A 129,264-nucleotide genomic window follows, 5' to 3' on the forward strand; every position below is an offset into this window, starting at 1 on the left:
TAGGCTTTGTTGGGGTGCTGATGTGCCTGAAGGACTCTGCCTTGCCAGCCTCCTGGTTAAAAAATTCCAGGGTAGAGCTTCCTCTCTTTGCTGGCACAGCCCTTGCCCCTTCAGGCCGTGCCTGCCCTTGCCTGGGTGAAGCCAAGCTTGGGTCGTGCTTCCTGCCCTGCTGCTCTCAGACAGGCGGACCCGGCCGGTGTAAGATCCCAGGCTCCCTTGAGCTGTCAGCGAGAGCTGGAGCTTGCTCCCTCTGGAGGAGTCATTGGTGTTCGCATTTGCAGTCTTCCAGATTCCCAGTTCTGGCGGGATATCCCAGAGGGAGCCATAAAAAAAGATGACTCTTACCAAATCTGGAGCCTGGTAGGGAGGAGACGAGTTTGGGGAATGCAGAGCTCTGGAAAAGCGATCGTGAGCCTGGTAGTTTGCCCGCTTGCGGTGACACATCAGCTTGGGTCATTAGTGGTTTTTTTCCAGGAAAGAAACATCTCCTCTTGAGCTTTCCAGGTACAGGAGGCCTGGTTCAGCCCTGGGCTGATGTCTGAACTCCTGGCAGCTTCCCCTCTACCCTCTGAGAGTTTTGAATTCCTTGCTTGGGTCTGCTCACTCTGCTGCCTGGTACGTGCTCGTACACGGCTGTAGTCCCAGGAGCGTGTAGGTGCGCTCGCTGCCATGTGGGAATCCTTACACTGCTCTCTAGTGTCCAAAGCCTTCCACTGGCTTCCGCAGGGGGGATCCTGGTGGGATGAAGCAGAGCCGGTATCAGCTGCTCCCTTCTGCGGGGCAGAGAGTCGGAGGGTTTGCTGTGTTCAGCACCAAGCGGGCCGGCAGCCGTGCGCCCCCTAAGACCCCAGGGCTGCGGGACCCCTGTGCCGGCCTCGTGTAGCCTGCCGGGCGCTGAAGCCTTCCCTGTGGCGTCCCTGCAGCTGTGGGCCGAGCCACATGCGGGTCTGGGCACCCTCTTTTCTTTTAAACTATCTCCTCACGCCTGATATTTCCGTCCTGCTTTTGAAACCACGAGGCCGCAGGTGTCAGGGACTTGCCCGGGTGTTGTCCCCACCTGCTGACACCCCTCTCTGTCTCCTGCAGCCCTTTATCGACAGCGACCATGGGATCCACAAGTACTTCTTGCCGAGGGAGTACGCTGTTATCATCCCCGTGGTGGCCGGGCTGCTGCTGCTGCTATTTATAGGTGAGTGTTATTTCTGTTGTTCTAATTAGAAGCTTCTAAATTAGGAAGAGAGAAGAGGGTTGCTAGGGGGTTAGCTAATGTGTGACACTCGTGACACGCTCTCTGTGGCTCCTGAGACAGCTCAGCCTGGCACAGGCTCTTGGGGCCTGTGTTTGTGGTGGCTTTGGCTATTTGACCCTCTGGACAGCAGAATTGTTTCTCGCTTGCTTTGCTGAGGTTCTGTTTCTCCCTACGATGTGTTCTAAAAGTGCCCATAATTAGAAGTTTTCTGGCTGAATCTCTTCTCTCTTTCACGGTAGGTGTTTTTATAATGGTCGTGATGTGGAAGAGCAGGAAACCTGCCAAGAAATCAGACTGAAGGCCCAGCTGAGAGAGATGAGGAGAAGGCGCCCACCCTGCGACGTCGTAGCCAGGAAAGGACTTTGCCTGCAGCACCTCCTCCGGAGCGCTCAGCGCCGAGCTGGCTACGCTCTCCCACGTTCCTTCCTGCAGAGACAAAGTCTTCCGTAGTTTACAATTTACTGACCAAAGGGAAGCAAAATGGACCTCAGGGGCTCACCGAGAGGGACCAGAGCCCTGACTGGGAGGGACCCGCTCCCCAGCTGGGGCTGCCTGTGCCAGCGCTGGCTGGAGGAGCTGTTGGGGCCCAGCGCCACTCACCAGAGTGTGAGTCGAGCCCTGAGCCCTGTCCGATGCTCAGCCTCTGAGTAATCCTTCCCGTCTGCTCTTGGTGTGTCCAGTAGTTTGTTCCTTCTGGGTTTGTTTTTTTTTTAAATGTTTACATACGGTTTGTGGCGGTTTATTGATTGGATTCAAGGTGGAGAGGAAAGAAATGAGGCTGAGCTTGGAAAAGGCAGGTTTGTGTTCTCCGTTTGCCTGCAGAAAGGACTAACCGTGGTGCTGGTGGGCTCTCACCTTTCTGAAGAGGAACCCCCGCGAGGCCGGGCGTGCAGAAGGTGCAGGGACAATGCCACTGCTGCCCCCTGCGCCCCCCCCTGCAGTCATCCAGCTGAGGGGGTGTCGAGGAGATGCGCTGGGTCACAAAGAAGCGTTTGGCTCTGCCAATGGCGGGTGTGGCTCCCATCGCTGCTGTCACCTCCTGGCTGTCACCTCCTGGCTGGTTTCCTGCCCCGGACAAGGCTCCTCATGCCAGCTGGGCAGGCGTGGTGACACCCTGTCCTTCCCCTGTCAGGTTTCCTCCCCGGCAGAGGTTGCTGCTCCGAGGTTTGGTGTCCCAGCAGCTCCCACAGACTGCAATGAGTGGGATCACCCTCAATAAATGTCCCCAAGGTCTCTGTCCCTGTCCTCAGCCCGTGCCCAGGGGGTGCCGCAGCCCTGCCAGGATGGTTTCTGCTGCGTGGCCCTGGCAGTGCCCAACGCCACGCTGGGGAAGGTCCTGTCCTGGGCTCTCCATGGGCCCTCTCCTGCCGGTGGGGACAGGCCGGGAAGCACCAGAGAGAACCTGGCTGGCCAAACCCAGCCTTGTGCTGGCCCTGCTGCGTCGGGGGCTGCTTTATCCCCACTCCAGCAACAGGAGGGCAGATTTGGGGCGCTCTGGTCCTTCTCACATGTGCTGTGAACTTCACCTACCAGACAGCCATGCGTCCCATCATCTCCCATCCTGCCAGGGGGGTGATGCCAGTGTCTCGGGGGCACTAGCCTTGTGATGTGAGTCTGGGGTTGAGCCTGGCTGCGGTTTAACCCCCTGCGTGGCTGGAGCCGTGGGGTGGTCCAGAGGCGAGGCTTCAGCTGGAGCTTCGGCGCACCCACCCCACTCACCTCTCGATGCGCCTTACCTGAGGCCAGGTCCTTCATCCCCCCCGTTTCCCCTTTCCCGTGCCTTGCTGCTGCCCCTTCTCCCGGTGAGGAATCCCTCACTCTCCAGCCTCTCACCTGCTCAGCACCCCCCCACCCCCCCGCGAAGGTGGGTTTGAGCTGGGGCAGGCAGAGGCAAAAGGGCAAAAAATTCAGTTGTGTCTCTGGGCAAGTCCAGGCGTGCCCCCTACACCCCGGGCGCTGCGTCCTGCACAGGAGCCTGGCGGTGTCCCTGTCACCTCCTCTTTCCTCCTGGTCAAAGCCTGTGGGGGACAGGGTTGGTACCAACCTCAAGGTTACTTCTCGTATTTCTTTGTCGACAGCGGGAGAAAACAAAAGTCCAGTCCCCATCGCTGGGCAGGCAGCTCCCTCTGGGGACATTTCTCATGGGTGCTCTGCAGCTTGGCCCTGGCCTGAGGGACTGCGGGTGATGGGAGACACCCCACCACCCCCCCCCGAGGCCACCAGACAGGGGGTGACAGGAGACACCCCCCCCCCCCGAGGCTACCAGACAGGGGGTGACAGGAGACACCCGTCCCCCCCGAGGCCACCAGACAGGGGGTGACAGGAGACACACACACACACACCCCCGAGGCCACCAGGCAGGGGGTGCGGAGCGGCCAGCCTGCCCCAGCCCCGCTCCCGAGCCATTTTGGATCATTTTGGTCCCTGGGCTGCTCCAACCACGACGGGGCGCACCGGTGTCCGGGCTGGCCGGGAGCTGGTGGTGCTGGGAGGTGAAAAAGGGGCTTCGGGATGGCGGGGGGGGGTGTGGGGGGGTGGCTGCAGGGGCACCCCCGGGCTGGCGGGGAGGGCAGAGCAGGAGGTGCGGAGAGAAGCGGGTGCCGGGGTCGGTATGGGGCCGGTCGGTCCCAGGACACACGGGATGGGCACGGGGGCCGGTGCCGGAGCGGCGGGCGGTGCCGGGCTGCGGGCGCATCCCCCGTGGAGCCGGAGCCAGGGGCGGGCGGGGGCGGTCCCGACCCCGGCAGTGCCCGCTCAGCTCCGCTCCGCGCCGCCGCGGCCCCGCCAGCCCCAGCCCGGTGCCGCCCGCCCGGGATGCGGGACCCGGCGGCGGCCCTGGGGGCCGGGGAGCGGCGGCGCCGCCGCGGGGGCTCCCGGTGCGGTGAGTGGGGCCGGTACCGGCCACCGGGGACGCCCCTTCCCGGGCCCCGACCCCGCGCGGGGAGGCGGGGCTGCACCGGCGGGGTGCAGGGACACGGGGGGGGGGAACCGGGCGTGGGTGTACCTCGGGGGGGTCCGGGGCAGCGGGGGGCATGGGGAGGTCCCGGCCCCGGGGAGATCCCAGTCCCGGGGGGGTCCCGGTTCCAGGGGAGTCCTGGCACAAGGCATGGGGGGCGGGGGGGGACTCGGGGCATTGGGGTGCTGGGGACAGGGGGGGTTCCGCTGGGGGACCCCACCCTCGGGGGTCCCTTGTGCCCCACTCACCGGTGCTGCTGCTGAGCCCACTCTGCATGCAGGGTGCGAGCCCCCACCTTCCAGGTGACCCCCGGATCCCGCCGGGTGACCCGCCAGGCCCCCCGAAGATGAAGATGCTGGTGAGTACCCGCCGGGATGGAGGGCACTGGGATACGGGGCGGGGGAGCAAGGGGCAGGGGGTACCCCACCAGCACTGGGGAGCCGTTTGCCCCAAAAGCAGTGCTGGGGGAGGGCACAGGCTGGCGGCTGCCGTCCCCGCAGGCAGCAGGGAGCCCCGGCCCCGAGAGCAGCCGTGCGGCGCCTGGGCCATGGCTGCCTGCAGGAAGCGAGCGAGGCCCCGGCACCCAGCGCTCCCCGCTGCGGCTCCTCGCTGCGCCCCGGCCAACGTGCCCGAACACCCTCCTCCGAGGAGCCGCTCGTGCTACACGGCACCGCGGGGGCCACCGGCATCCGACAATGGTGCCGGTGCACGTGGCCGGGCCTGGAGAAACCTCCTTGCTCTGCTTCCAGGTCCGCCTCTTCCTAACGCTGGTGTGCGTGGCTGTGGTCGCCGTGCTCTATGTCCTGCTCTGCTCCCACGCCAGCCTGCGGCCCTGCTGCCAGGCCCCGGGGGCTCAGGGCAGCCCCACGGCACCCACCGTCCTCAGCTTCCAGGGGTACAGCCGTGTCCCCGATGGGAAGGTGCGTGGGGATGGGACGGCGCTGGGGGTGGTGGGGAAGCTCGACTCGCTTGTGCCTCAGTTTCCTCTTCCTGAGGGAAGGGCGGATGGGGCTGCAGCGTGTCCGGCCGCTGCGGAGCTGAGGGTACGTCTCCCCACAGCCTCTGGAGCGAGCGCTGTGCCGTAGCTGCGCCATCGTCTCCAGCTCAGGGCAGATGCTGGGCTCACGCCTGGGAAGGGACATCGATGGGCAGGAGTGTGTCCTGCGCATGAACCATGCCCCCACCGCCAGCTACGAGGAGGACGTGGGGTCACGGAGCACCGTCCGGGTGGTATCACACACCAGCGTCCCGCTGCTGCTGAAGAACCAGCCCTACTTCTTCCAGCAGTCCCAGGAGACCCTCTATGTCATCTGGGGGCCATCGAAAAAGATGAACCGGGAGAAGTCGGGCACCACGTACCGGGCGCTGCTGAAGGTGATGGAGACGTACCCTCACCTGCAGATCTACACCCTGACCGAGGAGAAGATGGCATATTGCGATGACGTCTTCCAGAACGAGACAGGGAAGAACAGGTACCACCGGCTCCTGAGGAGGCCCCGTCGGGTCCCCCTGCCATAGCACTCCTCCTCCTCATCGGGCACCCGTAGCCCCGCTGGTCTGGCTGCCCTGCAGCACCCTCTCCAGTGTCACCATGGTCCTTTGCAGGGTGAAGTCCGGCTCCTTCCTGAGCACGGGCTGGTTCACCATGATCCTGGCTATGGAGCTGTGCGAGCAGATCCGCGTCTTCGGCATGGTCAGCGACAACTACTGCAGGTGCGTGGGGGGCAGTGGGGACGGGTGCGGGGTGGTCTGATGTCCCCCTGAGTCCCACACCCACCCTGTCCCCTCCCGCCAGGGAGAAGAACCACTCGAGTGTGCCCTACCACTACTTCGAGAAGGGCCGGCTGGACGAGTGCAGGATGTACCTGGTGCACGAGCGAGCCCGTCGCGCCGGCCACCGCTTCATCACCGAGAAAGCCGTGTTCTCCCGCTGGGCCAAGAGGAGGAACATCATCTTCACCCACCCATCCTGGGCAGGGGGGTAGGGCACCAGCTGCAGGGCAAGGTGGCAGGGACCCAGCAGTGAGGTGGCTCTCATCCTGCAACGAACCCATCCCCGCTCTGCCGGTGCCGCGGTTGAAAGCCTTTTGCCGAACGCCGGAGCGGGGAGTCTCCATTTCTGCAGTGGCAGGGCCGGTTCCCCTAGATGTGGGGCTGGGACCCCCCATGTTGGTGCACGGGGGGCGTGAGCTGGACCCACAGAGCCCCATCGGCTCTGAGCGCCTGCCACGGACCCAGGGCGACCATGAAGGTTTTCCGCCCACTCTACTGAGATGAATATTTAATGCAGGATTAAACATTCACGTTGCTGGGCTCCAGCACAACACAGGGCCTCTCCCAGGGATGAAGCTTCATCTCAGCCCCTACCCCGAGACCCAGCACTGGCTGTGAGGTGCGGGGATCTGGGGCTGGGCCCCCCCATCCTGCTGACTCCAGGCAGCTCCTGCTGCCCCTGTGCCCCCCAGCCGGGAAGCCATGGGGCCATGTGTGCCCCGGGGGCTCTGAGTTGCCTTGTCACAAGTGTCCTTGGATTCAGACCAAAGCGAATGTGGCCATTAAAAGTGTTTTTAACTCAGTGGTGCCCCGTGCTGTGCCCCTTGCGGCTGTGGGACATGGGGACGGGTGACAGCAGCTGGTCACAGGGCTGTGGTGTCCCGCTTTCCTGCCAGGCTATAAATAAGAGAGGGAGGTGACGAGGGGGTAGAGCTGATCCTGAGCATGAGGGGGGTGCCGAAAGCTGCTGGTTGAGATTATTTGGGAAACAGCAGCTGCGTCTCTGGCCTGGCGTGGATTTCATGCTGGGTCTGGGGTGATCCTGGGCCCCGCAGAGCTCAGCACTGCTGGGCTGTGGGCAGGATGGCTGCCATCTCCCACGTCCCCACAGAGACGGGACACACCACGAGCACATGTGTGTCCCTGAGCCCGGCTGCACGGAGCTGCCGCAGCAGCTCTTTGAACCCATAACAGATGGAACATGTTTGGGTGGTCCTGGTGGTGTCTGGGGGGCCAGGAGCGAGCAGGAGGGGCAGAGGGATCCACGTTTGCACCCGTTTCAGCAGAGGCCAAGTGCTGGGGTCAAGTGAGGAGCGAGTCGGCTGGGAGCTGGGGATGCTGCCAGGACAGCTTCCCGTGGGGGAGTGGGAGCAGAACAGGCCGCGGAGCTCTTTGATGGGTTCTTCAACTGCCCTAACCCTGCACAGGAAGGGCATCACTGGCACAGCAGAGCCAAAATCCTTCTGGAAAGGTGTTATTCACTGCAGCGGGGGAGCAGGTCCGTGTCCCCGGTGGAGCCTCCTCCTCCTCCTCACTCCACAGAATCCTCCGAGAGGAGCCCTGGGCTGCCCGGCCAGCGTGGGGGAGGCCGTGGCATCCCAGCAATGTGGCCTGGCAGCGTGTCAGGCACTACTTGCTCCTCCTGCCACTCCCGGAGAGCGCTGCCGCACCCCGTCCCCTCCGCCCCAGCATCCCGCTGCCCACACCGGTGCCCTCGGCAGTCAGGGCCCGGCGCAGAGAAAGCGGCGCTAGGACCCCCGCGGTTCTCCCCATCCCGGGGCGGGCGGCGCTAGGACCCCCGCGGGCCCTCCCCATCCCCGGGCGGGCGGCGCTAGGACCCCCGCGGGCCCTCCCCATCCCCGGGCGGGCGGCGCTAGGACCCCCGCGGGCCCGCCCCATCCCCGGGCGGGCGGCGCTAGGACCCCCGCGGGCCCGCCCCATCCCCGGGCGGGCGGCGCTAGGACCCCCGCGGGCCCGCCCCATCCCCGGGCGGGCGGCGCTAGGACCCCCGCGGCGCTGCTGGGCCCGGGGCGGGCGGCGGCGGCGGCCCCGGGCGCAGTGCGGAGCGGAGCGGTCGGTGGACCCGGCGAGTCCCCTCCGGGCCTGTTTAGCCGGTGCGGGGGCGCGGAACGGGGCCGTGGCCGAGCGGAGGAGCGGTCCCCGCTCCGCGGCTTCGGTGTACGGTGGATTGCGGGGCGGGGGGGGGAGCGGGGAAGGGGCCGGCTCCGGGCTGCCCGGTTCCCGCAAAGCGGGGTTGCCGGGGGAGCGGGGAGGGGGGGGGGCTGCCAGGGGGGGCTGGAGGATAGGGCTGCACCCCGGGGATGGGGAGGTTGCACGCCCGGGAGCGGGGGCGGGGGGAGGCTGCACGCCGGGGAAGAGGTGGGCTTGCAACCCGGTGATGGGCGAGGGGGGGGCTGCACCCCGGTGATGGGGGGGCGGGCTGCACCCCGGGAGCTGGGGGAGCTGCACTCCAGGGAGGGGGAAGGCTGCACCCCGGGTAGGGGGGCTTTGTACCCCGGGAAGGGGGAGGGGGGGGTTGCATGCGTGGTGGGAGAGGATTTACGCGGAGGAGGGTTCGCACCCCGGGGGGGCCCGGGGGAGGGTTTTCACTTCCCGGGATGCGGGAGGGTTCGCATCCGGGGCTGGGGGAGCGCAGGCAAACGGGGGTGCGGCGGGATTCGCACCCCGGGGAGGGGGGGTGGGGGGGAACGGGTCTGGCTCAGCCCTTCCCCCGCAGAGCAGCGATGTGACCCCCGGGGCGCTGCCATGGCCGTGCCCGTCGGAGGGGCCCGGCACCCCCCCGCGGGGCGGAGGAGGAGATGAAGGACCCCCCCACACCGCCCGCCGCAGATGAGAGCCCCCGCCCGGGTAAGGCCCGTGGGGTCCCCGCTGCGGGGTCACCCACGGCCTCGGCAGGATGGAGGGAGCAAAGCGGGGCGCAGCGACGGGAGCGGGGGTCCCGGCTCTGCACACCCCCCCCCCCAGCATGGTCCCAGTGCTGCACCCCTTGGCCCCACCATGCCTGGGCTCCCCGGGTGGGTTGGCACCTTCCCAGCCATCGACACCGGCCCTGAGAGAGTCCCCGGTGCCCCCCAAGGGTTGAAGCCCGGCTGCTGCGTAGTTTTCCGTCCCTGCTCCTTCCCTCCCCCCCCCCCCCCCCCCCCCCCGAGGGTAATTAGTAAAGAGGCTTCAGGGTTTTTTTTAATTTCCAATTGCTCCGAGTACTCCGGGAACGGCCATGACTCACTAACGAGGGCTTTAAAAAATAAATTGGGTCAGTCCATTTTGGCGAGCCTGGGCAAGTGGGGATTAGAGCTGGTTCCCCCCCGGGAGTGAGCAGCCCGGGTACACCCCGTGCGCCTTGGACCCTGGGGCTGGAGAGGTCCCTGCTGGCTCCAGCTGGATTTGAGCCCATGTGTGAGCTGAGTTGCCCAGGTCTCAGTTTTTCTCCCCCTGGTTCAAGCCGGTTGTTTTAATGGGATTTCACCGTGCGAGCGGCAAGTTTACCCTCCCTGACCCTGCGGGTTTGAGCAGCTTTGGCCCCGCCGGCGAGGGATAATCCCTGCCGGGAGCCCAGCCCGCTGCCGGGATCTCCCCGGCACGAGCCCCGTGGTCAGGTTTGGTTCCTCCGCACTGCAGAGCTCGCCCAGCCTCTGCCCACGGCGTTTCCCTTCCCCATATCAGCGCTGGGGGGTTGTCCGTCCCTTGGAAGGGGGATCTGGGGGTCCAGCTGGGCACCTGGGGACCATGTCCCCGAGCAGCATGGGGACGGGAGCCCAGTGCGGTGGCGAGGGGGTGACCGCATGCCTTGCAGGTGCTCACGGGACGCCGGCGATTGCTGTGCGCTGAGGCCGACGCGGAGACATGAGTGGCAGCGCGGTGAGTGCCGGGGCGTCACCCCGGGGACAGCAGGCATCTCCCTGGGGACACCAGGCATCCCGCTGGAGATGCTGCAGGAAGGGGGGCTGGATGCGGACACCCGTGGGGTGGGGGGCAGCGGCTGACGCTGTCCCCCTGCCCGTAGAGCCAGCGCGCCGCCGTCCTGGGGGTCCTCTTTGCCCTGATCATGTTGCTGATCATCTACAGCTCCGGCAGCGGGAGTGAGGTCTTCACCTACAGCCGCCTGCGGGGCAGAGCCCGCCGGCCCCCCGACCTCAAGAAGTGGGGGGTGAAAAGCGGGTACCTGCCCGTCTGCGGGAACAAGGTATGAGGTGGGATGGTGGGTTCCAGCCTCGGTGGTGGGTGCAGGATTTGACCCTCCGCCGACATCCAGCCAAATCATCCCCTCTGGTGGGGGGCTCTGCGAGGGACGGCGGTGCCTTGTCCCCCATCCTAGCTCCATCTCTCCCTGATGGGTCGCAGTGACACCAGGGTCACCTGCTCACAGCAGTTGTGGTCCGCAGACCCTGACTGCCCGCTGCCACCAGTGCGTCATTGTCACCAGCTCCAGCCACCTCCTGGGCACCCGCTTGGGCACGGCCATTGACGGGGCCGAGTGCACCATCCGCATGAACGACGCTCCCACCACCGGCTACGAGGCTGATGTGGGCAACAAGACCAGCTTCCGTGTGGTGGCCCACTCCAGCCTCTACCGTGTCCTCAAGCGGCCCCAGGAGTTCGTCAACAAGACCCCTGAGACCATCTTCATCTTCTGGGGGCCGCCCGCCAAGATGCAGAAGAGCCTCCTGAAGATCATCCAACGCGTCAGCGCCTCCTTCCCCAACATGACGGCCTACGTCGTCTCCCCCGGCCGCATGAAGCAGTTTGATGACCTCTTTCGGGGGGAGACGGGGAAGGACAGGTACCTCAGAGCCACCTCCTTCACCATGTCCCCCCCTTTTCCAGGTCCCTGAGGCAGAGATGGCGCTTGGGGCTGCTCCTTGGCTGTGGCATTGGGATGGGGGGCCCTTGGGTGGATTTGGACCCTGGGGGAGGTCCATCCATCACCCATGTCACCTTGGCTCTGTGTGTGTCCCCCTCTTTCTTCTTCCCAGGGAGAAGTCACGCTCATGGCTCAGCACTGGCTGGTTCACCATGGTGATCGCAGTGGAGCTATGCGATGCCGTCCATGTCTACGGCATGGTGCCACCCAACTACTGCGGGTAAGGAGACCCCTCAACCCCCCACCCCGAGCCCCTGGCCCCACTGTGGGGCTCACCCCATGCTTTTTCCCACCCCCGCAGCCACCGGCCCCCGCCCCGCCGCCTGCCCTACCACTACTACGAGCCGAAGGGCCCCGACGAGTGCACGACCTACATCCACAACGAGCGGAGCCGCAAGGGCAACCACCATCGCTTCATCACTGAGAAACGGGTCTTTGCCAGCTGGGCCGGCCTCTACAACATCACCTTCTCCCACCCCACCTGGCCATAGGGGTGTCCCCCCAAGCCGGGCAGACCCCCCAGAGCCGGGATGGATGGGGGATCCCCTGCATCCCACCGGCAGTGGGGAGCAGCGGATGCTTCCCATGGGGCCACCACCGTTGTGCACAGTGGCTCCTCACCCCTGGGATGTGTTGGGTTTTGAGCTGGTTTTTGGGGGGCCAGGTGGTGAGTGCAGTGTTTGGGGTGTCCCCCCCCTCCACGGGTGGGAGCCGTGGGGATGGGATCCTGCCTGATGCTGGTCCAGGCACATCGCAGCCCCTGCAAGCACACGGGGGGGTGCCGAGTCCCCTCAGCTCAGTTTGGGGCCACATCACTTTTGGGGCCACCACAGAGACTGTTCCCCCCAACCCCCTGGGTGGGGGGACCACATCTTGGGGCTCAGTCCCTGTCCCCCCCCCAGTTATCTCCAGCACACCAATCCCAGTACACAGGCATCCTTCCCTCGGCCGAACCCCAGTTTTCAGTGGGAGCCTGCAGGGGTGACACTGCCACCCCAAAGCCACCCGTCACCTCCTGTCACCGCTGCACCCCACACCCACACTGCCAAAACCTTTTCTAAATGAGTGATGGGATTTGGGGGGGGGCTTTATTTTCTCCCTCCCCACTTATGGTCCCGGGGTTTGTATTTTGAGTTTCTTTCCAAGTGTGCCTGGCCGGAGGAGCGAGCAGGGGCTGCCAGATGCTCGTTAGCGGTAACGAAGGGGCCAGCAGCAGCCTGCGGCTGGGTCCTCATCATTTATTAACCGCTTATAAACTATTTAGAAGCGGGCATGTGGCAGGGGGGGGGCGGCAGTGCCCCTCGGTGCCCTGCAGCCAGCGGCGGGGGTGGATTTTATTACTTATTTTTCAGCAGCGGAGAGGTGGGTTTGGGGAAAAGAGCTAAATACGGCGTGTTTGGGTGCTGAGCCCTGGCAGGGCTCCGTGCCTCAGTTTCCCTCTGGCTGTGGCCTGACCCCATTGAGGCTGGGGGGGGGACGACTCGGTGCCGGGGGGGCAGCCACGTTTTGTAATGGTTTGTACAGGAATAAATCTTGCTGCAGTCTGTTGCCTTGGGCCCTGGCTGCGGGCTGGGTTTTTGGGGCTGGGCGGTGTGTGCCGGTGGTGCCATCACGGGGGGGTCTTGGGACCCCCAGCCCGCAGTGGTGGTGGCCCCGGGTGCTCGGGAGGGTGCGAGAAGGGGACCAGCGTGGCACCCGTGTCCATCAATAGGGTGACCCCAGCTGTGTGCCCTGGAGCGGGTGGCAGCTGAGACCTCCCCAACTCGTGTCACCCCCAGCCAGGGGTCGTGGGGCCTTGGGAGGGGGTGTCTCTCTGCACCCAGGGAGCGGGAGGAAAGGCAGGTAAAGCCACTGCACCCCCGGGGTTGGCAGGGTGGGGGTGCCAGCCGGGGTGCTGCGGTGGCCGGGGACAGGGATGGGGACATGGGGATGGGAATGGGGACAGCTGTCACTTCCGTGGGGTGGGGGGGAGGTGGCACGGGGAGCTCCGGGGATGTCTCAGGGACCCCAAACCCAGCAGGGCCAAGGCTCCCCCCGCCCCCGCAGATGGGGGGAAACTGAGGCACTGGGGGCGGGGGTGGTGTCCTCACCCCTCGGCCGTGCGGGGATTACGGGCATCCCCCGGCACAGGGAGGACCGATGCTCTGGGGGGCGGTATCGTGTGCCCCCCCCCCCCCCCCCCCCCTTCTCGCTGCCCGTCCCCTGCCCGCTCCCGGCATGCACCGCGGCGCCAGCGCTCTATATATAGCGGTAAAAATAGCCGGGCAGGACCGCAGGCAGCTGCACGCGCTGCCCGGCCCCGGCCCCGCGCCCAGAGGTCAGTGTCCCTCCGTCGTCCCCCCCCGGGGGTCCCGGTGCCACCGCTCGGCCTTGGGAGGGGGGTGGTGGTGGTGTCACTGCGGCACCGGCCTTTGCGGGGGTTATGGGGGATCCTGTGCCCGGCGCTGCTGCCCGGCCGGCCCCCGCCCCCGGGGGGGGGAACGCTGGCATCGCCGGCTGGGAACGGGGCGTGCTGCGGGGGGGGGGCATCGCAGGCGTTTGGGGGAGCATCGGTGCTGGAGCATCTGCAAGGGTGCTGGAACCGTTGCAGGGGATGCTGTGGGGCTTGCAGGGGTGCTGGAGCTATTGCTTGGGGGCTGGGGGGCTTGCATGGGGTCCCAGGGGGTCTTACAGGAGTGTTGGAGCCGTTGCTTGGGTGCTGGGGGGGCTTGCAGGGGTGCTGGAGCTATTGCGTGGGTGCTGGGGGGCTTGCATGGGGTGCTGGAGCTATTGCTTGGGTGCTGGGGGGCTTACAGGGGTGCTGGAGCCATTGGTTGGGGGCTGAGGGGCTTGCATGGGGTACTGGGGGAGCTGGCAGGGGATACTGGGGGGGACTTGCATGGGGTCCCAGGGGGTCTTGCATGGGATACTGGCAGACTTGCCAGGGGTGTTGGAGCAATTGCATGGGTGCTGGAGCCATTGCATGGGGTGCTGGGGGGCTTTGCTGGTGATACTGGGGGAGCTTGCATGGGGTGCTGGGGGGCTTTGCTGGAGATACTGGGGGGCTTGCATGGGGTGCTGGAGGCATTGCATGGGTGGTGGGGGCTTTGCTGGGGATACTGGGGGGCTTGCAGGTGTGCTAGAGCCATTGCATGGAGTGCTGGGGGGCTTTTCTGGGAATACTGGGGGAGCTTGCATGGGGTGCTGGGGGGCTTTGCTGGAGATACTGGGGGGTTTGCATGGGGTGCTGGAGGCATTGCATGGGTGGTGGGGGCTTTGCTGGGGATACTGGGGGGCTTGCAGGTGTGCTAGAGCCATTGCATGGGTGCTGGGGGGCTTTTCTGGGGGTGCTGGGGGGCTTTGCTGGAGATACTGGGGGGCTTGCATGGGGTGCTGGAGGCATTGCATGGGTGGTGGGGGCTTTGCTGGGGATACTGGGGGGCTTGCAGGTGTGCTAGAGCCATTGCGTGGGGTGCTGGGGGGATTTGCTGGGGATACTGGGGGATCTTGCATGGGGTGCTGGGGGGCTTTGCTGGAGATACTGGGGGGCTTGCAAGGGTGCTGGAGCCATTGCATGACTATTAGGGGGATTGCAGGGGGTGCTGGAGCCATTGCAGGGGTCCTGGGGGCTTGCTCCCTCTTGCTGGTGCTAGAGGGATTGCAGGGATGCTGGAGATGCTCAGTCCTGGGCCTGGGGTCCCAGTGGGTGGGGAGCTGGATGCTGAAGGGATTGGGGAGGGGGGGGAGTGTGGGGGAGGGTGGGTTGGAGCTGGCAGTGGGGTGAGATTGGTGGGAGCACCCTGGGGTGTGTCCTGCGATGGCTTTTGGGGAGTCCCAGGCCACACTGCACCCCCTCAACCCTGCCCCAACTCCCTGGGACCCCCGCTCAGCACCCCCTCCCCATCTCCTTGGGACCAGCCACCTCCACGGCACCCTGTGCCCATGGGCCCAGCGCTGCGCTGGATCAGGCCCTGAGCCCGCACCAAGGGCCAGGGCTGCCCCCAGCCCCCCATGGCCCCACCGAGGTCGGTGCCAGCAGTCCCAGGGCTTGACAACCCCCACAATTAGGGACCCCAGGGTTCCTGCACCCATACGGACCCTGCGGGGGCCACCCCAGGACTCTGGCCCCGCAGCGTAGGTGGGACGTGACCCGGTGCCGGTTTCAGCCTGGCCATACTTAGCCTCTGCCCTTTCCCGGCTGTAACACAACCTCGTCAGCGGCCACAGGCTCGTTTGGCCACGGGATGCCCCATCCCAGCACCCCGTCCAGCCGGTTTGGGGGTGACGTGCTGTGGCCAAGCAGGTTGGGTGCTGCAGGGCTGGGTGTGGGCAGACAAGGTGGCCAACCCCCCCCTCTCCCGAGGTGATGGGGGGGGGGGTGTGCAATGGGGTGCTGCAAGCCCCCCCCTTAGGGCACCCAAAATAAAACCAGCCCGAGGGGAGCTGGGGGGGGATGTTCCCTCCATCACTCGGTGTCCTGGTGACACCGGTCAACCCCAGCTGGTTTCCGGATGCCGGGCGGCACCCCGGGCCACGGGGCTGTGGTCAGGCCAGGGGAGGAAGCCGGTAACGTCACCACGCGTCACCCGGCATGGGGAAGCCCTCACCGCAGCCGGATGGGGCGGGTGGCTGCCGGGAGCCAGGTAGGTGATGGCCGTGGGAGCAGAGGTTCCCAGCCCTATATTTTAGGGCCAAGCTGGGGGTCGGGTCTTCCGCCACGCCGACAGCGTGGCGGAAGACCCGACCCCTAGCTTGGCCATCATGGCAGGGAAGGGAGAGCCATTGTCTCCCCAAACCCTGGCCTTGGGGACCTGTGTGTCCCTGCCCTGCTGAGTTGTTCACCCTGCTCTTCTTCCCTTGCAGCCTTAAGTGCTCCTGTGCCTGGACCGTGGCAGCATGTCGACAGGTGAGTGCTCCATCCCCCCTGCATCTATCCCACCGTCCCCCCTGCATCCATCTGCTTTGCATCTGTCCTCTCCATCCCCCTGGTCCCCTTTATGTTGGTCCCCCCTGCATCCCTCCCTTTGGTCCCCCCTGCATCCCTCCCACTGCATCCCTCCCTTTGGTCCCCCCTGCATCCATCTTCCCTACATTTTCCTGTCGCCCTTGGATCCGTCCCCTCCATCCCCCCCTGTGCCTGTCCCCCCACCATCTGTCTCCCTTACACATATCCCATCGTTCCCCTGGTCCCCCTTTCCATCCCTTCCCTATGTCCTCCCCGTGACTCCCTCCCCTCTGTCCGTCCCCCATGTCCCTTCAGCCCCCCATGTGCTCCACGTCCCCTTGGTCCTTGCCAGGCACTTGGCTCTGTCCCCAGCCCTGGGGATCGCCGGGTGCCGGAGGAGTTGTAATTTCAGCCGGCTGTAATCAGGAGATGGGAAAGTGGCCCCGGAGTGGCTCGGCTTTATTTTTAGCTCTGTCTCCCCCTGCAGCGTCGCACCCCAGCATTGCCCCACACCATGGCTGGGCCAGGTCCTGCCGGTGGCGAGGGACCCTGCAGCTGGGTGCTCGGCAGGGGACAGGGTGCTTAGTGCCACCTGCATGTTGGCCACCAGGCCCGGGGACCAATGCTGTGGTTCAGGGACTGCCGGGGGCTGCGCCAGGCGCTCAAGGTGGCCACGCCAAGCCAAGCCTGCCACAGCCCCTGTTAGCCCACCGGGGCGATGAGCTGGCCACAGGGATGGATGTGGCCACGGTGGAGCCGTGGACAGTGACCGTTTCCCGGACACCGCACGGCAGTGGGATTCCAGCTCCGTGGCCACAGTGCCGTGGAGTCTTTGTGCTCAGTCATGTCCTGCCCGGCCGTCCCAACCTACCCAGGTGACAAGGACAAGGGGGACACGCGACTGCTTCCCACTTTGCCTTTACACCCCGGGGGCTTGGGGTGGGTCCCCTCCATCCCTGGGGACACCTGCCCTGGATCTTACCCCTTGGGGGACACCTCGCTCCCCAACACGCTTTCTAGCTTTCGATAATTATTTATTTTCTTTCTCTCCCCCAGAAAAACTCAAGAACCACAAAATCATCTTCGTGGTGGGTAAGTTGGTGTCTGGATCCTGCTGCTGGTGGGGTCAAGGCCACAGCACAGCCCCGTCCCCCTGTGCCTTCAGGGTTGGGGGGCTGCGGGGGGCAACTGGTGCCCAGGGCTGGGGAGCCGGGGCTGGATGTTGAGGCTGTGGGACCTCAGCTGTGCCCAGGGCTGGTGTGGCCGTGGCTCCAGCCCAGCTCCTCAAGGCCATGGTGGGGTGCTCTGGGACCAGGAGGGCACCTCTGGTGCCACCATCTGGGGTGGCAGCGTCTGGGATGATGTGACAGTAAACACCTGAGGGGTGATATCCTGGCTACCATCAGGCAGTGGTGTCATGGGTGCTTGATGGGGCAGTGATGTCCTGAGTGCTATCAGGCAGGATGTTGTGGGTGCAGATGGGGTCATGATACCCTGGGTGCCATTGAGACAGTGATGTCCAGGTGGTGGTGGTGTCCTGGGTGCCATCAGAGTGGTGGTGCCAGTTGCCAGCAGCCCCATGGTCACCCCCAAGGACCTGGCATCCCCCAGCCCACCCCAGGAGCAGCTCTTCCCATCCTTCTAGTGCTGGGTTTGGGGACAGACCCCAATCCTACTGGGCTCTGGGGGCTCCCATGGGACTGTGCTACTGCTTCCATGTACCCTCCAGCTCCTTACCCATGGCTTGGGGCATGTGTGGCCCTCATGTGACTTGCAGGTGGCCCCGGCTCAGGGAAGGGCACCCAGTGTGAGAAGATCGTGCAGAAATATGGCTACACCCACCTCTCCACGGGGGACCTGCTGCGAGCGGAGGTCAGCTCGGGCTCAGAGCGGGGCAAGAAGCTGCAGGCTATCATGGAGAAGGGCGAGCTGGTGCCCCTGGTGAGTCCATGTGGGCCACTGGCTGTGGCGCAGGGGTGGCTGTGGTGACACCAGATACTATGGTGAGGGTTGGCATGTGGCCCAGGGACGCCTCCCTCCCTGCCACCCCAGGTTGCCGTAGGGTTTGGGTGTACTGGAGGGTGCTGAGGGGGCTCGTGTTGTCCCATGTCAGCCCTGGCAGCTCTGTCTCCTCCTCACCAGGACACGGTGCTGGATATGCTGCGGGATGCCATGATGGCCAAAGCGGATGTGTCCAAGGGCTTCCTCATCGATGGCTACCCCCGCGAGGTGAAGCAGGGAGAGGAGTTTGAGAAGAAGGTGAGAACTGGTGCCGTGCCGTGCCATGACACTCACCATCCAGCAGAGGGGCTTCATCCAGCAGCAGCCTTGCCTCCCCATGCCGGTGAAGATTCCATCCCAACAGGGTCTAAACTGGGCACTGTAGCAACCAGAAGGTCCCCTTCCTCGGGGACAGCCTGCACCCAGGGTGCAGTGGGGGGGACATCTCTCCCAGGATGTCTTCAGGCTGACATCCAGAGGATAACAGTGCTGGCGCAATGGTGATGGCAGAGAGCCAGGGCTCGGCCATGGTGTCCCTCTGCCTTCCTCTGCATCTTCTGGTGCCCAGATGGCCCCCAGACCCATGCGGAAGGAGGCAGAGGATGGCATGGGGGCATCTGTGACCCCCCACCATGCCCACTGCCACCATCTCCCCCAAACAAACCAGACCCATGCCGGCTTGACATGGTGACAACCCTGTTCCTCCCTGCCCACAGATTGCCGCCCCCACGCTGCTGCTCTACGTGGACGCGGGGAAGGAGACAATGGTGAAACGCCTGCTGAAGCGAGGAGAGACCAGTGGGCGGGTAGACGACAATGAGGAAACCATCAAGAAGCGTTTGGAGACCTACTACAAGGCCACCGAGCCTGTCATTGCCTTCTACAAGAGCAGAGGCATCGTCCGCCAGGTAAGCAGGGACGTGGCCGATGCTGGCATCCTTCGTCCCCACGGCTTGGGGCTTGTGTGGTCCCAGGGGAGGGGAAATGATGGATGGGGGTGATGAGGGAAGGGGGAAAAACTCCATCCTGGCTTGTTCGGGGTGGGGTTAACGCCTTGGAGCCAGTCAGACCCTTCAGTTCCGACACAGAAACCCCTCCAAGGATGGCCCTGTACCCCTTTGCCTTAAATTGGCCCCAGTCTCTCCACCCACGGCCAAAATCCATCCCTGGAAGAGCTCCAGTCGCGCCGTCCCCTTGGGCGACCCCCTCCTCCCTCCCCCCCGGCTAACCCCTCTGCACCCAGCTCAACGCCGAGGGCTCCGTGGATGAGGTTTTCCAGCAGGTCTGCTCCCACCTCGACAGCCTGTAGCCGACCCCCGGCCCCGCTCCCCCCGGGCGCGCTCTGGAGAGACAGCGGAAGCGGCTTTATCCTGTTTTCGTGGACGGAGCCGCGCGGAGGAAATTTCAAGGACATTGTGTTTGGCTCTTTCCCGTCTCTCCCCAGTAAAGTTCACTTTAATGAGCCCAGACTTTATCTTTTTCTTCTGTCGCAGGAAATGAGTTTTTCTTTCCAGAGATTTTTTTTTTTTTCTTCTCCCCCCTGCCCCCGCCCCCCCCCCTCCTCCCCCCAGCCCCTCTGGAGCTGATTAAGGGCAGGAAGCGGGTGTTTATCCCACCGGGGCAGCGGGATGCTGCGCTTGGAGGAAGGGAGGGAGCATCCCAGCCGCTCGCCCTGACTTCCCAATCCATGGAGTGTGGGGAGCCTGTGGCCGCATCCTTCAGCCCGTCCCGCTCGTCCTGATCCCATCCCCTTTGCTGAACCCCCTTGTGCTCTGGGTGTGTGTCCCTGGAGCTCTGGGCAGCATCTGAGTCGTATCCTGTGCATGAATCCCTTCCCAATGGCTGTCCCGGGGTCTGGGGGTGGCCGGATTCAGCCGCCCCTGTGAGCCCAGCCATGCTGGGATGGGGATTTCCACCACTTTCATCCCCTTTTTTGGGGGGTAAGTGGTGGCTGCAATGTGGTGTTTCGGGGTGTCACAATACCCTGGAGTGGGGTACTCCCTGCCCTCCTGTGCTTGAGCTGCCATTGATGCCACCTCTCAACCTGGGGTGCAGCCCTGTCTGGGGATCAAGGGACGCGCTGGGGACACCCTCTGGCAAGCTTGGTGTCCCTCTGGGTGAGGGACAAGGAGGGGATCGTTATGGGGGGTGAGCCGCAGGGCCCCAACAGATGGGAATTGGGGGGGGGGGGGGGACACAGGGCTTTGGGGCTCCCCAGCACCCACAGAGCTGCCCAGGCACGATGCCACAGCAGAGGGGCTGCAGCAGGGCTTGGGGCTGGGGTTTACCCCGCCATGGTGAGAGAAAGAGGCAGCAGAGCCCTAACAACCCTGGCAGGGCCCCCCACCACTCACTTTTGGGCTGTTGGAAGCTGGGCACAGAGCCAGGGGTCTGGGGGGACGCGGGGGGGGGTGGTGACAGCGCTGGGGGCAGCCGAGGCCACGGCGAGGGAGTGGAGGAAGGAAGCGAGCGGGGGGAAAAAACAAAAATCCTCAAGAAGAAAACTCATACCCGCCAGGCTCCGACGTCAGCCCCGTGCCCGGGGGGCAAAGGAGCCACCGGCAGAGCCCGGGGCACTGCGGGAGGCAGCCGGCGGCCAGAGGGGAAGGATGCGGCCATCCGGCCGGGGCTGGGGGGCTGCCAGCAGAGCTGAGCTGGGGCTGGGGCTGGCAGGCGCCCGCCTCGTGCCGGTGGGGACGAGGGGACAGGAGGGACAGGCACTTTGGGATGCTACAGTCAAAATCCATGCAGCAGGGAACGGGATGACCCATTTCCTATGTGCTTCCACCCCTCTTTGGGTGTGCTGTGAGCGTGCCTCAGTTTCCCCAGGTGGCGAGCAGGGTGGTGGGGCTGAGAGGGGGGGATGCCATGGTGCCCAGCGGGCCCAGGCACTCTGTCCTCTCCAGCACGGCCCCTGGGTGCTTGGTGATGGAGTTTTGGATGCTTTTGTTCCAGCTGGAAAGCCTGAGGCTGCCCCATAAGGTGCAGTGGGGGGAAGATGCAGTGCTGGGGCTGAATGGGGTGCATGGAGCTGCACACACAGCCACCCCACAGTCACAGCCACCCTCCCGTTTGTCACCCTGCAGCCACCACCATCCTGAGGGCCCCTTGCTCATCGCCCTGTGGTGTCACAGTGGGGAGAGGGGTGCGGGAAGGCAGGGGTGCCTGTGCCTGGTCCTGATCCCCATCCCTGTCGCTATCCCCGGGTGAGCACCCGTCCCCGCGGTCCCCAGGAGATGGCAGTGCTCTGTCATGGGAGATGTCTGCTGCTTACCCCAGGGTCACAGACATCTCTGGGGACGTCCTGGCTGGTGGCCACAGGCCTCTCTGGCTTCCTTGGTAGGTCCCCGTGACATCCCCTTGCCCACAGCCATAGCTTGGGAAGGAGGCCACTCCCAGGGGCCTGCACCCAACCCCAGCACAGGGGTCCCAGCTCGCAGCCCCACTGTTAGGTGTGTGAGGGCTCCCACCTTGGGCAGCAGCCACTGGCACATGTGGGAGGAATGGGGCAGGGGTGCGGAAATGGCTCCCTGGATGCCCCCAGCCACACTGTGGCTCACACCTCAGCGGTGCTTCGCGATGACCCTCCTCCCCCTTGCGCAGACAGCTCTGTCCTGGGGAACATCCCAGCCCCAACCCGTCCGCCAAGCTGGGGTGTCCAGGCAGTCCAAGGATATAGGCAAGGCAGGCGGCAGCACTGTGGGGCCCTCCATGTGCCTCTGGCCCCAGAGTGGGCATCCAGGGCCATGGGGCTGTGATTAGCCTTGGACACGGTGACCTCACTGGGATGCTGGCTGGGGCGATGTGGGCTGAGTGTCGGGGGCGCCCTGGGGCAGCCCCGATCCCTATCACCTGGGGCAGCCCCATGGCAATGGGGACAGGGGCTGCCCCTCCTTGCTGTGGGGGTCGGGCTGTACTGCAGCAGTGTGTGGGGGCAGATTTTGGGGGGCAAGGGGGCACACTCCACCTGGGCACTTCCAAACCCCCGTGTCCCACCCCTCCCTTCACCAGTGCCAGCCCAGGAGGGACTCTGGGGACACCCACCCCGGGTGCCAGTGCCCCCCGCCGGGGCACTTCCAGCGCACCCGTCCGGAGGTGACGCTGTGGGGAAACTGAGGCACGGCCCCTCCCGGGGGGGATGTCCCCCCTTTCTTCCCTTCCCCCCCCCTCCTCCCCCTCCTTTTGCGGGTAGCTGCCGCCCCCCCCCCCCCCCCCCCCCGCCGCCGGCACGGCCCCAGCGCCGCCAGCGGCATTTCCTCCCGGCGCGGAGCCGCGCCGCCCGCGGACCCTCCTCCGAAGGGAGTCGGTTTCCTGCCGCTGCCGCCGCCCGGCATTCGGCGCTGGCTCCCGGGCAGCGGCCGCAGGCGGACATGGGCCCCCGCGCCGCCCCGCTCCTGCCTCTGCTGCTGGCTCTGCTCGGCCGCCCGGGTGAGTGGGGCTGGGACTGGGACGCGGCGGAGAGGGGGGGGAACCCCCGGGATGGGACCCTTTGACGGGACCCCCGGGATGGGACCGGCAGCGGGACCCACCGGTGACTCTGTCCCGGAGCAGCCTGGGCCGGGGGGGGGGGTTCAGCTCTCTGGGGGACAGCGAGTCCGCGGATGAAGGGGTCCCGGCTGTGCTGGAGCGAGCGCTGTCACCCCCGGGAACCCCTCAGGAGAGAAGGTTTTGGGGGGGCAGCCGGGGCAGCCCCAGAGGTGGGGAGGGACAAACTTCCACATCCCCGGCGGTGACACACAGTGCAGCCCTGCCCTCTCTGGGACCCCGAAATCCAGGCTGCGTCACCGGGGCTCGGGAGGTGTCGAGGGTGCCGTTGCTGTACCCCAGCCAAGGCAATGGCACCCAGGGGGTCTGGGGCAGCTTCGGTGGCCTCCCAGCACCGCAGAGTGTGTGGGGGTTTGATCGGGAGCCAGGGTGAGGAATGGGAAAAACCCCATAAAGCCTCAAGTCAGCCATGGGGACGGGGCTGGGGACTTGGCCGCCCCCGGAGCAGTCCGGCAGGGAAGAACTAAAGCCGACCTGAGGTCCCTGTGAAGCCGCAGGGGGAATTTCAAGGAGGGGACAGGCATGAGGCCATCTGTGTCGGACAGAGGGCAGGGAGCTGGGGGACCCAGGGAGGCGACCCACCGTCAGAGGGAAAGGGAACTGGGAAGGCAGCAGCAGCCTGGGGCAGCCGAGGCCGGCGGCACAGCCTGTCCTGGCTACCTCGGTCCCTCCTGGTCACCACGGGGGCCAGCGCTGGTGGGTGCTGCCAGGGTGTCCCCACTGCCAGGCTCTGCACCCACTCCCTGCCTGCTGTCACCCCCTGGTCACTGCCCAGTAGCTGTGCCAGGCGGTCCCTGTCCGGTGAGGCTGTGCCATATGGGCCATGTCCCCCGTAGCTGTGCTGTTCAGTCCCCGTCCTATACTGCTGTGCTAAAAGGTCCTTGTCTACCACAGTCGTGCCATACAGTCCCCGTCCTGTGGCTGTGCCATACGGTCTGTGTCCCCCATAGCTGTGCCGTACAGTCCCCGTCCTATAGCTGTGCCATACGGTCCGTGTCCCCCATAGCTGTGCCATACAGTCCCCGTCCTGTGGCTGTGCCATCTGGTCCCCATCCTACACAGCTATGCAAAGCCGTCTCTGTCCTGTGTCACTGTGCCATACAGTCCGTGTCCTTTGTATTTGTCCCATACAGTCTCCATCCTATATGGCCTGCTCTAACGTGGCTGTGCTATATGGGCTAAGTCCTATATAACTATGCCATGTGCTCCCCATCCCGAGTACTGTGCCGTATGGTCCCTGTCCTGTTGAGCTGTGCGATGCAGTTCTTGTCCTAACTGTCCTATATGGTCCCTAGCTAATGTAGCTGTTGCCATATGGTCCCTGTCCTGCATAACTGAGCTATACAGTCCCTGACATATGACTCCGCCTGTGTGGTCCCTGTACTGGAGACGTAGACTTCCATATAGTCTATGTCCTGTATATCTATGCCACACCATTCCCAGCCTATGCTGCTGTGCTATACAGTCCTCATCCTATGTGACTCTGCGGATCATCCCTGCCCTATGCAGCTGTGCCATATGGTCCCCATGCTGAGGAGCTGTGTTGTGTGGTCCCTGACCTGAGTAGCTGTGATATATGCTCTCTCCTGCGTAGCTGTGCTATATAGACTCCATCCTGCATAGCAGTGCCTTATGGTCCCCATCCTGCCTAGCTGTGCCGCACAGGCATGTCCTGTCTGGCTGCTGCCTGTCCCCTGCAGGGACCCATGGGGCTGGGGGTGCCCATGACAGGTACAGTGCAACGGGCTTGGGGTGCCCACAGTGGGTACAGTGCCGTGGGCTGGGGGTGCCCAGGGCAGGTACAGTGCTGTGGGGCCTCACGGACACAGCAGGTTTCCAGAGGTGGGGGACTTCGTGCCTCACATCCCAACAGGGACCAGTGCTGCTCCCCATGGGATGAGCATGGTGCTGGGTTGTCCCTTCCCATCCCAGGGGACAGGCTGCTTGGCGCCCAGGTGACTTAAGAGAGGGGCAGGAATGACATGGTCTGCGTCAACCCCAAAGCCCGGTCCCCATCCACCCCCTCATCTGAGCTCCAATCCCACCTCCACATGGTGCAATAGCCAGCGGTGGTTTTTGGGGGGAATGTGTGTTTAACAACCTCCCCACCCCAAGTTTGCACCACTGCATTCATCCCCATTCCTGACCTTGGCTGAGACTGACCAGCTTGTTACACAAGTGCCGAGGCGGCGCAGCCGGATGCTGGGATGCCAGAGTGGCGCTGCCCGTCCCATGGGGCATCTTGGGCTGCTGGAGCCACCCCAGCCCTGCACCCCTTACCCTGGCACCCCTGGGCGTTGCTCTCTGCCCAGGGCCTTTGATCTACTCCCAAAAAACAACAGGCATCACCCCCACCCAGCCCCCGACCCACTGGGGAGCCGCGGTGACACCTTCTGTGCTCCCTGGTCTCAGCCACACCGGAGCGAAGGAGAGGGCGGGCGGCTGGAAAAACATAAAGTGGATTTTCTTTCTTTCTTCCTTTTCATTTTTTTTCCCCTTTCCCGGAGTACAAAAATAACAGTGCCCTTATCTGATCGCCCCGGGCGGCCCAGCTGAGCCCCCTTATCTGATCCTGACATAATGCTGGAGCCCGCTGCCTTCCCCAGGGAATGACGGTGCCCGGCTGGCACCGCTGCCCCGCATCCCCTCTGCTGGCATCCCTGCCCTGTGCCGGGGGCAAGCCCGGCCGTGGCCCCCTGGCCCTGCCCGACCTCCCTGTGGGATGCTGCCGGAGGTGTGACGAGCTGCCCGTCCTCTGCCAGGCCATGCCGGGGACCGCATGGTCATGCCTGGTGCCGTCGGGGCAGGAGCAGAGGGGAAGAAGGACGCAGCCTGTGGCGCCCAGATAAGCAGCTGTTTATCTTCCTCCCGATGCTGCTGGCCACACGGCCGCCGCGCCGGGGGGAGGAAGCTCCGGACAATAGGTGGGCCCGCGGCAGCGTCACTGGGGGGGTCTGCGCTTTGACCCCCACCGCCACGGTCACGCCGCCCTGACAGACAGATGTGGGCCGGGGACGCCGTGATGGACATGGCATGGCACGGGTGGCTCTTTGCTGGCTGGTGCTGCATCCCGAAGCCTCGATGCTCAGAGCATCACACCTTCCGGCCCCGGTCCATGAGGGGTGGCTGGGTGGCCCTGGTGCAGGGTCCAGTCACCTCCCAGCAGGACGGCTGCAGCCACCAGGGATGGGAAAGGATGGGACAGGAAGGGACGGACCTCAGTGGCCACCTCAAAACCAAACCATGTGCCCATGGAGAGCCCCCAGCTGTGGTGCGGGGCTCCATCCTGCCTAGCCCCCTAGAAGGAGGCACCCATGGGTGTAAGCGGGTCCCCCCACCACCTCCCAGCACAAGGGCCAGCTTGAGGACAGCCTGAGGGCTGCCCAGGGCAGGGGAAATGGCCGAGGCAAGCGGGGATTTACAGGATCAGGCCTTCAAACGGCTGTTTGCACTCAGGATTTCCCTTGGCAGCCGCCCCCGGCCCCGCTCGCTCGTGCGCGGCGCAGGGGGGGTTCGGGATGGGGCGAAGCTCACACCTCGGCGCCTGCGGAGGATGAGCTTTACAGCCATTTCCATACCTGAGCTTCCCGCTTTCCTGCGGCACAGGGGAGGCGGGGGGGCTTCCGCCACCGCCCGAGAGCTGGGGGCAGCCGGGTGCGAGTTTTGGCACGCGGCAGTGCCGAGCAGGGACAGCGGATTTTTCCAGCCCGGATCCGAGGGTCATTAACGTGATTGCGCCGGGGGCCGGCAGCAGCAGACGAGCCCCGAGCAAACACGTAGCAGATGGTCCCGCGGGTGCTGGGACGGCGGTGGGACGGCGGTGATGCCGTGCCGGGGGTGCGGGGACAGCGCCAGGGCTGGCGTTGAAATGCAGCCCCCTCCCGCATCGTGTCCTCCCCCATGTCGTGTTCCCTGTCCCCACGTCTGCACAGCGGGGATTGACGGTTGTTTGTTTTCCGCCCAGATCCCGGGAGAGCTGAGGGCTGTGACCTGCAGCCGGTGACGGCGGAGCCACCCATCACCCTGTCCTATGCCACCAGCACGGTGCCGTGGGGCTGCGTCAGCAGCAGCTCCATGGGCACTGAGCATGAAGTCCACATCCTCAGCGTCGAGTGGTCCAAGGTGAGCGAACAGGGTCCTGGTGCGTCACCCTGGCACTGTCACCCTGGCACTGTCCCCAATGGGCAGGGTGTCCTGGCTGCCAAACTAAGGCACAGGGAGAGGACCCGGATTACCCTTTTCCGTGGTGCCTTTGCTGAGCTTCCCCTCCAAGTGCAGCCGTGGGTGTCTGTGGCCCCGATGGGGATTTAAAGTCTTCAGAGGCAACTTCTCCATCAGCCCACATTGCTGGGGCTGTCCCTGTGCTGGATGTCCCAGGAACCCCTGTTTCCCTGGGGAGGTGGCCTGGTCCCTGTATAGGAGCTGGGCAGAGCCACGGGCACCTGATGGGGACAATAACAGGGAGGGACAGAGGAAAGGGTGGAAGGAGGGATGGAGTGATGGAGGGATGGAGGGAGACCACTTGAAGGTGGCCAAGCGAGCAGAAACCTGGTCACCAGCATTTGCACGACCTGCCAAGGGGCAATAACGATGTTGTGGGTGCCCCGGGCAGCTTTTGGGTGAGGATGAGTGCAGGACAGCAGCGGGGCTGGGGCTTTGTCCTTGGCTGGTGCTGCTGCTGGCTTATACTGGTGGGAGGGTTTGCACTGGTGCATGGATTTGCACCAGCACGTGAGTTTGCACCGACATGTGGGTTTGCACAGCTGCTCTGCAGCATGGCACGGCTCCCCCGGCGCTGGCTGGTCCCCGGCAAACCCAGCACCCGATTTTGGCCCAGCTTTGGGCTGCCTGGCGCCACGTTTCCCCTCCGCCACCTCCCAGCTCTCCCAGTTCTGCTTTTCGGGGGGAGGCGGGAGCTGGGCCCGGAGCCACTGGGGAGGGTGGATTTTGCAAGGGCCCCTCTGCCCCAGCCGGGTGTGACCTGGCCCTGGCACCCCAGCGCCGGGGCCAGGAGTGCCACGGGGTTGTCACCGGCGGCGTCAGGGGACACACACTGATGTCACGGCTGCGGCACCGAGCCCTGCGGTATGTGGGGGGAGCCAGGCAGGGATGCAGCTCCACTTATAGAAGAATTACTGGAAGCCGCTTTCTATAAGCAGATCCCCAAGATGCAAAAAAAAAGAAAAAAGAAAAAAGAAAAAAATAACCTGAAAGGCGGCGTCGGGGCAGTGGCGAGGCTCCCGCCGCTCGCGCAGCCGAACAATGGAGCGCCGCAAAACACGCGGCAGGAAAAACAACCGCCGGCTCCTCCCCGACGCCCGGGGCCACCCGGGGTCCCCGGCCACCCATGCTCGCCACAGGGCCACTGCCAGGCCGGGATGCCCATGGCCCCATCCCGCCGGCCTCGTGCCCGGGACTCTGGTGGCTGCCTCCACCCGCCGGCCCCCGGCTGGTTCTCCCTGCCTGCTGCCTGGCTCAGCACTTTGCGAGCGGTGATTCAGGCGGTGGTTGCCAAACAGTGCCTGGTGTTTCAGCTTCCCCATCCGGCTTTCCAGCTGGAGGCTGCCAGGCAGTGCCAGCCATGGGGAGCTGTGTGTGCCACCACTGTGCCCCCAGTATCCCTGCACACTGGTACGGCCGGTCCCGAACCTGGAGAGACTGCACGATGCTGATACCGGGCTGGGAAACCCACAGGGGGATGTCCCAGTGCCAGGGGTGGAGATGCTCCAGTCTTCAGTGGGAGGACACCCCGGTGCCCAAGGTGGGGATACTCCAGTGCCCGGGGTGGGGATGCCCTGGCCCCAGTGTGGGGATGCTCCAGTCCTCAACATGGGGACACCCCAGTCCCCAGTGTGAGGATGTTCTAGTTGCTTGTGTATGGATGCCCCAGTGCCCAGTGTGGGGACATGGCAGTCCCAAGTGGGGTGACACTCTGGTGCCCAGTACAAAGATTACCCAGTCCCTGACGCAAGGATGCCCTGGTATGGGAGTGCTGTGGTCCCCAGCATGGGGAATGTCCCCATCTCCAGGGTGGGGATGCCCTGGTTCCTCGCTCAGGGTAACTGGGGGGATGTTTTCCCCCTACCAGCGTGGTTACACATCCACGTAGCAACTCTGCATCCCCCAACCTGCTCCCTAAACCCAGCCATGGCTGCCTCCTGCATGGCTCATGCTCAGGGCAAGCCCAAGGGCTCTCCTTGCCCCCTCCATCTCTGGGGACAGGTGGGGTGGCTGGGGGACAACCAGGTAGGTGACAGCAACTGGGGCTTGGTGACCGTGGTGGTGATGCTCTCCCCTTTTTTCCCCCAGGCTTCTGCCTTCCCGCTGAAGGTGTCCGTCGTGCCACGAGCTGGTGGCTGCACCCGGCAAGCAGTGCTTTTGCTCCTGTGCGCCCGCTGCTCGGCCGTCGTCACCTCCCCGTGCTCAGACCTGCTCGTCCACACCGTGAGTGCCGCAGCCCCGTGCCGGGAACAACCCCAAGGGCAGCAGGGATGGGGCCATTCCTGGAGATATTTGTGGGGTATCCCTGGAGGAGACTGGTCCTCCATCCTTGGAGACAATGCTCGCCGTGCACCGGGGAGGAGGGGACACGCCTGGCTGCTGCCGGTGGCGCTGAGCACGGGGCTGGCCAGGCAGGGAATGACGCACAGGGCTGGAAAAAGCTCCCGTTTCCTCCGGCCGGCGGGAGGAAGGTCAGGGATGGGGTTTGGCTCCAGTGAGCTGAGCTGGGGCCGGGCACTTTGTTAGCAAAATAAACCTCCTGCTTTGTTTGCAGCTAATAATAAAGTGGGCCGAGCTCTCCGCGTGCCGCCGGCCGCCCACGCCACTCCCAGTCCATGGCCCAAAAAACCCCCATTCATCCAGGGTGACCCCTGGCCACGATGGAGCCGGGGCTCCAGGGATGCCCGCCAGGCTTAGCTTTACATCAACATCCTGCATGCCAGGGGTTTTCCACACTTTCCTCACACAAGCATCCCGGGGAGGGATGTGTGTTGCCCCCCCCAACCCTGACTCAGGCTGCTGCTCGCCCTGCAGGACGCCCACCTCAGCCCAGGGACCACCATGACCAGGCCTGAGCTACCCATGGCCCCCAGTGAGGGGCAGCTGCTGGACTGGGCTCGGAGCACCTACGGGGGCATCACATCCTACAGCAAGCTGCGGGACCCCCGCTGGGTCCAGCTCCGCCTGGGAGAAGGTGCGTGGGGCTGGGGGCTGGTGCTGGGGGGACAATGGGGCAGCTCTCCCTGCTCCTGAATGGTGACAACCCACCAGGAAGAAGCTCAGTCCTGGGGGAGATGCTACGGGGACCGATGTCACCTGGCTCAGAGCATCAGGGTTGGCCCCAAGCATCTCCCCACCCGCTGAGCCATGTTTGTCTTTGGTGACTCCCCCCCACACCACCTCCGCAGATGCCAACAAACACCCAGAGTGTGTCCCCAAGGAGCACTTCAACGCCATGCCACACCTCGAGACCGAGGTCTTCTTCCACGGGGTGAAGGGCTGCTCGCGTGGGGATGCCCAGAGCACTGGGGCTGCCCACATCGTCCGGCTGCAGGCCGAGTCCAGGTACGGTGCGGTGCAGGTGGTGGGACCCTTGGGGGAGGGTGGAACAGGCAGTGGGACATGCTTGGAGATGCTCGGGAAGGGATTGAGGTATCTCAGAGCCCCCCTCCCTCCCGATGTGCAGGAGGGTGATGCTGAGGTTGGGGGGTGTCTCATGGTTTCACAGCTTCCCGGTCACGGAGGTGAACCTGTCCCTGAGTTGTCCCGAGGGAGCCATGAGCAACCAGATCCTCATCCTGCAGAGCCAGGCCAACCTCACCTGGTCCCTCTCAGTCAACAACTGCCACATCCAGTTCCTGGTAGGGCTGAGCAGGATGTGTGTGTGTGTGTGTGTCCCACGCCCACCAAGGGGGCTGGTGGCATGGGGTGTGGGCAGGAGGGCATCTGGGGACATTGGGAGACGGCAGCCCACTTGCTGCAAGCCCTCCTAATGGGGACAAACCCAGAAGCCATCCCTGCCTTGAGCATCCTCAGCTGTCCCCATCCCCACTGAGCACCACCCCCCCTCCCGCCTACTCTGTCCACCCCCACCGTAGGTCTCCGGGAACTACAAGATCGCGCACATGTCCTCACCCCTGCTCCCCGGGGAGCACCTGCCTGACACAGAGGAGGGCCTCATCGCCAAAGCCTTCGAGAAGAACTACAGCGTCATCGCCTCCTACTCTATCATCCCCACCAGCGCCCGTGTCAGCCTGGAGATCCAGGAGCACGGTGAGGCCCCGGGTCTGGGTGGGATGGGGTGGGGGTGTGAGTCCTGCTGTCCCCGCTAAGCCTCCTCATCTCCCTCTCCCGCCGAGGCAGTCAGGAGGGCGCCCACAACCACTGACCCCCCAGCCCCCACCGCCAGCTCGCTGCCCCACACGCTGCTGTTCATGCTTCAGCCATGGAAGTGCACGGATGAAACCATGGAGATCGTCATCGCCAGGTCCCACCTGGAGGTGAGGGGGGGGTGTCCCCGCCACCCACCAGCATCACCCAGGAGGGTCACATCCTGCTCCAGGTGCTCGAGGTGGGTGGAACAGAGGCTGTCCCCAGCCAGTGGGTGACTGCTGGATGCTTTTCTCCCAGCCCATCAAGGACGTGGTGAACATCACCCTGCGGGACATCAGCTGCCAGGCAGAGAAAAATGCCACTCACTTCATGCTGAAAACCCCCCTCAGCCACTGTGGCACCTCACTGGAGGGCAGGGGCCATGCCAACAACGAGGTGAGGTGGGGGGGCTGGCTAGGGCAGTGCCTGGAGCCCCAGTGATGCCCATTCCATCCCATGGTGGGCCTTCTCCATGCCATGCCATCCCATACCAGTGGGGACAACTTGGCTGAGCCAACCTTTCCCACCTTCTTGCAGCTCATCCTCAACCTGGCCAAGGGCGCAGTGCTCCAGAGCGTGCGGGTAAGAGCCGGGTTTCCCAGCAAGTCCAGGGTGGGACCACGGGAGGAGGATGCTGGTGCTGCCACCAGGTGCTGGCGGTGGTCTCAGCACCATTCCCACTTGCAGGTGGCCTTCCAGTGCAATATCCCGCGGGAGCTCTTCCTGCGTCTCTTCCCCACTGCTGCCTTCGAGGTGCCACAGACAGAGCTGGAGGTTAACAAGGAGGCTTTTGTGCAGGTACTGCCGCTGGCTTGGTGCCCAGGAGAGGGGTGTCCAGCTGTCCCTGAGCTGGCATCCCTGATGGCATGTTCCCTCCCCTGTCCCCGTGGCAGGCGTCCATGCGGTGGGAGGACCACCCGGCTGACCTGCAGCTGAAGGAGTGCTGGCTGGTGGCACAGGGGCAGGAGCCGGTGCTGCTGGTGCAGGGTGGGGAGGCACGCGGGGCAGGGGTGGCCGTGCTGGAGGGCCCCCCCAGCAGCCGTGGGAGGAAGGTCTGGCGCTTCCGCTTCACCTACGCCATCCCCGAGGGCAGCCGTGTCCCCTTCTCTGCCTCCCTCAAGTGCAAGGCTGGCTTGCAGGTCAGTAACCCCCACCCACCCACACCATGATGCCACCATGCTGGTCCCCACTATAGGTGGTGGCAGCCCAGCCACCCGGTTTGTCCCCAAACACCGGGCTCCACCACCTGGCTGGGAGCAGCATCCCCCATCCCCAAATTGACTGGGGCCTCCCAGTCCTGTCCCCCACTCAGGGTGCAGGAGGGGACAGGGGTCTCCCCTCCTCTCACCCCACCCTCCACCTCTGCAGAACAACACCATCTTTGAAAAGGTCCTGGAGGTGACGGTGAAGGACAGCTGGCGGCCACCCAACAGTGAGTTTGGGGCAGGGGAGGGGGCCCAGGTGGGAATGGGGGTGGAAAGGGGACACACACACACACACACCCCCCCAGCACGGCAGTGCTGATGGCCTTTTCCTCCTGCAGACCGCGGGCTGGGGCTGGCCGCCGTCCTGGGCATCACCTTCGGCGCCTTCCTCATCGGGGCACTCCTCACCGCCGGGCTCTGGTACATCTACTCGCACACCCGTGAGTATCCACCACCCCTGGGGATGCCTCTGGTGGGCACACACGCATATCCCTTGCAGGGTTGCCCATGCACCCTCTGGCCCAAAGCCCCCTGGCCAAGGTCCCTGGGTGAGCAAGGGACAGGGCTGCTGTGCTGCCATCATCTATACGGCTCTCCTGGCAATGCCACAGTGGAATGACCCTGCTTGAGGTGGCCGTGGCTCCTCAGGGTTCCCCCCCCACTGCCTTGGGGTCCCCCCCTGCCACCTGCCCTCCCTCCTGCTCCTGGTGCCACCATGGTCCCCCATGTCCATCCCCATCCTGGAAGCTCAGGGAGCAGCTAGGGAACGATCCAGGAAGGTTCATATATGGGGGCTGGAAGTGGGGGATGAGCCATGGCCACCACCGGCCACCCTGATTCTGGTCCCCCTTGGTGTTTCTTCCCCCGGTCCCTCGGCGCGTGGCGTGAGCCAGGTCCCATCTCCAAACTGCAGCCAGTTTCCAGCACGGCGCCAGCCTCAGAGAGCAGCAGCACCAACCACAGCATCGGCAGCACCCAGAGCACCCCCTGCTCCACCAGCAGCATGGCCTGACTCCCCCGGCCCCCCCCGAGCCCACCCAGCCCCCGGCCGCTGGACTTGGGGATCCACCTCAGCCCCATTAAGCTGTTTTTTTGCCCCAAATCTCAGGCCAAGCCCGGAGGGGGCCTCCGTTACTCATTCAATGAATGCTTTGGCTCCCCAAGGGCAGCCCAAGCTGGGGAGGGGGGGCACCCTGCAACCCCCCCCCAGGTCCCCTGCTGCTGGGTGCACCAGGAAGGTGGAGAGAGCGGCTATTACCAAAGGCCCCCCCCAAGGCTCCCCATCAAATGGGGTTGGGGGGAAAGTGGGTGCCCCCAGGATGTGCTGCAGCACTTGGGGGGACCCCCAAGCCCCTCCCACATCCCCCCAAGAAGGCAGCAGGCACCACTAGGAGCAGCAAGAGGTTTATTAGGGTGGGGGGGGTGCAGGGCTGCTGCCCCCGTGTGGGGTGATGAGCAGAGACCACCCTCCCTCAGCTCCCCGTCCAAGTTACAAACTCTTATTAATAATAATAAAAATCTCTCCTACATTAAATTAGTCGTGCCCTGATACCGAGCCTCGTCGTGTCTTGAGGCTCCCACCTACAGCACCCCCCCCCTCAAAACTGCCCACCCCCCTGGGCACCGGGACCCAGCACAGCCTGGGGCAGCCCCCCAGAACCTGGGGTCCCCTTAAATCAGTCTCACCAAGGTAGGCTGGGGGCCAGGAGCATCCCCCCCCATGGCCAGTGTCCCCAGGGGGAGCACAAGCGAAAGGCACTGGGGTGAAAAGGGCCAGGCTGGGCTGGGGTTGGGGGTCCCGCGTCCCCCCCTGGCCACCTCCGAGCATCATTGGGGCCGAACCGGCGCTTCAAGTAAAAAGAGGTGCAAAGCCCCAGTCCCCCCCCCATTACTGGGAGAGCGTGGGGTCGAGGAGCCGGAGGACCCCCCCCACCAAGTGCAGGCTGCCGGTGACCAGGACACGGACGGCGGCCGCCTCCCGCAGCAGCACGGCCCCGCTGCTGGCAGCAGGGTGGGGGTGAGCCCCCGTGGCCGTCGGTGCTGCCAGCCGGGGGTCCCGGCCCTGTGCCACCCACCGCAGCGCCTGGGCCAGGCAGGGGAAGACAAGGGATGGGGAATTGAGGGGTCGCGGAGCTGGGGGCACCAGGAGCAGGGTCCCTCGGGCAGGGGTCGGCTGCAGCAGCCCCCCCACCCGCAGCGGGGCTGGGAGCCAGGGGTCCTGTCCCGCCTTCTCCTCCAGCAGCTGGGTCCACGTCCGCTGGTTCTCCAGGCAGCGGGTCAGGGCGTTCTCAAGCGTCACATTGAAGTTTTGCTGGTCTGGGAGGGATGGGGATGGGGGTCAGGGATTGGGGGGGGCCAGGGAGGGGTTGGGGATAGGGAGGCCGGGGGGAACCCCGGCTCCCCAGCACTCACCTGCATTGCTGGCCACCGACACCTCCGTGAAGTTGGGGCAGAAGACGGCGTAGTCGAAGTGGCAGGGCTGTGGGGAGATGGGGGTGAGCACTGTGGGGGTTCCTCAGGACCCACCCATGGGATCTCCACTGGGACCAGTCCCACACCGGTGGGGTTATGGGGGTTTGGTCCAGGGAAGGGGTGACCCGAGTGCCCCCCTGCACCCAGAGCTGTGAAACCCTTGAAGGGGACACTGAGGTGGGGACAGCAGGGTGGACAGACAGACAGACAGACAGCACAGGGCATCAGCTCCACCTCGTGGCTCTCTGCACCAGCAGCAAAGCAGGTCCCAGCCCAGGCAGAGGACCCAGGCATCCAGCCACAGAGATCCCCCCCACGGTGCCACCTTCCCCAAAACCTCACCACCAGCAGCTTGAGCAGCGCCGCCGTGTCCCGATCCCCCGTGGCATTGAAGAGCAGCACACGTACCTCGGAGCCGCTGTGGGGAGAAAGGGCTGGTGGCCCATGCCCCATAGGGACCTGCAGCACCACCACCACCATGTGTCGTGTGTCCGTGTGTCCCCCCCCCCGTCGTGTCCCCTCCTTACTTGTGGGGCTTGTCCTGGTTGAGGGCGGCCTGGCGGAACCATCGGACGCAGGCCTGGATGCTGCTGGTGGTGTGGGCACCATCCAGGTACCACGTCACGGGGCCGCGGGGCAGCACCTGGGTCCGGCCAAGCCACTCCGTGTCCCGCAGGCCTAGGGGGCATGACACAGGGCATGGCTGGGACCCCCACAGCCTCCTCCAGCACTGGGACCCACAGGTGGCACCGGCCAGGGTCCAGCGTGGCCACCTCCGAACCCTGCGACGTAGGGAGGGGGTCTTGTCACCACCAAACCACACCTTGGATCATGGCATTGGTGGGTCGAAAGGCAGGGGCCAGCGGCACCGCCCTCCCCGCCAGCTCGGTGACTGGTGGCACCTCCTTCAGCTCCCCGAGACCTGAGGGGACAGGTGCCCCACTGAGACCCCGGGGACCACAGCAGGGTCCCACCCCCCGCCTCGTCCCCATCCCCGTGCCCATGCCTTACCCTCGCAGCCGCGGCGCTGCAGCCAGGTCCGTGCCAGCTGCAGGGCCAGGGCGGCGTTGGAGCGCTGGTGGGCACCTGCCAGCCCCAGCTTCAGCGCCTGGTGGTCCCCCTCAAAGGCATCCAGCTCCGGGCAGAGGTAGAGGGGACACTGTGGGGAGAGGAGGTTGAGCCCCACCCCCCCGCCATGGGGTACCCCCCATCCACCCCATCACCACCCAACTCACCTCTAGTTCCTGGGCTCGGTCCCTCAACACCGCCAGCGGCCGCTCTGGCTGCACCACAGTGAATGCCGGCACGCCGGGCTGCAAAGGATGAGGGTGCTCAGGGCCATGGGGGAGCACACCCCAAAACCGCGGGACGGGGGAAGACCACGTCTCCCTACCTTAAAAATGCCCCCCTTCTGCCAGGCAATCTTCTCCATGGTGTCACCCAGGATGCTGGTGTGGTCAATGCCCAGGGAGGAGATCCCACACACCACCGGCGCCCTGGGGACACAGCGTGGCAGTGTCCCTGCTGTCCCCTTGCCATGGGGACACCAGGCCCTGGCACCCCCAGGGGATAAGCTCAACCTCACTGGCTTCTACCTGATGATGTTAGTGCAGTCATAGGCGCCACCAATGCCAACCTCCACCACTGCCAGGTCCACCTGAGGACACAGGGACACTGGAGCCATCACAAGGCCACCAGCAGCATATGTCCCCATGGATTTGGGGATGTGGGTGGGACCAGGTCCCTGTCACCACCACCCCCAAACACGCGCCCCACTTGTGGGGGGACCATCCACTGGGCACAACATCCCCTGGTTACAGCCACAACAGCCTGACCAATGGAAGTTCTGCCCCAAGTGGGAGCTGGATCCCATGTCCTCCCCTCCCCGAGGTCCCCACCAACCTGATGTCCCCATCACAAGCAGGACGCCACCACCACCTACCTTCTCCTGCAGGAAGACGTGGAAGGCCATGATGGTGAGGAAGCGGAAGTATGCCGGCATGCTGGCGTGTGCTGGGTCCTGCCGGGCAGAGTGGGTGTGAGGGGACAGCATGGGGCATCCCCAACTGGCACCAGGGCACACGGCCCTGGAGAGGGTCCCCAAGGGAGGGAGCACCCCCCACAACCCCACCTTGGTCTCTTCCAGGCGGTTGTAAACAAGCCAGAAGTACTTGCTGAAGAGCTCCTTGCTGATGGGTTGCCCATTGATGCGGATCCGCTCGCGCACCTGCACCAGGTGAGGGGAGCTGGGGGGGAGGGGGGGGCAGATCAGGAGGGGGGAAGGGTCAGGTACAGCACCACCAGCCCCCCCAAGCCCTCCTGACCCCCCCCCCGCCCACCTGTAAAAGCCCGTCTTCAGCCCGTAGCTGCGGAGGATGCACTCGGTGAAGGCGCACGCTGAGCCCTGGGGAGACGGCAGCGTTAAACCCCACACACACCGGGGCCGGGGTAAACGGGGCCAGAGATGCCAGGGCCCCCCCCCCCTCGGCCCCCCCCCTGCCTCACCTTGCCCTTCGTCCCTGTGACGTGGATGATGTTCAGTCGATCCAGGTCCTCGACCTGCCGGAGGTCAACCACCCCGTGAGACCCCCGCAGCAGCCAGCGCCGAGCGTGGCAGCACCACTGCCGGGATGGGTTGGGGGGGGTCGCGGCGCGGGGACAGGGACACCCCCACCCCCCCCCCCACCTCACCTTTAGCCCGCTCCTCTCCAAAAAGCCCCTCATGGCTTCCAGCTGGGCCTGGGGGTCACCGCGTTCCCGCTTCACCTGCTCCAGGTAGCTGGCGTTGGTCTGCAGGGTGTTGAGGGTCCGGATAGCATCCTAGAAAGAACCCACCCAGGGGGGTGGTGAGGATGGTGCCCGTCACCCCGGCCTCGGGGCTGAGCCCACCGCCACGGCCCCGGGGGGGCAAACCCGCCCCCGTGCCCACCGCACCCCAACCCACCCCATCGGGCTCGGTCCCCTCGGCGGTGCCGGCGGCCACCCAAGCCGACAGCATCTCCTCCGCCATGGCCCCGCGGGGACGTGCCAGCAGCGCCGGAGCCCGGCGCAGGGACGGGCTACTTATCGGTGGGGGTGGCCCGCCCCTTGTCCCCGCCGGGGGGGGGGACGACGACGACGACGGGACGGGGACACCCGGCAGCCACCCCTGCCCCAGCGGGACAAGGCCACCCGTGGGTGTGAGCGGGCGGTGCTCCGGTGCCCGCACGCCCGCCCCGCCGGTGGTTGAATTAGAGGCGAAAACGAAGCCAGGGAGCTGCACCTGCACGTGGGACAACGTGGCTGCGCGGCCCGAGGTCACCGGTGCCACCGAGCTCCCCGAACCCGCACCGGGGGCTGAAGTGGGGACACACACACACACGGGACTGGCCCCGGCACCGCTGTGTGCTGCAGCCGGGACAAGCCCGTGTCCCCGGTGCGGGACACCCCACTCGGGCAGCCCGACCCCCCTCCCAGCTGACGGCGGGGTGGGACAAGGGCAAGCTCCCGTCTCCCGGGGGCTCCGCACCGGCCCTCAGCCTGGGGGTCGCCGTCCTCCCCGCGATGCCAGGCAGGCGCGGAGTGCGGGGATGCCCCCGCCCGGGATGCGCCGGGGCTACCGGACCGGCTCCCGCTGCAGGCCGGGGGTCAGCCCGCTGCCGCCGCGGGGGACCGGGGGTTGCAGAGGGACGGTCGGGCACCGGCTGTCCCCAGCGGAAAGAGGGGCGAGACGGGGAGCGGCAGCCGGGACGGCCTCGCAAGCGGGGAGGGGGCTCGGCGCCCCGCACCGTACCGGGGCCGCCCCGTGGCCCCGCACCCATCCCGGAGCCCGCAGGCCTGCGGTTTGGGTCGGGACCCCCGGTGCTGGGCAACCCCGCGGCTGCCGCTGCCCCCCGGCGCCCGGTCCGGTGGGACGCCCCGGGCCGCAGCGCTCAGCCCCGCCGGGCGCAGCCTCCCGGTGCCCCGGTGTCGCAGGGCCCAGCTCCCCCCCCCCCACCTTCGCCGCGCTCGGTCCCTCTCTCCCCCGCCGGTACCTGGTAGTCCATGGCGGGGGCGCGCGCCGGCCGCGTGCTGAACCGGCGCCCGGCGGCGGCCGCCGCCCCCAGCGCCCCGCGCAGCGCGCGCAGCCCCCGCGCCACCATCCCGCCGCCCCGCGCGCGCTCTGCCGCCCGGCGCTCGCGCCGCCGCCTGGCGCGGGACCGCCCCAGCCAATCCAACCCCCTCCTCCCCCCCCACCACGCCGCCATCTTTGAAACGGGCAGCGCGGCGCCACGTCGGAGGGGGGCGCCATCTTTGCCAGGGGCATTGAGGAGTGGGCGGGGGCCCCTTCCTTCTCCCGCCGGGCCACCAGGGGAAGCCCCCGCTCAGCATCGAACCCAACCGGCGGCTGCAGCCCTGGGCTCCCACCCCAGTCCCCACATCGGGGCACAGGGCCTGTGTGGCCCCCAGCCTGGCAGCATCACCCTTCCCCGCTGCCAGCAGAGCCCCCCCAACAGCCTCCTCTACCTTGCACCCTCCCCTTAACAGCCCCGGGACGCCCCCAGAGGAGCAAGGGCAGGGGAGTCACCGTGCCCGAAGAACCCCCTTGTCCTGGGAGAGGAGGGAGGGTGCACTCGGCCACTTTCTCCGTTGAGGCAAAAGAGTGACATGGGGTAAAACCAGCCCTTTTGGGACAGGATCGTGTTTATTCACAACCGGCAGAAGTCATCTGGCTTATTGCTGGCAATCAAATCCATTTTTTTCCCATAGAAAGCAAGTCACCCCATCCTCCCTGCCCCCCCCCCAACCAGACACTGTTTCAGAGCCCTGCACCAAGAGAGATTTACCTTGTACGTGTCCTTTATCATCCTCGCTTTTTGTCCTGAGAAGGGCCCCGCTCACCACCGCTTCCTCCCCTGAGACCTTATGCTACCGAGGTGGCTTTTGCCATCCGTTTAGTTAATGGACAACCCACCCAATGCCAAAGGTTATCACCCGCTGCGTGTGGTACACCTTAGTTGTTTGAAAGTCTTGGGATCCATGGGGCTGGCCGAGAGAGAAGATGGGCAGCTGCACCTGACAGCCATGGAAGATGAAGTGTTGAGCGAGCAGCTCGGCTGCAGGGGGACGGGAAGGAGACCCTGCTCCCTCCCGGTCCCGACAAGCTCTGGCATAAGGTGTGCGAACACCACAGCAGCGCACGGGGCCGGTCACAGCACCCAGAGAAGGCAGCAGTCCTGCTCTAGGCTCCAAGAGCTGCGGGACAGAGGTGCCATGGTGGCATCCCTGCAGAGAGCAGGATGGAGCAGGTCTTGCCCCTGGCTCGACACTCCCTTCCCCATCCGCACTCCTGGGGAGAGCAGGCAGCAGGCTGGGGGTGTCCCACAAGGCTCTTAATTGCAGTTCGCAATGAAGAAAGCGTGGACTGCTGTTGCAGAGACCAACGATTCCCGCTGTAAATCCTGGCTGTACGGAGCAACCAGCTCTGCCGGCAACCCCTCTGGTTTTTCCCAGTAAGCCCCTTTCTAGGCTAGAGCCCAAACTGCAGCGAGAGTTAGTCACGCTGCCTGGAGTGACTCTGCCTTCCCCAGGGCAACGCTGCATTACTCAGAAGCACCTGCCTCATCCCACATCAACGCTTCAAGTGTTCAAAGGATACACCGTGCAGGAGCTATGACCAACCAAGAGAGCTGAGACACCTCCCAGCAGGTCCCAGTTTGGTCCAGGGCAGCTAACTCCCAGTCCTGCCGGTCACAGCACCATTTGTTGAGAGCAACAGCACCGACAGAGCCACCTTCTCCATTACCAGGTCCATAACGATCGATCCGCAAGATTAATGTAATCAATAGAGACTGTTGCAGGGGGACACACAGGTGAAACAACCCCGGGCTCGCAGGTGTCACCTCCCCAGTCACACAGCTCGGCGGTGGCTCAGCTGCTGCACCAGGAGAGGAGACGGCAGAGCTTGGTTAAAGCCAGCAGGCACTTCGCCTTGAAGAAAGTCCTTTCCCAGACAGAAAGTCCTCACCGGGACATCCCCGCTCAATGCGACCCGCGGAGCAGCACAGCCAGGACCCCGCTGGGGAAGCCCCCGCTCAAAACACCCTGTCGAATTCAGTCTGGTTGGTGGCAGCTGGGTTCCTGCCCTGGTTCGCCGGCTGCTGGGGCATGTGCCCACCCCTCCTGCGCGGTGGGGCCAGGTACTCGAACATGGACTGGTTGTGGGTAGACAGCATGTTTTTGAGGTCCGAGGGCATGGGGTCTGACCAGAAGAAGTCGTGGTTCAGCGCGTCATCACTATCGATCCGCTGGGCAGGATCCAGCACCAGCAGCTTGTCGATGAGGTCGAGCGCATAGGGGTCTTTAACGTAGGCTTTCAGGCGATCCTTCACCTTGCGCTTCTGGCCCTTGGGGAGATCCAGCTTCTGGTACAGCTCATATTTATCCACGTTTGGCCAAACCTGGGAAAGAGCAGGAAGGGAGGGTTGGGAAGAAATAGTTACAGAGAGGAGAAGACAAGCCATTTTTGATGCTAACACCCCCGAGCAAACCAGGGCGAGGTCTGCCGAGAGAACAATGCTATTTTATAACCTCCAAGCCAGCAGACCTTGTTCCCACAGCGTGAAGGAGGCACTAAATAGTGCACTAAAGCCTGGAGACACATGGACAAGTCAGGACAGAGTCCTCCTGGTGTGGGAACGGCATGCAGGATGCTCCAGGTTGGCTCTCCCACAAAAGAGCTACTAGAGAGCACGGCTCATGCCAGCTACAACATCCAGAAAGGTAAAATGACAACACTTACTGCTAGATAACAACCCACATGTATTTTTTTTTAGCCTTAGAAAGCAAAGCCTGCCTCAAATCACCAGCACTTACCTCAACCCTGATCTGGGAGAGAGCACAGCAGGCATTTACATACAAAAGAAAGCGCCTTTAATGTATGTATATAATGGATGTAAAAGAGGCATCTGCAGCTGCCTGCACAACTGCCTGTCCATCGCATCCCCTGGATTGCAGCCCTGGCCAAGAGATCCCTCAGCTCGATCCCCCACAAGAGGGCAGGACAAGCCACCGTTAAATAAGGAGCTGAGAAAGGGCTGAATGCTCCCACCAGGGCCGAGCTGATGCTGCAAATCAGAAGCCAGAATTAAAGAGGCTTTTCAAGGTGACCAGTGCAAAGCACCTGAGACAAACCCCTCAACACAAAACAAAAAAAAAAAAACAAACCTTCTTGTTTATCTGAGAGACAACCCCCAAACAAAGACTAGAACAGACTCCTACACATAATGTTCTGTTCTTTCACACTCGGAGCAGCCAGCAGCCTCTCTGTGCTCAAAAACAAGGACACAGTTCACCCCTCCCAAAGGCGGTCTGGGAGGCCAAGTTCACCCTCGTGTGTTTAGGAGGTTGAACACAAGTAAGGCAACAGCTGTAGCTTACATAGAGCAGCAAGGGTAATTGCAGCGTCCCACTGTGCACTCGGCTCCCCGGAGGCAAATAGCACTTGCAGGAGGTTCCTTCAGTTCACCCAGCACTGAGTGGGCACACTCCAGTACCAGCAGCCAGCGCACAGGGCAGGGAAGAGCTCCAGGAGTGCCCGGTCCCAGACCCTGCCTACCCCATCCACCTTGCAGCTCTCCTCCCACCCTTCCACAGCTTTGCCCATGCTCTTGTCCTCACCTCCGGCGTGATGGATCCACAGAGCTGGCTGATGAGGGTGAGCTGGTGCTGCTCTGTGTTCCCCTGCATGATGGGGCTGCGGGTCCACATCTCTGCCATGATGCAGCCTCCACCCCACAGGTCAATGGGGGGACCGTAGTCCCTCTCCCCTAAACGGAGATGCCGTGTTAGTCACCCGGGGGAAGGAGAAGACCAGAGAAGCCGGCAGAGCCCATCACCTCCTACCTAGGAGCAGCTCTGGCGGCCGGTACCACAGAGTCACCACCCGGTTGGTGTAGCGGTTCGGTTGGCTGTTCTTAGCCAGGCTGAAAGCTCGAGCCAGCCCAAAGTCCGCAAGCTTCAGCACTCCGTCCCGTGTGATCAGGACATTCGCAGCTTTCATGTCTCGATGCAAGATCTGTACGAGGACAGACATCAAAATAAGTCATTAAGGTACCCTCCTTGGGAGCCTGGTGCCAGCAGGACACTCAGACTCCAGAGGTGGAGGATGAGGAAGAAGTTCCCTCCAGCCTGTACTAAGACACCTTGGCTTCTTGCAAGGCCAGAGGGCAGGGTGACCTCAGGGCACAGCATGGATCTGGCCTGTTACCTTGTTCCTGTGGATGTAGTAAAGTCCATTCAATAGCATCTGCATAACTTTCTTGATCTCTGAGAGCGTGAACTTGACGTGGGCATTGCTGAGAAGGCCAGCCAGGTCGTGCTCACAGAAGTCAAACACGAGGTAGATACTGCCCTTGCAGCGGTTGTATGGAGAGGCTATGGGAGAAGCAAGGAGAGACTGTCAGCAAGGGACCCTTAGCCCCGTCACAGCTCCTCCTGACCTCCAGCCACCCCACTGCTCATACAATGCTCGCTAGGCAAAACCTCAGGGCACAGGAAACACAGAGAACCAGAGACACCCTCCAGGCCTCAAGATCCTTCGTGAAGAGGCACTAAGATGGCACAACTAGCAACAGGAAAACAGGGGATGAGGATTGGAGTAGTCAATGTCATCAGACAGGCAAGGAAAGGGCATAAAAATCTTTGAAAGCTTCATCTCGTGTTGTTCTGTGCACGTAACGGCTGTGAGGTTTCCTTCCCTGCAGGCTGTGGCTGGCAGGTGCCCACACCACTGGCTGCCAGCCTAGCACCTATCACTGATTGCATCAGCGATAGAGGAGGCACCCACAAAGACACCCCCAGGAAAAAATGCAGGAACAGAGAAAATCCGTCCATTATAACATTAGAAAGTAAGGTTTTCTGCAACTTCAAATAGCATCTACCAAAATGGACTGGATCTGAATCAAAGCGATTTAAAACGTCAATTGCAATGTAAAGTCAGTAACAGGAAACCTCAAATGAAGCAATCGATATCAATCTTGTTCCTAGAGCACACATGCAAATCATTATTAAAAAGAAAGGCTGATTTTTATCAGCTGTAATCAGCTAAACCTGCTGATCAGCAACTCCAACCGAAAAATGATGGCTAAGCTCAGCCCCCATGGAAACGCACTGCTCTCCTCTACCAGGCAGGAGGGTGCCTGCTGGGACGGGTTTGCAGTTCCTTACACGGATATGGCCCCGACCGCAGCTTTCCAGTGTAAAAAGAGAGAAAAGCTTAAAGTTTGAGAACAGCAAATGCAACGTTTCTACTTTACTGGAAACTGAGGTCAAGGTAGATTTGGGTGAAGACTGGAATTCAAACAAAACACAAACAACTGCCATGTCTACAAAAATATTTACCTTAGGTATGCCAGACACGCAATCATCACAACTCATTTTATCACACAATGAATTAAAAATTAACTTGTTGGTGGTGTTTTTACTCCTACCTGTTCAGACAATAATTTACACGCAATGGAGTACTGGAGTAACTTCAAGTTCCCAGTCCCAGGTCCAATGACTGGACTTTTTTAAAAAACATCACCAGATACCTGCCACTTTCGTTTTTATTTAACTGAAATGACTGACCAGAGAATGACAGGCATTAACATCAGCTGTCACTTTCAAAGGTATTTTTCCAGTACAAATCCCTATAAGAGAATGATATATAAAAACTAGCAAATGTTGTAAAGCAATTCCACTGGAAATGGATCCAGGCCAGTCACGCAGCAGAGGTGGAAGCGCAGCTCAGAACCGCCCCATGTGGAGTCCCAGCCCTCACAGCACGAGCGGTTAATGTCACCCACAGAGACACCGAGTGAGTCTCCAGCTGGAGCTGTGTCACCAGCTCGGAGCTGCCACAAACTGTCAAAAGCCAACTGAGAGGGATGACTCCAGCTCCTGACAGGGAACTGGCCACACGCAGCCACGAGATCAGCTCCAGGCTGAGAACCCTCTGCTTCAAAGTCTCTCTGGCGCTGGTTTATTTAAAGCCTCTCAGATGGGAGTTTCTCAGCACAGGCAGCATTCACCACCACGGCACGGACATATCCCGGCAGGACTGACAACAGCTTTTTCCAGCTAAACTGCAGCAACGTCCTAACTCATTTAGAAACCGTTTTCCAAGATAAGCGTCCCAGCTCCTCACATCACAGGCAGGAACAAAGGCCCGTGCGCAGCTAGAGGACCCTGCTCCCACCACAAACCACCAGCCTGCTCAGTGGCGAAGAAGGGATGAAAAAAAAAAAAAAAAAAAGCTGACAGCCAGTGCAAGGGAGACCCCCCCGCAAGCTACCTTTGGTCCTGCAGATTTCTATGAGGTTCACCACGTTCTCATGTTTGAGCAGCTGGAGGATTTTAATCTCTCGCAAGGCTGTGATGGGAAACTGGAAAGGAGAAAGAAAGGACAGGGATTAAGGGTGCAGGAGACAAGGCCACCCCTGCCTAGAGAACAGGAGAGAGGTGATCACGGCAGCCTGGCAGGGGACCTGCTAAAGCAGCACCGTGACAAGTCAACGTAGGGCAAACAAAGCTTTAAAACATACCACCAACACCAGGATTGCCAAAATTTCCTCACCGTCAGGCCACCATTAGTGAGAGGGATTCTGCCACGAGACAGAGGTGTTTGTGTGGTGCTGAGAGCAGCACGCCGACACCTCTCCCTCCTCTCCTTGCAAGTTCCCAACAGGACATAGTACAGCCCAACTCGAGCTGCAGAGCAGCCTCCCCAACTGCTGCCTGTGCTCTTTCTGCTGTTAACTCTCTCCCCAGCTTGCCCCACCTCTGCACACCCCTGAGCACATGCCTTTCACACACTAGCCATTTCCTCCACAAACGACAGCCAGTGTGGAGCCCTGAGCTGGGAGCGACTGGGTTTTGCACAGGAGGAGGAACACATGAGCAGTGTCACCTCCCAGGCGTGGGCAGTGTCACCTCACAGCTGCCATGCCCACACAGCCCTGTCACCACACAGCCACTGCACCACACTGCTGCCATGTGCCTTTGCAGCCAAGAAGGTGACAACAGGCAGGGCAACCTGTACTTTGGCAGGGTACAAGACCCAACATTATCACAGTATCAGTAGGAAAGGAAAAAGGCCACAGGGCTGGGAGCCTGTCCACACCCTTACAGGTTCAAGATCTGGCACGTTATAGCAGTAAATATTGCTAAAGAACAAAGTGAAAACGCATCCCTGCCATCCTGTCACGGTTTCAGTTGGGATAGAGTTGACTTTCTTACTAGCAGCTGGTATAGTGCTATGTTTTGGATCTGGGATGAGAAATGGTGTTGATGGTGGTGGTTTTGGTTGTTGCTGGGCAGTCAAGGCCTTTTCTGCTTCTCTCACCACCCCGACAGTGAGGACGGGGCGGGGGGGGGCATAAAAAGTCAGGAGGAGACACCGCCAGGACAGCCGACCCCAACTGACCAAAAGGGATATTCCATACCATGAGATGTCATGCTCAGCACATAAAGCTGGGGGAAGAAGAAGGAAGCAAGGGACATTTGGAGTTACGGCATTTGTCTTCCCAAGTAACTGTTACGTGTGATGGAACCTGCTTTCCTGGAGATGGCTGAACACCTGCCTGCCCATGGGAAGCAGGGAATAGATTCCTTGTTTTGCTTTGCTTATGTGCACAGCTTTTGCTCTACCTATTAAACTGCCTTTATCTCAACCCACGAGTTTTTCCTCACTTTTACTCTTCCAATTCTCTCCCCCATCACAACTGGGGGAGAGAGTGAGTGTTTGCATGGTCCTAGTTGCCAGCTGGGGTTAATCCAATCCACGTTCCAAAGATTAGCTTTCACCTACAAAGACCCCCAATCCAAGCTTTCCCAAACACAACCCAGCCACGCTCCCACACTTACCCCCTCCTTCTCATTTTCCATCAACACTTTCTTCAGAGCTACTTTCTTGCCTGTCTGACGATGTTTAGCTTTGAAAACTTCCCTGTAAAAACAGAAAGAAATCTGTGAGCAGCACAAGGAAAAAGGGAAGGAGCTAGGTGCTCCCAACCAGATAAAAGACCAAACAAGATGCGCTAGAGCCACACACGGCTCTGTGCTGTGCCACTAACCTGCCCAGACATGTCCCCTTTGGACCAAAAGCCCTCAGAACCGGCTGTGCCAACCCAGAGATCCCACAGCCCCATTTAGGCAAAGTTGCACATTTTGGGCAAAGTTACACGTCCCCGCCCCAACTGTTTCCAGGGTAAACCCTCCTTGGCCAGCGCCTGGGACAGAGCAGGGCCTCGGGGTGGCAAAGAGAGCGCTCAGGGGCAAGGTTAGTTCCCTGGGACCAGAGGGGAAAAGACACCCAAGGAAGAGGCACGCAGGCCTGTGGCGGGCGGGCCCGGGCAGCAGGCCCGAGGGCGGAGTAGGCCCGGTGCGGGCCGGGGAGGGCCAGGGCCGGGTGCGGGGAGGGCCGGGGCCGGCAAGACACTCACCCGAAAGTACCCTGCCCGATCTTGGCGAGCTTCTCGTACTTGGAGACCTCATCGCAGAAGGGACACTCCACCATGTCGTACTGTTTAGCCATGCCGGCCGCCGCCGTTGCCACAGCACCGCGCCGCTCCTCTTCCGTCACGTGCCACGCCCTTTCCGGCGCGGGCCCTTGCACTCCTCCCGCGCGCTGCCTGCTGGGAGTTGTAGTCCGCCGGTGGCGGCCATGTTGTCACCGCCTGTCACCCGCTCGGGGCCGTGCGCCGCCCCAGAGCCCGTGTCCCTGTCCACGCCCCAGCATCCTCATGGAAACACCTCGTGTGTGTGTTTGTGTCCCCCCGCTGTCACCCATGTCCCTCCACATGGCCCAGGGCACCGAGCAGCCCCCGGTGCTGGTGGCCCAAAAGCATGTCACCGTGTCCCCTGTGTGCTTAGACCCACCAGGGATTGAGCAGTGTTTCTGCTCCCTGGCTCTGTGCTGCACCCTCACCCAGTGGCTGTGGTGAGGGCACCCCATGGCCTGGGCAGGAGGACACCAGGGCCCAGCCACAGGGGGGACCCTGAGCTCCTGCCCCACTGGTGGAACCATGCCCAGCTGGGGACACTGACGCCCTGTCAACACCCACATTCGATGCAGGATGAAGAGCTTGGTTTGGGGTTGTTTGAAGGTGGGGAGCACAGGGAGCCAAGGGCAGAGCCGCCTCAGAGATGGCTGCTGGCATCCTAGCCACGGGAACCACCAGGTGCTCCACGGGAATGGGGGACAACACGGACACCACATCCCTGTCTGGCCCAGGCCACTTTGTCCTGCATGGAGACACTCCTGTGGAGCACCCCAAGGTCCACCAGCATGAGAGACCAGTTGGTGGCAGTGATGCCATCTGGCTGTCACCCCACATGGGCTGAGCCCCACGTGTGCATGGCAGACCCTTGTCTGCAAGGCTGGCATCCTCCCCATAGGGCTGGCACCCTCCTCCATAGGGCTGGCACCTTCAGCCATAGGGCTAGCACCCTTGTGCAGGGCTAGGACCCTCCTCCATGGGGCTGGCACCCTATGAAGGGATTTTTTGGGTAACCACATCTCCCAGGCATCCCCAAACCAGGGCACCAGGGATGGCCCCTGAGCAGCCAGGTGGGTTCCAGCAGACACGGGGACAGCGAGGACCATGGGGACAGCGGGAGGGCGGGCAGGGACAGGAGAGGGGCCGGGAGCAGATGACAGCACTGGGGAGGAAACGCCGAGCGAGCGATGAGCGACGGCGAGGGGAGGGCAGGAAGGGAGGAGCGGGCAGGGAAGGGCTTCACGGTTATAAACTTGTCCCTCTCGGTCCCCGCGGCCTCTGACCGGCGCGGCCATGGCCGAGGGCCAGAAACGAGGGGGCTTCAAGAAGTTCAGTAAGTGGCCGCGGGATGGGGTGGGTGGGCGATGGGGTGCTCACCTGGCGGGGAGGGGGGATGTGTGAGAGTGAGTGTGAATGTGAGTGTGAGAGCGAGTGTGAGTGTGTGCTCACACACTCCCCGGGTCACCACCACCCAGGGATGTTCGGAGGCAAGATGGGCTCTGTTCTCGTCAGGAAGCTCGTTGGGGTGAGGGGCTTTGAGGGGTTCCACTCCCCAGGGCTGGGGGAGACGCTGGGTGCTGTTGGCTTGGGAGCTGGGTGCTGGGACTGGGACCAGTCTGCTGCAGCCCAGCCCTGCACTGGGTGCTGGGATGCACCCAGGGGGATGCACAACGGGGTTTGGGGGTCTTCGCTCCCCAAATCACATCCTTCAGGGCACACAGCTCAGGGTACAAGCTGGTGCCAGGGGTGTCTCAGCCAGGCCCCCCACCCCAGGATGCTCCCACAGCACAGGGATGGGGGTGACACGGAGGAGCTGGTGTGGGAGCCTGGGAGCGGATTCCTGCTGGCTGCTCTGGGAGGAAGTGCTGGGTACCCACCGGGAGCGAGCTCTGCTCTTTCTCACAGACCTTGAGTTGTCCTCAGAGCCCCGGGAGGCGGCTGCAGCGGCCTTCACCCCGCTTCCCAGCGCCGGGCTGCACGGGAGCCGGCCTTCGCTGCTGCTCTCTGCATTCCTGCCGCGATGCCGGCGCCGGAGGGGGGCCGTTCCCTCCGCTCCCCCGGGACCCCTCCACTGGCAAAACCCACAGCCCCATCCCAGCTGGGATTTTCCTTTGGAGAAAGGGAAGATAGGGAAAGTCCTCGGCGTTGCCTTTCCCAGCTGGCCAGCAGTGGAGGATGCTCAAACCCTGAGGGGATGTATAACCCAAAGCAGTTTTGCCTTTAACCATGTCCAGGCCATGAGGTTTCTGCCACGCAGAAAGGCTTTTGGGCTGCTGCAGCCCCTTTCATGGCCCTGTCTGGCTGCAGGGATGCCCTGTACATCCCATGGATGGTGGCAGGAGGTTGGGGGTCCAGCGGCTGAGCAGCCCCCGGACACTAGGTTCCTTGCACAGCACCATCACAGCCTGCAGCTTCCTGCCTCGGCAAACTCGCTGTGCCCGGAGGGGAAGAGGTTTTGCAGAGCCCCACGGTGGCATAAACATTGCAAAACCCCCGGAGGTACCCAGAGCACCAGGGCTCCGGCTGTGAAACTCTGCCCTGCAGAGTTGCGGCTACATCTTGCTTCACCCTGCGTGCTGCCGGCCTCGTACCGGCACCGGCACCGGCTCAGGCTTTCACCGCAGCGGCACACAGAGCCAAGCTGGGGCTGAGGTGTGAAATGCAAAGCTGCCCGCCGGAGTTATAAATATTTCTCCAGCAAACGCTTTGCTCTCGGTGCGCTTGCAGGTGGCAGCCGGGAGCTCAGGGAGGCTGCGAGGGGCTGAGCGCTCGGCCGAGGAAGTGGGGAAGTTATATCCTGCCCGCAGCCAGCGCTGCCGTGAGAGCACCGCTGGGCCCCCCATCGATGCTGGGTTCCTGCTCCACCATGCTGGCGAGGGACGTGCACACGTGGGCACCACACACGTGGCAGGGACCCCCATCTCCTGGGGGGGAGATGCGGTGTGTCCCATGCTTTCGTCCTGGGGAGGGCAGCGGGTACAGCCCATGGGGCTGCCCCGAGGCTACAGGGAGGGGCACAGCCACCAGCCCTGCCCAGAGTCCCCTGGGGGAAGGCGAGGTGGCAGGAAAAGTTTTGAAGTCTGCTCGTCAGAGCTGGGTGTTTCTTTCTCCACCCCTACAGCTGCAGTGGGGAAAGGCAGCTGCTAGATTTGCCGGGGCATGGGGGGATGCTTCCTCCCCGAGGGACCAGGACAGACCTCCCAGGGTCCCAACAGAGATGCCGTAAGCAGCATCACGTACACCCCAGGCCACAGGGATGTCATGCCAGGCTGGGACTGGGGATGCAGGGTGTAAGGGGGCTGACACCTGGCTGCACCACGGCACAGTGCCCACCCCAACCCAGGAGCCCCCACCATCACACCATGCTGGCGGTAACGCCACACTCATCTCTCCTCTTTCCTTGCCAGAGTTTTTCAAGTTCAAAGGCTTTGGGAGCCTGAGCAGCATCCCCCGCTCCTTCACCCTCCGGCGGGTGTCTGTGGCCCCCAGCTCTCCGGACAACCTGGGGCCAGGTCTCCCTCCTCCCCATGGCTTCCTGGAGGAGCCCTTCGATAGCACCCAGGATGATCTCAACACCATGCCCAAGAGCCCTGGCCCCTACGCCCGATCATCAGACATGTACAGCCACATGGGGACCATGCCCAGGATGAACCTGGGCAAAGCGGGGAAGAGCCTGGGCAAAGCCAAGAGTAGCCAGAGCTGCCGGGAGAAAGAGACCCCCAGCAACAAAACCCCCCAGACAGCCCCGCTCCCCGATCCCAAGTCCACCGAGACATTCAGCACCCCTGACCCTGGCACAGACCCACCCTCAGCTGCTGGCAAAGCAGAGCAGGAGGAAGAAGAGGCTCCCCGGGACACCCCAGGGGTAGCCATGGCCAGGATGGACCAGGAGCCTGTGGGGAACATCTCCTGCCCTGGGACAGAGGCACCGAGCTCCAGCCTGGCCCCAAACTCCAGCCCGGCCCCAAACTCCAGCCCGGCCCCAAGTCCTGACATGGCACCCGGAGCAGAGACTACAGATGGGGATCTGCCAAAAAAGGGGCAAAAGCATCCCGGCAAGAGCTCCCCAGACAGGTAAGGCCACATTGGGCTTGCTCTGCAATTTTCCAGGACCCACTTTCTGTCCCCCCAGGGCAACGGGAGGGTGCTGGGACACAGCGGGGTCCCTGTGGTGCCCCCCGTCGCTCACAGTGCCGGCGGGATGCACCTGGCCGGCGAGACAGCACGGCTGGAGCGGTCCATACCATGGCCAGGTCAGTGGCTCCATGGGAGCGAGGTTTCCTGTGGGATTTCTGCTCCCTCCTGCTTCCGGACTGGGTGGAAATATCTCGCAGCCCCGCTCAGCCCCGGCATCCCTTTGTCTTGCCGGCGGCTCCGTTCCAGCCCCGAGATGCGCTGCAGAGAGCTCAGACCTGCACTGTCCCGGCCCCCTCCACCTCTCACTCCCCTCTTCCTCACTCCCTCCATGCTTCTCCCCCTCCCCGAGCAGCGTTGCCTCTCTCAAGGCAGAGGAGCAAGCCCCAGCCCCATTTCCATCACCTGCCAGTAAACCCCCTGCTCCGGGCACAGACCCCTCCTCCATGCACAATTCCCCACTCTAGTCACAACACCCCCACCTCCAGGGGAATCTGGGGGCTCAGCCCCCAGATAAAGTTTGGCTTTTTTGGAGGGTTTTGACCTCAGAATCAACGAGAGGGATTTTTAACCCTCCCCTGCCCATCACCTGGGTGTCTGGGCGTGATGGGTCAAACATCCCCAGCATCCATGGGACTGGGGGCACAGACAGAGGCGCTGACCTCAAATTTCTCCCCAAAATGAGTTCCCATCGTGCCAACCCTTCCCTAGCCCAAACCCTCCTCTCCTATCACTCACTTCGCACCCCGGTGGTCCCCAACACCACTGTTCCCCTCACACCACCCTGGGGCCAGGGGCTCCTTGTCCCCTATGCTGGGCGTTCAGGAGGTCCGGGTGGCCCCCGGAGCGGGGTGAGGAGGAGGAGGAGGAATTCGTGCCGGCGGTGGGAGCCGGGCTGTGCCGGCCGCACATTCCTGCCGGCCGGGAAGGGAGGGCCGGAGGAGGGCTGGGACGGGAAGGAGGAGGGTCCGCCACCGCCTTACGCTCCCCAAAGTCCCAACGCTCAGAGCAGAGCAAGGCAGGAGAGCGCCCGGGAGAGCTTCTCCCCATCCCGGATCAAAGGCGCTCACCCAATCACCTAGGGGCGATGACAGCAGTGGGCAGGAGGTTCCACACTCTGGGACAGGGCAGGTAAGGGATCACAGCCCCCCCGGCCACCCCTCGCATCCCGGCACGGCGGAGGGGATGGGGAGGGAGAGGTTGGGAAGGGGCTTTGCTTGGGGCGGGCACAAAGCCTCAATGCGGATGATGCCGGAGCTGCTGCTCGGCCACCAAGGTCCCTGACCCGTGGCCGCTATTTGCTTATGGAAAGAGCGAGCGCATCGGCTGCGGCTGCCAAACCCGCAGTCAGACCCAGCGCCAGGACAGTCTCGGAGTCTGTGGCTGGCTTGAGGGGCTTGGGGGCTTTGGGGGGCTGACAGCTCTGCCACATCCTCCAGCGAGCGCAGAGCCCCAACGGTAGTGGAGGGTCCCCAAGGAGGGTGCACAGGGCTTGCCCGGACGCTCTGTCCCCCAGAAATGACTTAGGTCCCGGGCCAGCATGGCTGGGAGCCAAGTGGCAGAGGGATGTATGTGGGTCACCCAAGTGTCTTGCCTCTGGGGACTGCAGACTTGGGTCCCCAAAAATCTAGGGCCAAATGCTCATTTGCATCATCTGGGGCTGCCCTGATGATGGGCGTAGCCACACTGTTTGCCAGGAAAACCGAGGCACAAGAGTGATTGGGGAGGACTTGGCATTGGGGGCATTTCTGCCCCTCTGTGCCCTGCTCAGAGCCCCTGCCACGGCCCCCGGCTTGGGGAGCAGCCATTGCCAGAGCCATCCCCATGGCCGGGCCCTGCCGTGGGGCGGGCGGGCAGGCGGAAGCAGGACCGGGACAGTGGCGCGCCCCAGCCCTTCCTCCTGCGCAGGCACATCCCTGGGGATGGGGACAGTACGTTCCCTCCAGGCTGTGGCAGGTGACAGGGACGGCTGCCCAGCACGGGGCATGCCTTTGTAGAGGGACCAAAAGCGGCACGCGTGGGAGAGAATGAGCATCGTCTTGGGGTAGATTTTTTCTTGCCCCCACCGGAGCATCCCTGGTGAGGCCAGACCCCGAGGCAGGATGAGCTGAGGATGCTCATGCACAGGAGGGCTTTCCCAGGGATGCTCCCTGCAGGATCAGGCCCTTGATGGGGAAATTGCTCTGCCGTGGGGCAGGGAGCAGCACCCAGCCCATGGGGCTGCAGGGAGTGAGGCGGTGGCCGTGGCCGTGACTCTGGCAGGGACATGGTGACTAACGGGAGATGACCCGCAGGCAGGTCATTGAGCGGACGTGACTCGACTTCCCTCCGCGCGCGGCCGTGCGTGAGGCACGGGAAATGCTGCTTCCCGCAGAGTGCAGGCAGGGCGCAGGCAGGGCGCTGCCCACAGCTGCCGGCAGATCCATCTGGAAGCGCTGCCAGGTAACACCTCGAAGGAGGCAGCTCTGCAGCGGGGGAAACTGAGGCGCGAGGCACCCAAACATGGTTCCCCTGGGGCACAGCCTGCACCGGTGTCCAAAACCAAGCAGACCATGTGCTCCAAACCAGGGCTGGACCCACACAATCACCCCGGATGGCCCCCAGCAGCCAGCCTGGAGCTTAGCACATTTGGAAGTCACTGCTGTGCCTTCCCAAGCCCAAAAGCAGGAGCCACCCTGACAAAACCCCACTCCCTGGTGCCACCACGGTAGCATTGGGTCCCAGCGGCTCAGCCACAGCCGCGCTCCAAAGGCAGCCCTGGAATTTCTCCCAGGCGCTCGGCTGCCCCCAAAAATGCCGTTTCCTCCAGGAATGTGCAGAACCAGGGGGGCTGTGGCGCCCGGGCCCCCTCGGCCCCAGCTGCTACCCTTCCCCAGCGTGGGGGCCTCTCCTGCCTGGGCCCTCACAGTGTCTCCCAGCTGCTCCCATGCTCCCAATTTCCTGCCCGGAGGCCCCCCGTCCTCCTGCCGGTTTTTCTCACGGCTCTCACAGCACCAGGCAGCTCTCTGCAGCCGTGTGAAAGGCAAACAGGCTGGAGAGGCAGAGCCAGGGCGGGCAGGCAGCCCGCAGCTGCCCAGGGGAACCCGTGTCCCTCCCCCCTCCCAAATGCTCTTCTATTTTTTTTACCCCAAAGAAGTGTGGGCTTGATTTCCAGCCCCTTTTCCTCTTCTGAGCTGGACGGCGGGGGGGATGGTTTCAGCAGCGGGGGCTTGGGGAAGAGGAGCGGGGTTCGTTCGCTGTGGGGTCGGACGCCCTGGGTACACGCAGCTCCCAGGGGGTTCAGACCGATCCCCCGTAATGCCACCCGTAAATCTGGCAGCGCCCACCTCTGCCACCCCCTCTTGCCTTTGGGTGACTGATTTCTGAGCCACCAGGCACCGTCCCCAAACTGGAGGGATTCCACAGAGGAGGAGTGTGGCTCCCCAGGGATGCCACCGGTGTAGGTTTGTGTGCAGGACCCCCAGCAGCTGCCAGTACGAGGAGGGGGTCTGGCTGTGGCTGTAGGCACTAGGTGGAGTGAGGTGGCTCCTGGCAGGGAAGGGACATCCCGCGTCTGTGACGCCCTCGGATTTGGTTATTTCTTAGCCGCAGCTGCCTGTCCTTGTGCTGGCAGCCTGCCATGCCCGGGCTCTTGCTGTCACCCCCTGCTCAGGCAGGTGATCTCGGCAAGCAGCAGGATGTCCATGCTGAAGCTTGGCACTGGGGAGGCAACAGGTACTGGGTTCTGGTCAAAGAAGTCTGGATTTTTGTATTCTATTCTGAAAGGCAAGACCTCAGGGCAGCACATCCCAGCTCAGGCTGTTACAGCCTCTCTCCCTTTGAACTCTCTGTTGTTCCCATTGGACTCATCCATACAGATGCATACCTCAACCCACAAGAGCACAAAGAGCAGTAGCAGCGTTGCTACGTGCTCAGGAAGGAGTGGGGCCATCTGTGTCTCCCATTAAATAATGGCAAAGAAGCTGCCGGATCAGCTGCGTCTCAGGATTGTTGGGTTGGTTGTCAGTAGGGTTAAGAATGAACATGTCACCAAGGAGAACAGTAGTTTCTATTGCCTGTATGCTGGGAGGGCAAACCTTGCAGCCTCAGCCAGGATGTTGCAGTTCACGTGGCTTCAGTGGGTGTTTGATTTCTGCGGGGTCGCACGAGGCCACAGAGAAACAGTCAGAAACGCTTGTCTGGGCGGCGTGTCCCAACAGCTGCCTACTGGGAACGCAACTCTGCTGGGGAACAGGGCACAGGGCCCCCCACCTAGGCATGCACTCCCTGGCACTGTGACCTGCGGGGACCCCGGCCTGGCCACTGGGTCTCCCCGGCTCACACAGTCCCAAGCCGATTTGGGGTGAGATCCTCTAAAAAGGCCTCATTCTTCCCTGATCGCATTAGGGAGGCTAAGCCCTGCGCCGAGAGCGGGCACGGAATGGGCAGGAACAGTGCTGGGGCCCTGGGAACCTCTCCCAAAACCCTGGCCGTGCTCTCAGCCCCATGGCAAGGCACGGGATACAGACCCCCGCTCCCCCTGGCTGTGCCACCACCACCTTTGACCTGACTGTCACAACTTACTGCCCTTTGCTTATGTATTTTTATTTTTCCCCTTCCTTCTAGCCACCATGATGGCCTGGAGTCCGGCAGTGAATACGTGAAGGTAAGATGCTGATCGCAATCGCAGCCTGCCCCGGCTGCGTACCTGTGGTGGAGGGGGGACAGTTGCCCCGGGGCTGGCCAGGTCCTGCGCCAGTGGGTCCTGCATCCCCTGTCCCATCACCTCCTCCAGGCTCTCTCTTTGGCCCTGGAGGAAATTCCCTGCCAGAAACAGCGAGGCTGGGGGAGGCAGAGGAGGCACAAACCCTACGTGGTCCCCCTGTGCTGCTCTCACAGGAGTTGCCAGCGTTTCGTGCTCCCCATCACTTGCAAACACTGCAGATGCAGGGGCAGCCTACTCCCTCCGCCCCCACGTAAAGAAACGGAAGGGTTTGAGCCACTTTCGTGGCTGTCACATGAAAGTCGGTGTAAATCTCTCCAAATCTCTTGCTTATCCTCCAGCAAACTATTAACATTCCTGAGGACTCTTCATGTCTGGCCAGAAATTCATTAGCAAGGCGCCTGGCTCCAGAGGAGAGCAGGCCCTTCTGCAGGAGGTTGCTAGCACGATGGGAGCCGGGCAGGCGCAGAGGAACGGTGGCAGGGATGCTGTGTGGTTTGGGGATGGAGCTCTGAAAACCTGCCCGGGTGGTCGCTGCCACGCGATGGCCTTTGGGGAGCTTGTTTGAGAAGGGCTGGAGCCTTCTGAGTCCGGTTGCCCCATGGGGATATAATGCTGCTGGGCAGACGCGGTTGTTGAGAAGTGACTCAAGGAGCACAGCTTGGGTGGTGTAATTAGTACAAAGCCTTGAACCTTCATCTTTTGGACTTGAGGCTCTCAACGGTGGCTGTAGGCAGACACAGAAATGGCCCTGTGGTGGCACCCACCAGCAAGCTCAGGAGAGAGCTGGCTTGATCCTGAGCTCATCAGCTCCTCCTAACAGGGGTCACCACCCTCCAGGTCCAACCCTGGAGCTAACGAGGACACCATGTGCCAGGTCTGGCAATCAGCAGCCTCCATGCAGTGGGGCCGGATGTGGCATTTCAACCTGCAGCACATGGATCCCCCAAGTGGGATGTTCCTCCTCTCCTTTAACCTTATGGGACTGGTAGAGCAGGAGCTCACAGGGCTGGAAGTAGGACACATGCTGCAGTGATGAGGCTCCAATGGGAGCAATGAGGGTCCAACTGGACTTTGCAGGTAGAGCCCTGGTGTGGGGCACCTCGGGATGTGAAGGAAAGCTCCTGCTCATGCAGGTGAGTTCTGCGAGGGCAGGGAGGTGGATGGTTTGGGGTGTTTTCCCTTGCACTGCCAGTGTGTGCACCCAGAGACAGGCACATTTTGTGGCTTGTGAGTTAATAGACTTAAATAACACAGGTGTGGAGCAATGAGTATGGCTTTGCCTTTGGGATCAAGTTCTTTTTGGGGAGCCAGGAGAATTCCCTACTCTCCAGGCAGATCCCAGACCTGAGCTATCTGGCCTTTCTTTCTCACCCGTCCCTGTGGTCTGTGATTTATACACCACTTCCCTTCGGTCACAGAAAAAACTGATGGCTGCAGTGACAGCAGCTATTTTAGTCAAATAAGCAATTATCTGGAGTGTGAGTGACCGGGATGATGGGGACACTCCGGCTGATTGCAGGCGCCGTGCCTGGCTGGCAGCCTGTGTGGCTGCGGGGTGCTCAGCAGCCGGCACTGATTGCCCCCAGGGCCTGTGGGGTTCCGGGTAGGAAGGTGGCTGCCGTGCCTGTGATCCCTTGGGAGCAAGGGGGCATGGGGCTGGGACCCGCCACTGGAAAAGGTCCTCGCTTTGCGGCTGGGAGGGAAAGGAGCAGAGGGGAAACACCGCTGTAGAGGCGAGCAAAGACAGGAAGAAAAGAGCCGATGAACGAGGGTCAGGAGGAGGGAGAGGACGCGCTGCAAAGCCCTCGTGAGCAAAGGCTCAGGGGCAGGTCTGTGTCCAGATGTGCACCAAGGAACTGCCAAACATCAACCCTTGAACTTCAGCTCCAGGGCCAGCTCTCCCATCACCAAGCCTACCGTGATTAGAGGTGCAACCAGGAGCTAGGGGCGGGGGTCGGAAAGCCAGGATCAATAAGCACTTGGTAATTAACACGCTTTAATAATAGCCTAAGGGTTGGTGTTTCCAAGCTGCCTGGGGGATCCATATGCCCGGCTCCATTTGCTAACATCCCAGCCCGCCCGGCTTTGGCCCTCACGCAGGTGAAGGGGCTGTAGAACGGCGTCACCCTCAGGGAGAGCAGCAGCCAGTAACGCTGTTGTGTGTCCCCCCAAGAGCTCAGTCGGAGGTTTTCAGCTTCCCCTTGCGGAGGGGCAGCGTGGGCACGCCGAGAGCCTCTGAGGGAAGCGAGAGCCTCAGAGGGAAACCGCCGCGGGGGAGAAGCCTTGGCAGGAGGATGATTCACTGTCGGATCCTTTCGGATCGGCATCTCCCTGAGCGCTGCCATCTGGTCCGTCCCTCGGCCCTGTGCACGAGGAGAGGGGGAGAGCCCATGCTCCCCGTCTGTCCCGGTGGGGCTGCGGGCACCCATGGGACCTGTCAGGACCCACCGCCCCATCTCCCCCACCGCAGGCTGGGTGGTGCTCCCCTTCCTCAGCCCTGTCCTGCTGCAAACCCGTGCTGCTCCCTTGTCTCCTCTCTCCCCTGCAGAGCCAGGGGCAGAGCCAGGGCCCGGCCAGCGCCTCTGAGCTCTCTTTGTTCTGCACAGAGGAGCCGCGCTCGGGGGACCTGTATCTCATCAGCCCTGGCTGCTGCCTGGGGATGCGAGGGGCTCGTTTGAATTAATTAGCGGGGAGGCTGCCGGGTTCTGCATTGGTGGCAGCAGGAAGACCTCTCCGAGGTCACAGCATCCCCTTGGGCAGAGGCGCACCGGGAGGCATGGGGGTCTTTGGGCCAGGAGACACTTCGTGGATGGGAGCGGTAAAGCCCCCTGTGACCAAAGCATGGCCAAATCCAGGCCATGCCAGCGTGGGGCAGACCCAGAGGGAGCCCAGCTGGGCGCGGGCAGGGAGGTGGCGAGCCCACTGCCGGGTGCTGGGGGAGTCCCTGCCTGTCCCCGCGCACAGGGCAGGGCACTGGCGGTGGGTTCAGGTGGGGATTTGGGGGTTTTATTCAAGATTCAGGGCTGGAGCAACGCTTTGAGTCATCAGCACTGCCTCACGCATCCCATACGTGAAACCGTGGCCTTAATTAAACCGAAGCGGAGCCTTAATTAAACACAGCTCGGAGACGGTCTACGCAGGAAGCAGGCAGCCGGTTCCCCACTGCATGCGGCAGGCACTGGTGTCTCCCACCAGAAGGGTGTCACCGGGGTGGGGGTGAAGGAAGACAGGGTGAGTGAGAGGGGACAAGGCTGTCCCTGACCCGTGTGCGTCACTGGGGAGAGCAGGTGGATTGGGGATGGGGAGATAAGGGGGTGCTGGGTCCCCTCAAGGGTGCCTGATCCTCTCAGAGGAGCCCCTCAGGGCGCAGGCAGCTGGGGTACTGGTTCTTCTCAGAGGAGCTGGTTCTCCTCATGGCTGCCAGATCCCCTCAGGGTGCAGGCAGCTGGGGTTGCTGGTTCCCTTCAGGGGTGTCAGTTCCCCTCAGGGGTGCCGGGTCCCCTCAGAGGAGCTGGTTCTCCTCATGGGTGCCAGGTCCCCTCAGGACACAGGCTGCAGGGATGCTGGTTCCCCTCAGGGGTGCCACCTTCCCTCAGAGGAGCCAGTTCTCCTCATGGGTGCTGGTTCCTCTCAGGGTGCTGGCACCCAGGGTGCTGGTTCCCCTCAGAGGAGCCGGGTCCCCTCAGGGGTGCCAGCAGCCGGGGTGCCAGTTCCCCTCAGAGGAGCTGGTTCCCCCTCGTGGCTCCCGGGTCCCCTTATGGGTCCCAGTTCGCCTCAGGGTGCAGGCAGCCGGCGTGCTGGTTCCTCTCAGAGGGGGAGGTTCTCCTCAGGGGTGCCTGATCCCCTCAGGGCGCAAGCAGCCAGGGTGCCGGGTCCCCTCAGGGGTCCCCTCATGGGTGCCGGTTCCCCTCAGGGGTGCCGGGTCCCCTCAGGGCGCAAGCAGCCGGAGTGCCGGTTCCCCTCAGGGGTGCCGGTTCCCCTCACAGGTCCCCTCATGGGTGCCGGGTCCCCTCAGGGGTGCCGGGTCCCCTCAGGGTGCAGGCAGCCGGGATGCTGGTTCCTCTCAGAGGAGCAGGTTCTCCTCAGGGGTACCTGATCCCCTCAGGGCGCAAGCCGCCGGGGTGCCGGTTCCCCTCATGGGTCTCCGGGTCCCCAGCCGGGGGTGCCGGTTCTCCCGGGGTCCGCGGTGCCGCTGCGGGCGGGTGCGGGCGGCCCCGCGGGGCGGTCCGGGGCGGAGCTGCCGCGGCGGTGCCCGCCCCCCGCTGCCGACAAGGGATGAGGTAATCGGGGAAGCGGCTGAAATTGAAGCCCGGCGGCGGCGGCGGCGGTAGCGGCGGTGCAGCCCGGGCCGGGGCAGCCCCGGCCGGGCTCGCCGCGCCATGACGGAGCGGTGCAGCCTATGGAGCGCCCTGTCGGCGGCCGCCTGCTGCTTCTACCGCGGCTCCTTCATGCAGGTCCAGGTGAGCGGGGGCGGCGGGGGGTACTCGGGCTCCCTGAGCCCGCAGGCGTGGGGAAGGCGGCGGGGGTACGGCGGGAGGGGGAGCGCCGGGGGTACGGGCCGAATCCCGGGGTGCAGCGCTGGAGAAGCGGGTGCGAGGGGGCGGCCTCCCCCGGGAGCCCCGCTCCGCACCGAGCCGGCAGGGCCGGGTGCGGGCAGCGAGTGGGAGATGAGCCGAGCACCGGGTCGCGGGGCAGAGCTCAGCCCCCTCCACCCCCAAAGCCGCCCGATCTCCCCCCGACCAGCACTTTTGACAGGCAGCACAAGTCTTTAAAGAAAGCCCTCACCCGCAGCAGACCTCCTGAAGGGGAGTGTTTAGCATCCCCCCAAAAGATGGCATGTGCCGGGAGCATCACTGAGGACGGAAGAGAGAGCGAGCCCAGATGAACGCACAGCTCCTTGGCCCGGGTCTCCATGCGTGCGCTGCACGGGTCTGACTGGTGGGAGAAAGCTGGGATCCATCTGTCACCTGTCCTGTGGTGCTTCCAGCACCGCCACTGTCTGGGCACGAGTCTAGGTGTCCTATTTTTGGACTCTGGCATTTGCACAGAAGGGGCACAGCGCTAGGAATTGGTTCCCTCATTTACCGAGTTAGAGAGCAAAGGTGTTTAGGATTGCAAGAGCCAAGCAGGCTCTGGTCTGAAGCAAGAGCTGTAGCATACTGCAACTTAGAAGGGAGCCGGCAGCCAAGAGAGCTGGCAGTCTTTTTCAGTACTCCTGCTGAGTGAGGTAGGTGCTGAGCTTTAGAGATTATGCTGGGTAAGACAGAGCCCAGAAGCAGCATTTCAAGTCTTGTCATGATTGCGGCTGATCTCAGTGCAAAGCCAGGGATTTTGATTGCTAGTGGGGGTGAAGAGAGAACAGCAGAAAAGCTTCTCCTGCTTGTCCAAAGGCCACTGAGCAACACAGGGGGACATGCCCTAGTGCAGCAGCCCTTGGGCTGCTCTATCTCAGGGGGTGATGGTGTGGTTTCAACGAGCTGCTGCCAGAACAAGGGAGAGACAGGTAGGCATCTGGCTGTCACGCAGGGATGCAAGAGGGGATGGAGGGCACTCCATCCCAACCTCAGAAAGAGTTAAAAGTGAAGCACTAAGTGCTCACCTGGCTCCACCAGATCTTTCACCATCTATTTGTGTCCAAGTGTACCCAGCAAACACACACTGAAGTCCCCATGAATGACTGGAGCGCTTCCAGCTGACAGCCGCATCCCTGCTCACCGCCAATGGCAGTGCACCCAGCCTGGGAAGCACTGACATCATTTCTGGCCAATAGCAGCTCCGAAAAGGGATGCAGCAGCAGCCGCTGCTGCCGTCTTGGAGTGAGATAAGTAATATATAGATGGATGGAAATGTGTATATACACACACCCCATCACTGCACTGGAGACCTGCTCCCCCAGGGCAGCGGTAGCAGTGCACTCCACCACCCCACCACACAACCTGGGGCACTTTTCCCACCTTAGAGCACCCAGATGTTCCCAGCCATCAACCCCAGCTGCACCCCACCCCTGCCAGCCAGACGTAATTGCTCCAGAGCTGCCACAAAGGAGTACAGACAAGGGGAGAAGAGACCCTGTGGGTAGGCAGGACCAGTCCTAGGAAGGGCTTTGATTGCCAGGACAAAGCTCTTGAGTCAAGGTCTGCCTTCAGTGGGGACTAATGGAGATGTGGCATACCCAAGAGATGCCTTCAGTCACCCGTGGGGCACACAGATGGGCTGGTGTCTTCTCAGAGGCCATTTAGATGCCCAGAGGCATTGCAAGAGAGGACAGAGGAACAAATGATTGCTTTTCCATATGTGTATCAAGATCAGCAGGATGGAATGGCTCACCAGCAGGGCATGCAGACTAACAAGCCCATAACAATTTGAGGGTTGTTTGTGGTGGGATTTTCTTGTTGTGGTCATGCAGGAGGCACTAATCGTTCTTGTGTGGTACCTGGCATCTGGACTGGTGAGCGCAGCAGTCCTGCACTGGGCAGGGCATGCAAACCAGTTCTTGGGTTTGCCATGATGCTGGCTGTCTCTCAGCAAGGATGTTTGATGTGAAATACTTCACTGAAGCAGCCCACTGCCAGGCATGGAGGAAGCTGGGAAGACCCTTCATGCAATTCTGGGGCTTTCCCCATACACCTGCTCCCAATGGCTTTGGACTCCATTTCCTCCCAGTTCTGCTTCCCAGGCCCTGCAGCTGCTCCAGCAGCCAGAGCAGGGGTGGAAAACTCCAGAAGGGGCTGGTATTTCCCTAGCGAGGGTCCCAGCACAGGGCAGGCGGGAGGGAGAGCAGATGTGCTGGGTGCCCCGAGGTTAGTCAGATGTTATCGGCAGGGGAGTGGGGTGGGGTGCGAGTACACCTTGCTCTCCAAGCTGACTTCATCCTCAGCTGCGACTCCTCCAGATCTGGGAGGGGAGAGCAGGAAAGCAGACTGCAAATCACTCCTGTTTCATAAGACTACCTTTGCAAGGAGAGAAAGCCAAACACCAGCCTTTGAAGCTCTCCTTACACCAGGCAGAGCAACAGCCATGGTTTTACAGGTGCCACAAGCTGTCAGCACCCTCCATCCCCCCCACTCCATTGCCCTTCCACTGGCAGTTCCAGTCCTTGCCTCTCAGCTGGGACTGGAGGTGCTTCCTCCCCCAAAAAGCAGCAGGGAGAGTCAGGGAAGAGGTCAGGGATAGAGGGCCCCGGGAATTGTCTCTATGTGGGGTGTCCCCATTGCAGGGCAGCACCAGAGGATTCCCCAGCCCCAGGACTGTGAAACAGCCCATCAGGGTGCTGAACGTGACGGAGGAGCTTTCTCCTTTCTCCAGCCAAGCCAGCTTGGCTGCTGGTTGGGATTCCTCAAGCAGAGCTTGGCATCGTCTCTGGCAGCTCCTGAGCTGGTTTGTCTGGTGCGGCTGGTTCGGAGAACCGCTCTAATCCCCGTTTCTTCCCGCTCAGCTGGAAGAGGCCTTGGGGCTCTCCGTGTAGGAGGCCAGCACTTGAGCTAGGTGCTAGTGGAAGTCCAGGCTTTTTTCCCCGCACCCAACCCACCAGCGTGCAAGACCTCACATCGGGCCACACATCTTTTGATGTCCTCTTGGCGCAGCCGAGAGTGCCAAGCGGTGCCCTTTTCAGCGCGGCGCTCAGACATCCGCTTACACGCTCCTGACAGCGCTCGGCTGGCCTGTGCCGCCTTGCCATGCCGTGCCTTGCCAGCCCCCGCGCCTCGGCGCCCGGCCAGCTGGCAGCCTGCGAGCCGGCCTCCTCCGAGACATGCCACCGAGCGGAGCAGAGGAAAGACGATCGCTGCTGGAGGGCTTGGGGACCAGGGGAAGCATGTCCCTCCATAGCATGTGGGTCACCTGCACGATAGCTTGGGGCAAGCCCAGCTTACCACACGGAGAGGGGAGCAGCCGGGTGATTTTGGCAGCAACTAGTGCGTGTTGGGAGAGTGTGAGAGACTCGCAATCGAGGACCAGTCCCCAGAGTCACATCACACCAAGGAAAAGGGCTCGCCGTGATCAGTCTCCAGCTACCATAGCCACAGTGTCACCCCAAGCAGTGTGCCTTTTGGTGGCCATGCAAATCAGAGGGGATCTCATTGCCCAGCCGAGGAGCTGAAGGGACAGCATCTTCCACATGGCTGGAGAAGGTGGCTCATGGCACCCTCTGCTCACAACTGGCCTCCCTCTCCCATCCGCAAGATGCAAAACCTCCCTCGCCTCTCCCAGACCTCCTGTTCTCTCCCGCTTGCTTAGCACCTGGCTCCTGGCGTGGATGCCAGCCGGCTGCTGCCCAAATCCGGGCTTGGAGACGCCGGGCACTGCTCAGCTGGGTTTGTGTTTGTTATCCCGCGCATTTGCATGGGGAGGATTTGGGGGAAAACCCAGCTGTACAGCGCTGAGCAGAACAGGCACTAATCCCCGCTCCGGGGGTGGCGGGGGATGCCAGCTCCAAACTGCTCTGGGCTCAGCTGTAATGGCTTTAGCCTGCACAGATGGGAGAGGCTCCCAGGGGGTCCCCTCCCTGCCCCAGCGTTTGGGGTGAGCCATGCCGCAGGGAGGGTGTCACAGCCAGGGGTCCTCCATCACTGCTCGGCCAAGCCAGGTCTGCTCAGTGGCAGTGGATGGGTTGTCATGGAAACGGCATCTGCTCGGCCTCGGCCCCCCGGGAGGCAGCCGGACCTCAGCAGCATCCACCGGCTACCATTTATTTTTAATAGGGTTCAGCAACGCCGGGTGGCTTTGTCTCCAACAAGGGCCCCAGAGCAGCAGTGAGCGCTCGGCTCCCCATGACCCTTGACCAGGAGGGGACAACCCAAGTGTCTCCTGGTTCAGGTTCCCGCAGCTCCAGCGAGCGGGACCCTCTCGTGGGGAGGATAAACACGGTCAGATGAGCAAGTCTGAGTTCAGTCTGCGCTGTTTTCACAGGCTGCTTCCACTGTTCCAGCACCTTTTGACTCGATAGAAGTTGGGAAGGGAGGACCAGGGGCAGGTCTAGGCTGGTGAGGGCAAGCCCTGGAGAGCATGGTCCATCACACAAGCCCTTCGCAGCCTCCTTCCCCCTCCCCAGGCTGGAGCAGGGTCCCTAGGACAGTATTGCTCCCTGGCATGGCTGATGAATACAGCTACCATGAGAGATGGAGCATCTCCCCTGGGGAAGGGGGGAACTTTGGTCAGGCTCCTCCTGAGAGACTTGGTGGGGTCCCAGGAGCACCCCAAGAGCAGCGGGCGCAAGGCAGGAGAGCAGCACAGTGTTCTATGCTTTTCCCTGCTCGAAACTGCTAGAGGAGCAGAGGGAATCAATACAGGATGAAGAGGATTAGGTGCTGGGCCAAGGGGTCAGCTCCAAAGCAGGTCCCCGGTATATTGGCATGGAGCTGCAGCCCCCAATCCTCTGGGGAACCAGCTGAGTTCCCCATGGAACTCAAGGGCAAGGGCAGCCATGAGTGCCAGCCTGCTCCGCTGGCAGTGCCAGAGCAGTGTCAGCAGGGTTTCAAGCCTGTGCCTGTCCTCCGAGACGCCAGGAGCATCCCGCCCTGACAAGCGCCAAGGAGCTGGGCCAGCCTACAGGGCCTCCTCACGCTGGCACTGCCACCAGAGGTGGAGCCAGGCCACCAAGCCACCCTCACTCATGGGAGCTGTGGAACAGGACACCCTGGTAGCCCCATCCAAGCTCCCTGGTCCATGGCAGTGGCACATACATCCCTCTTGCAGGGCAGCACACATCTGGAATGTGGGGGGAGCCCAGGAGTCCTGGCTCCCATGCCCTGCTCCACCACACAGCGCTGCCAAGGCACTGGTGTTGGCACCACAGCAAGACTCATCTCAAAGCTGCCATACCGACCAGGGGAACCAGCCTCGCGTGCGGAGCGTGCAGGAACCCTGAGCTTGCACTTGCCTCCCTAAATAAGCACTGGCTCCACCGTGCTGGCAGCTCAGCATCCTCGGTTGCCCTCTGGGAATGTTGGCCAAGCGGCAGGCAGGGAGCACGGCTGGCTCCAGCCAATGGAGACATGACACCATCCCTTATCTCTCCAGGGGGAAGGGAGGGGGCAAATTGCATCCTCCAGGCTCAGGTGCACCAGTGCTGGTAAAAGCTAATTTCGATGCAGAAGGTTCCCTTTACATTTGTCATTACTATTCATGCCACCATCCGGCTAAACGCAATGAGTTAACCCTTTGGAGGAGGGACTGCAGTGGATGTTTCAAGGAGGAGGAATAATGCAGGTTTCCTCCTGGAAGAGTGATTCCCATGGTGTTTCAGCCCTGGAGATGTTTGAGAGGGAGCTGGGGCAGGTTTTCTCATGCCCAACCACACTCGGCTCTGAGCTGGGGCCGAGGGGCAGCACACCGGGAACAGGGTAGTCAGGCATGGTGGGGACATGCCACCAGGAGACCCTCCAAGTGCTCCTGGTGGCAGGACGTGACCATCAACAGGCACCTTACCCCACCAGCATCCTTTGCCACAAGCAGCGATCCTTACACACAGCTCTGAGTTACCTGTCCTGCTGGGGACCGGTCTGCTCCTGACAGGTGGCATTAGCAGTGCCCCACACCATAGAGGTCCCACAGTCTTCACATGGGGACCCTGCCAACCCATCCCAGGGTGAGCCCTGCCCTCCCCAGGCCCTGCACCAGCTGACGCTCTCTCCTCCCCTGTACAGTTCTCCAAGGAGAAATACATCCTCGACTCATCACCGGAGAAGCTTCACAAGGAGCTGGAAGAGGAGCTGAAGCTGAGCAGCACTGATCTCCGCAGCCACGCTTGGTACCACGGCCGCATCCCCCGGGAGGTGAGGAGGGGAAAGTGGGTGGCTCTGGGCCCCCTTTGCTTGGGGAGAGCACTCTGAGGCCACACAGAGCCACCAGCCCGCTGGGAAGCCGCTGGGCAAGGGCTTCATTAGCACTGAGCTACCTGGTTTCGCCACGGGAAATGCTCTCCTGCAGCCTAGAGCCAGGGGCAAGGGGGAGCAAGCCAATGCCCCATATAACTCCCCAGCAGAGCACCCACCCGTGCCCACGCTCCATCCAGCCTGAGCCACTGCCCTGTCCCCTGCCAGGTGTCAGAGAGCCTCGTGCAGAGGAACGGTGACTTCCTCATCCGTGACTCGCTCACCAGCCTGGGTGATTATGTGCTGACGTGCCGCTGGCGCAACGAGCCCCTCCACTTCAAGATCAACAAGGTGACGGTCAAGTCCAGCGAGGGCCATACCCGCGTCCAGTACCTCTTCGAGCAGGAGAGCTTTGACAATGTGCCCGCCCTCGTCCGCTTCTATGTGGGCAACCGCAAGGCCATCTCTGAGCAGAGCGGAGCCATTGTCTACTGCCCCATCAACCGCACCTTTCCCCTGCGCTACCTGGAAGCCAGTTATGGGCTGGCCAACGGCAAGCATGGGGGACCCCACAGCCCCTCCAGCCAGAAAGGGGGGCACATCAAGAGGAGGAGCATCACCATGACAGATGGCCTGACAGCAGACAAGATCACTAGGGCTGAGGGTTGCCCAACCAGGTGAGCGCACGGTCTCATCCCAGGTCAGCTGGGCAGAGGACCAGTCCCAGGAAAGAGGCAGGGCTGTTTTTCCTCCTCTTTTGTCCCAAAATTGCTGATCCTTGCCTCAGTGCCCTGCCTCTTAGCAGCATTTGGTCCCTCTTCCCTGGGTGCAGGGCAGGGGTTTGGGGATGGGAACTGTCCCTGCTCAGGTGTGGAGAGAGGCTAGCAAAGATATGGGGGGAGGAACCGGTACCCAGCTGGAACTGGGGTTTTCTCTCAGGCCAGCTGCCAGCCATGCTGAGCTGCCACAGCAGACACCCAGTGAGCAGACATGACTTTAGCATCACAGGCCAGAAGCCAGAGAGTGTTTTACAATCACCCATTCCAGGATTACCAGCGTGTCAGGGCTTGTCAGAGTCAGGGAGCCAAGCTTTCCCAGGCAGATGCAAAGGAAGAGCCAGTCCCAGCCACCAAGAAGGCATTTGTTTGTTTGTTTTTGAAGGGCCCTTTTACTTTTAGAGCTCTTTCTGTTCAGCTGGAGCATTTGCAAGGAGTTACCAAGCAAAGCTGAAAGCCTGATGGGCAGGAGACCACCGATGGAGCTATGCTGATAGGGGTCTGCACAGCCCCCAGATCACAGCCTCCACATGGCTGATCTGCTCACATTAACCTTGGAGCAGTCGGGCTCCTCTAGAGGTGGAGAAGGAAGTTTCCTTTGCGTGGCTTGCTTTCAGGAGCCCTGGGCTGCCCAGAGGCCAGCAGGGAAGGCTGAGCCACACATAAATCCTCACATGCAGCAGCCAAGGGGGGACCCATCTACTCCTGCCTCCCCAGCAGGACACAGCGTGTCCCGCAGCCTGTCACTGAACCAAACCGCTTTCTCACCACCCTGACCTTCTCAGCCCAAGGGCAGGGTGAAAACACACCAGCAGAAAACAGGCAACCAACTGTTATGGCAGGGAAAAGGAAAACACTCAGGCTTCCAGGAGAGCATATGTGTTTCCAGAAGAAGAGCCCAGATCCATCAAGTCTTTCCTCACCACTCACATTTTCCCCAAACCCCTTATCACTGCCACTGCTCTCCCATCCTCCTCCTCCCTCCACAGAGGCACAGCGCTCAAGACCGAACACATCGCAGCAGCCCAGCCCTCACCCATGGCAGGGAGGGCAGTGAATTACCTGTATACCTCCTTACAGCCCTCCCTATGCTCAGGGCCCCTCCAGACACAGCAGCTTTTGTAGCACCATTGACACACAGTGTTTGCATCAGGCCACAACTGCTGCCCCACCAGCCCAAGACCTCCTTGCTTGCTATACAGCTCCTTGAGCACACACACTGCAGCTCACCAACCCAGGCACCTCACAGCCTCCATCAGGCGTCTGCTGGGCTCCGAGTCCAGCTTCCAGGCACTTTCCACCTCTCCTGAGCTTTGGGTCAGGCCAACAGCTCACCTAACCCTCCTGACACAGCTTGCCTAACCAGCCTCGCAGCACAACCCTAGAAGACTACCCTCCACGACTTCTTTGACAGAGCCAATTCCCCACAGCACCCTGGACCCGACCCGAGCCGAGCCATCCCATCCCATCATACCTTGGCATCAGGGCATCCCTTTCCCCTGCTCCATATGACCAAACTCCCTAGAGGGGGGGCTGTCTCTGCTTTATATAGGTACTGACCCCTTCTGCTCCCAGCTGCCTGCAGGGACTGCCTGCTCATTGCTCCAGCTGAGCTTGTTATGGGTTCAGCTCATTATGGGTGGTTGTGGAAGGAGGTGATGACTTGAGGGGAGGTGGTGGGGCAGCAAACCCTCATCCCAGCCCCTCTGCCTTTGCCCAGGCCCTGTTTGCAGGGACTAATTTTCTCCATCTCCCCCCATCCCCAGTGTATCCCTGCCCCATCACAGAGACATCATTCGCAACTGTGCCGTCAGCGTGGACCAGATCCAAGACCTGCACTCCCCGATGTCCCCCATCTCCGAGAACCCAGCGTCGCCCGCCTATAGCACAGGTAGGCATCGCTCCTCCATCCCACTGGGGACAGTAGGGACGTGGATCAGGCTGGGCTTGGCACGGGTGTGACACAGGGACCTGGGGAGGGGGACAGAGCCGGCTGTAAAGACAAGCCCCTGTGTCACTGCTTGCTGGAGAAACCCCATCCAGGTCTTTGCATGGCAAAGAAAACTGTCCTGACGGAGGGCCTGAGCTGAGGATGGGACCTCAGCCTGTCCTCAGACATGTTGTCATGCAGCTGTCCTGGGACTGCTGAGTCCATTCGGGCAGCAGAGCTTTCCGTGAGCTCCACATCCCTGGGCTGCTGTATCCGTGGCCCCTATGCATGTGTCTGTCTCCAGGCTCTGATAACAGCATCTCCTCTGCTCCCTACAGTCACACGGCTAAAGCCGCACGCCTGCCAAGCGGCCGGCATTGCCCCGGCCTCTCCAGTCATAAGAAGGTCCAGCGAGCCCCAGCTGTGCCCGGGGAACAACAGCAAACCTCTGCCAGACCCTGCCCACAGCACCCACTCGACTCCCTGCCACGGGTACGCCCGCGCCTCCCCTTCTCCCTCCGTGAACAGCTACAGCGACCCGGACACGGGGCATTACTGCCAGCTCCACCCCACCTCACCCATCAGCAGAGACCGACCAGCTCATGACACCAAGCAACTGCCAACAAAGAGCTACGTGGAGAGGCTAAAGGTGGAGGAAGGGCAGAGAGGGACTGTGGAGAACAGCTCCAGGGAAGCAGAGGCAGGGCAGAGGCTGAAAGGAGAGCTGGACTTTGTGGCCTTTGTGCCCCCCACCATGGAGACAACCTCCTCCTTCAATCCCGTGGCCTTCCAGTCCTTGCTTATTCCCCTGGAGAACAAACCCCTGGAGATGGCCGTGCTCAAGAAGGTCAAAGAGCTGCTGGCAGAGGTGGACGTGAAGACGCTGGCCAAACACATCACCAAAGTGGACTGCCTGGTACGACCGGGGCCAGGCGGGAGGGACAGGCACCTCTGCCCTCCCATCGCCCTGGGTTGGCAGGGGATCGGAGCACCCCCAAGTATTGGGACACCCCTGAGCATCCCTGCTGGGCCCTGCCATGATGTATCAGCTGGGGCAACCAGAGGGTGGGCTGGGGCAAGAGGCTGTAGAAGGACACTTCAGCCTCTCCTCAATTAACAAAGGTTTAATCAGCTCTCACCTTTCTTGCCAGGTCGCCCGGATATTGGGTGTGACGGCGGAGATGCAGCGGCTCATGGGAGTGAGCTCTGGCATGGAGCTGCTCACCCTGCCCCACGGCCACCAGCTCCGCCTCGACCTGCTGGAACGGTACGGCATCCCCCGGCCGAGGCGAGCCCACCGGGCTGCCCCACACAGCCTGGCTCCCCTGGGGTGTCCCCAGCTTGGCACAGGAGGGTGCAATGCACCTCCTGGGGTGGAGGAGCCCCAGGAACAACCCCAGCCTCCCTGGGCTGACCCCGCTCTGTGTCTTGCCCCACGGCAGGTTCCACACCATGTCCATCATGATCGCTGTGGACATCCTGGGCTGCACGGGCAGCACGGAGGAGCGGGCGGCCCTGCTCCACAAAACCATCCAGCTGGCCGCCGAGCTGAAGAGCACCATGGGGAACATGTTCAGTTTTGCGGCTGTGATGAACGCTCTGGAAATGACACAGGTACAGGGACGCTCCCTTCATCATTGTGGCTTGGACTCAGTCCCCTCACCCAAAACACATCCTTCTCCCTGTGTCCTGTGGCCTCCGACACCCGTTGGAGTGGGAGAGGGGGGAAAATGCCCAGGGTAGGAGGCATGGGGCCACATCCGCTGGGATGTAAGCAGGGAAGGGGAAGAGCCGTCCCCTCTGCAGAGCAGACAGCCCAGTCCTGCCGGGATCTGATTGTTTTTCGGTGGTTGGGCTTTTTGTTTTGTGCTGGGCTGTGTTCCTGGGAGGAAATGAATCTGCCCTCCGGTACAATACAAATCAGTCTCAAGGCTGTGGCAGCAGCGTCTCCGGGCCACACTGCTCCCTTTGGAAGATGAAAGGAGATTAAAATTCAATTTTAAACCGAGCCCAGCTGGGAAGTCTTGCTTCCTGCCTGCACAAAGGAGGCTGAATGGCTGCCCCCTCCCTGTGTCTCATCTTCAAGGACACTGCAACGCGGGGAAGCTGCTGTCCTGGGGCACAGGGAGGGGGGAGAAATCCTGAACCCAGCCTCGGTGCCAGGGATGTGCTGTCTCTGGCCACGAGCGCTGGTGGAGAGGCTGGTTTGGGGACCAGCAGACGCTGCTGTGTGCAAGGCGGCGGGCCATGGCTCCAGGGCCAGGCTGTGCCCTCCTGGGACCACCTTATGAACTCAGTGCCCCGGGGCTGCGCTGCCCCCAGCACCCTCCATCCGTCCCATCTGCTTTCAGATCGCCCGGTTGGAGCAGACCTGGATGGTGCTGCGGCAGCGGCACACAGAGGGCGCGATCCTCTACGAGAAGAAGCTCAAGCCATTCCTGAAGAGCCTGAACGAAGGGAAAGGTAACAGGAACAACTCCCCTTCTCTCACCTGCCTGCTCCTTCCCATTTCATCTGGGCACAGCCTGGCTGGAGGGGGATGCGTTTGAGAGCTCTGACCCTCTCCCAGTGGGAAGCAGTGCCAGACGCTTCCCCTCTGGCTGCTGAACTGCCCCAGCACCCGGCAGGGCCCGTTTGGCCTCGGCTGCCCATTCCTTCCTGAGGAAGCATTTCATAACTAAATAAAGCCAGCAGCTGGGCACAGACACAACTCGGCCAAGCCAAACCCTCGTGCTCACATATGGCGGTGTGTGCCAAGCTGAGGGGACAGGGCGGCGAGTCCAGGAAGATGAAAAGCCATGTCTGTCCAACACCCAGTGCTCCGGGCTCTGCAAACCTGCTCTCCATCGCAGCCCCGGGAAACACGGACGCAGCCAGAGCAGGGACAGCAGCGTTCCCCTCCCAGCACAACCAAGGAGCCCAGCTGGGAGGAGCTGGTGTTAAAGAAGGCAATGGCCCCAGGCACAGCCATTGCAGAGCCACAGACGCTGCTGTGCTACAGCTGAGCCTTAAACCCTCTCCCAGTAGCGTGGTGGCAGCCCGGCTTTGTGGGGCTGTGTGCCCACAGGAGCACTCTGTGGAGCTGGGGCAGATGGGGGAGGAGGACACAAGGCCACACAGTGTCCTCAGGATGCTTCTCTCCACAGAAGGGCCGCCGCTGACCAACACCACCTTTCCTCACATCATGCCCCTCGTGACCCTCCTGGAGCGGGACGAGGCTCTCACGGACAGCCCCGAGCCCTGGGAGACCACCGACAATGGCGTGGAGGTGGTCATGGCCCACCTGGAGGCGGCACGGATGGTGGCCCACCACGGCGGGCTCTACCACACCAACGCTGAAGTGAAGCTGCAGGGTAAGTGATGGGGACAGCAGAGCCCCTTTCCCTCTGCTACATTCCCAGTGTGCAGCTCCAGCCCAGCAGCAGCTGGAGCATCCCAGGGGAGCAGGGTTCCCCCACCCCATCCCGGGGAACTGACTCTCCCTCCCTGCAGGTTTCCAGGCCAGAGCGGAGCTGCTGGAGGTCTTCAGCACTGAGTTCCAGCTGCGGCTGCTCTGGGGCAGCCGTGGGGCTGAGAGCAGCCAGGCTGAGCGCTACGAGAAGTTCGACAAGGTCCTCACCGCCCTGTCCCACAAGCTGGAGCCAGCGGTGCGCTTCAGCGAGCTGTAACACACATCCCCCGGGCGCTGGGAGACCCCCCAGCTCCCAGCCTGCCCCCCCCCTGGCAGCTGTGGGGCGAGGGATGGGGCCAGGCACCCAGCACCAGGAGAAGAGATGGCCCAGAAAGGCACTAGGGCAAGGAACAGCAATTTTGGCTCAAAGAGGAGGAAAAACAGCCACCTCCCATCTACCATGCACCTCCTTGGGAAACAACAGGCCAGGGGGTCCACACTGCTGCCCCAAGGGACAGGGACAGTGTCCGGGGAGGCCAGTGCCAGCGTGCCACCATCCAGCCCTGCCAAGGTCCATGACTACACGGTGCCCCTCACCTCACCCTTCGGTTTCGTTCCTTTCCCGTCTCTGTCTTGCCCGCGGCCTCTGGATCCCACTTGTAAATACGTTTTCACAATCACTTCTCGATGTACAGACTTGTGAAGGACGGTTCTTGTTGTAAATAATTAGGCTCATTCGTTTCGTCTTGTAAATACGTGTACATATCTCATGGGTTTGGTTCTTACATACAATAAACTTTTATGCTGTTCCTCAAGGGGATCCCCCTCTCCCCTGGGTGTCATTTAAACGAGTCCCCCGCGCCCCCCCCCCCCCCCCCCCCCCGGGAGAGGAGCACCCGGGGAAGGGCTGGTGAGGGGAACCACCATGCTGAGCCTCGCCCTGCCTGGCCCCTGGACCTCCGCGGTGGCTCCAGCGAAGGGCCGCGTGGTTGCCCTGTCCCCCCAGCCTCTGCAAGGGGGACAGCGCGGTTCCCCAAAACACCCGCCGCGCCCCGGACCGGCGGGAGGCGGGGCGGAGAGCCAGGCCCCGCCCCCGCGCTCCATGACCACGCCCCGTTCCCTGTAGCCCCGCCCCGCGCCCTCTGACCATGCCCCACTCACCGTAGCTCCGCCCCCGCAGTAGCTGATCACGCCCCGCTCCTCGTAGCCCTACCCCCGCGCGGGGCATGCCGGGAGTTGTAGTGCGGGCGGCGCCGGAGGAGGCGGCCGCCATGGCCCCCATGGCGGCGGCGGCGCTGGCCGTGTCGCTGCTGCTGGCGGCCGCCGCCCGCCCGGCCGCCGCCTGGGACCTGTGGGCGCTACGCTGCGGCTTCTCGGCGGACTGCGAGTGCGGCTTCGGGCCCGACCTACGCGGTCAGCGGGGGCGTCGGGCCGGGGGGTTGGGGAGAGCCCTGAGGTGAGGGGCCGTGAGGCGCGGGGAGGCGGCAAGCCCTAAGAGGCGAGGACACCTCTGAGGGCCAGGGAGGCGGCAGGCAAAGGGGTCCTGGCAGCCAGGGTGTCTCCAGGAGAGCGGGGCGAGGAGGGGGCTCTTGGCCTCCCCACTCCGTGGAGGGGCAGGACCGCCTGGGCCGGCTGACAGAGGGCCCGGGGAAGCAGCCCTTAGAGACGGGGCAGCCGCAGTGTGAGACGAGCCATTTCGGCCTGTGTTTGGCAAATCTCCGTTTGACTTTGCTTCAGGTCTGGAGTGTGACTTGGCCCTGAACCTGGTGGGGCAACCCCTGGTGAGGCAGCAGGTGATGAAGGGGGTGAGGGAGTTCCTGGAGAACCAGAATCCTGTGAAACCCCTCGTGATGTCCTTCCACGGCTCAACGGGAACAGGCAAAACCTTCGTGAGCTCCATGCTCGTCCGCTACCTCTTCCAGGGTGGGCTGCAGAGCCCCTACGTTCACCAGTTCTCCCCGATAGTGCACTTCCCCCACGCTGAGCGGATAGAGCAGTACAAGGTAAGGGACGCCTCAGCACTGCTTCATTGGGGTTTTCTTTGGTTATGTCCATCTTGATCCTCTTACATATGCATTCAGGCTATTTCCTGAAGTAAAATAGGAATAGAAGCTCTTTGTTTTACCCTGTCAGACAGACACGGGTGAGTGAGTGGCTCCACACACTGGCTGAAGGATCTACTAGTAAGTAGATATACTCTGGCACTCAGTTATCACTTTCCTCTTCCCCACAGCAGTCCTTGCCATGATCATGTTCTTATTCCTCAAATATTTACACAGCCCTTTGAATGCACAAACAAAAGCGCTTTGCTTAGATGAAAGGCACTCCCACTGCTTTCCAAACAGCTTGATGGCTGTGAAAACCTGTGTATCGCTAGGCTTGTAATCCCCTCCTCACGCAGCAAGCGGCTCCTGAACAGCAGCTCTAGACTCTTCACTCTGTGTCTTAAAGCAGAGAAAGGAAAGAAATCAAAACGTGAAGGTTAGCTGCCAAACCCTCAGCAGGGTGGGGAATCCGTGCACCTGGACGTTTGCTTCCTGGGTGTTTGGAGAAGTCATTTGTTGTGTTGTGTCCTTTGAAGAAATACTCTCAGGAAGGTAAAACCCATGCTGGGTGAAGTGCTTCAATTAAGTGCATTCAATTCATGCCCCCGGGCGACGTGAATGGTTTTGTGTGGGTTGGCATCTATGCTGAAGTAACTTCAGCCGTGGTAAAGAGCCAGAGCTGTTCTGGGTCAGTGCTGACACACGTCTTTGCACCAGAACAGGAGCTGGCAAAAAGCACTTGACAGCTGGGAACTGCGTGGATACACAGTGAAAGAGAATAAGGTGGGGAACTTTAAGAGTCTGAATCCCCAGCTTTGCTTTGCTGCCTCCTTCTTTAAGTCTGTAATAAAACATCCACAAAGGGATAATAAAGGCAGTAACAGCCACTGTGCAAAACCCAGAACAAAGGAGGCCTCCCCAGTGCTGGCTGTTCCTGCTCAGAGTAGGTGGTGCTGCGCAGGAACAAGCTGCTTCCAGCACCTTCAGCTCCATTGGAGCTCAGCCTCAGCCTTTGTTCTGGGGCAGCTCGAGCCTCCATCACTACCCTCAGTATCTTGCTGCCTTATGCCTTGGTGGTTGTTTTTTTTTTTTCCCTAGGAAAACCTGAAGCGCTGGATCCAAGGGAACTTGACAAACTGTGGACGGTCGGCCTTTCTCTTTGAAGAGATGGACAAGATGCACCCAGGCCTCATCGACGTGATCATCCCATTCCTGGGACCCTCGTGGGTTGTGTACGGGACCAACTACCGCAAAGCGATCTTCATCTTCATAAGGTAAGAGAGGCCCCTCTGCGGCACCACAGGGCCTTCCAGCTTCTCATTTGGGCAGAGGTCGTACCTACTTCAGAGCACACACTGGGTTTGCTTTTCCTTCTCCAAGCCTTGAGCCTCTACAAATACCGAGACTATTTCACTGTGAATAGATAGACCTGGGGAGTCTGATAAAGCTCTCCTGTCCCTGTTACTTGGCTGCCTTTCCAGGAGTCATTTTAGGCCAGGCGGCTGGGAGATCCTGGCTCGTGCTGGTGCAGGCTGGAGGGTGTCAGGTGCCACCTCTGTCCTGCAACACCATTTTCCCAGATACACACCAAAAAAAGCACCTCATTTTTGTGCAGCAACGCAGGAGGGGAACAGATCAACGAAATGACGCTGGATCTATGGCGGGCCCGCAAGGACCGAGAGGAGATCAGCCTGCAGGACCTAGAGCCGGCCATCTCCAAAGCCGTGTTCGAAAACCCTCAGAGTGAGTCAGTGGAGCAGAGACCTTCCTGCAGGGTCAGAGCCCGGCAGAGGGAGCCAGGCCCATTCCAGGCAGCCACCCACGTCCCTGCCACCTTCCAGGCAGACAGAAAGCCTTGGGGATGTTTTGAGGGAAGGGAACTGTGATCCCCTCGGGGTTTCCTGGCAAAGGGAAGGAATAGCCTGGCCTTCCAAGCCAGCAGACCTGTTGCCACGTTTAGCAAAGGTCTTTGGAGACATTTTTCTCCAAAGGTGTATTCACAGTTGGGGGATGGCAAACAGCACAGCATGCTCGCTGAAAAACCGCCAAGACGTGCCAATCCCCACTGCCTGCTTAGATCTCCTTGCTTTGCCCTTGTCACAGAGATCAGAGCTTGAATTCTGACAAGTCAGGCTAAATTTCCCCATTTCTGGAGAAAGTCTATTGGGGGTGAAAGGGAGGTGACAACTGATGGGTTCAACTCTCTCCTTGTACAAAACTGGCGCAGGTCTGTCTTCAGCTGAGTATTCTGGCTTTGCACATAACTCTCTGAATTCCAGGGACTGCAGAGACTCTCTTGAAGGTAAAACCTGTCTCTTCCATTCCTTTTGCAGGTGGATTCTGGAAATCTGGGATCATTAATAACCACCTCATTGATTTTGTTGTGCCCTTCCTGCCATTGAAGCATCACCACGTAAAGCAGTGTGTCATCAGCGAACTTGTCCAGCAAGGCCTTGAAGTTCGTCCAGGTGTTGTCCAGGAGGTGGCTGACAGCATCCCCTACTTCCCAGAAGAAGAGAAAATATTCTCATCAACAGGCTGCAAAACAGTGGCCTCTCGGATCAGTTTTTTCTTCTAGCCACTGCCTAGGGCCTTGCTCGGATCCGTAGGGGATGTACACGGACCTGTAAAGCGGCAGAGCCCAGGGCTGGCAGGATGAGCAGTGGGATCTGCGTGTTCCCTCTCAGCAGCACAAGCGCTCTCCCACTGAACCCGTCCCTCCAGCCCCAAGGAGGCCGCTGCAGGATGCAGTTGCGGGACCAAGTGCAAGTGATGCGATTTAAAGCACTTTACTGATTTACCCTTGGCCAGGTGAGGGTGGCTGTGACCAGCCCGGCACACCACCCAAGACATCTGTGACCACAAGGGGAAGGTGCAAAGAGGGCCTGCAGCATCAGGGAGGATTCTCACCCTGTCAGCAGCACCTGCCTGCAGCTCTCCCCTCTCCAGGCAGCTATTGGTAGCCAACACATCAAGATTCTGAGCCCACAGAAGAATACTTCTTTCCTACAGCATTTTAACAGTTTTTTAAAAAGTTTTTAAGTGTGGCTGTGCCTCAGCTCCATGGTACAATGTGACAGTGCTGGTGCTGACTCCTGCAGCACTGGCCTGTCAACACCTTCAACGTCGCAAAGTGCTTTACAAGGAAGTTTTAGAGCAAATTTTTTTCCAGCTTCCTTTTACTGTGAATAGGTGCTGGTAGGGACCAGCTTCACCATCAATGAACGTGGGGGAGGTAATGTGGGAGATGGCAATATCTGATCTGCCAAGAGCCAGGTTCTCCCTACCACCCCCTTGTCCATCTTTCCCCTGAGGTCCAAAGGATTTCCCTACAGCAAACCAGGAAAACAACAAGAAAAAGACTTCTCGCTTGTTTTACCAGCTACAAAAAAAATTCAGTCCTACCTCCAGGGTAGCCCACGGTGCCACTAACGGTTTTGAAAATTCCTTTTATTCTGTGATGATTTCTACAGCAGGCTAACAGTTGGTGCTATGAGCTGTTGAGTCTCTTGTACATTCTTCTGCTGGCTTTAGCTTCTGGGGAGTGTCACAACAGGGGACTTGGGGACAACCTGGGAGAAAATCAGTGCTGCACACTGCCAAGCTGTGCCAACCTTTGCCCAGGTTTTAGTCTCCTCTGGGAGAACAGGTCAGATGAACCAGAATCATTCACTCTCTAGGAACAAACTGCCCAAGGGATGGGTGCAGGGACACTTCCCAAAGTGCTCTGCTCAGGCCCTGTGCTGAGAGAAGCTGCCAGCACTTGGGACCATTCCAGCTCTAGGGCCAGAGCCTTGGAGACAGCAATTTTAAACACCACCCAAATGCTGCCCAGGAGCTGGCCCACAAACAGACTCAAACATCCTGCTTATTCCAAAAATGTTATGCATTTCTAATTTTAAAATAAATCTTTTATGAAATAAATGGTTGGGGAACAGTCATTTACTTGGATTTCTGACTGCAACTAGCGTGGAAGGACACGGAAGATTTGCAGTTGCATGGGGACAGCTGCCTGATGTGATGGGACTCTGGGGATTTGGCAGCATGGAGCTGATGCTCTCCAATTAGGTAACTGGTAACAAGACAGCAGCCTTTCCCTGGGGAGGAGGCGGAAAGGCAGTAGCTGGGACAGACGTCCTCAGCAGAAGAGCCAGAGTAGGTCCAGGAAGGCCAGTGGATCTCTCTGGCAACAAGGTGAGACCTGGATCTCCTCCACCAAAAAACTTTTACCCACAGTGAGCTTTGAGCCATGGGGTTTCCACCGCTGCAGCCAAACACCTGCTGCTGGCCCCCGATGCAGAACAGCAATACCAGGCTTGCCCCAAACCGCATGAGGGTTAGGCACAGAGACTACAGTCGAGGCAACACACCGAGAACATCACCCACGGCCCGAGGAAGGCACTGGGAAGCAGCGCTGGGCTATACCTGACCATCTATTGGGTCAAGTCACAGATGTAGGGCAGCATCCTTCCTTGCACTCTCCACCCTCCTCAGGCACAGGCAGCACAGCAGTTTCCGGGGGTCATGCTCAATGGCCTCAGAGAAGGGAGCTTCCACCTGCCGGTACTGCCTGTGAGGGGACAGGAAAGCACACTCATCAGCCTGGCTCGCCACCAGCCCTTGGGGCAGACCACACTAGCCCATCCACTCACCTCACCACCAGGTCCTGCCATCCCTGCAGTGCTGCTGCAACTGTTCTCCGCACCACACAGTGCCCCAGGCCCAGCTCCAGCACCTGCTGGTAATCCACTAGAGCACAGGCCAGCTCCCCCAGGCAAAGGAAGCAGTTTGCAGCAAGGCAGTATTGGCTTCTTGGTTAAACGAGAGCAGCTGGGGGCTGGCTGCCACCCCCGGGCTTTGTCTGGAGCTCTCCGTGCCAATGGGAAGCACGCACAGCACGTGTCCAGCCCACCCCAGCCACAAAGATTTCAGCATCATTAGCCAAAAGCTCTGAGCTCCACCAGCCAGGAGACACAGCCAGGTCTGGAAGAAAGCAGCCCTTCCAAGCCATGTCCCCAGGACAGGCCATGAGTGGATGGAGCCAAACCACTGGTAAATCCCAGCTCCTGGTACCTCTCCCTGCTGCTGAAATGATCCAAGCAGGCACAGCTGTGAACCAGGGCCAGGACCCAGGGGCCCTACTGCCCATTTCAGTCACAGCTCCCTAACAGAGGGCCCAGCAGTCCCCAGGACACACCTAAGGACGGTGTGAGTGGAAACCAAACAGGTGTGAACACATAGAACATGGAGCACAGCCCAGGGCACTTACAGCCCCTGCACCCGACCCTGCTTCCCTCAGGGACCAGGCACCGGACAGGCCAAAGACCCTCCGCAGGGACCCCTCCCAGCCTTCCCCCAGCTGCTCCTCCGGCACCGTCGTGGCGAGCAGACCCCTCGCCCTCCATCCCTTCCTCCCCAGCCTGAAGACCCGTCCCGACCCGCGGGGTTTTACCACAGCGGCGGCCGCGGCCCCGCCCCGGGCCCGCCCTGCTGCCCGCGAGCAAGATGGCGGCGCTGCCCGTAAGCAAGATGGCGGCGGGGAAGGTGGTGCCGGGGGCGGGGGGGGCGCCATTGGCGGCGCGCGGAGGTGACGTCACAGGGGAGCACGCGGCGCGATGCTGGCGGCGGAGCTGGCGGGGCGCGCGCGGCCGTTCGTCAGCCGGGCGGGGCCGCGCGTCATGGTGGGGCCGGGGGAGGCGGGGCCGCGGGCGGGGGTGGGGGCGCTGAGGGGGAAGCACCGGGGAGATCGGGGCTAAGGGGGATCCGGGCTGAGGGAAGCGGGGTTGTGAGAGGCAGCACCGGGGAGATCGGGGTGAGGGAACCGGGGCTAAGGGGGATCGGGGCTGAGGGCACCGGGGTTGTGAGAGGCAGCACCGGGGAGATCGGGGCTGAGGGAACCGGGGCTAAGGGGGATCGGGGCTAAGGGGAGATCGGGGCTGAGGGAACCGGGGCTAAGGGGGATCGGGGCTGAGGGAACCGGGGTTGTGAGAGAGAGCACCGGGGAGATCGGGGCTGAGGGAACCGGGGCTAAGGGGAAACGGGGCTGAGGGCACCGGGGTTGTGAGAGGCAGCACCGGGGAGATCGGGGCTGAGGGAACCGGGGTTGTGAGAGGCAGCACCGGGGAGATCAGGTCTGTGAGATCAGATCTGAGGGGTACTGGGGCAGAGGGGGGTAGACCAGCCCAAAGAGGGGCCAGGGGTCTCATGGCGGCCCAGCAGAGCCCTATTAACACCCAGCGGGCAGGTGGCCGGCCTGGGCAACTACGGGCTGCGGGGGACACGGCACAGCGTGGGCATGGCGGTGCTGGACCAGCTGGCCCGGCAGCTGGCGGTGGCCGAGAGCTGGCGAGCAGACAGGCGGTGCTGCGCTGATGTGGTGATGGCTGCGGCCCACGGCCTGGAGCTGGTGCTGCTCAAGCCGCGGAGGTTCATGAACCTCAACGGGCTCAGCGTCGCCAGTGCTGGTGAGCAGCTTGATCACCCCCGAAGCCTGCTGTGCCACCAGGCCCTGTGACAGCCCTGCTGTCCCCCTGTCCTGGTACAGGTCCCTGCAGCACTGCCCTGCAAGGTCAGGGCCTGGTGAGTCTGTCCTCCCCTCATTTCTTGGGTTGTATTTCTGTTTCCAAAGCTGAGACCTACAGCTTCCACCCAGAAGACATTTACCTGGTTCATGACGACCTGGACAAGGCCCTGGGCAAGGTGGCGATCAAGCTGGGAGGCAGCGCAAGGTATGGGGTGGCCCCAACTCTCTGGTTGTGTGAGCTGGTTCAGAGCCTTGCCATGCCCTTACAGGCACATGGGCTGTTCCTGGCCCTGTCCCACCAACAGTGTGGTGTTTTCAGCCCCAGCACCAGCCTTGGGCTTGATCCCAGTTGCAGAGGCAACAGCCGGCTGTTCCTGCCCTGGCAGGAAGGGCAGGGAGCCTCCTGGAAGTGGCTGTGGGCTGGATCCAGCCCATCGGCTGCACCACATGGGCTTTTTATAGCACTCTGCCTCGGCTCCGCCTGCCCCAGCACCAGCTCCTGGGTCAGCCTCGAGACATTTAACCTGGGAAATCTTCCACTGCGGGATGGGGCAGGGGTGGTACCAGGCCACAGTGCTCGGTCACACATGCAAGAGCTGAGATGCACAGGACGTGCTGTTCCAGCCCTGCTTCCCTCATCCTCCCTGGCCAGCTGCTCTCAGCCCCAGGGGCTGGATGTTCCTGCAGAGCCAGGGCATGGGGGCTGTAGCCCCTGGCTGGGACCACAGCCCCGAGTCCTTGCAGCAAGAGACCCCAAGACCATACCATGGGGCTAGGGGGTCTCTTACAGACTAACAGTGGAGTTTCTCCTTCTCTCCCAAGGGGACACAACGGGGTCCGATCCTGCATCAGTGCTTTGCACTCCAATGTGAGTGGGCCTTGGTGGGAGAGGATCAATCCTTCCCCCCACCTCAATGCATGGTTTGTCATCCCCCCACTCCCATTCTTCCCGCTCCCCTCAGATAAGCCCCTGCTCCCTTTCCTCTCCCCCTTTTCCCCTCCTCCCTCTGCTTCCCTGAGGGCTGATGTCAGTTTGGCTGCTGTAGAGGACATGGAAACAATTAGCTCAAGCGGCTCTGCCAGGGCCTGGCAGAAGCCCGGGCTCTGAGCACAGCCCAGCAAAAGCCTCTTCCAAAATCATGTTTCTTGGAGCAAGTACTCCAAACCACCTGGAAAACATGAAGGGCTGCTCCCTTGCTGCCCAGCCCCACTCACAGCACCATCCCCTTGCCCCAGCTCTGTTTCAGCCAAGCCCTTGAGTTGGGATCCTCCAGCTCTCCTTTTTCCTCCCCAGGAGATGACCCGGCTCAGGGTCGGCATCGGGCGGCCAGAGGGCGCAGTGACAGTGTCCAGCTACGTCCTGTCTCCTTTCAGCCCCCAGGAGCAGGAGAGGCTGGAGCAGGTCCTGGCCCAGGCAGCGACATTCCTGCTGGAGCACATCCTGCGGAGGAGAGCACCTGTGGGGGAGCCGGGGGACAGGGGCTGACCTGAACCCCCAGGGACCTGTGTGGCTGATGGACAGGGCGCTGTGGACTCTCCAGGGTGACTGTGGTGCGGAGCAGAGCTGGCCCTGCTGGGCAGCCTGGCTGGATGCTGGGGCAGCCCCTGTCTGTCCCCACGCAGATCCAGGCAACTGGTGTCCCTGCAGTGACCTCATACGGCACTTTGGCACAGAAATGAAATAAACCCTCATCCCTGGCTCTGTTCTCCTCCTGTCCGTCTCCCCTGCGCCGCGTCTGGAACTCGGGCAGTCCCTGGCTCTCTGCAGCTCAGATCCCTGTTCCACCAACCCAGGCTGGAGGGAAGCTTCCAGTGGGAAGTGGGGAGCAATGGGAGTTACTTCTGCAGGGTCCAAACCCCAACTTCAGCTTTGTTGAGGAACCGTGACATGCGCAAGTCACCGGGAGTCTCTCAGCTCAGCAGCACAGGGGGGGCTGCTCCCACTGAGCTGCAGCACGTTTCGGGGCTGGCCTCGTAGTTTTTGAGTTTGCTGGCTTTAAGCCAAAATCCCAGTTTCCAACAGCTGGAGGAGTTCTGGCTCCTCCTTGCAGACCCAGTACAGGTTTCATGGTGGAGACGGCAGTCCAAGAAGCGGGGTCTCTCCACCACCACCACAGCTCCCAAAGCCCTGGGCTCTGCCAGCAGGTCCTGTTGGCTCCGTACCCCGTGAGCCCCAGCATGGGCAGCTCCTCACCTGCCTCCCAGCGGGTGCTGGAACAAGCACTGGGACCCTTGCTGGGTGACGTACCACAGCCCTGCTGGTGCTTCCCTTCTCCGCTCCAGCTGGCACCAGACCTTCCTCTGCTCTGTCCTCAGCTCCTGAGCTCCTCCCGTAGCACTGAGGCTACCTGCGACCAGGGGACAGGCAAGGAAGCAAAGGTGCCCCCAACCTGCCATCGCCTCTCCATCCTGCTGTGTTGCCCAGGTCTGTACTGGCTGGGACCCTGTGGTTGCAGACCATGCCCTTGGCCATCTCCTTCTCCCCGTTCTCCAGTAGATCCTCTCGAATCTTCAGGCCCCACATGACCTCCTGGAGCTGGGTGTTCTCCTTCAGGAGGTCTTTGCTGTAGCTGTTTATCCTGCCCGAATGATGCTCTCCCGGAGCACGTGGTGGTCTCAGACATCCCGCTGTGGGTCTCAGCTACTGAGGCTTCCACCCACTGCTCCATCGCCTTCATCGGGCTGTGGGGAGAAGAGGGGCGCAGCCCCCCAAACCCTGGGTGAAGGCACCAACCCACCATCCGGGGACTAACCCCAGCAGCTGCTCCAGAGCCAAAAGGGGCAGCAAGTGGCTGGGCAGGGGTGGAGAGAGGTGGCATCTCTGGAGTCTGGCAGGGAGCTCACATCTCCCCAGCTCACCCAGAGGAGGGCAAGTTGCAGTGTTTTTAAAGAAATTGCTCCTCTACCCCAGAAAAACCTCAATTTTCAACCTAACCTTGCCCTGGCGAGGAGCTGAGGTTTAACACCAAACAAGCCCAGGCTCTTGGAAAGCAAACCCCTTCCTCCAGAGCTGGCCACGAAAGTGACAGATGCCGGAGCCCAGCAGGACTCAGCTGCACATCTCGGTGCTCAAGCTGGTGTCAGGTTTTCAGTCCCTTCAGAACCCTCCGCTGAGGACACCAGCACCAGGGAGGGAAATCACTTCCATCAGCATTCCCAGGGGAGGGCTGAGCTCCAAGGAAATGCCACCCACCTTTTCACCACTGGGCCCCAAGGGAGAGCTCCATCTCCATCTCCCACCCCACCTCCCTCCCTCCCGTTCCCCATTACAGATTTCATTCCCAAAACAATCCCTGTCCGGGGGAACCCCCAGACCCTTGCCACTGCAGCTCCGAGGTGACCCTGGTGGGGTTTGCCCTGGGGGCATTACGTGGGGCAATGTCACCTGGCAGAGCCAGCACCCAGCACATCAGCTCAAACAGTCTGCTTTAATCCTCCCTGGGCTTCAGCCCAGACACGGCACAGGTGAGGGACAAGCCCGGTCGGTGGCAGGAGGCCACGTGTGCCACCACAGGAGCCAGCCCCCAGCCTGAAAAACGCTCCCTAAAGTCCAAACTGGTGGGAGACGTCAGAGTTGGCATCGCTCAGGGCAGTCCTAGGCACGTGTCCCCGTCAGAGATGGAGCACAGCGCTCCCCTGGTCCCTCCGCCTGGCAGGGAAAGGGCTCTCCGGGCACTCTGGGGACAAATCCTGCCTTGGATGGATTCACCACGCACAGACTGGAAGGACCCTGGGGGGATCCAGCCAGGGCGGCTGCATCTCTCAAGGAAGAGCGGGCAGGATCAGGCCACTGGCCCGCGGTGCTCCCAGCTGGGTCACTATCCCTCGTCCCTAGGAGACAGGGACACAAACGTTAGCGGCCGAGGCAGGAGCAGCCCCGACGCGTTCGCGCCTGCAGCAGAGGGTTGTTTTCCAGCCTCCCCCCTGTCTGGCTGCTCCTGGGGAGGCTCCGCTGCCAGCACAAGCAATCTCAGACAGGGAAAGTCTGACCCGGCGTTAACTGTGGCGGTGCTGCCTCGGGGCTGAGCCAGCGCAGGTGCCTGCACGGCCACCCCACGGACACACAGCCCCAGGGAAACCCACTTCTGGGGGGCAGCAGGCAGTGCCGGGGTGAAACATTCCCCTGCGAGATGTCCCCAGCCCTCTCCAAATAGGGTGACTTTTGCAGGAGGCGAAGGAGCATTGTCCCTTCCTCGTTTGAGGGGCTGGGGAGCAGCAGGACCTGGTCCCCTGGTCCCCTCCAGCCCAGTGCAGCCCCACATGGGACATCTGTGTCTCCATCCCTTTCCCCACCTAGAAGAGAAGGTCTCATCTCTGTTTTCCAGTGCTTTGAGTCTGATGGGGAGAGCTGCTGCCACATGGCAAAAAGAAGGCATCTGGGACACATCTGACCACGGAGCTTGCAGGGAGATGCTTCCCAGCCACTCTGTCCCCCATTCCTGTCCCCACACGCATAGATCCCATGGCCTCGCTCACCATCAGAGCTCGTCACGGGCGGTAGAGCGGAGGTGGCCAGCAGTGCCCCGTGAGTCCCTCAGGGTCTTCTGCGAGCCGGCCCAGTCGGTCTTCTTGGAATCATCGTCCCAGATGGTGGAGGTCTCAGTGTCACTCAGCCAGTTGCTGTCCCCGGCGTAGTGAGTGGGATAAACCAGGAGGGGGTGAGCCGAAAACACCAGCAGGTCCCGCGGGATGAAGTGCCGCTTGTAATCCTCGCTGGGGAAAGCAAAGTGGACCCAAGAGAAGAAATTGGCTTCCAGGGCATGGCTTGGTGGAGAAAAATGTGCTGGGAAAGCCATAGCGACCGCCCAGGGAAGGCGCCACGTGGGGCAAGTGATGGGGAGGGACACTGGGTACTGGGGAGGGGGTCTGGGGAAGGCAGCGAGCTGGGGGGCTGCCACATGCTGCTGCTGCCTGCAGAGCCTGGCTGGGGGGACCAGGGAGGGACTGCGGAGGGGACAGGACCCTTCTCTCCCCACCAGCCTCGGTGGCATGGGGCCAACCCTGGCACAGAGAGGGTCTCCGGTACAGCATCCTGCTGGCCTGGCCCCGGCTGGCCCCCAACCAGGGCTGTCTGGTGCCGTTATCCTGGCGAGCATGGGACTCCCAGCTGCTCCTGGTCCACATCCAAAGTGCTAATCCGCCCCTCCATCCACCTCCAGCCTCCCTTTTACACGCCTAATCCCTCTGCTTCGCCATCCTGCTCGCTCGTTTTCCCACCCCTTCTCTCCCAGGGCACCCGACCACCAGCACTTGCCCACCCCATAAATTGCTTCCCCCTCCCCAGACACAGCCTTGCCGCTGGCCCCCACCCAGGAAGAGGGGCAGGGAGGTGCCCCAAGGGGGGGCTGAGACCCACAACCAGGGGCAGGGGACCACCCTGGGGTACAGGTGGCTGCTCCCCCCTTTCCATGGGGCCAAGACCCCCATGTGGGGCCAGCATCGAGCCCCAACTCCATCCCTGCTGCCGTCCCCCGACTTCACGCTGGCAAAGGGCCATTTTCCAGGGGCTGGCGGCCAGACAGCGGCTGGAGGGGAATGAGCTCATGCTACAGATGTTTTCCTCCAGCATGAGTAACACCAGGAGGGGGGAACGGGGTGGGACGGTGACGGCGGAGAAGAAACACATGCTCCATCACCGGCACGGCCACGCCGCTCCACCAGCATCCCTCCTGTACCCCCTGCTCCTTACTTGGGATGCTTGTCGTACATGATGGGCAGGAACTCATCCACCGGCAGCATTTTGGAGAGGGGATTGGCAGCCAGCAGCTTCTGCGCCCCGCGGCGGGAGATGGCATAGGCCAACGTCCAGTACGAGTACCCGGCCACCACCAGGTTTCGCACGCCCTCCACGGGCGCCTCGTCTTCCGCGTTCACCTGCTTCCTCCCCAGGTAGCTGCGGGGTGGGTGATGAGCCATGAGAGCCAGCCCCAGGGACCCCCACCCCGCATCCCCCCAGCCCCAGCACCTACATGAGATCCCAGTCCTGCTGTGCCCCCTCCAGCTCTCCCATCAGCCGCCGCAGCCGCGCTGGGAAGGCGGCCTCGAAGCGCACATCGTCCTCAAAGACCACCGACCGCTCCAGCCCCTGGGACACGATCTGCAGGGAGAGGACAAAGGTGCAAACCCATCCTAGCACTGTGCTGGGCCATACTGGGTCCACTCACCCTGCAGTACACCCCTCTCCCCAGACACGATGATGCTCCAGAGACATGATGATGCTCATGGGGCTCCTGCCCCGTCCTGGTGGCCCTTAAGGACCCAGTGGTTCCCACAGCCTCGTACCTCCTTCCAGATGTTGTAGTGGCTGAGGAAGCAGCCAACCTCGCCCTTGGTGAGCGTGCGGCCGGAGAAGGGGTCATAGTACCCGGGGAGAAGGTCCACCCCCAGCACCTTGATGTCACTGCTGTTGAGGGTGCTGCAAGGCAAGGGGCTGCATTGGAGAAGTGTCCTCCCTCCAGTCACCTCCTATTCCCTCCCCAGGGTGACACTGGGGGGGTTGGCAGAGTGGGGACGTATCCCTCCATGGTCACCTCCCATCCACAGCGTCCACCACCCGTGGGGCAATCTCCAGCTCCTGCAGAGATGCCAACATCCGCTGGCGCCGGTCTGGCCTCCGCACCAGATTGATGAGGAAGATCTAGGGAGGAAGAGGAGAGCCCGCCAAAGGGGCATGTTGTCACAGGGTGGGGGGACACAGCCTGCCTGGCCACCACAGGTTGGGGGACAAGGGGCTTGGCCAAAGCCTGTGGTGGGCTTTGTCGTGGACAGATGCAGCCAAAGGGATGGACAGAGGGACATGGGGGGGTCCATTTGGCACTTACTTCGTCAAAGCCCATTTTCGTGAGCGGCTTGGGGAGGAGGGAAATGTGCCTGGAGCGCTGCATGGGGGGGCCATCCACTGCAGAGAGAGGGGGCACCCCTTTGGTGGAGCCCAGAACCCCTTGGCAAAGAACCAGGGCCGATAGCCCTGCCCTGGGGGCCATCACCAGGTCCCCATCACTCCTGGGGTGGGGGACCCCTCCAGGACACCACCACTCGCAAGTGCTCACCCATGGCCTCCAGCGTGAGATGCACAAAGTTCGCACGTTCATCCTCCTGTGTCTGGTGGGCCTTCACGGGGACGTTGATGTAGCCGAAGCGCTGCTGGTTGCACACGTGGACCTCCGCGCCTGCTGGGTGGGATGGGTGAGCACCACAGCCCCCCAAAACCTTCAGTCCCCCAAACCTCTGGACCCCCAGCCCTCACCAGCTGCCTGGCAGGAGTAGGCGAAGACAATGATATCATCAAAGGCCCAGGTGTAGTTGGGATGGGGTGGGTAGAAAGCCAACCGCGACGTCTCCTCCTTCCGCAGGTCGATCAGGAAGGTGGCGTAGACCATGGGGACGGCAAAGCAGCCCACCTGCTGCCGGTTCTTGGTGGGGAAGTAGTCAGCTGTCCGGCGGTAGTACCCCTACAGCACACCAGCATGATACCTCCATGGTGGGGGGTTCCTCTGCCATGGAGGGGGGGTCCCCAGGGTTTTCCAGGGAAGTACCTGGGGTGTGATGCCACACCAGAAGTTAGAGTAGAAAGTCTGCGAGTCCAGCATGGGGGCCACCACCGACTTGTTCTGTGCTATGAGAAACTTGAGGGTCTGGTTGTTGGTCAGGATGCTGTCGGTGTCCACAAACTGGGGGAAAGACACAGGTCCTGGAGGTGTGGGGATGCCCACCTCAGCCCCCACCCCACCTTGTCCCATGTCCCTTACCAGAATGTAGTCTGCCTGCTGCTCCCGGGCGTAGGTGAGAGCCTCCTGCTTCAGCTTCATCAGGTTTTCATAGCGTTTGTCGCTCCAGTGCTTCGGTCCGAGCTCGTCGGGGTAGGAGCTGGGCAGGGAGGGGGGAGGCAGGGGTTAACACTGCTGGCTGGGAACGCACAAACTCGGTGCACGCCACGCGTGCCGGCTGGCTGAGTCAGCCCAGCTCTGGATCACCACCAGCTCCTCCTGGCAGCATCCCCAGCTGGGGAGCAGGGTGCTGCTCCAGAAGCCCCTCGCAGCCCATGCCCACCTCCCACCCCCACTCCGGTCCCCCCCCAGCCTCACCTGGGCTCCTCCTGCACCTTCCACGCCACCGAGTGATAATCCTTCCCCACCGCCCCCAGCCACTCCTGCAGCATCGCTGTCGTGTTGTCCGAGTTGTGGTCTGTTGCGCACCTGGGGGCGAGGGGACGTCAGCCTCTGGGAGTCCCCCCACCAGGGACAACCACAGCCCCCTCCCCGCACTAGAAAATCTCCTGGGGCTGGGAGGCTGAGCCAGCGATAGACTCGCTTGGGAACATAACGTGTAATTTGACGGAGCCAAGGCTGCGCTGGCAGGATGGGGAACGCGAATGGGCAAATTCTTTCCTGGTGCCACCACCGGCCGGGCTGTCCCATGGCTCTCACCCCGCCATCCCTGCAGCCCCACGGCAGCCCCAGCCGTGCTCTCCCCGTCCCAGCCCTGGGGCTGCCCACCACGAACAGCATCAGAGCACAGCAGCTTTATCCCCCATCCCGCGCATCCCATAGCTCTCCATAGCACCCCTGTGCACCCCACGGCTCCAGCAGCCAGAGGAGAGGCAGTGGGCAGCAAAAATCCCCCTCCCCAAACCTTTCCCTGCCACGCACAGCCGCTGTGCCCAACTCTGCCACCCGACCTTGCCATGATGTTCACGGGGATCCCAGAATAGATGGGGCTGAGCCCCACATTGCACTGGGGCAACCCCTAAGTCCCCACATTCCCCAGCACCCTCGAACTGTCAAAAAGCCCCAAGCTGCCCCCTGGGTACTGGTGTCATAGGGACCCCCTGGGACACAGGGAACAAGGCAGGACCTGTGCCCCCCCAGGATCCGCAGGCAGCTGCTCTTGAAACACCCCACGGGGCCCTGTGGCCAGGGGCTGTGGCGGGTGAAGGTGAGGACACCCCATTCCCCCACTGCTGGCAGCTGCCCCCCACCCCAGCCTGCCCCCCCCACCAGGACCCCCCTGCCAGCCGCCGCCTCGGCTCCCTGCAAAAGCAGCTGCAGAAAAGTTTCCGACAAGTTCGGGCGAGAGATGGTGGCGGCGGAGCGAGGAAGAAGAGGGACTGGGGGTTCCTCTCCCAGCCACCGCCCCCAACAGGGTAAAAGGGGGTTTATGGGGTGTCTTTGGAGAAGGGGGGGCTGGGGCTGAGCCCTGCAGGGCGGGGGAAGGCAGCATCTGGCCCTGATGATGCAGATTTCCCCCAAGCCCAGGGCTCCTCTGCCTTGCCAGCCCCACAGCTTCAGGAGGGGAAAGGAGGGGGTCCTGTCCCATTGCTGTGGGGCAGCACCCAACCCCTTCTGGGTCCTTCCTGGGTCCCTCCTGGGTCCCACAACCAGGGCAGAGCCACTCCTCACCCTTTGGGTCCAAGGGAGCTGTTACTACCATGGTCCCCGCTCCTCCTGGTGGTCCCCATGCCCTCAGGTCCCCATTCCCACCCCCAGGTCCTCATTCTCCTAGATCTGTTCCCCCCACCCAGGCCCCCATTTATTCCAGAATCACCCCGAGTCTCCAGTCCCTTCATTCTCCCCAGCTCCCCAATCCCCTCCCACTGTGGTTCTTTGGGTCCCCACTCCCCCCATAGTCCCCACTACCCCCCAGGACCCCCGTTCCCCCCCCAGCATCCCCATTCCCCCAGGGCTCCCCGTTAGCCCCGGGTCCTTGCGACACCAGCAACCTGGCTCCCCCCGGGGTTCCCCCCGGTCCCCTCCTTCCCCCGGATTCCTGCTACTTCCCGCACTCCGGGGTGTCCGCTCCCCCCCAGGGTCCTCGCTCCTCCCGGGGATCCCCGCTCCCCCCAGGGTCCCCGCTCCCATACCACAGGGCGATGCTCCCCGCGGGATAGTCCATGCGCTCCAGGGCTCCCAGGCAGTGTGGCAGCGAGTGCTCCGCGTTGCGGGCCAGGAGGGCTAGCACCACCCGGGGGGGGACCGACCCGGTGCCGGTACCGGCGCCCAGCAGCAGGAGCAGGGCGCAGAACGGCCCCGCGACGCCCATGGCGGCGGCGGCGGCGGGCGGGGAAGGGGCGGGCTGAGACCCGCCGCGCTCAGCTCAGCGCACCCCCCGCCCCCGGCCCGGCCCCGCCGCCGCCGCGAGCCCCGGGGGCGGGTTTGGGTTGGATTTCTTTAAATATAGACGATATCGGTAAACATCCCTACACAGCCCACGGCCGGGGGGGAGAGAAGGCGGGGAGGGCACCCCTGGTACCCCCCTCCCCGAGGATGCTCCTGGGCATCCCCGTGGGCCCCCTGCCAGCTCGGAGTCGGGTGCCCGGTTGGTGCCCAATACGTCCTGGGTGGGTGGTGGGGAAGCAGATGGGTGGGCAAGTTGTCAAGGGGGAGCTCATGGCTAGGGGGGGATCGTAGCCCCAGGGCTTGTGGCTGGGTGGCTTGTAGCCCAAGGGCTTATGGCCAGGGGAGCTCATGGCCAGGGGAGCTTGTGGCTGGGGGAGGCTTGTGACCAGGGTGGGTTGTGGCCTGGAGGGCTCACGGCTCTCCCCTATCACAGGCCAAGGCAGCCCACCCCACCAAGCTGTGTCCCACCCAAACTGCCCCCCCCGGGCTGACCATCCACAGCCCCCCAGGCATGTCTGCAACGTGTCCGAGCTGCCGGCAGCCCTGGGGCCTTTGGGACATTTGGCCAAAAATGCTGGTTAACCACCCGATCTGTAAATACAGCCGTCAGCTCCCGGAGCAAGCGCAGGCTGGGAGGAGGGTGCATCCTGGGGAGCAACAATTCTGTGCACCCCACCAGCGGTGCCGGCCACCCCTCGCTGTGGTGGCACCAGAGCCCTGGCGAGGGGCCATGGCCCTGCGTGGCCAAATCTGCACCCACCCGCAGCGGGGCGAGGTGTGTGAGCTGTCTGACCGCTCTCGCTGCCTCCCCGCATCCCCCCGCTCCGGGGACCTCCAGGTGGGCTCCAGCAGGGTGCAGTGAGAGGGTGAAGGGGGTGAACAATCCAGCAGCACCTGAAAGAAGAAGAAGGGGGGTGGGGGGGGACACACGGGGAGCACCAGGGAGCCCTGAGGCGGCTGTAAGGAGAAAAAAAAACTCTGTTTATAGACTGAGCTCAGAGAAGGATTTCGGGGAAGGGCTCCGTGCCAGCGCGGCTGGGTGCTCCCTGGCGATGCAGAGGAGCTGCGGGAGGGGACAAGACCCCAGGAGCCGAGCACAGCCAGACCCTACGCGTGTCCGGCCCCCACCCGTGTCCGGCCCCCACCCGCGTGTGCAGCCCGCCCCGGGAGGGCTGGGCGGGGGGCAGCCCCCTCTCCGCCCCGCAGAAGCCCCCGAGCGCGGCCCCGCGGGCGGGGAAGGGGTTAAGCCGGAGGAAGGGCGGCAGAGCGGCGGGGATGCCCGCGGAGCCCGGGGCTGGCGCCGTCCCGCGGGGACACCCACCCGCCCGCATCGCCTCCCCCCGCCCCCGCAGCCCGGCCCCGCTCTCGGCCGCTGCTGCCACCTCCCGGCGCCGCGGCACGGCCGGGAACAGCCGGGAGACGGGGACTCCAGGGTCTGACAGAGCCCGATCTGATCCCCGTGTCCCTACAATCCCTCCATCCTTGCCCTTCTTCATCCCTGCATGCCCTTGACCCTGCATCCCTTCTGCTCTTCATCCCTGTATCCCTTCCCTCCCTGCATCCCTATGTTCCCACATCCCTCCATCCCTGCATCCATCCCTGGGGATCACAGACAGCCCTGCTCTGCCCTCAGCACCTGGGAAGGGCAGAGAGGGATTTCAGTGCTGGATATAACGGGATTTGGAGAGATCTGTATCCCAGAGAGGCCAAGCAGGACAATTAGGACAATTCCCAGCCTGCAGACTGGGACTGGGAGGCCTGGGCCTGGATGTGCCCTGGCTCGGGCTGAGGCAAGAACAACACCTGGCTGCTGCCCGCAATTTTTTCCCAGCCGCTTGCCCCCCATGTGCTCAGCCCCTGCTGCCCCCTGCCCCCAGGGATGCAGCATCCCTGGCCTGGCATGGTTTGGCCACGGCCCCGCAGCCCCAGCCACAGCCCACACCAACACTCCCCGGTCGTGAGCTCGGGGACTGGAGAAGGAGAGACTCCCCCAGGGTGGGCAGGGGAAAGGGGTGCTGTCACTGTGCCCTGATGTGGGGAAACTGAGGCAGGGGCCAATGCAATGTGCAGCACGCGGACGGGCTGGGACTGGCAGAGGGATGAAACGTCGTCTCCCTGCCCTTGCCAGCTCAGCTGGGCTCAGAATTGTCCCTGCCTTTGCAGCCAGCTTTGCAGCCTGCGTTCTCCCCTGGTTTCTGCAGGGCTCACGACAGACCCTCGAAGCCCACCCTGGGCCAGGGGGTACCTTACAAGCAGCTTTGACCAGGCAATGATAAAAAAAAAAGACCACAAACGAGTTCGGGGAGGAGCGGGAAATGGAGGTTACCTGCCAGGGCACCCACTGCATGGTCCTCGGGGTGACAACCCACCCGGCTCTGCGCTGCAGCTCAGCACCTCCATCCCCTCCACTCTGCTAGCACAGGGCTGTGACAGCCCCTGCGCCCCAGGAGCAGGACTGGTGGGTGGGTTGACAGGTCCCCGTGGGGCTCAGGGCATCCCCACGACTCCACACATCCATGGTGGTACCTGTAACACAGAGCCGACATCAGACCCGAAACATCCCGCCCGGAAAAGCACCTTCCCATCCCCACGCTTCCAGCAGCCTGGTTTGTTTTTGCAGGAAAAAGTTGCTTTTGGACCCCAGGCTGAGGCTTCTGGCCACCTCCCGCCTCTCTCCACCCCTTCCTTGAAATTTTCTAGGATTTTCAGCAAAGCCTTTGAGAAGCTCCAGGTTCCTCAAACGTCACATTTTTCTGCTTTAAAAGGCTCAGGTTTGGTTGCAAAAAACCCAAATATATAAAGACAGATATATATATATGTACGTAAAAAAGCAGAGATTCTGTGTGTATGTGCCTGACTGGGGGGGTTGGTAGAACTCCTCCGGCCACCACCAATTCTTTTTAAACTTATTTCGCAAGAAAAAGCATCTCAGGGGCCCCAGTGCCTGCCCAGGTCTGTGGTGCCCCTGGGTGTCCCCGAGGGTCCCCACTCCCACACTGTGATGCTGCCCAAGTGACACCGTCACCTCCAGACCACTGCCCCGACTTGTCCAGCCTTATTATCCCAGCCCACTTCACAGATGGGGAAACTGAGGCACGGAGCCTGCACAGCCTCCCAGCAGCTCCTCCCAGCCAGCAAGGACCACGGTCCCGAGGGAGTGCCCGTGACCTGCGATGCTCCCTGCCCTGCCAGCCCCTCATCCCAAGCTGTTCCAGCTGTTTTCGCCGCCCTCCAGCTGTTGAGTAGCTCAGGAGGCCGGCACTCCCCTCCCGGCTGGGTTTTCCTTCCAGGTCTCTGCTAAATCCATTTCATTCGTGGGCGCCACTCTGCTTCCCTCCTCAGCAGGCTGCTCCCATGGCGGGCAAAAACAACGGATCTTCCCACTTGGAAAAATCTGGGGGAGATTTTGGACATCTTGGAGGTTTTTGGATATCCTGGTGGGGATTTTGGCCACCTGGTGGGTATTTTGGGCATCCTGGAGGGGATTTTGGCCACCTGGGGGGATTTTGGCCATCCTGGAGGGGATTTTGCCCACCTGGGGGGTTGTTGGCCCACCCAAGAGATGCTCTGCCAGAGGAGCTGGAGCCCTGTGGGAACAGCATCCCCATCCCGGCTGGTGGAAAGAGGGATGTCCGTGCCACTGTAAATGGGGCAGAGATGTGACACTGATCCCAGCACCCACTGGGCTGTGTCGCTCTGTAGCTCAGCCCGTTGGGAGACAGCCTGGGGTGTTCCTGGTGGGCTGTGAACATCAGGGAGGGGAGAAGCCTCCACTGGGGCCCCCCTTCATTCCCCGTTGGGAGCAGGGAGCTGGGGGTATGCGGGATGCTCTGCTCCACCTGCAAGTCACCACTGTGCTTGGAGCCACGTTCAAGCCATGCAAGCACGTCCCTCCTGGGTGGCACATCCAGCTCAGCCCTAAAACAGTCCCTTTTTCCCCCTCACACATCTGTCAGCGTCAGAGCCATTAGTGTCCTGAGTGTCCCCCGGCTCCAGGCATCAAAGGGGATCCTGGGCACCCGTCAGCTCCAGGAGCGGGCAGAGGGACACCTCCCTCAGCAAGGGGAAACTGAGGCAGGAGGCCGAACCCAGGCTGCCCCATCCCCCCCAGGCAGGGAGAGACCTCACACTCTGCCGGGCCTTCACCCTGGGGACTATGGGGAGCTGCTCTCCATCCCCACTGCTCCCTCTCGGAGGGATGGCAACAGAGGGGTACCCCGATGGGATGGGTCCCCCCTCTGCGATGTGCTGATCCATGCGCTCCTGTCCCCTCCATCCACTCCCTTATCTCCCCCCCGGCAGGGCAAACGGTCGGTCCCCGTCCCAACCCGGGGCAGCTGTGACCGAAAACAAAGCTGTCCCCTTCGGCACAATACCCTTCTGTGTCCCCCCCCCAGATGCTGACCGCTGGGGTGGGCAGCGGCCGGGCTGGAGGCGTCGAGGGGCCGTGCCAGGCCCCCGCTGGCAGGGGACAATGTTGGCAGTGATGGAGAGTAGGTATTTCAAAAGGTTTTGTTTTCGGGTTGACCCGCCGAGCCAGCGTGACCCTGCAGCCCCCCACCCAGCCCTGCTCCTCCATCCCAATAGAAACCGGCCACATTCCTGACCTCGGGAGGGGGGGGGGGGGAAGTTTCAAACCTCCCCGGGAAGGAGACAATGGGGGTGTCAGGGCCGTGATTTAGGAGGGGGGGCTCTTTCCATCACAAAGGCGAAACAAAGGCGCTCGGTGCTGGGAAAGGGGCTTCGGCGGCGGCTCAGGAGCGGGGGCCATGGTATTGTGCCTGGCCAGCCGGCCTCAGCAGCAGGACAGCCAGGGCCCACCGGGTCCCACCAGGTCCCATTGGGTCCCATTGGGTGCCACCAGGTCACACTGGGTCTCATCAGACTCTCTATCCCAGCCTCTGTGGCAGTCCTCCCCATGGCCATCCTGGGCACCAGGGTCTGGTGGCCTCATGGGCATCACTGCCACCCATGACTGGTCCCCCATCCCCATGTGGGATGGCTGGGACACCCCCAGGCCCCTGCATCACCCTACACCAGTGGGGCTGGCCAGGAACCAGCCTGTCCCAGAGGGTTGTGGGCGCCCCACAGGTTGGGGCTCAGATGGGGGCCAGGTCCCCTGGGCAGCCATCCCCATCCTGGGGACACATGCAGACCCAGAGCCCTGACCCCCCCACCATGTGCCCTCCTGGGGTGTTCAGGGCTGGGGTCCCCTTCTCCTCTCCCACGGCCAGTCCCGGGGCCGAGGGCCGGGCCAGGGATGAGCAGCTCCTCTGTCCGCCGCTCAAAAGGGCTTTGTGCACCCCGGGGCCGCTGGTGCCCAGCACCACCCGCCACCACCAGCACGGGCACCGCGCCGGTGCCCACCCTGCCTGCACCTTGCAGCCTGCACACCCCCAAACCCCCCCTCTTCCCCCTGCCCCGACCCTCCTCCTCCATCCCTCATGGTGCTCATCCCCAAACTGTGGCAAAATCCCCCCCAAACCCCTCAGGAAACTGCTTAAACAGGCGCCCAACTTACAGTGTCCTCCGCCGCTGAGCTGAGCCCACGTCTCCGGCCAGTGTCCCGGTGCCGAAGGGCTCGGAGCTTGCACGGAGAGGGTTTTTTTTTTTTTTACAGGAGAAATATTTTTCTCCCGGTGCTGGATGGCTGATCCGAAGGAAAAGCTGGAAACGAGTTCATTGGCTTTCCTCTCGCTCCCTCTCCTTGCCCTAATTTTTATTTTCCTGGCAGCCGGCGAGAGGAAGGGAGCTGGCAAGGTGATGCTTTTTTGGGAAGAGGGGAACTGCTGGTGAAAGAGGCATTCACCGCGCCGGGAGCCTGGGAAAGCCGAGAGCCGGGGGGCCGGCGGGAGGGCGGGAGGCTGATCACCGGCCGCCGTGCCGAGGCTGACCGGCGTGCGGAGGCTCACGGCCGTGCCGAGGCTGACCGGTGGCAGGTGGAGGGGAGGCCGGTGGGATGCACCAGAAAGCCAATGACATCATGTTGTGGGTTTTTTTTCTGGGATGAAATGTAATTTGCAGACGACATCCCGGGCCGCCCGCGAGCCAGGAGCAGGACGGGTCCCCCCAGGACACACAGGCGCCCGCCAAGGGAGCGCAGGGCTGGGCCGAGGCTTTATTTTTTCCCCCTTTTGGGTCAGAAAAAAACTATTTTAGTTCCTAACCTGCTGGCACTGTGCTCCCCAGCACACAGAGGGCAGGACCAGCAGACCAGAGCCCGGCACAGCTGGCGCCAGTGCCCTGTCGGGGACCCCCCCATCCCCATGGTGGGGCAGGATCCGTCCCCGGCCGCCCAACCCGGGATGGCTCCTTTCGCCTCTTCCCTCTTAATTTTGTTTAGAAACTTGTCAGGTTGGTACATAAAGGAGGTGGAAAGATCAATCCCGGCTTTTCATCAGTGTGGGAAAAAGTATTTCACTAATCCATATTTATTGGTGTAAGGAGCCGGGGGGGGGAGGGCAAGAGACCCTAATGGTCAGGAGCAAAGGACAGAAGGGACAGTTTAAGGCTGCCCTTTTTGGAGAGGTCACATGTCACCAAAATCTTTCGGTTGTCTCGGGATTGGTTACATTCTGTTCTCTTTTTTTCTATTGAGGTTGCCAAGCAACTGGCTAAGACCAGCCAAGATATTTTCTTTATTACAAGTGGAGCAGAAAGCAGCAAGGAGGAGAGAGATAAAAAAAAAAAAAAAAGAAAAAAAAAAGGAAAAAAAGAGAGAAGAGAAGAAGTTTAGACAATTAACATTTATAGGATCACATAACTTCATTAACTCAGCCGAGATTTGGGAAAGAGACTTCAAAAAAAAAAAAAAGGTGGTGGTGGGGGGAACATTAGGAATTAAAGTGAGTTAAAAGGCTGGCAGGTCCGGGGCTAAAACAATGCGGGAGCACCCGGGAGCGGTGACAGGGTCTTCCTTCTGATGGTTCCCACTTCCCAAAGAGTTGGCCGGTCCCGGGCAATGGCTACGACCCAGCACAGAGGCCTTCAGCTGTTGCTGATGCTCTTTTTTTTTGTTAAATGCCGGCTTTCTTTTGATTTTCACACTCCTAGGAAGTGGGTTTATTGCTGACGGAGCTGGCAGGGACCTGGGGGGGGGGGCCAGGGGAGCCCTTCAGAGGGAAGCGCGTGGCCATAGCAGGGCATCCCCCCCCGTCCTCAGCCATGGCGTGGGGCATGGGCTGCGGGGATGTGGCTGCCCCCAGGCCCTGGGGACACCTTTGTGCCTCTGTGGGTGTGTGGAACCTCCTGGGGCTGGGAAGGAGCCTCCGGTCGCAGATCCCTGCCCCGCTGGTCGCTTCTCAGGGCTCAGGCCTTACCACAGCCCTGGGCTGTCCCCTGCCCCAGGCCTGTCCCCTCTGCAGGCAGGGGACACGGCTGCGGGCTGGGGACAGTGACTGGGGTCACCCCCCAGCTCCGCAGGGCCGGGCTGCTCCGAGCATCCTCAGGGCCGTGGGAGTTTCTTTCCCAGCACAAACCGACCCCTCTCCCCCAGCGGCCAGACCCCGTGTGAGGACACGGAGGGAGGTGGAGGAGGGGCAAGGACACCGCCACCATCCCCCCCCGGAGACCCCCAGAGCCCCTACACACACCCCAGTCCCCCCTCGGTTCTGCTCAGGGACCCCAGCGACAGCCAGCGCCGTGGCAGGCAGCGATGGGGTGAAGGCAGGGGCCGGCCCCACGCTCTTCCCCACGGCTGCGGGGACCCCCGGCAGGTTGGGGCTGGGGGGGGGGTGTCCCCGGGCGGGGAGAGGCAGGCGATGCCCCCGCTCCCCCGGCCGGAGCCCGCAGCTGCCGGCCTGGCAAGTCGGTAATATTCATTAGGGGAAAACAATGAGCATTATTTAGCCCCAGCACTTTCCCTGCCGGGGGGGGGAGGGGGGGGAACGGGGGGGGGGGCGGAGTGGGGTGCAGGTGACCCCATACCCCATGGGGGGGACCCTGGCAGTGTCACCCCCGCGGCAGCACGACCGGTGGGGTCCCCAAGGGGGACCGGGGAGGGGTGGGAGGGAGGGGGGGACCCCGACCCCAGCCCTGCCCGGCGGCTCGGATGGGGGGACCCCCCCCCCACACACACCACCCTCGAGCGGTGCCAACCCCGGTGCCGTCCCCGGTGGCGGGCGGCGGGAGCCGGAGGCGGGGGCGCACCCCGGGGACCCGAGCAGCGGGCCCGGGGGGCTGCGGACCGTGCCGGGCCGAGCCGGGCCCGGGGGCTGGGGTTTGGGAGCTGTGTCTTTAAGAGATGGCTGGCTCCAGGTTGCAGCTGCTGTTTCTGTGCTATAGAGACAGTGGAGATTCATTACTCCTAAAACACAATGGGCATTTATCACCCCGTGGTGTTATTCAAATCCAGTACCAATTGAAGGTCATCCCCATTCTTTTCTCGCCGGCTCTGCAACACATTTATTGTTGTGCCGTTCAACTAAAAACCCTGCCCGGCCCCGGCGCAGCCCGCAGAGCCCCGGTGTGCGCATCCCTCCCGGGTGGATTTGGGACCCTCCCGGCTGGATACGGCGTGGAGGAAGCGGGGGGCAGAACCCGGGCGGCTCGGCGGGGCCGGGGACCGGCGGGCAGGTGCAGCGGTGGCCCCGCCGTTCTGCCCCGCCGAGCCCCGGAGCCGCCCGCCCGCTCCGCCCCCGCGGGACGCACTTTTCCGCGCCCCGTGGAAACTCGGAGCCCCGCCGGGGCGGAGGGCGGCTCGGGCAGCCGGGGGTCCGCCGCTCGCCCGTCCTCCTCCTCGGCCCTCCCCCGGGGGGACCGGCTCGGCCCCGCCGCGGCCACCGGCAACGGCGGGGGGAAGCGCCGGCAGCGGCCCGGGATTTTCCCTGGCTGGAGAGGGGGGATTTGTTCCCAACTTCGTGGGAGCCGGTCGGTGAGAAGGGGCTGGGGGAGAAGCCTGGATTGTTCCTCTTTTTCCTTTTTTTTTTTTTTTTTTAAATTATTATTATTATTAATATTTTTCCCCCGGGCTGGCATTTATAAATTTCGGCGATTTTTCAAAGTGCCCGAATTTTGAGGGCGATCCGCTTGGAATTGGTTAATTCTCCGAGGCGGGAGCGGCGGCGGCCGCAGCACCGGGGGTCTGTCCCCGCAGCCCCGCGGCATCCCCCCCGCCGAGCTCCGGGGCTGCCCGGGCACCGAGCCCCGCCGGCGGCACCGGCCCCGGCGCATCGAACCCCCGCTCCACCGGGGCTGCTCCGGCGGGGATGAATCGCTGGTTTTCGTTTTCTGGCTTTTTTTTTTTTCTCCTTCTTCTTTTTTTTTTTTTTTTCCCTTGATGTTGGTTTAAATTTTTTTTTTCTCTCTTTTTTTTCTTTCTCTCTTTTTTTTTTTTTTTAATAAGGGCTGAATTTTATTTTTAATATATATATATATATATTTTTTTTTTTTTCGGAGGGGTAAGAAACGAGTTGATAAAATTAAACCCCTCGCGGTGGCATTAAATCGAAACCGGGATGCGAAGCGCCGCGGCTGCGCTGGAAACTTGTTGGGGCCGGAGAAACGGCTCGGTAGGGCCGGGAAACGGGGAACGGGGAGCGGGGCGGCGGCGGGCAGCCGGCTCGGTGCCCGTGTGTCCCTTCTTTTCCAGGCTCCAGCCGGATTCCCCTTGGAAGATCCCGTTGAGCCCTGGGACGGGAATCTCCGCTCCTGATTGTCCAAACGCAATTCTTGTGCGATGGAGCCGTACGAACCAAGAATTGTGTCTGGACATCTGTAGCAGAGATTTCAACTCCACCGGCTGGGCTGCAGGAAGGTGCTTTGGGGCGGAGGAAGAAGGACGGAGCTTCCCCCGGGCCCGGGGGTACGGCAAGGTAACCGGGAACCGCTCCCGGCTGCAGCCCGGGGAAGCTTTGGCCAGGATTTCAAGGAAACTAAATAAAACACCGGCGGCGGCTCCGCACCGTTCGGCGCTGCCGGGGGTTTCGGTCCTAATGCGTCAAATACCGGCCGGGTCCTCACCGGGCCGGGCAGGGACGGAGGGGCCGAACCGGGGGCTCCGGTGCTTCGCCGGGGACGGATCCGAGCACGGCGGGCGGGAGCCCCGGCCCTGCGGCTCCATCCCGGGTTATCCTTCTGCTATTGATTTTTTATTTTTTATTTTTTTATAAATTGCGTTTTAATTTCATTTATTCTATTTCGGAGCGCGCCCGGCCTTGGGGTGCGGCGGGGACCGCTCCATACCGGGGGCCGAGGGTCCCCGCCGGCCGGGATACCCTCCTCTTCCTCCCGCCGCAGCCCCCCGGCTCACCCCGGGCACACCGAGGCCGCTCCGGCCGCGCTGGGTTCTCCGCCGAGCCGGGAACCGTCCCCGCCGCTCGGGCACCGGGCGGGCTCGGCGGAGAGCGGCCCGGGCCCGGGGTCGGGATGGGCGGCGGGGCTCGGAGCAGCCCCTGGAAAGCGGGGCCGGGAGGAGGCTTTTAACAGAGAGGCTTTATGACTCCACAAGCCAAGGGACTCGGCCGGGGCTGCCAAGGAAACCCAGGAGGAGGAGGGAAGCATTACAAGATCCGAGCAAAATTTCACCAAGAGCCTATCTAGGACAAAGCTGGAGGCAGAGAATGTTTTAAAAGGCTTTTATTGCAGAAACTACTTTTTTTTTTTCTTTTTTTTTTTTTTTTTTTTGTTACAGGATTTTGCTGTACCCCTCTTCTCCCCTCCCCTGGCTTCCCTCAGCTTCCCATCTTCCCATTTCCAGCTTTTTTTTTTTTTTTTTTTTAGCAATGATTGGCAGCTTTTACTACAGCAGGAGCTAACCCATCTGGGTCTACCTGCGCTGGCGAGGGGGATAACACCTCCCAGGGAAGGAACTCATCCTATCGGGAGCAAACAGCTTGGGGGGGGGCGGGGGGGGGGGATAAGAACAGACAAGCCCAGCCTAAGGCAAAAAAGCAGCGTAGGGTGTAGAGGCCGGGCCGGCAGCAGCGCTGAAGACGAACCTGCCTTTTCCCACTTGGGTTTAAGCCCGTTCCGAGCTGCACACCCCACAGGTTCCTTGTTTTTCAGCCAGCTCCTACCGACACCTGGAAACCCCCCGCTCCGTTCCCCGGCCCTGAACTCAGGACAGAGAAGAGCCTTTGGCCCGTCCGTGTCACTTACAAACGGCACAAGCTGGACTCGAGTGGCTGCGGCTGGATTTGGAAAAAGCTGAATATCGGTTCGTTACCAACAGTGGGCTTGAAATTAGGGTTTCTCAGACACAGCAGCATCGCAGTTCGGGGGCGCTTTCAGTTACACAGGTTGTGGCAGGGCAAACGTAAGAGAGGAGTCACCGGAGTCAGACGGGGGAACTGCTCTTTGGCATTCCCTCCACGTCAGACAGAGAAACTCCTCCGTCAGGCGCAGGACGGGAAAGGCTCCTGCTCCGGAGCACCGGGGGGGGGTCAGGCCAGGCTGCCCGAGCAGGGGCTGGTGCACTGCACTGCTCACCGCCCCCCAGCTACTCCTGGGCAGCTCCCGGAGACCGAGGACAGGGCGAGCAGTACGTGGTGCAGACCAGCTCTGAGATTGTACCGATTGGGCTCACGGCACCGGCGAGCCCCCTGCCCCAGGAGAGCTGCTGCTGGGGCAGGAGTGCTGCTGCCGGGGACCACCGGGTGCTGCCGGAGCTGTGCCAGAATGCAGGTGAGCAGGGCAGGGGGGAGCGCAGGAAGGACAATCCCGGTCGGACGCTCCTGGAAGCTCGCGCAGCACGTGCCAACGCTATCCTCTCTGACCCCTTCCCTCTGCTCTCCCTGTTGCCTCCCGGCTGGCAGGCGGGCCAGTCCGTCTGTCCGAGGAAACTTCTGGAAAGCGAAGAGCATCCATGCCCTGGCAGAGCCGTGCACACCCACTTCCGCTGCGCTCACAGGACTTCCTCAGGGTGCGCAGTAAGAAGCCTCCCTCACTCCCACTGATGGAAAGGGTTAAAGCCACTGACTTTCTTTCCTCGGGTCTCCGCGCTGTAACCCTGCATCTTCAGCCCCAGCCCTTCCCCAGCCAGGCTGCAGCAAGGCAGCTCCCCACCCGCACGGAACGCAAGGCAGGCTGATCAATTCTGTCCATCACGCTGACAGAAAGGTAATTTGCTGCCCTTATCACTCCGTGCTGTCTCAGGCCGGGCACGGGTTTGTTTCCCCTCCAACCAAATGGTTATAAATTGACATTGTCCGTGGGCTAGTACTTCACCCTGCCTCAGCTCAGGTATGAGAGAGGCCACAAGGCATCAGAAAAATCAAACCAAAAAAGCCTATTTCCTTTCCTACTTCCTACAAATAAACATCATGACAAGTGGAAAGCTGCTACAGAGGGCTCTGAAGCTGTAATGTCTGTCACCTCAGAGAAAAACTAGTAAAGTCACCTTTCGTTTCTTGTACTTCATATCTCACCCTTCCCTCATCGTCCCCATGGCTGGTGCATGGACTGTACCAACACTAAGTATTGTGTGAAAAGAACCCCAGTTCCCAGCACCAACGCAGAGGCCCCCCAGCCTTGCCCCAAAGCAAGCACAGCTCCCCCAGAACACCTCGTTGCCTGCAAAGACACACCGTCCTACTCAAGGTTCAGCACCCCTCTTCCTCCCGTCACAGAAAAACAAAGTCCCACATGCCGCAGGTGCTCTCTGCTCGTTAGGGTACCTGGAAGTGCAGTCAGGAGAGGTGAAATGAGGACCAAAAGATGGATGCTGTTGTGGCAGACAGCAGGCCGCGTGCTGGCGGGGCTTTATTTGGAAGTCTAGTAACAAGTGAACGCGGTGGGAAGATGCAGAGACCGGGCACAGGCAGTTCAAGAGACGTGTGGGTGGGTTTAGGTTTTTGTTTGGGTTTTTTTGCCCAGGGGTTTGGATTTACATCCTCTTGTTTTTCCAGGAGTTCACCCGCCATGCAATGTCGAGATGAAAAGCACATTATCCTGGTCCTGGAGTTTATAGTCCAGCTCACCCTGCAGGCCAAGAAAAAAAATGAAAAACGGTTTAAATGTCATTTCCAAATACTAGATGCAAAGAGAAAACAGCTCATAAAAAGATGGTGAGTGTTAGGGAGAGCAGAAGGGGACAGACTGATGCTTTCTTCCTAAGGGAAGCAAAGGTGAGGGATCAGACAAGGAGCTGACGTTCGTTATCCCACACCACTTTCTGCACCAGGGTTTTGCCACAACAGGTGGTTGCCTGAGGCAGGAAAATAGTTACGGGCTGTTTGTTGTCTGAGCACAACACTGGGCTAAAAAGGAAAGATATTTCTACCAGTTGCCTGCTTGGGCAGAAATCTCCCCAGGGCTGCCTTCGCCTGCTACGGCAACCACCTTACTCCAGCCAAGGGGGGCTGCCCGGGGCTGTGAAGCTGCCTGGTACCCCCGGAGCTGTTCCCCACACGTGGGGCAGACCTGCCAGCAGCCGGAGGTGAGAATCCCACAGCCAGAGGCAAGGGAATACGGGTGATCTCTCTTCAGTCACTGGCTGATGAGACTCAGCAGGTTAGAGAAAGGCTCTGGGCTTCCCAACAGCCACGGTACCATACAGGGAGAGAGAGATCCCAGCCTGCCCCTTCTCCCTCGAATATGAGATGCTTTGCTCAGGGCAAGAATCGGAAATAGCTTCTCTGAGAGAGACCACAGAACAGACAGAGCAGTATTTTCAACAAAGAAAGTCAAACTGAAGGAGTACAAACCATTAGCTCCCAGTCTGCATCGTTGATGAGCACCAAAATTCCTGGCCTCCTGCAGAACAGAGAAAAATAATTAGGATACAAGGCTGCTAAAGAGCTTCACAAATAGTTAAAAACAAGGGACGTTGCAGCACAGATCACAAGCTGACTGCCTATAAAGCCAAAGAGAAAAAGGAATCCTAGCACGGAGGTGGAAACAGGTACAGTCTGTGCCCTTTCTAGATCAAATAAAGGGGAGGCAGGAGCAATCCCAGAGCTCATTTGAATCAAAATGTACCATTCCTGAGGATGCTCCGAGATGACTACATTTCCGTACGATGTAGAAAAGCCAGGTAATTAAAACCCACGCATTACAGTCGAGCGCAGAGAGCTCGATGTGAAGGCAGGGAAAGCTATTCCGCTGCCCCTACCAAAGGCACTAAACACCCGGGATCCACTCCGTGCCCCTGATTACAGGCACAGGGATTCCCCCTCTTTGATCTTCAGTGTCCTGCAATTGTCTCTCCCGTTACCAGGGGACCTGGCACACGCTTCAGCTCACAAAGATCCGTGACGAATGTTAAACACCCCCAGCGCCACCCCGCAGTCAGGGATGGCTTGCACAGCTCACTCTGCTCCATTTCTCTTGGCTTTTTTTTTTTTCCCCTCCACGAGGCTGGCCCCATTTTGACAATAAAAATACATTTCCCAGAAGAAATATTTGTTGGCATTTCTCTGAGTGACTGCTTCAGTCCCAGCGATGTCAGCAGGGAACGGAGAGACCTGCTAAAACTCCTGGAATTGAGGATACATGCGCTACGCTGCTCCAGGTTACAATGGAGAGACAGTATACGTGGCCCTGCTTCACATTTAAGATTTAAAGATTTGGGGTGAGGGCTGGAAAAGACACTCTCATGGAACAGGGTGAGGTGTAGTGTGGGACACCTCCCGCTATCAGTTTAGAAAATCCCATGTTTTCACGGTCGTTAACTTGTTTCTTGCAACCAACAGGAAAAACGTATTCCAAACCGTGGGGATGAACGGAGAATCCCAAGGAGGATTCGTAACAGCTGTACTTACACGGATTCCCCTTGCATAAATAATTCTGGTCGTTCTTTCAACAGATTCTGTTTGATCCACTTTAGCAGGTTTCTGATATCCCCTGAAAGGAGAAAGGACAGCAGTTTACACACAAGCTGACGGCTCCTGGCTGATGCCAGAACAAAGTGATTGTTTATCCACAAAAGAGATGATGGGGAACACGCAGGACGGATGGGGATGGCTGCAAACCTCCAGTCAAAGAAACCTCCTAACAGGACTGTCCCATACAGCATCCAGGGAGCTCAGGGCTCTGCCCCGAACCCCACAGTTTGGCAGAAGAGGTTTCCCCCTGAGAACACATCCCACAAAAAATGAATGCAGTTCATGCTGGAGCAGCAACCCAGCGGGAGACTGCTGCTGTAAAGATTTCTTCAACACATCCCATATCCCATGCATTCCACTATCACCTAACAAATTGATGTTTAGCTCTGTGTTTAATCAGATTTTAAAAGTCCAAATAAGCAAGCCCAAGAACCTGAAAGGGGTAAAGGCAGACACCATCGGTACCAAAACCAGCGCGAACTCCTGAAGACACGAGTTCTGGGGTGCGAGGGTGTACATTAAACACGCAGGCAGGCACCGGTCCCAGTAGCTGTATTTCGGACACTTGTGATATCCCTCAGCATTACACCTGCTGCCGCGGTGGGTTCCCCGTGCCGTGCCTGCTCCCTCCCTCTACACTTCGTGCTTATGGCTTCTTTATTAAAGCTCAGCCTTTATCTTTCCATTTCAGTAGGTGACAGGAAGGATTTGTCTTCATGTAAAAGGAGGAGGAGACACTGCTGGCGGGTTTTTATAGTATCAATTTTACTTTGTGAGGCAAAAACAATTTCTTTAGTGATAGCATCAGTTAATTTCCTATTGGAGAGGTGAGGAGCAACAGAGGGGGGGAATAATCCGTTACAGGGTTTAGAGAAGCTGACAAATTGCAATGTGGAGTTCTCCTGCATTTGCCTCTATATTTCACCGTTCCACAAACCACTTCATCATTCTGAATCCACAATCAGTTATTCTCCCGGGGCTCCTTTAAACAGCCCTTTGAAAGCCCCCAAAGAGTTTTGTTTGTTTTCAAGGCGTGAGGAAGCTTTCTGAAGGCACAGATCCACCAGTGAGGGCTGGAGCCCCGCTCACAGGATGAGCAGGGACAGCAGGTTGGGTTTCTACATCTTCCTCACGTGTGGTAACCTCGCCGTAGTCACAGGGAACCTTTCCGCACGCACCGCTGTGAGCAAAAATAAACTCTCTGTACAGTTCCCCGTGCGTTTGCTTCACGACCAGGAAAAATAAACGCTCTCAGTCCCTGCCTTACCTCGGGATTTTATGGTATTGTAGACACTTCCCAAAGCAGAGCTGGGGTTCTTCCAAATAACATTACCCCCCATCACTTCTGTCATGCCAAGGATGAACAGCCCTGGTGCAGGCGGGTGTACATCAACTAGGGGATGGGGACATGTCCATTTGCAGCAGATGGGGGCCTCTTTTCTCAGGGAAAGGGGGAAGGGGATGCTCTGAGATTCCCTCTATTCCTCCCCCTCCACCATTTCCCAGGGCATCGGTGCCTGCAGATCACAGCATTCTCCCCCTGGCACACCGGTCCCACCGCGGGGCTGCCCGGAGCACCACAGGTATTGCTGATCCCGTGCTCTGATCAGGGCAGAAAGAGCTGCTTCATGCCTTAAAACTGCCCGGTGGTGAGCTGGATCACCCGCCTGGGGCCGACCCGTGACTCCCTTGTAATGATAGGTAGTTAAGAGCACAAAATAGACCATTTTCTGCCACTTTCCTAGCAACGTGCACTGGGAATGGTAAGCGCGACTCAGAAGTTGTACATATATATATATATGTATACATATATGTATATACCACGCCAGTCGGTCATCCACCAGAACAAGAGTTAAGTATATTCGCCTTTCCCTGAAAAATGCTGCTGCAACATAAAGCCCTCAGGATCTCACACCCAAACGACTCCTACTCTCCATCGCCAAGAAATGAAAGCCAGAGAGGAAGAAAGATGGAGAGGAGCCTCCAGGAAGGGGGGGGGGGGGGGAGAAAGGGGACACCAGCCCCATCGCAGCAACGCCCGCGAGCTGTTTCATATTTATGCACTTGCGGCAGGGCACACAACAATGAGCTGTGCCATATACCATTCTCCTTGCGTGGAATAAGCAGCCCTTTCCTCTGGGACCTTTCAGGAGAGATCATTTAAACAGAAACACGCTGCACCAGCTGGATAAAAGACAGCCACCTCGAAGCAGCCTGGACGAAGGGGCGAGAGGACTGATTTATTCCAGGCTGAGCTGGAAGACTCCCTCACCCCTACTCCTTCCATAATAAATGTTATTTCCAGCCCCACCTGAGCCTACATTCATTTACTCCTCCCCAGAAGTCACGTACACACAGACTGAAGAATTTACACAGTAGGAAAAATACCCAATATCCCTGTGCATGCCTGGAGCTTCCCCGCTCTAAACGGAAATGAAAATTAAGACCCCCTTCTCCGCAGGCAACCTGAAGACATAATACTTTTGGCTGCTTTCTCAGCATTGAATTTTTTCCCCCACCTTCATGTCTCTACATTCGGTACACCAATGTTACTAGAACAAATCAATTATAAAGGATGAAAAATGACCAGAGCCACACCAAAACCATCTCCCACAAGTAAGATATTGAAAAGGAACGAGATTACTTCCATCGCAAGTGGTCTGGGGAGAAGCCATCTTGCAGCTCAGCGCTTCAAAAACCAGTCTTGATCAACAGCTCAGGACTCTGTATGTTATCATGATGGAAATAATAAGAGGTAAATTATAGCACAACTGCTTATCTCTTACAGTTGACTTACATAGTGTTCCTAAGACATTTTCTTTCTGATATTATGCCACGGGTCTAACAGGTTTCCAGCTCCCTGGGCTGAGGATTTGCTTTGCCAACAGCAGGTCCTCTACAAATGACATACAAGGAAGGAAAAAAATCTCAGCCTGGTCAGGCACCACATCTGCTGACAAGTTAAACCAGCACCAGAACACAGCAATTTTACACTCGTGTTGGTGCTGAAGCTGGGTCCCACCAGAGAGCAGAGGCACTTGCTATTTGCAGGAGCACAGTTGTACTACACGTGCTGCCATTTGGCTGCAAAAGCAACCATGCATTCTGGCCCAGGAGTGAGGTTCAGGTGAGAGCTGAGACGATACAGCGTTTCCCTCCCACATCACCAACTCAAGTCCAGCCCATCCCAGTAACGATATATTTTTATCATTGCTGCACAGTCTCAATGAAATCCTTTTGGTAGCCTACTCCATTTCATTCAAAGCAAGTAAATATCCACCCCAAAAAATCCACTCTAATTATGGTTAACTGTCCTTCGCCATTGGCAGCATCAGCAGAGAAGCAAAAATGAACTGGCCAAGGAAGCTGAAATATTCTCAAACTGCAAAGGAGGGACTGAAGCACATGGTAGGAAATCCCTGTCTCATTTGTATACAGAGACGGCTTCTGTTGCCTGTGCTAACAGTACATCAAACCTCTCCAAATTCTCAGGAAAAATAATCTAAAGTTAATTAAAAAAAGAAAAACCGACAAACGTTTGAGAAAACTGCTTAGTTCAAGTGCACAGATGGGAGCTCAAATCCACAATACATACATAAAACAAATCACCCAGCGAAACACACAGCTCAGGAAAACGAAGTGCGTGTTCGCAGTGACACAGTCATTGGCTTGTCACGCAAGCGGACAGGATGCAGAAACTGCAGCGAGCGTGCATACAAAAACCCAACAGCGTCGGCTCATTTTCAGCCCAGCTGCATCATAAACGCTCCTGGTTGTAGCAGACAGAGCTGCACAGTCTGCTCGGTCCTCTTGCGTATCCTCCAAGGCCTGATCTTCTGCATTACTCCAACTGTTCCTTGATGAAGAATCTGCTGAGTTTCCTCTGCAAGAGAAATGCATCTCAGACTCCATTTTAGCACTGCCTGGAACAAGAGCCCGGGTTCATTTGCACCCTCAAAACTAGGGCTAAAATTCATAGATCTTTCCCAGCTCAATAAAACCTCCCGGACCTGACAGATTCAGCAGCGATAACTCAGCAAAGAGGACACTTGCTGTGTGCAGAGGGAAACCAGGTGCCTCCAGTAAGTAACACCAAGCTGGGTGTTGGACTCGAAGGATCTCACACTGAATGGATAAACATGCAGAAACGCAGAAGGATTTTGCACAACCGTATTACCAGTTGACACGGACATGCAGCTCTCGGCTGCTAGAGAGCTGCACAGGTCGCTGGCAGATTCACACACAAGTGCAATGACCGGAGACCTCCGTGTCCCCTGCCTTAAAATCCACATACAAACCCACACAAAGCAGACAGTGCTGCAAAGGGCACACAGAGGGTGTAATTACACCCATATTCTTGCCTTGGCTGCAGAACTGGGAGCTTATTTCAGGGAAATAGGGGAACCCTATAAAGGCCAAACCATGGAAAATTCCCTTCTGGTCCATAATAAATAAGATATATGCAGCACTGGTCACTAAGGGGTCAGTGCTGCAAGAGCACAGCGCTTTCCCGGGCCGCCTTGCGGATACCTCCCTGTGGGGTACCATTTCTTTGACCCAGAATAAGATCATTTATCATAGTGACCATGGCTGAGCTCCAATTTGCTGAGGTCACTAACTCTGGACGAGCGCCGCTCCACCCACATTCTCAGCCACCGGCCTGTAACCATGACAAAGCCCCTTCCCTGCCGCTCCTCTGCCATTATTCCCCCTGCCTGCATGGAAATGTATGGAAAGACAATTTGTATGCCCCTTTCCCTGCTTTAAGCAGCTTGTTTTTAAAATAGACAAACCAGCTCCCGATACCTGCTGCCCCTCCAGGTGCACGCCTTCTCTCTGCTGCTGAATCTGACGGCCCTCCAGGAATCTGCTCTCTAAAAGAGCTTGGAAGCTAAGGGATCCTTCAGGCTCCCATCTGATATGCAAATCAATCGCTGAAGCAGATGATGGTGTGCCATAAACTGCAGAAGAAGACCTGGAATAGCTGATATAAATGGAGTCACAGGCAAATGGGTTCAGTACTATGCAGAGTGAGCAGCAAGGCAAAATTTTGCAGCAAGAGCAAAATCCATTTTCTCTGACAAGCGCAGAAGCCAATCCTGCCACGCACTGGAGTGGGCAGTGATTTAAGTACTATGGAAAAAATTAGGGGGTAACTACAGCCAGACACAAGAGAATCCCAGTCGTTGCTCTCATCTGTTCTTGTCTGCTACAAATGAATGTCAAGGTCTTGGCTTCTGTAATTTTTAATTGTGTTATGACATCTTTTTCTCACTTCTCAGCTAAAAGAGCAATGCTCTTCTCATTTTCTTGTGTCCACACAAGGGTAAGGGATCACAGGAGTCTTTCATAGCCCTCCTGTTAGTAGCGAAGACTCAGATCCCAGTCATCACCCAGCAATTCTCAGCCCTGAGATTTTAATCACAACACTCATGAACTGGAGAGGAGCTGCTTGGGATCTTCCACTCCCTGGTAAGAGAACACAAGTTCAAGGAATCTCCAATCCCCCTTGCTAGCCAGCAGCCAGCCTCCGGATCCATCAGCTCCCATGACAAAAAAGCAGCTCCAAGCTGATCCTCAGGGTAAACCTAATCCCTACTCATTTCCAAAGTCAGAGCATCTAATTCCATAACACCCAACGCTATTGTTGGTTCAGGCTCCCAAATAAACGCCAGTGCACCAAACTGTCTCTTTTAATTAGGATCACAGATCACTAGTGCTGGTCCAGGGTCTTGCCTCTCGTTCAAAATTGTCAAAGGAAGGAACCTGGAGAGCCTCAAAGACTATCGCACCAGCAGTGAAGTGCCAGACTGGGAATTGCAGACATTAAAAATAACATCTCGTTAACAGATGCTGTGATCTTATCCTTCTGCCAGAGCAGAATTAGGCTCAACAAATGACCCTCAAGCCTTGCCCCACTCTGATTTTAGGACGCTCGAGCAATGTAGACCTGCTACCAAACCCCAAGGAGACTGTGCCATGGTCTAATAGTTTTGCAGTCAGGAATCTTCTGCTAATGCACCAAACTCCCATTTCTTCATCCCTCCCTATCAATCTATGGTAGATGATATTGCGTCACCCTGGCTATAATCTGTCCTTCCCAGTGATAAAGGAGATATCCCACCTCATCACTTTTCCATTCATTTATCCTGCTTAACCTTGAATGTTGCTGGTTAATTTTTTTAAGCTGCTCAGGAAGACAATTCAGAGAATGCATTACTAACTGCGGGTGTAAAGCTTAGCCGAAATCCATCAAACTGAAATTTCCCCTCTCTCCTATTTTCCTGGCTTCTGGGGTTTGTGTGTGTGTGTGTGCACACACCAAGGGTTAAAAAGGAAACCTCATCTCTATTACAAGAGACTACTCAGAGCTGATTGAGACCCCAGACCACAGAGGAAGGTGCTGCTCCTGCCAGCGTGCAGAGGGATTCCCTGGCAGCCTGGCACTGCCCTGCACGCAGCCAGCCTGGCGGAGGGAATCCCCTGGGCTGGGCTCTCCCTGGCACTGCCAGCTGGATCAGAAAGCGCCTTGAAGTCAACTCCTTGCCCCCCCTCCCAGCCTGGCTGGTGGCCGGTGTCCCCTCTGGCTGCTGGATGAGTCAGAGTCTCAGCTCGGCTCAGGAACTGACATGATTTTATTCCTCTAAATACAGAAATCGTGCAGAGTCCAGTCCTCGCCTCTCACTTTTGGGCTCAGATCTGCTTTGCTATTATTAGACTTTCATATACAGCAAGCACCATTAAACCGATTCCTGTCCACCCAACCCAGCCACCCCCCCAGATACTCCAAGCTCCTCAGTCTTACTTGAAAGGGGAAAAGAAAGGGCCAGTGAGATGATCAGGGTGGAGGAGAGGGGGGGTAAGATTTACAAGTGAATGGAGGTAAGAATGGAGCAGTTTGTGGGATAAAGGGGCTGCAGAGGGAGCTTTACAGATGTGCAGAGGGACGGCGGCTCATTGTTTAATTAAGCAGAAAGTGGCTCTTTTGAAAAGCAATTTTGCACAGGAGCTCTGAGCTCAGCAAACAACTCCTGCGAGTGAGGGCAGGAGGAGAAAGGAACAGCTGGCCCGGAGCCGTGTGAACCGCATGCTAAGCGGTTTAAAGGGCCCGGATCCTCCTCCCCAGCCCTGCTCCGCTGCCACCCTCTGAACAGCGCTGTCAGCACAGCAAATCCCACCGAGAGAAAAGAGAGAGTGGGGAGAGAGGGGCCGGGGGGGGTGGCGAGGGGGTGACTGGCACAGAAAGGTTATCCTGCTAGGTGTCCGCACTGCAATACAGCGGCTGGGAAGGAGGGTGGAACAGCCAGGCTTTGTTATCCCAGGGATTTGGTCACACACAAGAGATGGTTTCTCAGTGCCTGGGAAGCTCCTTCCACAATGAGTTGGGATGAGCTGATCCAGTAGCACGGCTCCACGGCCTCCTGGGAGAGCGTCAGGAGCGGATGCCGCGTGTTTGTTTCCCCATTCCCTCTGAAGGACTCGGTTCCTTGTGCAGAAGCGACGCGTGGCCTCGCTGGGACGGGGACCTAAAGCCATGCGAGGAACCACTGAGCCCCACACCAGGGCTGCCAATGTGGCAGGGACCACTCCATCGAGGCGACGGCAGCCCTGCAGCACCACACCGGGCTCCTGGGGCTACGAAGGTGGCTGCTCACACCAATTGCTGGGAAAAGCTGTCGGGATCCAGGGCTGACCTAGTCCGGGCTGAGGTCCCACCCTGCGTAACACACCAAGTCCTCTTTTCCTGGCCAGTCAATCTATAATCACCTTCCTAAGAGAGATGCACAAGCAGGGGAATAACCCCAGAGTCACTTGAGACCTGCAAGTACCATACGCTGTGGCTAAAAAGATTTGATGGCCTGAAATTCCATAGAGCTACAGTGGCTTTTTATCATTCTTCTAATAAGTCTCTGCATTATCAAATATATTTTTATTCTTTCTTTGGAGTAAGTTTTAAAATGTTAGGAATAATAAACCGAGTGATAAAAGCATAGCAGCATATTAATAACCATGACACACTACCTAGCAATAGCACGGGGCACTTACAGACAACCGATGCCAACTGCCACTCTTGATTTTACACGTTGTTTTTGGCACAGCAGCCCAGTCAACTCTGAACACATGCCATGCTGTATTTCTGAAGCCACTCTGCCTCTAACCCAGGTCTGATCTCTTGAGATCCCCAGGCTCTTCTCCGAGAAGATGAATGTTCCCATCTCCCCAGTAGTCCTCCATGCTGTGCAGAACAAGGCCCCTGGAAAGCAAAGCTCTCGAGGAGCAGACCATGCTCTTCTCTACGGGGATTTAGCATAAGCAGCACTTGGCAGATTATTTTCATTTTCCCTCTGAAAAAAAAATCTGATTAGCAACAGGCTTTTTCCCCGGGGTTTCGGTAAAGGGAAACCACAAACAATTACCAAAATACACTGATTAAAAATTTATCCTTCCAGGCTTGTAAGTGCCAAAACACACAGTGAATTCTTGATTACCCCAGAAGGTCCGAGTGATCACTGCTGCTCCAAAAACACAAGTTCCATCACTGAAACCACGGGAGAAGTTGGAATTGGAAGGCCTGGACCTGCTGCTGAGCAGCCTGCAGCACAACTGCCAGAGACTTCACAAACAGCCCCAACCTCCGGATACAACGTCCAGTAGGGAGCACAGCAGAGGGGTTTTGTAAACACTTCATCAGCACGACACTGCTGAGCTAAAACTGCACCGACTACAGGGGTTAAACAATGCCGGTGGCTTCCTACCCTTCCCGCAGCGTCCACGCAACTCGCACGGCCATAGACAAACCCACCACTGTGAGTCCCGGCGAGATGGAGGAAGGAGCTCCGGCATCACTTGCAGAGCAGTCACACAATGATCTATTTGATTACTGAAGCACTTGGTTAAATTACTGTGGCTTGTTTCAGGAGGAGGCTGCCAAATACATTTTCAGTTTTTAATTTAGGGTTTCTCTCTTTTATGCTCCATTGTCTCTAATAGCCTCTTAGATGCTTGAAAATAAAGTTGATTTCCCTGCCAATTTAATCCTCTCTCCGTGTGACAAATATCGTTATTCCCCCAGCTGCCTTCTCCCACACACACTGTTTTTATGCAGAATAAGCCAAGGGGGCAGTAATGCCTTTAGATCCTTTAACAGCATTATCAATGGGATCATCAAAATAGCCAGCAATTTGGGACAAGATTCTTGTTTAACCTGAGTTCTTCTTTCCGCCACCGCTCTAAAAGATTACACAGTCCTGCACAAAGTCTGGCTTATGTAAATCCCTCTGCCTCTACAGATAGATCACACCTTTTTAAGTTCCTACTTGGCAGCAACTTCAACACGCAGGCTAAGACAGCTCCACTTTGGAAATAAAGAACTGCTGTTTTACCGACATTAGGATACAAAAAGCCCCTTGGATAATAAAAATAGGTCCAACCACACGGCTGTACCCCTCGTGGCTTGTTCTTGGCCCATTTGCAGCTTCCTTCCTCCTGTCTTTCCTAATCCCTCCAGGAGCCCATCTCCAGGCATCAGAAAAGGAGAGAGAATCAAATCTTTTTGAAAAAGTTACCTGGATCTGGAACCCACTTACTTTCCACCTGGTGCCTGTTACCAGGAAAAAGGAGATGATGACATCAGAATTTGTTCAAACAACATTATTATCATTCAGAGAACACTGCCCTTGTCAACTACGGAGCACAGCTTGTTTTATTCGCATAAATATTTGTAGGTACTTTTCTTCATATAATTTTCCACCTCCCCTCACCTCTAGGATATATATAAAAATGCCTAAAAAATTAAAATATAGCTGGGTCCAATGTCCCAGAGAGAAGCAGCTGCTCCGCAAAAAAGAGGACAAAGACAAAAATAACCTACAAAGAAAGGAAGAATGGGTAAGAGAGGCCAAGATGGCCAAAAATAAGCTTGACGGCTAATGAAATCAGTTAAAATGGGGTTAGAAGTGCAGGTCTTCAAGCAGTGTTCATACCACAGATCTTTCCCCAGAGTATTAAATGATGGACATTCGGGGTAAGGTAAGCAACAGGAAGTACGCACCGAGTAGAACTGAGCTGTTTTTTTTCTCTCATCACTGCAATTCTGGCTGCACGAGGTCAGCAGGGAACATACTACCTATACCTTTATTTACCCAGAGGTAGGTGAATTAAACTTTCTTAATGTGAGTGAGGAAAATACAAGGCATTGGGAATAATAAAAAGTTACAAGAATTTACCAAATTTCTTATTCACCCGTTTCTGATCCATTTCTACTGATTCCTCACTTCTACAACATAATTTTCATCCACAAATATTATGAGGGGTGTCTCCAGTGATCCCTTACTGTCAGATGTTAACTGTATGTCTGTCTACCCCATCCCTGCTGGCTCTGAATGTCACTATAGGAGAAGCCTCATAATTCAGTGTCTGCTCCTCAGCCGCTGCAATCCACAACCTGCCCCAAAACTGAAACCTCTGTCACTTAATGCACATGAAAACAGCAGGTTGCAAACCAGGGGGGCTGGCAAGTGGGCACGCTGTCCATCCTGCCACTCTTGTTGCAGGGATAGCAGCATCTGAAAAACAAGGCGGCGTGAAAAGCTGGAAGCAATACTGTGTTAAAATGAATCTGGAATGAATCACTGGAGATCATGAGTTTGAACCCCCAGACTGAGCAAGATCTTCAGGGAAAGATTTATCCTTTAGGATAAATCCAGCTCCTGGTAAAGTCTGTAGAAGTCTTCCCAGCAATTTCAAGTGGGAATGGATGAGGCCACTGACAACCATTGGGCTAGAAGAATTATTCTTAATCTCTGCCCTTCCCCTGGCAGAAATAAACATCTTGTGTAATAACCCCTTCTTCTTGAGCATTTGATCACGGTTTGAACACCATCAATGCAGCAGATATCACTGGGTATTTTAAATTTACAGAACACTGAAGAAAATTATGCTCTAGCCCCCAAGTTTATAAACCAACTAAATTAGTATTTTGGCACGTCTTTACTATATTCCATTTAAGGATCTTAAGTGCTTTAACAGTGCTGGAATTTAATGCTGAACTCTCTTGTGATACATGAAAGTATCACTACTACTTCACTGGCAACAGGGGAAAGTTAAACAACACGACTAAACTCCTAAAGCAAATCAGCATCAGGTCATGTTTCTGGATCCCGAGTCCCTGTCCTTAACCACAAGATAACGCACTATTCCACTGCTCCTATTATATTTGAATTACACATACTTATGTCCAAGCATCAAAAGCGCTTCTACCAATCTCTAATTACTTCCAGGCCCAGCAAGAAGATTTCAGGGCTGAACGTTTGCAGCACATAGATTATGGTATTAGCCATTCATGAGATATTAGTTGTTAACATTCCCTGATGCTTTGCATTATTTCAGTTTATAATCCCACTCTCAAATAGCATAAAGCATTACTATCTAGCTGGAAGAATTCAAAACATACCTGCGGCAAAATTACGTTGCAACTGAAGTATGTGCACACATAAGGAGAAACGAGAGAGTTAGTACAGCCCTTCTCAGTATCAATATTCCAAATCACAAACCAGAGATTATGATTGTTTATCGCGGGGACACTCATATCTTTATCTTAACAGCATCCTATTTTTTATTGTAGGGAAGACTATAGGCAGGATGTCCAGCATCACATGCGAGCATTAGCTTTACCACTTTCAACTGCATAGTTAATATAAAATGATTACATATACTTGAATGTCAATGAGTAGATAAAATACATTTATGTTACAGTGCTAAATACACACCCACATATCTATACACTACATGTATATGCACACACACATATACATATATATATATGCCTCTTGGAAACCTCAGGACAGGCAAGGCAAAACAAGGGAGAGAGGAGGTTATTGGTGGCTTCACATATCAAGCAAGACAAATGTAGACTTGATGGAAACAGAGACTGTTGACTATCCAGGAGGAGGGAGGCAAAAGTCTTAAGGAAGGACTCGATTGACAAGTGCTTAGAGAACAGGAAAGATGCTCAGACTCTTTCTGCTTGGTATTTACTTTGAGGACTAACCATCGTCTGCCAAGCTGTATTATCCACAGCATGTCTGAAAGCGCTTTTAAAATACATTGATTCTTGTTGCCAACTTATGAAACTGCTGTACAAACCGGCTTTGTTTCATTTGCTGTCATTCTTTCAAGTTATCCACAGGTTCTGATACTCACAAGGCTCTGGTTGACAGGGCAAAGTCACCTGATGCTTTTTGACACCATCAAACAAGAGTTCTGCACCACCTCTGAAATAAAAACAATGAACCACTGAGATTTTGCTTTATTGTCAAAAGGATGGCAATACAAAAGAGGCGATTTACACAGATGCCCCAACAGAGAAAACAAATGACACAGACTATATTTAGCACAGGATTCCCTTTGTCTTTTTTTCCCCTCTCGCAAACCACAAGTTCGCAGGGGAAGTTGCCATCTCCCATCGCCAACACATACAGGAGGCTCCGTCGCGGGCCAGAACCCCACGGTGCCAGGCATCATCCCAGCAGAACAGGAAAACGGCTCCCGTCCCAACACACTCACAAACCGCCGTGCAGCCTCTGGCCTCACGCCTCCCCTCTCCCTTCAGCTACCGGCACCGCTTCAACTCAACCAGTATTACAGCCACCGCGCCACAGCCAGCATCACTCGTCCCCAACACCTTTTAGCCAGAAGTCTCAAGGCATTTCACAAAACGTGAAAAAACGTAGCATCCTTCTGGAATAAATATTTCCCCCTCCCCATTTGCACTTGTAAACAGAGAGAGGAAACGACTCACAGGAGGTCACACAGCATGTCAGCTGCAGAGCCAGCAGTCCTCGAGTCCTAGCAACCCTTTCTTGATCTACTTACTACCTAGCCTTCCCTCTCAGGAGGGACTTGACTGGGAGAAGACGACAAGTTAAATTAAAAATAAATAAACGAACGCACAATCTCCCTCCACTGAACAACCTGATGAACATCCCTCTTCTGACATTCAGAACATACTGGGGGACCAGGCTCAGATAACTAAGTGATGGCCTCTGCAAGCACAAGACATCAAGCATAAGCAAACTATGCAGAGGCTGGCAAATACAGGAGCTGGTCCTCACACCTGAAGAAAATGGGATTTAAATTGGGTCCAGGTACCTAATCTCCTTAGGCTCGTAAAATCTCCTTAGGCTCATTTTTTGCAACTGCAACTTACAAGCCTCAGCAAGCACCTCACCTACATCCCTCTTCTGGAAAAAGAACAACTGTGAAAACCTTGGACTTTACAAACATAAATTAGTTTCCCTGATGTTGGGGGACCACAGGCCAAATTCAGTCTTAGAAGATTATAAACCTTTATCATGTTGAGTAGGGACACGGATAATAAACAGGACACAGAAGCAGATAGTGTGAGCTCTTGCCTCTAGACTGCACAGGGTGGCCCAAGTTTTAACAATGAGGAAACCCTTAAAAAAATCAACTCACAACTGAAAACCAACTCGTTTTCAAAGGGCATATAATTGTGGCAAAATGTTCTTCTAACTGAAACGTAGATCACTTTAGAAAAATTTTCTTACAAAGTTACTTTCTGGAAACTTACTGGTGCCTCGCATCCCTTGGAAACCAACATAATAAAGAGAACTATTTAAAATAAATAATCCCCACCTAAATATCAACAAAGATACATCCAGACATTACTAAGTTCCTTTAAATTCAATATCCAAAAATGCCACACTAGGTTTTCTTGGCTCTGCAATGGAGGAGCACAACAGAACCCTTGTTTTACGCTCGGCAGCGTTACTTATATGCAGCAACTCTCCTAAAGAGCACTCTGTTGGTGTTCTTCCACCAGCTCACAAAAAATAGTTATCTGAAAATTGAAGCAGCGATTATTAACATGAGCCGAGATTCATGCGAGAGAACAAGTCACAGCAATTATATGAAAAACATTTTTTTATGTAATGAAAACAAGGTCACGCTTTGTTACAGTGGGAAATGTAGATTGCAAGATAAGGTCCTTCTGTAATGCGCTAGCTGTGGGGAACTCAGCTGCGATTCGTACATAGAGAGCTCATTTATGCATTTCCAAGGGAAGCAAAAATGCATCTCACTCTTCTGGGAAAATTAGGAGAGTTGCTGCAGCTGGAAGTGGGAAAGACTGAGGAAAGGATTCTTAAGGAGAAGGGTATTTAAAGGGTTATGACATCTCTGTGTTTGTGAAAGGGTGGGAAAAAGCAAATAAATAGTAGTCTTTTAGCTTCTGCTAAAAGGAGGCTTTAACAAAATAATACAAGTATTTCCATAAATGTGCACAGACTTCCAGCGCAAACACTTTAACTTCCCAGCAACAGAGCATTAGCAATGCAGGTCCTACAGCAACAAAGACCTGAAAACCGAGATGCTACAAAGCGGGAACCCGGCTATTTTACACTGAACTGAAAGAACTGAAAGACAAAGCAAAGCGAGTGCACATGTACATATATATACAGACACACACACACACACATATACACACAGAGAAAAAAAGCCGAAAAACGAGTGTAAGGTTTTTTATAAATAATTTTAATAATTAAAAAAAAAAATAAAGATTAAAAGGGGAGAAAGGAAAGGACTTGTACGAGACGCTCACACAGAGCCGTAGGCGAGGCCACGCCGCCGCCTCGGCGGAGGAGGGCAGGACAGGGCGGCGCGGCCCGGGCCCAGCCCCGCGCTGCCTGGGCCGCACCGGTGGGGCCGGGGCCGGGGCCGCGGCGCTGCGGGAAGTCACCCTGACGCTGCCTGATACCCCGGCCTAGTTCCCCGGGGGCGACTGCACCCGAAGCCCCGCCACAGCGGCGGCACCCGGGCCCAAACAAGCTTGCAGCGGACCCAAAGGCCGCGCGCAACAGCCGCTCCGCCTCAGGGCCGCCGCCGCCGCCTCACCGAGGGGCCCAGCCCGACCCTACCCCTCCGCCCGGGTTCCCAGCCCCCGCTGCGGCCCCCAGGCCCCGCCGCCGCCGCCGCCGCCCGCGCTCACCCGAACTCCACCTGCAGCGACACGGGCGCCGCCATCTTGGCGGCGGCGGGCGGGAGGGGAAGGCGCGCGCGGGCCGCGCCGGAAGTGCCGCGCCGGCTTCCGGCTGCGCCGCGTTGCTTGGCAACGGCGGGAATGGCGGGGGGCGGCCCCGGCGGCCGAGGCCTGGAAGGACCCCGCCACTCCCCCGGGGACCGGCCCTCGGGCTGCGGGCTGAACGGGTGTGCCTGGCCTAGGGAGAGCCGCTAGCTGAGCTTCCTCAGCGCTGGGGTCCAGCGGCCGGGAACATGATCTCCTCAGGGCTGCTGGAAAGGAGGCCCGTGCCTCCAGAGACATGTGCGAGGCTCTTAGACCAGGCGATGTTATTTTAAAATACCTATTTCTGCATTAAGTTGGCATCTTGCTGTGCACAAAGCCCTTTTTCACATGTTGAGAGTGCTTCAGCTGTGCAAAGGCAAGGAGCTGCAGTAGAGATTTCCCAGCAGCGAAGCCAACCTGCTGCCTTGCAGTTAATTTGAATTTTTAGTGAGGAAGCAGAAATGGCAAGGCCGGGTGAGACTAACGACCACTCTGATACCGAAGTCGGCAACATAGGAACTCTCTAAGACCCAATTTGGAGTTTTAGAAAGCAGGCATTCTTTATTGTATTAGCTCCTGTCACCACCATGGAAGATGTGCCTCTGCGCGTCAGAGAAGGCGGCAGTTGAGCATCCCCTTCTGCTCGGGGCAGCCTCTCCCAGCGAGCGCATCCCCGTGGCACCAGGCACCTTCCAGCACCACGTTAAACAACGCAGCTCACATCTGTCGCCTGTTTGTTTTCTCCTCCCGTCCCCAGAGGGAGAAGCGTGTACACGGGCGGGATGCAGCCATGGCAGTGACAGCTGGGCTGTGCAACGGCGCAGGCTCCTCTCCCCCACGACATGGAGCGGCGCTGGGCAGCACTGGTGGAAAAACTGCAGCCCCTTAAACCTCGCTCCGCTCAGTGGAAGGTTTGGATTAAAAAAAAAAAGACATGTATGCGTGCACACATACACACAGAAATGTAATATATACACATATACACGGTGCATTATGTGTAAGGGGCATAAATTCACGCAGACAGATTGCTCTTCGTTTATGCTAACGGGGGTCAGAGTATGCCTAACCCCGAGAGCAGAAGGTGGTGGTGTTTGTAATGGCCTTTTGTTCTCGGAGGAGATCATTCTCCGGGCTGGGCCCCAGGAAAGGCTGGTCCCCAGCGCAGATGAACGCTCCAATCGCTGCCGGGGTTACGTGATGGCAGAGACATGAAGCTGTTGACCGTGGTCTTCATCCAAAAATTCCAGCTGGATTTTAAATATCGCTAAATCCCCAGGTTTTGAGTATCTCAGAGATATGGCCCAGGATGTTGAACTGATTGTATGGGAAACCGGCTGAGGAAAGAAGCCTTAGACAAAAAAATCTTACTTCTATACACTTCAGAAATGACTGAAGGATGCTGTATACAGAGGATCTGGTAATCTGGACTCCAGATCAGTGTTTGCAGTTATGGTTTTGTACGAGCTATTCTTCTTGCTTCCAGAAATCATTTACGAGGCCAAATAATAGGAGAACTGGCTCCTAAAAGAATCTTGACTCCTGAGTTATAGAAATCCAACAAAATATTAGAGATTTAGTGTTAGCATTTTCCCGGACAAGCAAAAATAATTTAAAAAGAAAGAGATCAGTAATCATAAATACCAGTTTGGCTCATTCAAGCATTCAAGGCTGGTTACTGTTAACAATCACCCTGGAAATAGAGTCAGCGAGCACATGAGATACGGGGGACGTTTTTATGGACATCAGGTGCTTGGGAGAGGAGTGAGTCCCGTCTCCGTGCTGGGTGCTCGAATTAGAGCATCACAAATTCTCCCGGCATATGCTTCGGGATGGGGAAAGCAAGAGTGTAATCTCCTTGAGAAAGTGTAATGCTGACGTTGTTATTTCTAAAGTGCTGTAAACATCGATGGTATTTGATAAACAGGTGCATAAAGCAAAAACAGATAAAGGCAAGGCTCCTGCCTTGAATGTGTACCTTCTGTTCAGTTCGCTGTAACACAGTAGCACAGACACAACCCGGGGATGTGTCACTGGGCTTTACTTAAGCTAAACTTCTCTTTTTATACCCAATTTTTCATGGCAGGTCACTCACTCCGTCCCCAGCGTGGGATGGCGTCCCCAGGTAGCTGTGCTGCTCACCCTGGTCATGCCGGGCAAGAAGCAGCCCATGAGGATGCTCCGGCTGCCCCTGCCTTTCCTCTCCCGCAAAGCCAACTGCGCCAAACAAAAGAACAGGTTGGAAATTGAGCCTGGCAATAAAGAGGGTTTAATTTATTTTGTCTCAGTACTGGATTTTATTTTTTTCATTTTCCCTGCTGTTTGCACGTTTTCCTCTCCCCTTGAGCGCAGAAGGGACGTGCCTCTGTCCCTCCGCCGAGGGTTTTATTCTGGAGGAAACAGTTCAGGTCGCCATCACGTTTTACAGGAAAGCGTAGTTTATAAATACAACAGGGCCCAGCGCTAACGAGGAAACATTTTATCAGAGAGCCCCGAACTGACGATTCAATTATTTTTCAATAAAACATCAGGGGAATGCTCAAACAGCTGCTCGCATCCTTCCACACAGCAAGTCAAACTTCAAGGGGAACAATAGCTGGCGAAAGGGGAGCCATCGCGGAGGCGGTGACAATGGGTTTCCTTACTCGGGGCTTTGTTTGATTTCCCCCCAACCCCCGTCTCAGTTTTGAACTCCCTCCGCCGGAGAAAGGCGAGGGGGTAGGACTGGGAGAGGGGGAAGCAGGCAGAGGGGAAGGAGGGTCAGTGGGAGTTAAAGCCTTTTGCAGCCTTTCTCTCCCATTCATGTGATAATTGGGTGTCAAGCAGAGATCAGTAAGATGGAGCCCGGCCTCTGTGCCCGGGTTAAACTGCAGCAGAAAGAAAGCGGGAGCTGAACCGATGGAGGCCTGAATGTCATTAGGGCGGGAGGAAGCGGCTCTCCCCCAGGAGCCCTTCTGCCGGGGTGCTGGGCTGGGGAGGCCGCTTCCCATTCAGGGCATCCCTGAAAGCGGCCAGACAAAGCGGGAGGGCGGCCGAACAATGCCGCACCCCCGGCTCTACCTTCAATAGGGAGCTCTAAACAGGCGTTTAACCTTCAGAATAGCTGAAAGTGATACTCAAAGCTGAGGAGGTGGCTGGCCCGCCGCTGTTAGCCTCTTCCTGCGGCCGAGCCGGAGGCCACTTGGATGGCCGGAGGCGAGGAGGGAGGCTCTGGCCACCCTCACGCCCTCGGCCCCATTGGCACCGCGCTGGAGGTCTGCAGGGTCCCATGCGGTGGTGGGAGCTGTCACCTCCAGGGCAGGATCAGACCCCGACTCACCCTCGAGGAAGGCAGGGCCATACTGAGGAGGGGGACATGGCATAGCAGGGATCGTATCCCACTTCACAAGCCTGGGATCATTTGGCGAGGGATCTGGGGAGATGTAGGCAATGACCCCCTTCCTGAGCAGGGGGATGTCCTGGCCTAGGACAGAGTCACCATCACCTGCCCTTCCTGGGGTCACATGGCCCCAACTGCCCATAGCTCTCCCAGAGCCTGGCCTGGCATCGTTTGTGCCTATGGGTGGGATTTTTAATTAACCAGGAGAAAAAGAAGGTAAAACCCTGGGTTATTTTGAAAGGTGGGATTTGCCATTGAAAGGGGCCAGGCTCGAAAAGGGCAGAGCTGGACCCGTCCGCTGCTCCCTGAGTCTCACCCGGCCACACAGCCCGGCCACCCCGTGCTGTTCCGGAGCTAAGCAGCAAAGGGCCCCAGAGACTTTTATTTCCCTAGTGAAGCCTTTCTGCTTTAAGGCGGGAAGCTGCCATCCCTTTCCTGCCGCACGCAGGATGACGAGACGCAGGCGCTTTCCGCAGACCGTGATTTTGGTGGAATCCCCTGCAACACAGCCCCTTCGAAGCGGAGGGGGAGAAGCCGTCCCTTGGCCCTGCTCCTGGTTACACTGGAACCACTCGGGGGAATCGCCTATTTCCATTTCTAAAGAGCGCACCAAAGGATAGGCCCTCCTTTAGTCCAGAATATTTCCCTGTCGCCGCTTAAAGGCGAAGCCACCTCGCCGGCGTGCGGAAGAGCGGGTGGCTGTCATTGTTCGGGTGGACTCCAGCACGCCAAGAGTGGCAGGAGGAGGCTGGAGAGATGCAGCCTTAAAGATTGTCACAGACTTTCTCAGCAGCAGATATTAATTTCACCCAGAAAAGGCCTGAGCAGCTCGCAAAGCCCCCCACCTGCATTTAGGCTAAAATACCCTCCCCGTTTTGCACACCGAGCATGGCCTGGCTGAGCTGGACCTCAAGCTGGAAAGAGAAGCTGAGCAGAGAGAAAGTTGCAGCATTATTTTTCTTAATATTATTGTCACTGTCCGGGATGCAGGGCCTGGGAGCAGCAGTCATCTCATGGTGAAAAGTACATTTGGTTTGTAAAGCTCTTTGGCTTTGCTTAAATTAATAGGCTTAATAATAATGCAGGAAAGGATTTTGCTGGGTTTTTTTAACCTCATGCAAACAGCTTTTTAAGTATTTTAATTAAAAAAGAATAATATCTCATGCTTTATATATAGTACTTTTATCTGTATACAGCTGTTGAGCCAGACTTGAGCGTATTGATCAAAGGAGAGAGAGAAGTCTCAGAAGGTGTCTCTAATAATTGAAAAAGGATGGTTAGCTTCTCCCTTAAAATTGCACAACAAAAAAGAAATTTAAAAAAATTAAGCACTGGTTGCTTCTTCCCAAACACCTCTCATCAGGAAGCGTTTTGTCCCAGCATTGATCTGGGCTCACTTCCGCACTTGCACCTGTATTCCCAGGCTGAGAGCTTCAGGGATGCTTTTTCCAGAGGAGCTGGGACTTTAAAAAGGCCCCAGGATTTCAACCCGAAGCTGACAGCCAGCAGAAAAACTCTTAATTGGTGGAGCTGGGTTTTGCAGGGACTCCCGGAAGCATTGCCAAGTGTGACACAACCCTCCTCAGTAAGGACAAACGCAGCGAGAAAGGTGAATTGTCCCCAGCCACCAGATTTCCAGCAGGGACCAGAGCTGCTTATTTTTAACCCCCCCAATGCCGCAGTGCTGTCAGCATCGCCAGGAAGGCTGGCTCCTTGCTGCATAACTCACAGCTACGAACACACCTTCATGGGGCTCCCCTCTCCCTGGGAAATCCAGCTCGGAGACACGCGTACGTGGTACGTGAACACCCAGAACCTCCGGCACAGCACCATGCTCCGTTGGTACCACCGAGCTCTATCAAAGGCTCACTTATCAGACCCCCCCCCATGCGGTTTGCTGTGCTGTTTCCCAGTCATTCAGCACTCCCCATCTCCCCAGATCAGGAGCTCTCACCTCAGGGGGGCTCCATCCTGCTCCTCTTTGCCTACACCCTGCAATTACAACTTTCCAGCCCCTCGCAGCTGGCCGGGAATGCCGGGCTGGGGGTGAGCTCCATGCCCCTGGGTTGTGTCGGCACCAGCAAGGGCTAAATCCTGCTCCCTGCAAGGGCATCGGCTGTGCCTACGATCCCCAGCCTTCTCCAAAACCCAACAATACCAGCCGGTCTCCGGATGGGCTTACTTGCAAATAAAAAACAGCTTCTAAAGCCATTTGCATCTGGGTGTAACAGGCAGCGCCCTGAATGCAGAATTTTCTTGGCGTTTTTTAGCCTAACCCGCTCTCAGACAGGCAGAATCACAGCGCTGAGCCTTGCCCCGCGGCCCCTCTCCCTCCAGAGCGGCTTTGCGTGCAGGGCAGCATGGCCACCTCTTCCAGGAAGGGAGAGCAGTGCTCCTGTCTCCTCCTGGATCACTTCAAACCATCCTTCTCCAGACAACGACTCCAGGGAGGCCGAGCCTTCCCCCGTTCCCTTTAGCAGCGAGGCTGGGTGGTTCAGAACCCAAAAGTTCCTCTCCACCTCAGCCAGGGTCTGACCTGTCCCCTGCATGGGTGACCTCCCTGTTCCCAGTGCCCTGTGCCCCCTCCACAGCTTCCCGGGGGGTCTGTGAGACCCCAGGGGAGCCCCTCAAGAGGTCCCCCCTGAGGTGAGACGTTTGCCGAGCCCAGCCCGCCCTCCACTGGCGGCTGTGAGAGGAATAGCATCCAAAAGTGGCACTGGAGCATCTGCAGAGGCGGCAGCCATCGCCGCACACCCTGCACCATCCCCCTGAGGCCAGGGGACACCCCCAGGCCCCTAAATAGGACCCCACTGCAGGCAAAGCCACCTTGTTTGAAGGCTGAGCCCCACAGGCACTGCGGGGCTGTAGCCCATTTTCCACCAACCTGGGGGTCCACCTTGGGACAGAAGCTGTCCCAGGAGCAGCATTGGACCACGCTGGTCCACCACCCCGCACTCTCCCCATCCTCGCCTCTCCCTGTCCCCACCTGGAGCTGGCTGCAGAAGCTAGATACAGCTCCAAGCTGGGCCTTGCCCAGAGTCACTGCTTCCAGGGGATTGAATAAGCTAAAAGCTTTTATTTTAGTTTGAGATGCTGGAGAAACCATCAATTTGAGCAAGCCTGAAGGTGCAGCTGGTATATAATGGATGCGAATTTCCAGCACTTTTCCCAGGCAATACACGTCACCCAGGCTCATGGAGGACATTTCTCTCTGGTACCTGCATACCATGAGGGAGCCGCTTTCTCCTGACCCCAGGGTTGGATGCAGAGGGTCTAAAAAATGGCTCTGGCAGTGAGGGAAGGGGAACAGGTACCAAAACACTTGTCTTCAAGGACATAAATGAATGTTAATGGCAGGTGAAGTGTGGCCAAACATGGAGAGAAGCAGCAGGAAGAGGAAAGAGGGAACAGGAGAGGAGCAGAGGAGCGAGATGTGCAAGTGTAAAGAGGGAGAATTGAGCCAGGACAAACTGGGATGACAACGCTGAGAACAGGACCAGGAGAAAGGGGGAGCGGGGAGTCGGTGGTGGGTCTGGGGAGGGTATCATCAATAGGTTGTTTTCACACAGATATCAAACCCAGCAGCAAGGGGCTGGCTCCCCCGTGCTCCAAGGAGCTAATGTCCGCACAGGGAGGTCATGCTACGGAGTGGCAGTCCCCAGTTCCCAAAGCAGCACAGTCCCCCGCCTCCCCACACAGAGCAGGAGTGCGCAAGGAAGAGGTAGGAAACTCCAGCGTAGCCCATACTCGCATTTAATCGTGAGGGAAGGACAGACCGGGGCAGGCAGGTACGTTGGTGTGGAAGCACAGCTAGAAGAGCAGACATACCCTGCCCTCACAAAAGACAGACGTCATTTTAAGGAGTAACCCTGCTAAAAGCATAGAAACAAATCATTAAAAAAAAAAAAAAAAAAAAAAAAAAAGAAGAATATACCCCAACTCAGAGTTTTCTCTGGAGCAGACGTTTCTGCATGGTCTCCGAGAACTGGAATCGGACATTGCTTCTAAGGCTGTTTCACGTCAGACACAAGGCGGGGAATTCACATAGCGCAAGTCAAGTGTTTAACATGGACATTTCAGTTCGGGGCCCATCTCCTGCGGTAGAACCAGGGAGGGCTCTTACAGGAAGGGATGCAGAACAGGCGAAGTCAGGCTCTCACGAAGACCACCCTTCAGAGGACCTTCTCTCCCCACTTAAGCAAGTTGCCTCCTGCATTCAGGGCTCAGACATTGCAGCAGGAAAGCCCCAAGAGCTGCTCTGTGGTGCTGAGTACATCTAAGCAAAGGCAAACCAGGCCCTTCATTCCCACTCTCCCACCTGCTTTCTGCAAGGAAGGTGGCGCACGAAACAAGGCTGCATCCACGAAAGGTGGAAGAAAGAGACCCAGAGAAGTGTCCACAAGATAGCAGGGTTCGCTCGTGTCCTTCACCATAGAGCAAGGCCACAAGGACATATACGCTGCACCCACGCTGGAAGAGGAGAATCAGTCCCAGACGAGCGTCCTTTCTCCCTGCGAGAGAAAAGGGCTCTCCAAGAGAGGACAGGTCTGGGCTGCTCCTCCACCTACTGCACAAACCCGGGACACATTCAAAAGTACAGACAATAAATTAAGATTGAAAAAAAAAAAAAAGTCAGCGTGTATAATATATATATATAATATAATATAATGTGCGTGTGATTGTGAAAAATAGAAATGTCATCCCCAGGAGAGAGCAAGGCATGGCAGAAACACA

The 129,264-nt window shown here is 59.7% G+C and overlaps 12 protein-coding genes across 18 annotated transcripts in view; 8 read left to right on the plus strand and 4 right to left on the minus strand.

Annotated features, from left to right (window-relative positions):
- The window catches only part of DPM2 (dolichyl-phosphate mannosyltransferase subunit 2, regulatory), a 2,698-nt gene extending 661 nt beyond the window's left edge, over window positions 1-2,037 (plus strand). Inside the window, exons 3-4 of the mRNA XM_074161269.1 lie at window positions 1,087-1,189; window positions 1,489-2,037. Coding sequence (XP_074017370.1) covers window positions 1,087-1,189; window positions 1,489-1,547 — 162 coding nt within the window. The 3' untranslated portion in view covers window positions 1,548-2,037. The remainder of the gene's footprint in view (window positions 1-1,086; window positions 1,190-1,488) is intronic.
- Window positions 2,038-4,960: 2,923 nt separating this feature from the next.
- Window positions 4,961-6,843, plus strand: ST6GALNAC4 (ST6 N-acetylgalactosaminide alpha-2,6-sialyltransferase 4). 2 transcript variants are annotated; one of them, XM_074161167.1, is made up of 4 exons: window positions 4,961-5,125; window positions 5,265-5,677; window positions 5,811-5,918; window positions 6,001-6,843. In XM_074161167.1, the coding sequence occupies exons 2-4, from the start codon at window positions 5,319-5,321 to the stop codon at window positions 6,188-6,190; spliced, it is 657 nt and encodes a 218-aa protein (XP_074017268.1). In that variant the 5' UTR covers window positions 4,961-5,125; window positions 5,265-5,318; the 3' UTR covers window positions 6,191-6,843. The 2 variants fall into 2 exon arrangements, with proteins under 2 accessions (XP_074017268.1, XP_074017269.1); XM_074161168.1 differs by lacking the exons at window positions 4,961-5,125; window positions 5,811-5,918 and having other exon boundaries at window positions 5,235-5,677; window positions 6,001-6,773.
- Window positions 6,844-8,035: 1,192 nt separating this feature from the next.
- Window positions 8,036-11,351, plus strand: ST6GALNAC6 (ST6 N-acetylgalactosaminide alpha-2,6-sialyltransferase 6). Its single transcript, XM_074161329.1, has 7 exons — window positions 8,036-8,092; window positions 8,716-8,846; window positions 9,793-9,857; window positions 10,003-10,182; window positions 10,382-10,779; window positions 10,973-11,080; window positions 11,162-11,351. The coding sequence occupies exons 3-7, from the start codon at window positions 9,843-9,845 to the stop codon at window positions 11,349-11,351; spliced, it is 891 nt and encodes a 296-aa protein (XP_074017430.1). The 5' UTR covers window positions 8,036-8,092; window positions 8,716-8,846; window positions 9,793-9,842.
- Window positions 11,352-13,099: 1,748 nt separating this feature from the next.
- On the plus strand, window positions 13,100-19,297 carry AK1 (adenylate kinase 1). Of its 2 annotated transcripts, XM_074161331.1 has the most exons (8): window positions 13,129-13,177; window positions 15,340-15,482; window positions 15,703-15,745; window positions 16,841-16,876; window positions 17,562-17,725; window positions 17,927-18,043; window positions 18,502-18,693; window positions 19,029-19,251. In XM_074161331.1, the coding sequence occupies exons 3-8, from the start codon at window positions 15,736-15,738 to the stop codon at window positions 19,092-19,094; spliced, it is 585 nt and encodes a 194-aa protein (XP_074017432.1). In that variant the 5' UTR covers window positions 13,129-13,177; window positions 15,340-15,482; window positions 15,703-15,735; the 3' UTR covers window positions 19,095-19,251. The 2 variants fall into 2 exon arrangements, with proteins under 2 accessions (XP_074017431.1, XP_074017432.1); XM_074161330.1 differs by lacking the exon at window positions 15,340-15,482 and having other exon boundaries at window positions 13,100-13,177; window positions 19,029-19,297.
- A 2,858-nt stretch (window positions 19,298-22,155) lies between these two features.
- Window positions 22,156-33,439, plus strand: ENG (endoglin). Its single transcript, XM_074161264.1, has 15 exons — window positions 22,156-22,213; window positions 26,295-26,452; window positions 28,640-28,774; window positions 29,366-29,525; window positions 29,740-29,896; window positions 30,060-30,192; window positions 30,430-30,622; window positions 30,695-30,831; window positions 30,962-31,099; window positions 31,241-31,285; window positions 31,391-31,501; window positions 31,597-31,842; window positions 32,072-32,135; window positions 32,247-32,348; window positions 32,802-33,439. Exons 1-15 carry the CDS (start codon window positions 22,156-22,158, stop codon window positions 32,918-32,920), a joined length of 1,956 nt encoding a protein of 651 aa, XP_074017365.1. The 3' UTR covers window positions 32,921-33,439.
- A 357-nt stretch (window positions 33,440-33,796) lies between these two features.
- FPGS (folylpolyglutamate synthase) lies at window positions 33,797-38,411 on the minus strand. The gene is given in 16 exon segments (XM_074161151.1): window positions 33,797-34,224; window positions 34,321-34,387; window positions 34,723-34,798; window positions 34,908-35,058; window positions 35,204-35,253; window positions 35,339-35,388; window positions 35,390-35,539; window positions 35,616-35,693; window positions 35,774-35,876; window positions 35,976-36,037; window positions 36,323-36,400; window positions 36,512-36,626; window positions 36,720-36,784; window positions 36,886-36,939; window positions 37,072-37,200; window positions 38,394-38,411. Coding segments are annotated over 16 exon segments (1,668 nt in total). The 5' UTR covers window positions 38,406-38,411.
- A 617-nt stretch (window positions 38,412-39,028) lies between these two features.
- On the minus strand, window positions 39,029-46,946 carry CDK9 (cyclin dependent kinase 9). The gene is made up of 7 exons (XM_074161226.1): window positions 46,824-46,946; window positions 46,246-46,327; window positions 44,675-44,765; window positions 42,608-42,774; window positions 42,244-42,415; window positions 42,019-42,167; window positions 39,029-40,799 (listed from the first exon to the last, which is right to left on the minus strand). Exons 1-7 carry the CDS (start codon window positions 46,913-46,915, stop codon window positions 40,434-40,436), a joined length of 1,119 nt encoding a protein of 372 aa, XP_074017327.1. The 5' UTR covers window positions 46,916-46,946; the 3' UTR covers window positions 39,029-40,433.
- A 1,227-nt stretch (window positions 46,947-48,173) lies between these two features.
- Window positions 48,174-73,446, plus strand: SH2D3C (SH2 domain containing 3C). 4 transcript variants are annotated; one of them, XM_074160984.1, is made up of 12 exons: window positions 48,174-48,213; window positions 50,288-50,954; window positions 55,620-55,659; window positions 66,363-66,491; window positions 66,759-67,207; window positions 69,073-69,197; window positions 69,575-70,152; window positions 70,388-70,503; window positions 70,679-70,850; window positions 71,588-71,699; window positions 72,383-72,589; window positions 72,729-73,446. In XM_074160984.1, the coding sequence occupies exons 1-12, from the start codon at window positions 48,174-48,176 to the stop codon at window positions 72,902-72,904; spliced, it is 2,811 nt and encodes a 936-aa protein (XP_074017085.1). In that variant the 3' UTR covers window positions 72,905-73,446. The 4 variants fall into 4 exon arrangements, with proteins under 4 accessions (XP_074017085.1, XP_074017086.1, XP_074017087.1 ...); XM_074160985.1 differs by lacking the exons at window positions 48,174-48,213; window positions 50,288-50,954 and adding an exon at window positions 52,029-52,145; XM_074160986.1 differs by lacking the exons at window positions 48,174-48,213; window positions 50,288-50,954; window positions 55,620-55,659 and adding an exon at window positions 59,987-60,179.
- Window positions 73,447-73,885: 439 nt separating this feature from the next.
- Window positions 73,886-78,589, plus strand: TOR2A (torsin family 2 member A). The gene is made up of 5 exons (XM_074160999.1): window positions 73,886-74,040; window positions 74,365-74,630; window positions 75,771-75,946; window positions 76,288-76,415; window positions 77,006-78,589. Exons 1-5 carry the CDS (start codon window positions 73,899-73,901, stop codon window positions 77,248-77,250), a joined length of 957 nt encoding a protein of 318 aa, XP_074017100.1. The 5' UTR covers window positions 73,886-73,898; the 3' UTR covers window positions 77,251-78,589.
- A 1,684-nt stretch (window positions 78,590-80,273) lies between these two features.
- Window positions 80,274-82,896, plus strand: PTRH1 (peptidyl-tRNA hydrolase 1 homolog). The gene is made up of 5 exons (XM_074161000.1): window positions 80,274-80,353; window positions 80,917-81,136; window positions 81,301-81,400; window positions 82,018-82,063; window positions 82,490-82,896. The coding sequence occupies exons 1-5, from the start codon at window positions 80,288-80,290 to the stop codon at window positions 82,679-82,681; spliced, it is 624 nt and encodes a 207-aa protein (XP_074017101.1). The 5' UTR covers window positions 80,274-80,287; the 3' UTR covers window positions 82,682-82,896.
- Window positions 82,897-85,673: 2,777 nt separating this feature from the next.
- CERCAM (cerebral endothelial cell adhesion molecule) lies at window positions 85,674-91,381 on the minus strand. 2 transcript variants are annotated; one of them, XM_074161122.1, is made up of 12 exons: window positions 91,055-91,381; window positions 89,280-89,390; window positions 88,944-89,061; window positions 88,731-88,865; window positions 88,442-88,646; window positions 88,245-88,364; window positions 88,017-88,093; window positions 87,726-87,832; window positions 87,478-87,610; window positions 87,165-87,292; window positions 86,885-87,088; window positions 85,674-85,908 (listed from the first exon to the last, which is right to left on the minus strand). In XM_074161122.1, the coding sequence occupies exons 1-12, from the start codon at window positions 91,231-91,233 to the stop codon at window positions 85,674-85,676; spliced, it is 1,752 nt and encodes a 583-aa protein (XP_074017223.1). In that variant the 5' UTR covers window positions 91,234-91,381. The 2 variants fall into 2 exon arrangements, with proteins under 2 accessions (XP_074017223.1, XP_074017222.1); XM_074161121.1 differs by lacking the exon at window positions 91,055-91,381 and adding an exon at window positions 89,506-89,702.
- Window positions 91,382-103,976: 12,595 nt separating this feature from the next.
- Window positions 103,977-121,114, minus strand: URM1 (ubiquitin related modifier 1). Its single transcript, XM_074161290.1, has 5 exons — window positions 121,080-121,114; window positions 118,274-118,344; window positions 106,010-106,091; window positions 104,954-105,002; window positions 103,977-104,228 (listed from the first exon to the last, which is right to left on the minus strand). Exons 1-5 carry the CDS (start codon window positions 121,112-121,114, stop codon window positions 104,160-104,162), a joined length of 306 nt encoding a protein of 101 aa, XP_074017391.1. The 3' UTR covers window positions 103,977-104,159.
- Window positions 121,115-129,264: the final 8,150 nt, after the last annotated feature.

The sequence above is a fragment of the Numenius arquata genome, chromosome 19, assembly GCF_964106895.1.
Source record: "Numenius arquata chromosome 19, bNumArq3.hap1.1, whole genome shotgun sequence".
Taxonomy (NCBI): domain Eukaryota; kingdom Metazoa; phylum Chordata; class Aves; order Charadriiformes; family Scolopacidae; genus Numenius; species Numenius arquata.

Bases quoted from the DNA above. Each gene is read 5' to 3' on its own strand.
- ST6GALNAC4 (XM_074161167.1), top strand. From the start codon at position 5,319: ATGCTGGGCTCACGCCTGGGAAGGGACATCGATGGGCAGGAGTGTGTC. The intron at 5,678-5,810 runs GTACCACCGGCT...GGTCCTTTGCAG, and splicing joins AACGAGACAGGGAAGAACAG to GGTGAAGTCCGGCTCCTTCC. The intron at 5,919-6,000 runs GTGCGTGGGGGG...CCCTCCCGCCAG, and splicing joins GTCAGCGACAACTACTGCAG to GGAGAAGAACCACTCGAGTG.
- ST6GALNAC6 (XM_074161329.1), top strand. The intron at 10,183-10,381 runs GTATGAGGTGGG...TGTGGTCCGCAG, and splicing joins TGCCCGTCTGCGGGAACAAG to ACCCTGACTGCCCGCTGCCA. The intron at 11,081-11,161 runs GTAAGGAGACCC...CCACCCCCGCAG, and splicing joins GTGCCACCCAACTACTGCGG to CCACCGGCCCCCGCCCCGCC.
- AK1 (XM_074161330.1), top strand. The intron at 16,877-17,561 runs GTAAGTTGGTGT...TGTGACTTGCAG, and splicing joins CAAAATCATCTTCGTGGTGG to GTGGCCCCGGCTCAGGGAAG. The intron at 17,726-17,926 runs GTGAGTCCATGT...CCTCCTCACCAG, and splicing joins AGGGCGAGCTGGTGCCCCTG to GACACGGTGCTGGATATGCT.
- ENG (XM_074161264.1), top strand. From the start codon at position 22,156: ATGGGCCCCCGCGCCGCCCCGCTCCTGCCTCTGCTGCTGGCTCTGCTC. The intron at 29,526-29,739 runs GTGCGTGGGGCT...CCACCTCCGCAG, and splicing joins CCAGCTCCGCCTGGGAGAAG to ATGCCAACAAACACCCAGAG. The intron at 31,843-32,071 runs GTCAGTAACCCC...CCACCTCTGCAG, and splicing joins AGTGCAAGGCTGGCTTGCAG to AACAACACCATCTTTGAAAA.
- CDK9 (XM_074161226.1), bottom strand. From the start codon at position 46,915: ATGGCTAAACAGTACGACATGGTGGAGTGTCCCTTCTGCGATGAGGTC. The intron at 44,766-46,245 runs GTAAGTGTGGGA...TCTCCTTTCCAG, and splicing joins TGGAAAATGAGAAGGAGGGG to TTTCCCATCACAGCCTTGCG. The intron at 42,168-42,243 runs GTAGGAGGTGAT...ATCTCCGTTTAG, and splicing joins GCCGCCAGAGCTGCTCCTAG to GGGAGAGGGACTACGGTCCC.
- SH2D3C (XM_074160984.1), top strand. From the start codon at position 48,174: ATGGCCGAGGGCCAGAAACGAGGGGGCTTCAAGAAGTTCA. The intron at 70,153-70,387 runs GTACGACCGGGG...CTTTCTTGCCAG, and splicing joins TCACCAAAGTGGACTGCCTG to GTCGCCCGGATATTGGGTGT. The intron at 70,504-70,678 runs GTACGGCATCCC...GCCCCACGGCAG, and splicing joins CGCCTCGACCTGCTGGAACG to GTTCCACACCATGTCCATCA.
- TOR2A (XM_074160999.1), top strand. From the start codon at position 73,899: ATGGCCCCCATGGCGGCGGCGGCGCTGGCCGTGTCGCTGCTGCTGGCG. The intron at 74,041-74,364 runs GTCAGCGGGGGC...ACTTTGCTTCAG, and splicing joins CTTCGGGCCCGACCTACGCG to GTCTGGAGTGTGACTTGGCC. The intron at 76,416-77,005 runs GTGAGTCAGTGG...TTCCTTTTGCAG, and splicing joins CGTGTTCGAAAACCCTCAGA to GTGGATTCTGGAAATCTGGG.
- PTRH1 (XM_074161000.1), top strand. From the start codon at position 80,288: ATGCTGGCGGCGGAGCTGGCGGGGCGCGCGCGGCCGTTCGTCAGCCGG. The intron at 81,401-82,017 runs GTATGGGGTGGC...TTCTCTCCCAAG, and splicing joins AAGCTGGGAGGCAGCGCAAG to GGGACACAACGGGGTCCGAT. The intron at 82,064-82,489 runs GTGAGTGGGCCT...TTTCCTCCCCAG, and splicing joins TCAGTGCTTTGCACTCCAAT to GAGATGACCCGGCTCAGGGT.
- CERCAM (XM_074161121.1), bottom strand. From the start codon at position 89,702: ATGCTGTTCGTGGTGGGCAGCCCCAGGGCTGGGACGGGGAGAGCACGG. The intron at 88,647-88,730 runs GTACTTCCCTGG...GGTGTGCTGTAG, and splicing joins GGTGTGGCATCACACCCCAG to GGGTACTACCGCCGGACAGC. The intron at 87,293-87,477 runs GTACGAGGCTGT...CTCTCCCTGCAG, and splicing joins ACTACAACATCTGGAAGGAG to ATCGTGTCCCAGGGGCTGGA.
- URM1 (XM_074161290.1), bottom strand. From the start codon at position 121,114: ATGGCGGCGCCCGTGTCGCTGCAGGTGGAGTTCGG. The intron at 118,345-121,079 runs GTGAGCGCGGGC...TTTTTATTTCAG, and splicing joins TCGCTGCAGGTGGAGTTCGG to AGGTGGTGCAGAACTCTTGT. The intron at 104,229-104,953 runs GTTTGTACTCCT...CTTGGCCTGCAG, and splicing joins ATGCAGACTGGGAGCTAATG to GGTGAGCTGGACTATAAACT.